This window comes from Beta vulgaris, chromosome 5 (genome assembly GCF_026745355.1).
Source record: "Beta vulgaris subsp. vulgaris cultivar EL10 chromosome 5, EL10.2, whole genome shotgun sequence".
Lineage (NCBI taxonomy): Eukaryota > Viridiplantae > Streptophyta > Magnoliopsida > Caryophyllales > Amaranthaceae > Beta > Beta vulgaris.
The window spans coordinates 31,812,323-31,917,322 of NC_079206.1; the positions used below are offsets into that span (position 1 = coordinate 31,812,323).

Genomic DNA, 105,000 nt, shown 5'->3' on the forward strand with positions numbered 1-105,000 from the left:
CCTATTTCGTACTATCATTTTACCAATTTTTGATTTTGAGAATTAGGTTCAATTTTGGTAAATTTGCATGATTATTGGTCGATTTTTCCTGAAAGAAATACTTGCTGCAATGGCTACACTGTATAAGAATGGCTGTAACAAATTGATGGTGGTACTTGGCTCTAGTTATCTAAATTTGGAGGCCTTGGGGTGAATCATGAATGTAGCATAAAGTGTGAATTTTTTTGCTCCATTAGCTGCACTTGTGACTTGATCCCCACTTATAGTTGAGGATTGTGTCTTTCCCTTGAAGCATGGACTTCTGTTTCCATCGCGGAATAGCGAAACACTGAAAAGCAGTATTTCGTGCAAGGTGCACGAAACGGATTAAATTATTTCATGCGGATTGCACGAAACGAAATCATCTGTTTCGTGTAGTCTACACGAAACAGAATCAATTGTTTCGTGTAGTCTACACGAAACAGAATCAATTGTTTCGTGTAGTCTACACGAAATAGACTAATCATGCATTACGGAAAAAAAAAATCACAACTTGAATCATAACTGCGCAAAAAAATTCACAACTTACATCAGATTGAAATTCGATTGGGTCAAAATTATGGTCCATTGAATATCAAATTAAAATTTGTAGATCTTCAATGAAGTTTTTTATATCTAACAGTTGGAGAGGAGGAGAGAATATTTTTAGAGAGAGAAAGGGTTTTTTAGAAAGAATATGATAATAAGGGTTTTTTGGGGTTTTTTAAAGGCTGCATTAGTAAAGTGAGGCTGCGTTTAGCAACCCCCCGACATTAACAACTCTTAGATTAACATATGCAAGTGCGGTCGCTCAACATAATCAAATCTACCTATTGTAACAAGCCTCTAATTAATACGATCATTCGATTCTAATTCTTATTAGCTAAACATAACTCATGATATTGCGCAATCACATGAATTAAACAAGTATAACTAATCAACAGGAATTATTCTAATTTAATCCAATTATTGAAGAACATCAAACCACAATAAAAAAGGTATAAACATGGCTTCCCTCTCTAAGCCCTAGAAATAGACTACTCACTCATGATAGTAATAAACTCAATAAACATAATCAAACTAAAGGAATTCATTATATTAAACTAAGTAGAGAAGAATACCGAATGATTGAAGAACAACGAAAACGAAATCAACGATCTTTATAATCTTCCAAATCAAAAGTTAACACAAGGTAGAGAGAGAAAAAGTAAGTATTTAACCCTAAAAACGTAGAAAATGAGATAGTCTAATCGAAAATACTAAAAACATATTTATACTTTTTACAAAACCGGCTAAAAAAACAAAAAAAACGCGTCTCGAGAAATCGCCCGGTCGACCGGGCGAAAACCGCCCTGTCGGGCGACGGTGATTAGGAAACTACGACAAATAAGCAATTCCGCCCGGTCAACCGGGCGAGCCCGCCCAGTCGGGCGCGTAAGCAGATTTCTTCGTTTGGTCCCACGATTGGCCGGGCGAAGTGGAGGGTGGAAAACTGAAGTTTCTTGGTTCGCCCGGCCAAGCACGTGAGCGTTCCTTCCATTGGTTTGTCCAGCAGCTAAGTGTGATGGTTCGCCCGGTCGGGCCACACCGCCCAGTCGACCGGGCGAACGTATTTCCTTGTCTTTTTCTTCGTGGAATCCAACCGAAACGTTCGTGCGGTTTTCCGGATACTCCTTGGACCTTGTGTGACTGCTAGACTTTCGTATCGCGACTTAGATAAAGGCAAAAAGCGCCTAATCTGCCTCAAAACCTGCAAAACACGACAAGAGCTCCAAGCGCATCAAATCCACAAGAAACGAGCTCAAAAGAGCCCAAATCGACTATCAAAACTAAGGAGATTGGAGTAAATAATCGATGAATAATGAACACATCAAAATCCCCCAAGCTAACCTTTTGCTTGTCCCTAAGCAAAATCATGACATGAACAAGAATATGATTGCCTCACCCCTTTATATATGAAAATTGAGATCAAAATCTTTTATAGGGCTCATAAATCATTCAAGCAGGCACAATTCAAGTTCAACTGTTCAGATTACTCTATTTACCCATTGCCCAAATAAGCAATCAAATGCAGCTGCCTTATATGACATACAAATATCGAAAAGGCTCACTAGGGTGTCACTCCTCTCGACATTTTTGTGGCAGGCAAAAGATGTGCCCGATCACTCACCATCCCAACCATAATAACCCTTCCCACTCACACTCTCATGTGTTTAGAAAGGTAAAAATGCCACTCAAACTAATCATGTCGACTCAAGTAGCGAACGTACTCTTTAACCTTGACAAACTGACTCCACATGAATCTAATAAACAATGTAAGTACAAGCTCAAGAGGACTTTTTTAGGGTTGTAATGGGGCTTAGGTGTGGGTATGGATTATGTATGGGAAATGTGGTGGAAAAGCAAGAATAGGGGAGCACAAGTCACTAGAAATATCAACCTGAATATAGCCAATAACAATGTCCCAATTCTATAAATCACAAAATTTTCAATAAACTCATCCTTGAAGCAGTGTGATGATTTTTTTTTCTTTGCAAGCACGTGTGAAAGAAAGAATTTTTAACTTTTTGTTCATTTTTTTTTTCAATCTTTCTTTTTCTTTCTCTTTGCATTTTTCAAATCCAATAATCACATGTATTTCACTTTGCTCATTCTATTCTTTTTCTCAACTTTTGTACATTAATACTATCATCTCCATGCAAAGTAACTCAAAAAAAACTATCTCAGATACTAACTCTGACATATGCTCCCCCAAGCTAGGCTTGGGATTAATATCAAAACAACGGCCATGGGCATGTAATGAGGTTTAGTAACATGAAAAAGTCATTAGGCTCAACGGGGCTAAGGAGGATAATAGTATATCACAAAAATCACTTTGAGACTCAATAATCAAACAAAAGAACGCCTCTATCACAGCAATTGCCACAAGTCATCAGATATCAATGAGTACGTTGTCAAAGTCAAGATCAGCCAGCTAATGAGGAACTAACACACAAGAAAACAGAATGGATATAGAAATGAGTCCATTGGCAAGAATGAATCCTCACAGTCTAACCAATTCAAGTATGCAACCAAGAAAAGTGCTTTATCATCAAAACTCATTGAGGGTCAAGGCATTTAGAGTTCACATTCCAGCATCACAATCTCAAGTCCCCAACTATCCAGATAAAGAGCCCAAATTCACTTTCAAAGAATATCATGGGGCACAGGGAAGCAATCACACCAATCCAGTCAAATCGTATTTTTGGTATTTTTTCAGCAATATATGATTTTTTTTTCTTTTTTTTTTTAGGAAAGCAATGAAACTAACTATGACAAACAGACTAACTAAACTGACTACACTAAAAAGCAATAAAGGGAGGGGGTGTACTTACAACAAATCTCCCCAAGCTGAACTCGGCAATGACCTCATTGCAGCAAGAAGGAAGAAGAGGACTCACGTCTCATCATCAGACATCTCCGCAGTAAAACCGCTAATTGAAGTACCTGCAGCACCAAAAACAGCATTGCCAAAAGTATCCTCCCCCACATGGTCAGTGGGGTCAGGTACGTGTGGCGTATACCAAGACGGATGGATGGCATCATGCGCAATAAGCCCCTGGTGATAGTAGTCATGGTAGATGGGGTAGAGTGCGTGGCACATGTCGGACTCCACGGTGGTCAATTGTCCAGGGTGGTCAGGTGGGTCTGAATGGTGGCCTGACCGAGCTCAAGACGACCCATCTATGAGGTAACAGACTGTTGTCCCTGCTCAATGCGGGTAAGGGCGGCCATCATAGGGTCTACAGGAGCGGAGGAAGAGGCTTCCCCAGCGGACTGTCTATGGTAGGTCCTCAAAGGTCGTCTGGCAATGGGCTCCTGAGCTCGTAAAGGAAGTAGGTATGAACCTACACCAGGCTCAAGGCGGGTCTGGGATCGGCCAGGAAGAAGGATGGACTCCTTCTTGGCAATGTACCACCTAAACTTATTGGCCGATTGGGCAGTTATCCACTTGGCATTGATCATATAATCGATGCCAATCTGTGCAGGGCCAGCTACTGCATTGTTGATGTCAGGCACATAACCAAAATGAACAGCTATAGCAGTAATAAGGCCACCTAAAATAATAGGTTGCCCCCTAACACTACCATCCTCAAATGTGGCAGGCAAACTAGTTGCAGTCCGTTTTAGCTGGGAGACAAACAAGTAAGGCATGCACAAAGCATAGTCGAATGCGGGAAACAAATAACTCCCCATCAGAAAAAATCTCCTGTTTTTGACAGGAGTGGGGCTCAGCACGCCCAAAAAGTGTGCATCCCAGAAATCGCTGCAGGTAGCGAAGACAGGGAAAGTGCAAATGGTCAGCAGACATGTGTTGGGTGTTCACTTCATCTTCACCAGTAAAGGCTGCCCACAATGTGTTGATGCGAAGGTCGGGAGGGTGGCGATGTTCCCCAGTGAGGGCTAAGCCAAAAAAATCAGCTAATTGGCCGAGTGTAAGTTCTCGATCCTCATTCATGAGGCGAAAACGAAGAACCTAATTTTTGTTCCCTACTTCTAGGGAACTCAGAATTTCGAGGGTGAGGTGCCTAAAGGTCCAAAAGAACATGCCAAACATAGTAGTTCCCAAACCTAGTTTCTCAAATAAAGTCTTAGTATCAGCAAATATACCCAAAGTATGCAGAGATTGTGAATCAACAAAGCGAGTGGGAATTATATTGCGGAATTTCAACTTTTGAAATTTTTCTTTTTGCTCTAAAGATTTGAAAATTACCTAAGGGAAGGTTGAATCCGGTGGAATTTGATTGCTTGATTTCCCTCGTGAGCTTTGCCTCTTTTTGCTTGGTCTTGACATGGTGAAATTTGGTGAGAAGGTGAATGGAAGTGAGTGGGAGAAAAGATGGAGATTTTCTGATTTTTTTTTGTGAGAAAGATGAAGAAAAACAAAAAGAGTGAAGAAATTTGGAAGGAGGAGATGAAATTAGGGAGTGAGTAAAGGTAGGAGAAGGAGTGGGTATGGAGGTAGTGAGGAGAGAGAAAACAAGGTTTTGGAGAGGATGAAGTATTGAGAGAAGATGAAAAGAAAGAATGAAAAGGAAATCGAAATCAAGGGCACAAAAGAAGCTGTCGGGGTATCCGCCTGGTCGGGCCGACCCGCCCGGTCGACCGGGCGAATTTTTATTTTCTCATTTCTTCGCAGCGCTGGCATTAGCAAGTATTCCGCCCGGTCGACCGGGAGAAATCCGCCCGGTCGGGCGATTTCCAGATTGTGCTCAGATATTTCGCCCGGTTATCTGGGCATTAAATTCTACAAAAACGCTTACGCGCCCGGTCGACCGGGCGAAAAATGCGTTACTTTTTGTCTCTCGATTTTTTCCATTCTGCTAGAAATGGTTGCGTGCCCGGTCGGGCGAGCTCACCCGGTTGACCGGGCGGTTTCGTTTTACGTTATATTTCGTTGAAAATTTTCCCATGCCATGAGATTTGCCTCCTGCACACACTAAATTCGTCCACATATTAGTACACTCTCCCTCACCACTCTAAAAAATAAAAAAATGAAAATAAAAAAGAAATAATCTAAACTAACAAAGAAAAAAAAGAAAAGACGGGTTGCCTCCCGCAAAGCGCTGGTTTAGATGGTCCCGCACGACTGTAGTACCTATTCTCAAAATCAGGGAGTGTCTAGGTACATAACCTCTACTTGGCCGATGAAGGCTCCCTCATGGTACAGTTTCAGTCGCTGCCCATTCACTTTAAACTTCGTCCCAGCTGCATTGGCCACTTCAATAGCTCCATGTGCTTTCACGTTAGTGACAACAAAAGGTCCAGACCATTTTGACTTAAGCTTTCCAGGAAAGAGCCGTAGTCTAGTGTTATATAATAGAACTTTGTCACCAACATGAAACTCCCACTTCACAATCATCTTGTCATGAAATCTCTTTGTTTGCTCCTTGTAATGTTTGTGGTTTTCATATGCTTCCAGTCGAAGTTCATCTAACTCATTTAGTTGAAGAAGTCTTGCCTCCCCTGCAGCCTCCAAATCCAGGTTAATTTCTGTAACTGTGCAAGCTGAGAGATACTCCATTCCAACAGTAAATGACAAGCTTTGCCATAGACTAATCGATATGGGGTGATTCCTAGAGGTGTCTTAAAAGCAGTTCGTAGAGCCCACATAGTGTCATCCAATTTTTGTGACCAATCCTTCCTTGACCTGTTGACTACCTTCTCCAAGATGCACTTGATCTGACGATTGGAGACTTCAACTTGACCACTAGTCTGGGGATGATAAGCTAAACCAACTTTATGAGTGACTCCATATCTCTTCAGTAAAGCTTTGAAGGTTCTCTGATGAAAGTGAGATCCCCCCATCACTGATCAAGACTCTCGGGACTCCAAATCGAGGGAAAATAACCTTCTTGAAGAGCTTCATGACTACCTTAGAATCATTGGTAATGGAAGCCACAACTTCAACCCACTTAGTCACATAATCCACAGCAACCAAGATATACCTGTTTCCACAAGAAGAAGGGAAAGGTCCCATGAAATCAATGCCCCATACATCAAATGGTTCAATCTCCAAAATTCCCATTTGTGGCATCTCCTGGCTCTTTGAAATATTACCCGTTCGTTGACATTCATTACAAGAAAGAGAAAAAACACGAGAATCTTTGAAAATGGTAGGCCAATAAAAGCCACTTGTGAGAACTCTATAAGCTAGCTGTAGCTTGTGAGCCAAGATGTCCACTACAAGGCATACTATGACAATGTTGGAGAATGACAACTATCTCCCAATCAGCTATACATCGGCGGAACAAGCCATCTGAGCACTTCTTGCATAAGAGTAGGTCGTCCCAAAAATAATGCTTGGCATCATGATAAAACTTTTTACGCTATTGGTAAGTCAAATCAGGAGGATGAGAACAACACAATAGTTAGCAAAGTCATCATACCATGGAGATTGAGTAGACACAGCAAAAAGATGGTCATCTGGAAAAGCATCATCAATGGGACCGTCAGCACTTGACTCAAACCTCAACCGGGAGAGATGATCTGCAACGACATTCTCAGCACCCTTCTTGTCACGGATCTCCAGATCAAACTCTTGTAGTAAGAGTATCCATCGTATAAGTCGTGGTTTGGCCTCTTTCTTGGCCAAGAGATACTTCAGCACAACATGGTCAGTATGGACAATCACTTTCGAACCTATGAGGTAGCTCCGAAACTTGTTAAGAGCATAAACAATGGCCAACAACTCTTTCTCTGTAGTAGCATAGTTGACCTGGGCTTCATCTAAGGTCTTACTGGCATAGTAGATGGCATGGAGGACTTTGTTTTTCCGTTGACCAAGCACAGCACCAACTGCATAATCACTAGCATCACACATGATCTCGAAAGGGAGACTCCAGTCTGGAGGTTGTATGATAGGGGCAGTGATCAATGCTTCCTTAATCCTGTCAAAAGGCTCCACACACGCATCAGTAAAATTAAAAGTGGCATCCTTGAGCAACAATTGAGTAAGGGATTTCGCAATTTTTGAAAAGTCTTTTATAAATCTGCGATAGAAACCCGCCTGACCCAGAAAACTCCTCACTGCCTTGACATTCACAGGAGGAGGAAGTTTCTCAATCACCTCAATTTTTGCTCTGTCCACCTGGATGCCACGCTCAGATATGAGGTGTCCAAGTACCACTCCGTCATTCACCATGAAGTGGCACTTTTCCCAATTAAGAACTAGATTAACCTCATAACAATGTTTCAGAACTTTAGAGAGATTATGCAAACATACATCAAAGTCAGAACCATAAACACTAAAATCATCCATAAATACCTCCATGATATTCTCGATGAAATCAGAAAAAAATAGCCATCATACATCTCTGAAATGTGGCAGGGGCGTTGCACAAACCAAATGGCATTCTGCGATATGCAAAAGTGCCATAGGGACAAGTGAACGTCGTCTTCTCCTGATCGGGTGGGTGAATAGGAATCTGAAACAAACCTGAATATCCATCCAAATAACAAAAATGTTATGTTTTGCTAATCTTTCTAACATCTGATCAATAAAAGGGAGAGGGAAATGATCTTTCAGCACTAGTAGAAAAAACCTCAAATGCTCCGGTTTTTTAGGCCACAAATGCTCCGTATTTGACGCGTAGCAAACGTCGCCCGAGCATTTGAGACTTTTACAAATGCTTTGGTTGCAACCGAAGCATTTGTAACACAAATGCTCCAGTTTTATCTTAAAAATCGGAGCATTTATGTTACAAATGCTCCAGTTTTTGAGATACAATCGGAGCATTTGAGCCCCTAAAAATTTAAAAAAATATATATTTTTTTTTTTGCTTTTTTTATCCTAAATTGATGGACAATCATTTACATGTAGATAAAAGTTTCATTTCTAATATTTTTGTTCATAAATACAGGATATAGTACAAATAAATAACAATTAACATTAAGGTAAACTAATATATCCATAAGAACATATTCCTTAAATGTTATAAGGACATCAAATTTCATGGAATCCCATGCACCAAACTAAAGATCTGGGTCATTAAAATACAACATCAAAGTGTTCATAGAAATATCAAAGTATGTAATTTTGCTAAACAAGGGCAAAAATGAACACCAAGGCTGAAGCTCAACGAAATAATGTTGACTTATTCGGCAAAGCTAATATAACAATATCAAAATGCAGTAAAGTGCATTAACATTAGAAAGCAACTCCAATAGCAAAGTGCATTAAGATTAGAATGCTCTTTGATCTCACATTACAATCATCTTACATTGTCAAGGCCAGATAAATTGGCTCTCTGATCTCAGAGTCGCTGAGGACCACAACCTATAAACTGCAAAAAAAAATTCAATAGGAGTAAAGTAAGGTGCATGTGATATGTTTAGGAGCACCTACTATAAACAAGTAGCTTAAACTGCAAAATGGAATTCAATAGGAAGGTGATACATTATGTTGTTCATCACAGAGTTCATGTAGCTCTCTAAAATAAGCTAGTCAAGCTGAGTTGTATAGCAGTTGACCTGCCATCCCAAACTTATAAGCCCTTTTTCACATTGCAAATTTACATGATTTTTGAGAAATAACTGGTCATCGTTATCAAACTTGACTGTTCAAAACTATTGAGACAATACTGATTTTGCCTAGGAGATGATAGCCAATTGTGCAGATCTGAATCTGATGAGAATTCACCATTGAACAACTAATGCATGATGATGTACAGGATCAACTCCAAAGACATGACACCTCTAATGAAACACTAGAACGGAGAACCTCCAACATCCATGCATGAGAAATGGCCAAAAGCCTAAAATTGATGTTAGAACATTAACTTTCTACATATATTAAGGTTCTGAAGATACTCATCTATACTTTTTAATCTAGAAAAGCAATAAACACAGGAACCAAAAGGCAGACATCTGTGGGTGAAAACACCAAAAAAGTAATCACCACATTGTAATTTAATCAGGATCAATTGTCTCTAACAAGAACATAACAAACTTTGCACATCAACCACCAGGGATAAATCAAATGTCTAATCCAGTGTGTGTAAATCAATGAGACCAAATGTCACACATCCAATATCATTATAAAGTAATAAGTACTAAAATATATATCCAGCAGACCAGCACCAGCCATGAAAATGTTCAAGTTTACTCTACTATGAACTAATAACTAGAAAATGGCAGTCCACCAGCCCAATGGAAAAAAAGATAGCGTCGACAACAAGGTCCAAACCGGATAAAACTTGGTTGACCTAGTGGGTAAATTACCCACTACTAATAGAATTTATTCGACCCTCCATGAAATGAGGGATTGCAACATTCTGTTTGGCATTCATTATAAGAGCTTTAGAGGATCTAGTATAATATTATACTTACTGGAATTTTATTGAAGATCAGTCTCTAGGAATATTCACATGGTAACAAGAATATCAGCATTACTACTATTTAAAAGTTTCACACTAGAGAAAGAAGAAAAAATAAAAGAATCATGCAACTATGTTCCATCCCACAATATACAATGTTCTTGAATGAAATAAAGATAACATGCAATTTCCATCCAAAGTATTTGCAATTTGACCCAAACAGAAACAGAAAAACAAAGTGATAAGCATTGACAGCAGTTTAATGTCTTATAGCTTGAACACCATTATAGACATCCATATCTAAGTGTACGTCATAAATTTTTAACAAGCTACCATGTAGCAGAAGAGTGTAGTAAACACATAAAGAGAGATAAAGCTTACACCTATGAGTTATGATGTGAAGATACCTGCCCTTGAGATGAAATATGGTGGAACTTCACCTAATGCAGTCCCAACACCCCATAGAACAGCTTCGAACTGGATTTGAGGCAAGATGCTGGTAAGAGGCACTCTTGAACCATGAACAGACTTAAATAATGGAGGTCCAAATTTAAAGCAGTCCTTATCAAGCCATAACGGACCTCGTTTCAATTGGATTGTATCATATGGAGCACTTTTCAAATCAACTCGGCCACATTGCATTGCTTTAATGGTAAAGAGGGCAATATGTGGCCCCAGATAAAGAACAAAAGTGTGCAGGCCAGATCCTGACTAATCCACAAGGAGCAAGGGATGCATGTCAGTAACTGGGCTGAAAATAATGTGCATCACTGAAAAATTCAAGTTCATTCAATTACTAAACAGATGCTCCTAGTTAAAGAAAAAGATGTTTCCAGCCATAATAACATTTACACTTTCTGTAACTAATCAATTATGCAGGAAATCATCAGCTAAAGACTTGGAATTCCAAAAAAACATAGAAGGAAGCATAATAAGTCGGCTTGATATATCACTCTCAGAGAATTCCACATTTAATTTCTTCATAGCTGCTAGTCTGCAACCATGTGATGCATACAACAAACTCAGCCAAAAATTATTCTCGTCAATGTATTCACATACCAAGGCCGATAGAAGATGCAACACCAAGGGCAGTCCACCATAAAACAAACTGAATGTACCGGAGAACCTCCTGGACATGCTGCAAGACAAAGAAACACCAGAATAACATACAAATATCACAAAACTCGAGATCTAAACCACGACAAAACCGTAGACTAACATGAAATCCAAAAAAATTAAAGAAAATTCAGATCAACATACAAAATCAAAAACAAAAACAGAAAGAAATTAGATAGAAGAAACTCATAAGAAAGGGGAAACCATGAATGAACCAAAAAATCCCGAAATATGCAGCGAAAAACATCAATTGAAAACCCTAAGAAGTTAAAACTGAATCTTCAACCAATTCAAAATCAAATCAAAGGAAACTTCACAAGTGTTGAACTTGAATACTTTAATGAAGCAGATCTTACATCAACACAACTAAATCCAGAAACTTCCAAATCCAAAAAAATAAGCAAAAGAGAAACAAAAAAAAACCCTAAAAGTCGACAAATAAGAAAAAAAAGAAAAGGGCGAGATAATACCCTCGATAGCAGACGGCGGGGCAGTAACTGGCGGAGAAATGTCTGTTCGTCTGCCTCGATTGGTGGTGAATGCTTTGGTTTCGTGGTTTGAAGTTTGGCAGGTTGATTGAAGAAACATCGATTAGAAATTGGTCGAACGGCTAATGCTTTGTGATGCAATCAATTGAACTGCGGCGAGGGGACTTGATAAGGAGGGATGACGGAGGGATGGTGGAGGTTTCAATTGAGGGAATCGAGGGACTTGGGAGGGAGAGAAAATAATAAAGAGAGGGAACGAGAATGACTGATGAGGAGAGACGAAAATCATTTTTAGTACGTACAGTGCGAGGGGTTTCATGAATTGAGAGAGGGTTTAAATGCTCGGGTTGACTAGTCAACCGAAGCATTTGACACCAAATGCTCCGCTTGACTAATCAACCCGAGCATTTGTGAACTTTTTTATTAAAAAAATTCACAAATGCTCGGGTAGATTAGTCAAGCGGAGCATTTGATAAGTAGCAAAAGCAATTTTTTCCACTAGTGCAGAGTGGCAGTGTTTAATCTGCGATAATCAATACACACCCGCCAACCTGTAACAGTACGAGTAGGAATTAGTTCATTCTTATCATTCTTAACAACAGTAGTCCCCCCCTTTTTAGGAACAACTTGAACCGGGCTCACCCACTTAGAATCTGAGATGGGGTAGATGATGCCCGCGTCAAGCAGTTTCATAATTTCCTTTTTCACCACCTCTTGCATATTAGGATTCAAACGTCTTTGAGGCTGTATGCAAGGGCGGTGGTTTTCTTCCAAGTGAATTCTATCCATGCAGAATTCAGTACTAATGCCCTTTAGATCATCAATACTATACCCAATAGCCTTCTTGTGCATGTAAAGCACTGTAAGAAGTTGTGAAAGCTGGCTATCTGTGATTTTAGTACTGACAATCACAAGAAATTCTTTAGCATCATCAAGAAATGCATATTTGAGGTGAGAAGGTAAAGTTTTAAGTTCTAACTTCTTTACCTGTGATTCGGAAGTAGAGAAAATAGTCTCCATTACCTTACAATCTGCTACCGTATCAATGTCAAGGTCATCATGCAGATCAAGATTTTTTTTCCAATAGTTCATCGGACAGAAATTGTGAAAAACTAACTCCGGATATCTCATCGAGTGTGTCAATCCTGCAACATGCGTGCTCAAGCATAGGAGACTCAATAGCATTGGTTAACTCAAAAGTAATAGTATGATCACCAACCACTTAAAGTCAGAGAACCAGATTTTACATCAATAACAGCATCAGCAGTACATAGAAAAGGTCGACCCAAAATAATGGGAATTTGACTATATTCTTCCATATCAAGTACTACAAAATCTACAGGAATATAGAATTTTCCAACTCTAACAGGGATATCCTCTAAAATACCCAAAGGATACTTCATAGATCGATCAGCCATCTGCAAAGTAATATGTGTGCACTTTAAAGCACCCAAGTTCAGTTTATTACAGATAGATAAAGGCATAACAGATACACTAGCACCTAGATCACATAAAGCCTTATCTATAAACAAAGCACCCACATGACAAGGGATGGAATAACTACCAGGATCTTTTAATTTGGGTGGAATTTTATTTTGCAGAACAACACTGCATTCTTCAGTTAAAGCAACCCTATCTATCCCACCAAAATCTTTCTTTTTAGTGATCATATCTTTCAGAAACTTGGCATACTGTTTATGCTAAAATTTGTCTCTTACGACAGGATTAAAGTTTGGGACGATTCAACCAGATTATGAATATGACAATGCAAGGAATGAATGCAATGGGGATTAAAGGGGATGAACACACAAAGATGGTGATGCGGAAAACCCCAATGAAGGTGGGTAAAAACCGCGGGTGAATATGGATCCACCAATCTACTAGTGTTGACTGTCGCTACAAGTTAGTGACAATCATTACAGCTTATGCTCTCTTTTGCTCTTAGTACAAAAAATGTCCAGTAATCTAGTCTAATGAGACTCTTTTCCTTTTGTATGTCCTTGGCCGTATTTTTCTCTTTTGGCTTTTTCCAATTGAATGCACTAATGAATTCCTAGTTTATTACAAAGATAATGGTCCCTTGATTATAGGAGATCTTCCGAATTACACTCCAACGTCGCAATCCCCTTTCCTCCTTTGTGCAATTTACTTTCATCAACGACTCTCATGGCTGATTTGATGCCTTATTGAACTCCTTTCTATTTCGAAAAATCCGTTACTATTTCTCAACTGGCTTTATCCTTGTGTCTCTCCGTCACGTCATAGTCGTCACGTCATCATGTCATCATGTCAATGTCACCCTGCAAAAACTCAGCCATAACAGTTTGCCCCCAATTGTCGAATTGGGGTAACACAAAAACCATGAGACAATTGTTAAAAAATCAAAAACCAAGCGAAATATCTTCAATACCCAATTGTCGAATCGGGGTAACACAAAACCCATGAGACAATTGTTAAAAAATCAATAAACCAAGCGAAATATCTTCAATATAATCAAGAAAAAATCTTATATGATAAATATAGAAAATTTCCTACGAAATTACTTAGCAAAAAAGAAAGAGGATCCATAAGGCAGCCCAAAGGTCTCAAATAGGTAGTTTTTTTGAAATAGCTGTTAATCTCTAACCGTTGGCTCGCGTGATGATTGCTTTTGGGGATATAAATACTGTGGGCGGTTGAAAACTTTAACCCACCAAATCTTTCTCTTTCTAAAGCAAGTTAGTTTCCATAACTTCCATAATTCTCTCCGCCGGAAAACTGATCTTTGACACCAGGTAATCTTTTACTTTTTGTTCATTAATCTCTTTAGTTCGCACTTTTCCTTTCCTCCTCAATTGCGTTCATGGCACCTAGTAGGCGTAGCATTAGGACGTTTGTAAAAAAAACCAGGAAAAATCGAGAGGTAAAGAGAAAGTCGTGGAACAAAGGAGTGAGAATGAGCACAAACTGTCAACCATGTCAGAGGATGACATGATGAGGTTTTTAGACTAAGGAAACCTGCCCGACAGCATGGTTATTAGAAACGCAGAGTCGGATGAACCACCGGAGACGTGCCCCACCACCTGGGTGGTGCTTTATGAATACCCTTTCAAAATAGGCTTGAGACTCCTTTTCACCCCCCCTAGCCAGAGACTTAATGCAGATCTACCAGATTAGCCCTGGGCAGATTATGCCCCAAGTCTGGGGAATTCTGAGTGTCATCGACAGAGTGACAGCGTCGTGGGAAGAAGCCTTCACTCTTCACGACCTACAGTTATACTATGAAATTAGGGTTAAAGCCAAAAATAGAATAGCCCTACATGCAAAAGCGAGGTTAGAACCTCTGGTTGGGGGAGTCCAATCAAACGACAAAGGTTGGAAGAACAGATATGTGTTTGTGAAAAAATCGTCGCTAGGGAAGCCGGAAAATTTTTGATTGGCAGCTAGAATATTGAAGGTTTGTTTAATCATATTTTCCTTTTGTGTCGTGTCGTTAACACTACTCTTACATAATTTCTTCTGCAGGTCTGAATCCAAAGTTATTGTCGCATCGCGACGAATCTCAGAATCTCTGCGACAAGTTTCTAAAAGTATCAGAAGAAGACAGACAATTCAGGAGAATTCTATTCGCTACCCAAGACAGTTGTTCATCTATGGCATCTGGTAAGTTTGCCTTTTACTTCTGCTTTAAGGTATAGTGATGTCAAAATTCTTAGTGACTCCAAGCGGTTATTGACAGGTTCATCGTAGTCTCGTCCTAGGGGAAGTATGGATAGTCAAGTACTGGCTGAAATGTTGCGTAAACGCAAGAGGGAATCTTCTGTTTACAATGTCTCTGCGTCGGCGACATCGACGTCGACGAAAAAGGACACTGATGTCGTCGTTCATCTGGACGACGAACAGGATATTGCGCCTAAAACGCGCAAGACTGAGTTCTTGGCCCCTCTTGACAAGGGTGGGCCATCATACACTGTGACCGTCTCCAACGACTTCATGTCGTTGGACAGGTCTATATGGCCAGAGGCTACATATTTCTTTTTCCTACTACTGCGAAAAGGATAAAAGAACACACTCTTCCTCGCATGATGTCAGATGGGGTAGAGTTTTATTCCATGTATAGTCGCTTAACTTTAGTTAAGGTCCCTACGATATTTTGACAATAACTTATAACTACCCACTGACATACTATCTCATTTCTACATACAGTCATTCCAACATTTCCTGATGGCAAAGAAGGAGATTTCAACACTGATGAAGGGTCTTCAGACCATGAGGCAGAGAGTCGAAAAGGCTGAAACGGACGTAAAGTCGAAAGAATCTGAGGTGGAATCCTACAAGTCAACTATAACAAAGATGGAGGAGACTCTGAAGAAAAACTGAGAAGAACTGGAGCAGATACGGGAGAAGGCGACTAAGTTGGAAGAGTCGTCGCGTCAAGAGATCCAAACCCTCTAGGCGACTGTTGATGGACAAAAGAACGAGCTGGACTTGCTCGAGGCTGAGGTGACTACCAGGGTCAGGGCCAAGCTTATGTATCAGTTCTTGATGAAGAATACGGCATCGTGGACGCCACAAAAAGATATAGACCTCTACCTCAAGTATATGGGGTCAATGAAGGACTTGATGGATGAGGATGACCTAGCCGCGACGGCAGATTCCGATGCATATGGATTAAGGCAATAAGAACATTCAAGATAAGAAAGAACAAAGATAGGAAGCATGTATCAAACCGGTTCGAATCGTTCGAACAACCACCAACTTTCCACCAACCAAAGTACCACTAATCAAGACCAAACTATAACAATGAACTTCTAGTTTGAGTCTGCTTTGTGATTCAATCACCAAATTAACGTTTAGATGATCAAATTAGCAAAGGTTTGATAAGAGGTCAAAACGGACCGGAAAAGATACTATGCACACAGCTTAGTATTCTTGGCATAAAAGTTTCAATTTCAAGTGTATTGATCTAATTCCAAAAGGAGTACAAATTTAACATATATGTTTACAACATGTCCAAAAAGCAGCTCATTTGGACGACTATTGCTATGCCAACTAGGACAAAAAACTAAGAGAAACAAAAAATTACAATTGTTACACACACCTCCTACAAAATAGCTAAGCTACCCTATTGGAAGTTGAGAATCAGAAAAACTACCAATGGGATATTAAAATACATTTCTTAAACTAAATATCCCAAAAGTTAAGCATTTCAGTAGAAGAAATGATTGCCCAAAAGCTTCAAAGAAGGCTGCTGGACGCAGGAGCTGGCAGTAGCTTTCCTTGCCATGAAGTCTTCTTCTCATTTGTATGGCTTCTTAGCCCATGTGAACTTCACATGCCTTCTACACTCCCTAAGATCTTCAATAAGCTGGAGGTGGCTTGAATTGCAGAAAAATACATCCCCTTAGCTTAACAAAATCGGATTACAAGGAGTTAAGCTAGATTAGCTCTAAACATGATTACTTAACTAATCACCTAATTAGCTAGTTAATACCTACTAAACTTGATTATCAATACTTAATGATGATTAAGGTATCATTAGTACTAATTAATCTTGCTTAAAAGGAGATTAACAAAGATATAACCTAATTAAGATGCTTAAGAAGAGTTTTAGGACAAACCGAGCTAGTTAAGCTTATGAATTGTACTTTCTTCACCATCTTCTCCTTGTGATCATGTTGAATAAGAAGACCTTGGTTTAAGCTAGATGCTCCTGCATCATTCTCCTCAGGTTCGAAAAGGTCTTCTTGTAACTCAGATCATCTGCAAATATGGAGCTAAATCACCAACATTGAATGTGCGAGATGTTTCCCATTTCATCTGGCAATTCTATCTTGTATGCATTGTTGTTGATCTTCTCTAGCACTTTGAAAGGTCCATCACTTCGTGGCATTAGCTTGTTCTTCCTCCTTGTAGGAAATCTTTCCTTCCTTAGATGTAACCACACTAGATCACCTGGCTTGTAAAGAACTTCTTCCTATGCTTGTTTGCTCGAACCTTGTATGCTTCATTCACCTTCTCTATTCTGGTTCGAATTTGCTGATGAAGTTGCTTCATTTCTTTTGCTTTCACTTCAGCTTCTTTGCTACTATGTACATCAATAGGAAATGGAAGTAAATCAATAGGACTTAAAGGATTAATCCCATAATTTACCTCAAATGGTGAGTGTTTAGTAGCATAAGTTGGTGATCTATTGTAAGCAAACTCAGCATGAGCTAGCTTTAGATCCCAATCCTTTTGAGACTTGTTCACAAGTGTCCTTAGCAGCATAGTTAAGTCCTGTTGGTCACCTCAGTCTGGCCATCAGTTTGAGGATGAGCAGTAGTACTAAACAGCAACTTAGTACCTAAAAGCTTCCACAAGTTCTTCCAGAAATAGCTAAGAAACTTTACATCTTTATCAGAAACAATAGACTTGGACTCCATGAAGTCTAATTATTTCTTTAAAGAACAAATCAGCAACATGAATAGCATCATCAGTTTTATTACAAGGAATGAAATGAGCCATTTTAGAGAATCTATCTACCACCACCATGATTGCATCTTTTTGCCTTTGAGTTCTAGGTAGAGCAACAATGAAATCCATGCTCACATCTTCCCATGGTTGAACTGGAACAGGAGGCGTGTAAAGTCCTTGATGAAAGGAACTTTTAGCCTTCTGACATATAGAACATCGAGCTAGAATGAAATGAACATCTCCTGCAAGTTTCGGCCAATAGAAGTGTTCCTGCAATACATCAACAGTTTTGTTAATGCCAAAGTGTCCTGCTAGTCCTCCTCCATGAACCTCCTTGATTAGCAAATCCCTTAATGAGCATTTAGGGATGCATAGCTTGTTGTTTCGAAAAAGAAAGCCATCTTGCAATGAATAAGCTCCATGAGATCCTTCTTTGCATGCTTCTAACAATAAAGAGAAATCTGGATCTCATAATACAAATCTTTAAGATGACTAAAGCCAAGTACACGAGCCTCCATAAGAGAAAGCATAGAATGCCTCCTTGATAAAGCATCTGCAACAATGTTAGAAACTCCAGTTTTATATTTTGAAACAAAATCAAAGGACTGAAGGAATTCCACCCATTTTGCATGTCTTGGACTGAGCTTATGTTGTCCATTTATGTACTTCAAGCTTGATGGTCTGAATGTAGCACAAATTGAGCTGGTCTGAGATAATGAGTCCAATGAGTCAAGGCACGAACAATAGCATAGAACTCCTTATCATAAGTGCTGTAGTTGAGTCTAGATTATTGAGCTTCTCACTGAAATAGGCTATGGGACGCCCTCCTTGTTGCAAAACAGCTCCAATGCCCACGCCACTTGCATCACACTCACTTCAAACACTTTCTTGAAATCAGGTAAGGCTAGAACAGGAGCCTTACTAAGCATATCTTCAATTGCTCAAATGCTTCTTGTGCTGCGGAGTCCAAATAAAGGACCCTTTCTTGATGCATTCAGTCAATGGCGCCAATATGGTGCTAAAGTTCTTGATAAATCTCCTGTAAAAAGAAGCTAAACCATGGAAACTTCGAACCTCAGTGATAGATTTAGGAACTGGCCATGACTTGATTGCTTCCACCTTAGATTCATCCATAGAAATGCCATTAGATGACACTATGAATCCAAGAAATGTCACCTTGAAGTAAAAACTCACACTTCTCCATCTTTGCATAAAGCTTCTTTTCCCTTAGTTTAAGGAAAACCTTCTTGAGATGCACTAGATGTTCCTGTTCACTTTGACTATACACAAGAATATCATCAAAATAAACAACAACAAAGATACCAATGAAGGGCCTGAGTACCTTGTGCATAAGTCTCATGAAAGTACTAGGAGCATTTGTAAACCAAATGGCATCACACGCCACTCATACAAACCACTCTTAGTTTTAAAAGCTGTTTTCCATTCATCACCCTCTTTGATTCTAATCTGATGATAACCACTTCTCAAATCAATCTTCGAAAATATAGTGGAACCATGTAACTCATCAAGCAAATCATCAAGTCTAGGTATTGGATACCTATACTTCACTGTTATGTTGTTAATAGCCGCAATCACACACATCCTCATAGAACCATCCTTCTTGGAACCAAAATGACAGGCACAGCACATGGACTAAGACTTTCTTGCACAAATCCTTTAGCTAACAATTCACTAACTTGTTTTTGCAACTCCTTAGCTTCTTCAGGATTACATCTATAAGCTGGTTTATTAGGTAAAGGGCCCAGGAATCAAGTCAATTTGGTGTTCAATTCCTCTACTAGGGGGTAAACACATAGGAAGATCAATTAGGAAAAACATCACCAAACTCCACCACTAAAGGCTTAACCATTTCGTGCACTTCTTAAGTTTTCATCATTTTCATCCAATAACAACAACAAATACATAACCTTCCCCTTTTCTACAGCTTTATCAAGTTGAGGTTTAGAAAGGATTAAGGTTTTTTTGTTTTGTGTTTTAGGTGGTGTTGTTTTTGGTTTAGAATGATTCGGCCATGGTACTAGGACTAAGCACAATTTTCTTCTTATTATGCATGAAAGTGTAAGTATTAGTCCTACCATTATGCAAGGTTTCTTTATCAGATTGCCAAGGTCTACCTAATAGTACATGACATGCATCCATAGGTAATACATCACATAAAACTTCATCCTTATAAGAATCACCAAAAGAAAAGCTAATTAAAGCTTGTTTTGTTACCTCCACACAATTGCCATCATTAAGCCAATGAAGCTTATAGGTTTTGGATGTGAGAAAGTAGCATGATTGAGCTTGTCCACCATAGAAGATGAGGCGACATTGGTGCAGCTCCCTCCATCAATGATCATCGAACATATCTTCCCTCCAATCAAGCATTTTGTTTGAAAGATTTGATCCCTTTGTGATGGAATCAATTCAGCTTCTTTAGCATGAAGAACTCTTCTTAAAACAAGGCTTAGATGTTCACCTTGAGTCACTTCTCCAACCTCTAACTCTTCTTCATTCTCGGCCTCCTCTTCGGTTTCACCTTCATTGTCTCCTTCGTGTTCAAGTGATTCTTCAATGTTTTTTATGTCAAGTAGAGTCATTACCCTTTTTTTTGGGCATTGAGCTTGATAACGACCATAACCATGACACTTAAAGCACTTCACATCAGATTTCTTTGAGGATTCTTCCACCACTTTCTTCCCTTTATCTAACACCTTCGATCCATCACCTTTAGGAGTGTAAGGAGATGTGTATGGTGTTTTAACATTCGAACATCCCTTAGAATAGGAAGTTCCTCTCACAAAAGATTTCTTCTTCTTCTCCTTTAAATGTTTCTCCACTTTTAAAGCAAATTTGAAGAGTTCATCTAAGGTAGAATAAGGTTGCAATTCCACCTTCCTCCTAATGTCTTTATCTAATCCTCCTAGAAAACGTGACATGGTTTGTTCCTCCCTCTCTTGAACATCAAGTTTCATCATCAATTTCTCAAATTCGTGAATGTAATGCTCCACTCCCTTATGATCTTGAGACAATCAGCTAATTGGTTATATAAATCAAGAGTATAAGTGGAAGGCAAAAACTTCTCTTTCATTTTCTTCTTAAGTTTTATCCAACTCTTGATTTTAGGCTTATGCTTTCTAGTTCTAGCTAGTACAACATTCTCCCACAAAAGGGATGCATACCCCTTTAGCTTAGCTACAGCAACTTTGAAAGCCTTAGCATCATCATACTCCTTAAGTTCAAAGATCCTATCACACCTTGAAACCCACTCCAAATAAACATCTGGATTAAGGTTTCCATCAAATTCAGGAACTTCTAACTTAATGTCTCTAAAGTCATCAACTTTTCGTGGCTTTCTCCTAGTTCTTGAAGACTCAGAGATAACCTCCTCACTACTATCATAAGCTACACCTTCATCCTCCATATTTTCTCTCCCCATTGATCCTCTAAACCCCTCTCTCATAACTGCCATCATATTAGCCATTTGCTCAGACAAAGTGGCTATTTGATTCTCTACTCCAACCAACCTTGCTTCATTCATGTTCATACCCCTTATAAACTGATTTTCTTCACCTCCACTCATGATTGATTCAACCTCAATGAAGTTAGGCTAGAAAGAAAGAAAAGAAGTGTGTTTGGTCTTAGAATAGGTTTTGGTTTTAGGGGGGGATTGTGTTTGGGTTTAAGGAGTGTTTTTAGTGTGTTTATGGGATGATTTGAATGCTCTTAAACAACCATTATCTCTGATACCAAATGATGCATATGGATTAAGGCAATAAGAACATTCAAGTTAAGAAAGAACAAAGATATGAAGCATGTATCAAACCGGTTCGAATTGTTCGAACAACCACCAACTTTCCACCAACCAAAGTACCACCAATCAAGAACAAACTATAACAATGAGCTTCTAGTTTGACTCTACTTTGTGATTCAATCACCAAATCAACGTTTAGATGATCAAATTAGCAAAGGTTTGATAAGAGGTCAAAACTGACCGGAAAAGATACTATGCACACAGCTTAGTATTCTTGGCATAAAAGTTTCACTTTCAAGTGTATTGATCAAATTCCAAAAGGAGTACAAAGTTAACATATATGTTTACAACATGTCCAAAAATCAGCTCATTTGGACGACTATTGCTATGCCAACTAGGACAATAAACTAAGAGAAACAAAAATTACAATTGTTACAGCACACCTCCTACAAAATAGCTAAGCTACCCTATTGGAAGTTGGAAATCAGAAAAACTACCAATGGGATATTAAAATACATTTCTTAAACTAAATATCCCCAAAAGCTTGAAGCATTTACAGTAGAAGAAATGATTGCCCAAAAGCTTGGAAAGGAAGGCTGATGGGACGCGGGAGCTGGGCAGAATAGCTTTCCTTGCCATGAAGTCTCTTCTTCTCATTTGCTATGGCTTCTTAGCCCATGTGAACTTCACATGGCCCTTCTACACTCCCCTAAGATCTTCAATAAGTTGGAGGTGGCTTGGAATTGCAGCAAAATACATCTCCCTTAGCTTAAACAAAATCAGATTACAAGGAGCTTAAGCTAGATTAGCTCTAAACATGATTAACTTAACTTAATCACCTAATTAGGCTAGTTAATCACCTACTAAACTTGATTATAAATACTTAATGATGATTAAGGTATCATTAGTACTAATTAATCTTGCTTAAAAGGGGATTAACAAAAGATTAACCTAATTAAGATGCTTAAGAAGAGTTTTAGGACAAACCGAGCTAGTTAAGCTTATGAATTGTACTTTCTTCACCATCTTCTCCTTGTGATCATGTTGAATAAGAAGACCTTGGTTTAAGCTAGATGCTCCTGCATCAGATTCTCCTCCAAAGGTGGATGAGAACGGTCCGTGCTGTGCTGGATTTATCGCGTCGGACGTGCCGCCCGACCTAGAGACTGAGAAGGAGGTCCCAACCATCGTTCCGCCAGCTGCTGCGTCGCCGGAGAAGGAAGCTACCAAGATCTCTGACGCTTAGCCTTTATCATTCTACTTTATGTTCTTTTTCTTTAAACTTTATCAAACTTTGCTTTAAGTCACTCAAGGGAGTGACTCTTTCTTTTGTACTTTTTGGGTCACCTATGGGGGTGACCATAACTTCTACTTGTTGCTTTTGGGTCGCCCATGGGGGTGGCCATAACTTTGACAATTATGCTTTTGTTCTTTAGCAAATTTAATCTTATGTTTTTACTTTGTGCAACATGCGTGTGTTTCAGTCGTTCCTAAGGCATAGTCGGGCGCTTAGTAAGCCTTCATTGGTCGTTTAGACGTAATGTTTGGACTCAGCAGCTTAAAACACACATAGGAAATACATAAATACTTACATGCGATTGCCAGAAAAATAAATGGGTCATCGAAAATAGGTGTGGCTTTGAATAGCAGTGCCCATGTCGTAACGTTTAGGTGGGGTAGGTAAAGATCGAAAGACTTTGAATAGTGATGACCATCACCTCTTGTTTTATTGTATAATAAGATGCAAGTTTACTCGTCACGTCGTAAATACCATCGTAACGTTATTGGAACAGATGGGAGTGATTTTCCTGAAAGTCAATAACACACAGTGAGAGAACACTAAGGTCGCTAACAGTTAGCGACGCAGACATGATAATAATATCATTTATTTCTTACATAATGATGGGAAAGCAAAGTAAATCACTTAGCTAGAAGAAGTATGTTGAGATGTGTAGCGTTCCACTCGTGGCAGGAGCTTCGTGCGTCGGACCAATTGGTAGGCTCCATTGCCTACTACCTTACTAATTTGTATGTATTCCATTTAGGCCTAGCTTACCACGTTAGTTCTTGTGTGTTTTGAAATACTTTTATTAGGACCCAATCACCTTCAACAAAGGATTTGGCTTGGACGTTTTTGTTGAAACTCCTTGCGACTACTTGCTGCTGAGCCGCCATGCGTACCAATGCTGCGTCGCGCAACTCTTTAATGGTGTCCAAGTCGTTTACGAGCTCATCACAGTTCTGCTGCTCCGTAGAGACACATCTGAGTCGGGACGTTCACTTCAGAAGGCAGGACACTTCACACCCATATACTAGTGAGAACGTGTTTGTCCTGCGCAGTGCGCGGTGTCGTGGATTAGCCCATAAGATGGAAGGAACGCCTCCGCCCATTTACCCTTCTTGGCTGTGAGTTGTTTCTTCAAAGTGTCAATGATCGTCTTATTACTAGACTCTGCATGTCCGTTAGCTTGGGGATATCTTGGCGTTAACGTTAACAATGTTATGTTCCATTCGTCACAGAAACGTCTTGTCTTGTTGCTAATAAACTGCGACCCATTGTCGCATATTATTTCGGATGGGACACCAAACCTGAAATAATGTTGTATATATAAAGAAATCACTTCCTTGTCACGTACCTGTTGAAAAGAACCTGCTTCTCACTTAGAAAAGTAATCAGTTAGTGCCAACATAAAGACCTTCTGGCCTGGGGCTGGAGGTAATTTGCCAACTATGTCCATGCCCCATTTCATGAAAGGCCAAGGTGTTAAAGTAGGGTGCAAAATCTCGCAAGGTTTATGCGTCATACCTGCGTGTCGTTAACAGCTATCGCACTTGGCAACGTACCTTATCGCGTCTTTCTTCATCGTGGGCCAATAGTATCCCATGCGTAACGCTCTATTGGACAAGCTACACCAACCTGCGTGATTTCCACATGTCCCTTCATGCATGTCTTCTAAGACTTGCTCCCACTGATTTTTTTTCCAAACAATGCAGATAGGGCCCTGCAGCAGATTTTTTGAACAGTACTCCTTGAATGAGCACGTACCGTGATGCTTTAAACCGAATTCTGCGCGCCTCTGCCTTGTCTGCTGGAAGCACATCGTTAGCAAGATAGTCATAAAACGGTTTTGTCCAACTGACACTTACCTCCTCAGTGTCAAGGCTGCTTGTAGCTACGATGTTGATGATGTTACCAACGACATCTCGGTCGTCTCGAAGTTATTCAGCCGCTGTCGCGATGATTTCGCCATCAGCTGTAGCGATTGCAGGGTCTGCTAGATGAACTATAGAGACGGAAGTGAATGAAACGTCCCTTAAGGAGGATCCAAGATTGGCCAACGCATCTGCCTGCGTGTTTTGGTCTCTTGGTGTCTGCAAAATGTCAAATGGATTAGATATTTTACTCTTAGGCTGAGATATCTCTAAGTACATAGCCATTTTGGAATCTTTTGCTGCGAATTCTCCTTTTGACTTGGCTAACAATCAACAATGAGTCGCTGAAGACTTTCAACGCCTTTGCTCTCATGTCTTCTGCTAACGTCATTCCTACGATAAGTGCTTCGTACTCGGATTCATTGTTCGTCGCTCTAAATTCTATGCCTCGTACTACCTTTCCCCCTGTGGCGACTTTAGCATGAGACTTAGACCTGCGCCACGAAAATTAGAAGATCCGTCAACAAATAACACCCATGGTTCGTGACCGATGTGATTAAATTTGGCGACTTCGTCGTTTGCGAGCTTTTCTAGCTCTGGCTAAAGTCTGCCACAAAATCTACTAATGCTTGTGACTTAGTTTTTCTGGGACGAAACTGAATGTCGTACCCACTGAGCGTTATTGCCCACTTACTCATGCGTCCTGTTAACTCAGGGCGTCGCAAGACGGACTTGACAGGATAGTTAGTCATAACAATAACAGTATGCGTCTCAAAATAGTGCCTAAGTTTTTTAACAGCAACAACTATGGCTAAAATGAGTTTCTCCAATGAGGAATACCTGGTCTCTGCGTCTAGGAGAGACAACTGACGTAATAGATTGGGATTTGTTGACTCTCTGCTTCTCACGTCAAGACAGCACTGACGGACACATTGCTCACAGCAAGATAAAGCTGCAGCGTCTCCCCGTCGCTCGCTGGGCTTGGACAACAATGGTGGTGACGCTAGGTATTTTTTAAGTTCTTGCAGCACGTCTTCATGTTGATGCGACCAGTCGAAGCCTTTATTCTTTCTCAAGACGTCATAGAATAGATGACATCTTTCGGACGACCTGGATATGAATCGATTTAACGCGGCTACGCGACCGGTCAATTTCTGCACTTCTTTGACGTTCCTTGGAGATTGGATGTTGACAAGGGCTTTTATTTGATCCGGGCTAGCTTCGGTCCCTCGTTGCGTAACGACATAACCTAGGAACTTTCCTGCAGACACTCCAAATGTACACTTAGTGGGATTTAATTTCATGTCATACCTTCGCAGGACGTCGAAAGCTTCCGACAAGTGTTGGACATGATCGCTTGCTTGTTTGGATTTGACGAGCATGTCATCAATATATACCTCCATGGTGTCGCCCAATTGGTCTTTGAACATTTGGTTGACCAATCGTTGATAAGTGGCACCTCATTTTTCAAACCAAAAGGCATAACCTTATAACAATATATACCTTTGTCAGTGACGAATGCGGTCTTTTCCTGATCGTCCGGATGCATCAGTATTTGATTGTATCCAGAATATGCGTCCATGAACGTCAGGAGATCGTGGCCTGCCATCGTGTCGACCATTGCGTCTATATGAGGAAAAGGGAACAGATCCTTGGGACATGCTTTGTTCATGTCTGTGAAGTCTAGACTCTTCACTTTCCGTTCTTCTTGCTCACGACCACGACATTGGCTAGCCAATCTGGGTAATTTACCTCGCGGATTTTTCCAGTGTAGATCAGCTTTTGAACTTTGTCATTGATGATTTGATTCCTTTCAGGCGCGAATTTGCGTCTTTTTTGCTTTACTGGCTTGTGCTCGGGATCCACGTTGAGTTTATGTGTTATGACATCGGGAATGATTCCTGTCATATCCTCATGGGACCAAGCAAAACAATCTTGATTAGCCTCTGAAAAATCGATTAACTGGCCTCGTATTTCTTGCGACAACGTCGCTCCGATTCGAACGACACGATCGGGGATGGATGGATCGAGCATCACTTCATCCACGTCCTGCTCACTGGGCGCGTCGGGCGCTGATCCATCCTTTAATTGCTAGATGGCTGCCTTTGGGGGCTTGAGCGACGAGTTGTAGCATTCTCTTGCGGATTTCTGCTCGCCCTTTATTTCTTGGACCCCCCATTTGGTTGGGAATTTCAGCGTCTGATGATAAGTTGATAGGACGGCCTTCATCTTGTGTATCCATGGGGTGCCGAGAATGATGTTATACGCAGACGGGAAATCCACAACGTTGAATTTGGTCGGCAGGTTGACACCTTTGGCTGACGTTGGCAACGTGACCTCTCCAATAGTGTGTTGGGCCTCTCCAATGAATCCAACTAAAACAGTAGATTTTTTAGTAATATCTTTATCACACAATCCCATACCTTCGAGGGCGCTTTTGAATATGATATTAGCTGAGCTGCCCCCATCGACCAACACTCGCTTCAACAAGCAATTACTGACAGTCAAAGATATGACTAGTCCATCATGGTGCTCTACGTCGCAGACGTCATCGTCATCAAAGGTAATTGCCATCGCTTCCAGCTTGCGTTCTTCTACCGACCTGCAAGATTTAAAAACGGCGGACGAGGGGGTGCCCTCTCTTGCTAGCCTTTTGGCTGCGGAGTACGTTAGTCCATATACATCAGATCCACCAGAAATAACATTAATTACCTTTATGTGCGTTGGTGACGCTGGCGGGACGGACTGCGCAGGATTCCTTTCGAAGGACGCTTTGCCTTTGTCGCTTAGTAGATCTGTGAGGTGCCCATTATTGAGCATAAACGCGACCTCGCGTCGCAACGCAATGCACTCCTCCGTCTTATGACCATGATCATGATAGAACTGACACCACTTTGTCTGATCTTTTTGCGCCTCCGGTCGGTCACTCTTCTTTGGCCAACGGACGGGTGCTCCGATTTTGGTCAAGGAATTTACGACGCCTCCGACGTCGACGGAGAATCCATAAGATTCAATATCTGGGAAGATTGGTGACTCCGTCCTTGCGTCGTTACCTGCACTATCGACAACGTCGGCAACATTGTTTACCTGATTTGAGCGACTGTAGGGGTGGTTTCGCCAATTATTCTTTTTGGGGACGAAAGCCTTCCGGTCGTTGGGATTTTCTGGTGCACGACACATCGATATAGTATTGAGGATGGCATCGTCTTCTTCCATCCTCATCTGCGCTATGCTCGTGATTTGACTTCCTCGAACGTTTGACATGGGTACTTCGTCATACGATTGTAGAGTTTTGACTGCAGAATTAGACCTTTCCTGAAACATTCAATAGCAGTCTTAGTATCAAGATCTTTAATGCAAATCATTTCTTTATTAAAGCGATTATAATAATCGCGAACAGATTCTTTAGGTCCTTGGACGACGCCATATAGGTCACTCGTCTGCTTTTCTAGGCTACGACTGCCTTGAAACTTTTCATAGAACTTGTTGACCAGAGTGGAAAAATTGTCAATGCTTCCTGGCTTGAGAGATCCGAGCCATTTGAGGGCAGGACCAGTGAGCGTGGCTCCAAAAGACTTGCACATACAAGCTTCTACCAGATGCCAAGGAATTGAAGCTTGCCACATCCGCTGCTTGTACTAGGCGACATGCTCGCCTGGATCAGTCGAACCGTCATAATTAGCAGCGAGGGTAGGCAGATTGAGCTTTTTCGGGAGCACGACCCTCGCGATTCTTTCCACGAACGGTGACTCTGCATAGCCATCAGGATGCTCCACAATGCTTGGCGTCGGAGCCCCGGGAGCTGGGACATGAGCTTCATTAAGCGCCTATTCTGCTTTTCAATCTAGATCATGCGCTTTGCCATAGGATTTGCTTCTCCTTCTCCCTGGTCATTCTCTTCATTATTCAAGGGCTCTTCGTCCTCACGCTCTTCGTCATTTTCAGGCTCGTCATCGTCTGACTCAGAGAGGTCCCTCATATAGGGGATGTCGTTCATGTTAGCGCGACGCCGGACCTTCGAAGCTTTGGACGACGCTAATTCTTCTTGCAATTTTTGAATCCTTTCTTGCGATGTCGTGAAGTCGGTAGCTAACCGCTCATTAGCTTGCTTCATTTCGAGCATCTCTGCTCTCATTTGATCATATTGCCTCTGCATTTCGTCGAGATGTGGTGTTTCTCCCATTTGATGGATCTTGAACAGTAGTTGGTCTGGTTATGCCCCCACGGTGGGCGCCAAATTATTTATGCTAAAATTTGTCTCTTACGACAGGATTAAAGTTTGGGACGATTCAACCAGATTATGAATATGATAATGCAAGGAATGAATGCAATGGGGATCGGGATGAACACACAAAGATGGTGACGCGGAATACCCCAATGAAGGTGGGTAAAAACCGCGGGGGATGAACTAGTGTGGATTGTCGCTACAAGTTAGTGACAATCATTACAGCTTATGCTCTCTTTTGCTCTTAGTATAAAAAATGTCTAGTAGTCTAGTCTAATGATACTCGTTTTCCGTTTGTATGTCCTTGGCCGTATTTTTCTCTTTTGGCTTTTTCCAATTGAATGCACTACTGAATTCCTAGTTTATTACAAAGATAGCGGTCCCTTGTTTATAGGAGATCTTCCTAATTACACTCCGTCGCAATCCCTTTTCCTCCTTTGTGCAATTTACTTTCATTAACGGCTCTCATGACTGATTTGATGCCTTATTGAACTCCTTCCTATTTCGAAAAATCCGTTACTATTTCTCAATTGGATTTATCCTCGTGTCTCTCCGTCACGTCATCATGTCATGATGTCAATGTCACCTTGCAAAAACTAACACACAGGTACTTGAGAAATTAAATCAGTGAAAGGAACTGTTACCTCAAGATTTTTGACCATAGACATAAATTTACCAAGTTGTTGATCGACCTTTGATTTTTTCATCCTATGGGGGAAAGGGAGTGGTGGAGTAGGAGAATCAGTAACCTTCTCCTTGCGGATCTCTGCGTCATCCACTTTCCCGCGCTCAACTTCAGTTCTGGAGCTATCCTCACCTTCATTGTCATCCACAACATCATTCTGAACTGGAGGTACTGAATCATCAGTAGGCATAGGTGGGGCATCATATTGTGTACCGCTTCGAAGAGTGACAGCATTAGCAGTTTCTTTAGGAATTGGTTGCCCCGGCAGATGACCTGGTTGCCTTTGTGCATTATTTCCTGCCACTTGAGGAAGTTGAGTCTCCAAATGCTTTGTGGTGTTCTTCAGCTCCTTGATGCTCTTCTCATGATTTTTCTGCATGGAAACCATCATTTTCATTAGATCAGACATAGTAGGCTCTTGAGAGCTGGTATTATGAGGAGCTTGCTGCTGATAGCCTTGGTGTGAAGGCCTTTTAAAACCAGGAGGGGAGTTCTGAGGAGCACCTTGATAGTATGGTTGTCTAGCAGCATGTTGTGGTGGGTTTTGATATGGTGGTTGGTAGGAAGATTGTGGTGGAGGTTGAGGATTCAGAACATTGTTGTTCTAATAGGAAAAATTGGGGTGATCTCTCCAACCTGGGTTGTAAGTGTTAGAGTACGGGTTGTGTGGTCTCTGCTGAAAAGCATTTGCATGCTCTATCTGATTCGGATCAGGTTGACTGTAGCAACAATCATGACCAAAGTGGCCTTGAACACCACACACTTCACAAAAGGAGGAAGTAATAGGAGCCATGGAAGACATCGCATTAATACTAATGGGAGGAGTACTAGACTGCGAAGATTTCAGTGAGTCCATCTTCATGCTCAACTGTGCGACTTGTGAGGACAACAAGGCATATGCATCAGCATCCAACTTTTTCTTTGTAATAGTTCTAGAGGAACTATGATCATTCGCTGCTAAGTTGGCCAGAAAATCGTATCCTTCATCTACCCCCTTATCTAGGAAGACACCCCCTGTAGATGAATCAATCGTGCTCTTGATATGAGGTTGTAGACCATTGTAGAATGCTTGGGTGATGAACCACTTATCCAGATTGTGGTGTGGGCATTCTCTCTGCAGATCCTTGAACCTATTCCATGCTTCCTTCAGTGTTTCATCGGGTTCTTATTGGAAGGTGGCAAGCTTATGTCTTATTTCTGCAGTCTTGGTGGGAGGGTAGTACTCTTTCAGGAATGCTTCAGATATAGCACTCCACTCAGTTTCATTGACATCGCTCAGCCACTTCTGTGCCTTGTCCTTTAATGAAAATTCGAAGACCATGACCTTCACTGATCAACCCCTTGATGCTTAACGGTACGACAGAGTTGTTGAAACCATTGTAAATGATTTGCAGGGTCTTCAGATGGATGCTCACCAAACTGATTCTGCTGGATCATATTAATGAGGGCAGGCTTGATTTCGAAGTTGACTGCTTGTATATCAAGCATAGTAGGGCCTGTGGGAATATTGCCAGGAGAAGGTACCCCATAAGACTTCAATGACTTATGAGGCATGATTGGTTCTGTTGGTTCTTCTGTGTGTTTTCCCTTATTAACAGATTGCTTTTTCTTCTTTTGTGTCTTCTTGAGCAGCCGGATGGTTTTCTCAAGATCAGGATCATTCGGAACTGGAGTACCTGTTCTTTTAGACCTGGGCATAAAAGAAACAAAGAAAAATGTGCAGTGAGATGGCCTCAATTGGAACTTGAACTTCCAATGAGACAACAGAAATAGTCAAATAATTAATCAGAAAACTATAGAAACTAGTCGTCTCCCCGACAACGGCGCCAAAAACTTGATGTGTTTTAAAATATACCGCAAGTGCACGGTGTTTCTTTAGCATAAACTGGCAGATACGGGTCGATCCACAGGGAGAGGAGCTCTACAGATTTATGCTCAATTATCTAACTACTTCAAGAGAGGAAAATAATTGAGGAATTAATAACTAAGCTAGAATAAACTAGAACGCAGAAAAATGGAAATTTATCAAATAATTAAAAGCCTAGGGCAATCGATCGGTCCACCATGCTTATACCAGTTTAATCAATATAATATAGTTCAACAACACTTGGATTGAGGTTTGAATAAATAAAGTATTTCGTTATTCCTTGGTCAGGCATTAACAACTCTTAGATTAACATATGCCAGTACGGTCGCTCAACATAATCAAATCTACCTAGTGTAACAAGCCTCTAATGAATACGATATTTCGATTCTAATTCTTATTAGCTAAACATAACTCATGATATTGCGCAATTACATGAATTAAACAAGTATAACAAATCAACAGGGATTATTCTAATTCAATCCAATTATTGAAGAACATTAAACCACAATCAAAAAGGTATAAACATGGCTTCCCTCTCTAAGCCCTAGAAATAGACTACTCACTCATGATAGTAATAAAATCAATAAACATAATCAAACTAAAGGAATTCATTAAATTAAACTAAGTAGAGAAGAATACCGAATGATTGAAGAACAACGAAAACGAAACCAACGATCTTTATAATCTTCCAAATCAAAAGTTAACACAAGGTAGAGAGAGAAAAAGTAAGTATTTAGCCCTAAAAACGTAGAAAATGAGATAGTCTAATCGAAAATACTAAAAACCTAATTACACTTTTTACAAAACCGACTAAAAAAACCGAAAAAACGCGTCCCGAGAAACCGCCCGGTCGACAGGGCGAAAACCGCTCGGTCGGGCGATGGTGATTAGGAAACTACGACGAATAAGCAATTCCCCCAGTCAACCGGGTGAGCCCGCCCAGTCGGGCGCATAAGCAGATTTCTTCGTTTGGTCGCCCGGTTGGCCGGGCGAAGTGGAGGGTGGAAAACTAAAGTTTCTTGGTTCGCTCGGTCGACCGGGCGAGTCTGCCCGGTCGAGAGCGTGAACATTCCTTCCATTGGTTTGTGCAACAGCTAAGTGTGATGGTTCGCCCGGTCGGGCCACACTACCCGGGGGACCGGGCTAACGTATTTCCTTGTCTTTTTCTTCGTGGAATCCAACCGAAACGCTCGTGCGATCTTCCGGATTCTCCTTGGACCTTGTGTGACTGCTAGACTTTCGTATCGCGACTTAGATAAAGGCGAAAAGTGCCTAATCTGCCTCAAAACCTGTAAAACACGACAAGAGCTCCAAACACATCAAATCCACAAGAAACAAGCTCAAAAGTGGCAAAATCGACTATCAAAACTAAGGGGATTGGAGTAAATAATCGATGAATAGTGAACACATCAAGAGAATGTTAGTTAGCTCCTGTGCGCGAATGTGAAGTCATGATCAATGTGTTTAGTCCGCTGCTATCAGATAATCTATTTTATATAATGTTTCTTGGCAAGTTAAACATGTATTTTCGATTTGTAATCTAAGTACTCAAAACATATTATAAATACTAACTAGTTGTAATCTATTTTTACAATAAGCTTGGATACTATGAGATTTCCTTATTTTCCTCAGCAGGATAGGTGCAGGAATCCTCCCTAACAGACTATTTGATTAGCAACTTAACATTGTAATTATCAGTATTGGGTCTGAATTAAGCTGCTATTTGGAGCGGGTTTTTACAACTGCCTAATTGCTCAAGAAGTTCTAAACAGGGTTAAGAGAAGTAAAAAAGAGAACCTCTATGCTGGTATCATGAAAGTGCACCTAAGTAAAATCTATGATGGGATTAGATTGGACATTGTAGAAGTTGTCCTAAGGAAAACGAGATTCCCTGATAAGCGGATCGTTCAATACATCTCTAGTGTCTCCTACCTAGTCCTAGTCAATGATGAACCCACCAAATTCTTCAATCCCTCAGCAGGGTTCAGGCAAGGTGGCCCCCTTTCTTCTTTTATCTTCTACATGGAAGTCCTTTCCTAAAATCTTATTTGGCCTCAATCAGAGAAAACCATTCATGGTATCAAAATAGCAAGATTTACCCCTTTTTTGTCTCACTTATTTTTTGCAGATGGTGAGCTCATCAATTTTGACAAGTCTTTGGTTACGTTTAGTCCTAACACTCCAAGGAGATTTTGCTCTATCATGACAAAACCCTTAGGTAAGAAAAGTTCTCCTCTTTTGGAACTTACCTAGGATGCCCAATGGATGTGGATGCTTGGAAAACTACTATTTTCAATTCAATATCTACAAAAATAAAAAATAAAATTCTTTCATGGAAATTCATTCACCTTTCTCCCACCGCCAAACTGATCCTTATCAATGTTATCCTCAGCTCTATGGATTCCCTTATACTTTTAATGTTCATACTTCAAAAGAAGACCTTAAAAGCTATAAATCAACTCTTCTCAAATTCTGGTGGAGCTCTTCATTATATTCAAAACCAATTCATTGGAGAAAAAGAATGTTATTTGAACATCACAAGGAACAAGGATGATTGGGATTTAAGAATCTGGAGTTCAGTGATAAAGCACTTCTTATCCAGCAAGTAGTGGAGAATTTACAATGTTAAGTCCTCTTTGATCAACGAAATTTATTTGGCAAAGTACAAGCTAGACCCTCTTACAACCGGGCTTTAAAGGTTCATACCCTTCCAATTCTTGATACGCTTACAGAAGCATGTGTAGAGCTACTTTTGAAATCAACTCATTTTTTAAGAAAAGGATAGAAATGGGAAAAACACTTCTACTAATCCTAATTGGTGAGTTGGAAGCAGGAAGCTCAACATCTCCAACAATGCGGCTAACAAGACTCCAAAATTTCTGACCTCATCACTAATAGCCAATGGAATGCTTTAATTATATGGAGAAACTTCAAAGAAGACGCGAGAAATATCCTAACAACACATCTCTCCTACCATAATACAAAAGATTCTTTTGAATGGAGTCTTAGACAAAAAAGGTTGTTATTCTACAGAGTCAGGTTACTTAGCTTTCCAATAGCTGAATGATAATCTGCACTTGACAAAAGATGAAATCTGAAAAACCTTTTGGAAGCTCAACATTTTCCCAAAATGGAAGCTCTTCATTTGGAAAATCATCAATAATGCCATCTTAGTGGCATGCAACCCAAGAAAAAGAAATATCCAGGTTGACATCAAGTGTAAATGTGCAACTCTGCTACTAAAACCTTGGAGCATCTCTTCAGAGATCATAATCTCTTCATCAAGATTTGGTTAACTACCCTGGGTATCCAACCAATCATAGGAAACATTATACCAATTGGGATTCAATAAAAAACTTTCTTAATCTTTCATGCAGAAGGAAGAAAAGCTCAGACAATCAATCTTCTCTCAATGATGAAGACCCCTTCATTAGCACACTTCTGGTTACATAGAATTGAAATAGTGTTTGTCGCTACCAATACCATGAGAGTCATGAATATATTTGAAGAGATGAATGTCACATTGATAGAGTTTAGAAAGAGGAATGACAAGATCTCCCAATTCCGAAACTCCAAAATCAATCTTGTACTTGGAGTAAAGGTACTATTACAACAAACATGATCACTTGTGTGCAAGTAGATGGCTGCAATAACATGCGTGGAATAAGGGAATAACAACAAAGAAGCAATTAAAGTATTTGCTCAAACCCCCATTCAAACTGAAGCTCTCGCAATTCATCACTGCAAAAAATGTTGGGCTCCAAAAATAAGAATGATAGCCACCAAAACGAATTGTAAGGAGGTGATCATCGTGCTAAAAGACAGAAGGAAAGCAGTAAAAGAAATAATGCTATGTTTTGGAATGAGTATTTCATTTCTAAATGTGAATTGGGCCAAATGACATGTTTGAGAAATCCAGGAATTTAGAATTGAAATTGGCCCAATTCCAACCAAATTCCAACCTTTATAATAATAGCCCAATTTTAAGAATTCTGAAATTCTATGTGCAAAGGTGTATTTGCAAATTCTAAACCCTAACTATTTTCTACTCTCCTCTTCAAATGTTAAACAGATTCCTAACTTCCTCTCTCCTCAATTATAAACCCTAGTTTTCTCTCCTCCATTAACTAATCTCTTAGCTTTCTTTTCCTAAATTTGAAATTCTTAAGTTTACCATACAATGAATTTGATTTTAGATTCCATGATTTGAGAATACAAATTTCAAATGAATCATTTTAAATAAAATGCTCATTTCCAAACACTAACATGTGCTAGGAGAGAGAAAGACATAATATATTGCCAAAAAAGAATATTGTTCAAGTAGTATCAATTTCCCTAAATGGGAAATGGTGAAAGTAAAAAAAAACGGTGGAAGTAATAAACAAGATACAAGCGAAGCACAGGACAGGACAGGAGCATATCCAAGACGATGATAAGATCCAAATCACCACCACACAAAACGGAACCATCATGGTAATAACTAAGTATGGAGATAATTTTAAAGGCTCGAGGCGCAAGGCGTAAGCAAGGCGCACCATCATGCAATGAAGAACTTTAGGTAGTAGCTTTACAGGTAGTACTTAGTGGCTTTGAGGATAAGTTAGCTAGTTAGTTAGGTTAGAAACTGCATAAATAGAGAAAATTAGGGAAGGGAAAGTATGAATATACTGTTAAGAGTTTTTACTTGGTTTCTTGGTGGAGTTACAAGCCTCTTGAATGCTTGAAGATTATCTTAGTTTATGTAATTTTTCCATCTAATCGAAGTTGATTTATCAGTCCTTAATCGTCAATGGATACTCTTCCTAAAACTGCAAGGTCTCATCTACGAAAAGCCCAAAAAATACCCCCTCATGCAAACCTCAAAAAGTTTGAGGCCCTGACACCTACTAATTATATATTAAAAAAGATAAAATTCAGTACACAAACTACCAAATATCAACAAAATAAGACCACGTATAACACTGCATCAATTAAAAGGGACAGAGGAAGAGAAAATTAGAATCCATTCCAAATATAATTTTTTCAGAAAAAGCATTAGATAAAATAACAAAAGGGGTAGGAAAACATAAATATACATAATACACTAGTGATAGCCTAGGGAAGTTAGTACCTTAATTTCTCCTAGTACCTTAATTTCCAATATGGGAAAGACTACTTTGTTATAATCCTTTTTAACCAATATGTAATCATATTTGGTTCAAAATTAAACCTTTTCTTTCTTGTGGAGCCAATCTTTCAAAATTATTATATTTTTGCGAAAAATGATTATCATGTATCATCTTCAAAATGGATTATATTTTCACTAAAATGCATTTTTCATTTCATTGTTATCCTATAAGTGTTCTCATCTGAACTTCATTTTATGTATATATATATATATATATACATATACATATAGGGGTAGGATCCGCTGAAAACAGCTCTTAATCTGAAAACTGAAAACAAGGTAACTTTTAAGCCCTTTGGGGTAACTTTTAACACTTTTAGGATAACTTTTATCAGTTTTAGGGTAACTTTATTATATTTGTAGTTCTATATATTTTAAGGGTAACTTTATTTATTATAAGAGTAACTATTACCACTTTTAGGGTAACTTTTACCATTTTTAGGACAACTTTTTAGATTTTAAGGGTAACTTATTTTAACTTTGATTATAGTTAAACCTATGAAGGATTCGAACCTACATCGTTGTGTCTTACACAATGTTTTGCCAATTGAGCTAATAGGTTGTATGAATTTCGCCAAATATGTTAGTGAGAGGGGGTAACAAAGAGCTTTAATACAGCAACTAATAACTATTTTTGGAAACTAATAAAAACAGAGTATGCTACACCATAATGAACAAGATAAAAATAACAGAGAGAACACCAAAAGTAAAAAGTAGACAATACCACATGAAACGAAAGATTAGGAAAATTAAAATTATCAGTTTTACATCAGAGAAAGCAACAACATCCAAGTAATGTAACCATAAGATTTCATAAACACGCAATATAAAGTTACCCTAAAAGTGCATAAAGTTACCCTTGAAATATATATGAAATTACCCTAAAATTGCTAAAGTTAGCCTAAAAACGGTAAAAATTATCCTAAAAGTGGTAATATTTAGTCTTATAATAAATAAAGTTATCCTTCAAATATATATAACTACCCTTAATATAATAAAGTTACCCCAAAACTGGCAAAAGTTATCCTAAAAGTGTTAAAAGTTACCCTAAAGGGGTTAAAAGTTACCCTTGTTTTCAGTTTTCAGCCTAAAGATAGTTTTCACGAGATCTCATTCCTATACATATATATATATATACATATACATATATATATATACATATACATATATATATATACATATACATATATATATATACATATATATATATATATACATATGTATATATATATATGACTTTAAAACATACCAATACACAAATTTAACTATAGTTTTATTTAATTACTCCATCTGTCCTAGATTGATCAATACACTTTGAACGGCAGAAAGTTTTAGACGTTTAATTGACTTCTTATTCTAGTGTTGATCATGAGTAGTTGGATATTTATTTATTATAGCTAGTGGATTATAGGCCTCGGGTTTTTGAAGGTTGAGTTTACCAAGATGTTTGTCTACTATTTTAGGAAGTGTATCAATAATTGTTTGACGAATAATATAAAATGGGAAGTGTATCATTAATATGGGACCAGTGGAGTATCTATTGGCAAAAATTATAAAAAGTTGATATTTTACAAAAATATATGTTGAGTCATATCCAAATCCAACATCATCTTATATACTAAGTTACTAGCATTAAAATTTATATATTAGTAAAAAGTAATGGCCAAAGTGACTTTCAAATACCTCACCTCGAAAAGGAGAATATCAAAGAGGACGAAAGAAGAATGATATAGATGACATAAAGAGAAAAGAGAGATGGAGATCCGAAAACTCTTCACCAGCAAGGCAGCAACAACACTCAGACGCTCGCTGGTAATCTCTGCTAGATAGTAAGCCCACAGCTATCAAATATAATGAACGAACTACAACCTTAATTTGTGAATTAGGGTCTTTTCCATATTGGAGATTTGATTTGTGGATGAAACGGAAGATACTTCATGCAACTAAGAGCCTTTTTGCTCAAAATGTATACATTACGGCTTAGGTAATACTTCCTTTGTTTCTCTTTTAAGTGTCTAACTTCCGTTATTTGGAAATGTCACAATAAGTGACTGATTTCCTAAATGCAGTTCCAAGTTCCATTATTTAAATGTTTCACCTACTTATTTCATTCAATACTCAAATTTGATTGGTTAAACAAGTAGTCCCAACTTTCTCTCTCTACCCTCCTTAGCTTTCCCCCCACTTTGTCCCTCAGTCACTTAAAAAAGTCATTTAAAAAGAAACGGGTGAAATTTGGTCATCTTTGAATTCAAATCAAATAACCTCTGACATGCATCTCTACAATAGAACAATAAGGCATTGCTCCTTGCCCCTCTCCGCATGAGACCGGAGACGCTCTTACCGTGTCTCGTGCTGTAGGTTGGTGTGTTTGTCCTTGATGTATTTTCCTCGGTGCTTGAATTCGTTCTTCGCTTAGGTGTGGTGTTCATTGCATGGAGAAATTTGCAACTAAATGAGGTAATCTCACACACCTAAAGGAGAAAGGAGAATAGTTTGGTGATGTATGCCCGAAAGGAAGCGCGAGTGTTGCCTGATATTCCTATTGTGCCTCTCCTATTAGGAGGGTTTGTATCATATATCAAACCATATAAGAGAGTATAAAGACCACAATGCAGCCTCTTAAAACATCAACCTTTAGTTCACAACTCAGCCTAATTCAAGGTGGAAGGTCTGAAAACACCATACCTATGATATTTGGACTTGTGTATTAGTATCAGACCATGTAGAGGTTCAAGTATCACAGTACAGTTATGAGTTACTTTTGGTAAATTGAAGAGTCTACCCTAGAGAAGTGGAAAAAGGAGCAAGAAAATGTGATGTCTGGGATCAATTATGAGGAAAAGGACTTGGGAAAGGATTCCCCCCATACACTAGCATTTCTTCCTCTGCCATTTTACTACCAAAAGTAAAAGGTAAGGAGATAAAACATTCTCATTATGAACACACCAACATATAGGAGAGTATGGAGACTATCATTTCTCCTCAAGTAGATTTTTCAAAAACAAACTACTGATTACAAGCATAAAGAATCTTCTTTCAGAATAAATAGTAAGGGAGGAGATATCTTACTGCAACTGAGAGCTTGGAGCCTGTACTGTCATGTATGAAATCCCACCTGCTGAAACCAATAAATCAGATTCCGTTGATTTTAATACGCCATACATCAAGTGGTGGAAACAAGACAAAGAGTTACCTGGAGAAGCCACAGAATTTCCTGGAAACCATGGCTCGTTTATGCTACTCATATACGAGGGTGGTAGCGACTTATTGGGAAGTGCAGCTTGAAGAGTACTCATGTCCAAAAACTACAATTATAACACAGACAAAACCAACTTAACCGCATAATCAAGTAAGACCACCTAGCTTTTTTGAACACCTAACTGATGGCAATGACACCTAACCAATGACAAAGACAGCCTCATCAGCTGCGAAGTGTGAATAGATAATTAAGAAAAACTCTGTAATCTCTTAAGCATCTGAGGGAAAGGGCATATCTAAGGTCCTACTTCCGCTAGGACGGAGAGCTAGATAGCATTTTGCCCTACCAATTCAGGAGTAAGATCCTAATTATGTAATCACCCTTCTCAAAACAGTCTTCCCATTGTGTTAAACAGTTTAAAGAGGCTGATGTCTTATGTCTTAATTGGCTGGTTATTATTTTTTTTATCTAATTCATCTACTTTTATTATGCATTTTTTTTTTCAGTTCCTCTTCTTCCCTGATTTCCCTCCCTCGCTGAATCTGTTCACCATAGCCACCACCACATCTCCTCGCAGCCCACCACCGTTCAAAACTCTCATTAAATACCATATCAAAACCAATCCATTACACCATAAATACTCATCATCTTCCTCCTCTTCGTTTTTCCCTCTCCCCTCTTCGTTGTCTCTCCTCCACCACCCATCACAGTAATATTATCACTCTTCCTCAACCCCACTTCCCAGTAGCTCTAATGCGAGCTCACAGACGTGGACATCTTTCTACTAATTGGCAAGGTGGGAATGGCAATGTGGTGGGTGATTTATGTTGCTAGAGAGGGTGGAATTGGTGGCCTCACTTTCTCTCTCTATGCCTCGCTCTCTCTCCTTGCTGCGCTGCCACCGGGAACCACCAACATCCACCACCATTAGCAGCCGACTGCAGCCCTCTCAGACTGCCGCTGCGCACCGACGCCTCAGGCAAACTCTCTCTTCTCCCTCTCTGCCTCCCTTTCATCCTTCCTCCTTTCCCTCCCTCCTTGTGCAAGTGGTGCAATAGGGCTGATTTTGTTCAGGTGGCTTGTTCGGGTCAGGTAGGGTGAGATGGTGGCGGTGGTCTAGCTGTGCGGTGGGCTTGCGGGGATGGTGCGGCGGATGGGGGTTCAAGTGGAGTGGAGGGAGGGAAGAAAGAGAGAGGGGTGGGAAAGGATTAACAAACTAGAAACTGGTTCCACAGGTCACTGGTCATCTTGATGTTTTGAAAAGGATACCTATAAAGTAGGGATTATTCTATAATAAACAATAATTTGGATTAGAATGAGAAGGCCCCATAATTGGGATTATTCTTGTTGTTTTTCCCAACAAAAACTTACTTATCTGCTTTTCACACCAACTATATATTTTACCAAATTAGATTTCTTTTTATATACTTCCTCTGTATTTTTTTTTTTATTGCAACTCATAGCTACTCGTAATAGGTAACCAAATCAATAACATGCAACTCAAATTCAAAATTCTTCAAAGACATGTGTACCTACCGAATTGTGTGCTTCCAATTCAGAATCAAATGGCACATCAAACGGATTAACAGAATTCTGCCGAGCACTTGCTTCATCACTCTGCCAAAACAAAACTCATAAACTTAGAGGAAAGTGCAAGGGATTTCTGTCTAAAATTTGGGAGAAAAAAGGACACAAAACCAACCATGAAAGGATGCATTGGTTCAACGAATGATGGTAATATTGGAAATGAGAATCCTTCAGTAGGTGCAATTTGCTGAAGCCCATCTATACTAGAATCCTGCAAATAAAATTCCAGACATGCTTTCAAGAGAAGAAATAATAGTCTATCCGCACCTTTTCTCTCAAACTTCATAATATATATATATATATATATATATATATATTATATATATATATATACTTCCTCCGTTTTTTTAGATGTTACACTTTCCTAAAATTGCATGGTTTTAAATAGATGTTACACTTTTTAAAATTTCCTTATTTAGTAACTTTTGCCTTGTGAAATGTCCATATTACCCTTACTAACTACCCATTTAAAAATTAAAACACTCTTAATCTACCCTATTAAATCCCTACCTAATCTAATCAGATTTTAACCATTCCCACCAAAATTAAAACCCCCAACTACCTTTTCATCTTCCCCATGATAATTTAATAGATTCAACCCCCCCCCCCCACTGATTCATCCCCCCCATTAAAGTTCTTCCCCAACCACTCCAATTCCCTAACCCTAAAATACGAACTTCATCTTCTCTCTCTCCACTTTCATTTCTCCTCTTCTGATCTTCTCTTCCTCTCTCTACTGTACTTCATTTTCTCTCTCTAGATTTCTTCACTTCCTCTTCAAATCTCCCCTTAAAACTTTCGATTTCTCCATTCTTCTCTTGAAACTTTCGATTTCTCTTCAAATCTCCCCTCAAAAGTTCTTGAAAAAAACCCTAGAAAAATGCCGAAGAATTTTGTGCCTGACCTCCAACCCCTTGTTGACGCCTTGTTCGAAACTGACAATGCTGATGAGTCTGACTCTATTCGCGAGTTGATGCTTGCATTGCAGACTGGGTCTCCTTGGCCAAGGAGGCTCTATGACAGTGGAGATGCAAAGCACTTGCTTCGCCCTTATGCCTTCAAGGCTTTGGGTGTGGTGGTTGATGAGTTTTATCAGGTTACGGGGTTACCAAGGGAATTCCGTCCCTCTTCTTCTTCCAACCCTAAAAAAATGAGTCCCCAAGTTAAGACGATCTTTGACCCCAGACCTATTTCACAGAGGTTGAGGCCTAGATCTAGGGTTGAGGAAGAAGGGGATGGGGGAAAAGGTAAGGAAATTCTCCGTTCTACCCATGAGATTGTTTGTGCTTTAAAGGCTCCGTGTTTTTACACTGTTGGGAAAAATGGTAAAGTTCAAGAGGTGAAGGAGAATGAGAAGGATAAGGGGAAGGAGAAGGAGAAGGAAATTGTGGGGTGTAAGAGGAAGGACAGATGTCAGTGTTTGGGTTGTGCTTCTAAGTCCTTCAACGTCTACGACGATGAAGGCACTGTTTATGCTATGTATGTTGAGTCTGATGGGGGTTTTAAGGTGTTCGATGTGGTTGAAGAACTGCTGGATGAGGAGGAGGCTGAGGATGGTGGGGGTGAGCTTGAAATTCCAATGAGTCCCTGCACTTCATCAGAACTTGATCCTGATACTCATTGCTTCCTTATCAGGAGAAAGGAGAGTACTTTGACTCCCTGAGGTTCTATCATCCTAACTCTTTTAATTGCCTTCTGTTTTTCGTTGCCTTTTAATTAATTTGAGTCCCTGAAATTCCTATTGGTTTGCTGTTGCCTATTATTGGTTGCCTATGAAATTATTTTGGATGGATTGTGTTTTTGGATGCCTATAAATATGTTGCTTGGGGTCTGATTTGGGGTTGCCTATAAATCTGTTGGTTGGGTTATGTTTTTGGTTGGCTTATGTTTTTGGTTGGATTGTGTATTTGGTTGGGTATGAATATTTTTTGGTTGGATTGTGTATTTGGTTGCCTATGAATATTTTGGTTGGCTGTTTTTGGTTGCCTATGAAACTGTTGGTTGGGTTCTGATTTTAGTAGGCTTCTGTTTTTGGTTGGATTGTGTATTTTGGTTGCCTTATGTTTTTGGTTGCCTTGTGTATTTGGTTGGGTATGAATATTTTTTGGTTGGATTGTGTATTTGGTTGCCTATGAATATTTTGGTTGGCTGTTTTTGGTTGCCTATGAAACTGTTGGTTGAGTTCTGATTTTGGTAGGCTTCTGTTTTTGGTTGGATTGTGTATTTTGGTTGCCTTATGTTTTTGGTTGCCTTGTGTATTTGGTTGGGTATGAATATTTTTTGGTTGGATTGTGTATTTGGTTGCCTATGAATATTTTGGTTCGCTGTTTTTGGTTGCCTATGAAACTGTTGGTTGGGTTCTGATTTTGGTAGGCTTCTGTTTTTGGTTGGATTGTGTATTTTGGTTGGCTGTTTTTGGTTGGATTGTGTATTTTGGTTGGTTGTTTTTGGTTGCCTTGTGTATGTGGTTGGCATGTATTTTTGGGAAGCCTATGGGTGTTGGTTTGGATAGGAGGTTTGAGGATGAACAAATGGCTAATGATGTACTTCTGTTTTTGGTTGCCTTGTGTTTTTTGGTTGCCTTCTGTTTTTGGGTGCTGAGTTAAGTTAAGTCCCCCACTGTTTACACAATGAGTCCCTCTTGCTTCCCCCCTTGATTCCCAAATGTATTTTAAAAAGTAAAATCCAAATGATGAAGGGACTCATACATTGGGCTTGAAGAGCAATAGATGATTTGCTCCTTATTGGTGTTAAGCCAATAAGTTGAGGTTTTAAATCATCCATTGCTTCCTCAATGAGCCATTGAATTAACCCTGATGGATTTTAAAAACACACACCTTACTTTAAACTTGTTGACATGCAAAAGAATAAAAACAACCATAATTGCTTGACTTCATTAAATGCTTGCATCACTGCTTATACAAACCAGTCCTTCAACATGTACAAAATAGTCTAATAACTAAACAAGAACCCCCAAAAAACTTTCTGGTTTGCTTAGAAGTGTTGCTTCATGTTGTCTATAATCTTTAACAAAAAGTAGATCCTGTGTATTTGTGCAAGTAGATCCTTCATCTTCTTCTATACTAGATATATACCAAAAAGTTGCTCCCCATTCTTTTCATTCATACACAGTGTAGTTATGTTCAAAAAAAACTTGCCACATCTTCTGCCCATTCTACTCTTGATGTGCATCTAAGTAGTCAAATGCTTCTCCTACATTCACAAACCTCTCATTCAAGTATGTAACTGCCTCATCTATCACAGCTTGGTCCACTGTTACATTTTCTGGAAGTAATCCCAATCTCTCTAACTTTCTCTTTGCATGGTGTGGATTCTTGAAATTGTTCCCCCCTTTGCACTTTAATATTTCTACCATAACATATTGTAATTGCAACCAAGTGTACTTCAAAACTTCTGGGTCAAAGAAATCATAACAGTCCTGCACTCTTAAAATCAGTTCATCTAGGTTCTTAGGAAATGATTGATATTGTAGTGCCTGAATTGCTCTAAAACACCCCAAGTCTAGCACATTTAAGTCAGGGGACTGAGCTGGCTGATTGATGAGTTGGATATTGAATCCATTCTGAGTTGCTGCTGCAATAAATTGTGGGTCTGATGCATGAATGTGAGGTCTAGCATTGTCTTGTTGTATGTAGATTTCTTTGGACACACCTTCTGGCCAATTCCTCATTATGGCAGGTATGATAGTGTTAACTATCATATCCCTCATAACTGGTAGTGTAACACTTTCAATTGCCTTTGTCAACATAGTACCTGCCCTTCTGTTTTTTGTTGAATATTTAGCTCTTGCATACTCAACAAAAGGGTAGATACCAAATTTCCCATCATGTATCATCCTTCCCTCACTGTCCTTAATAGGTCTAGATGTGGCACACATGAACATGGCTTTTATCTTAAACCTCTTGGACTGACAGCAACTATAAGGGTCATCTTCAGCAGGAAGCAAATAAAACCTTCTCATATCTGGACTTAAATAAAACCACTTCTCATCTATGTGAACAACATTTTGCATGTCAACAAATTTAGGTGGTTGTGTCCTTGTTGCTGGTAATATGTGTTGTAACACCCACTTCATTCTTTGAATCTTATGATCTTCAGTCAGTTTTGGGTGGGTACTGCTAGTGTGACTTCTCAGCTTGCCCCGTTTCAGTAGACTGTAAACAGTGGAGGGGGGATTTTAAGATATCCAGCAAATGCCCTTATACTTGTCCTCAGATTAAGTGGGACTGACTGAAGCCATTTGTCATCATATACTTTAAGCTTCCTACCACATTGTAATCCCCCACATTTTTAAAGGATTTTTCATAAATATATTAAGTTATTTATGTAATTATATTAAATCCAAAGGAGTTTGGAAAATGATTTGACTTTTAAAAAGGGTTGACTATTTTAAAAGTCAACTAAAATATTTTTCTAAGCTTAATAAAGTTTGTAAAATTTTAATTAAGCGGTTTTAAATAAGAGTTTAATTATTAAAAGTATATTCGAAAAGAAACTTAATGGAATCAAAAGCCCAAAAGAAATAAAAAGGGAAAGGAATTTGATGACTAAAGTCCTAACAAGCCCATCTTGTTAGTCATCAAAGTTTAATTATTGAATCCTTTTCCTAAGCCCAATAGGATTAGCCTATTGTTTTAATTATTGAATTCTTTCCTTTTCCTAAGCCCAATAGGATTAGCCTATTTAAATATCCTAAAACCCGAATTTTTGCCCTACACTTATTTTCTCTCTCCTCACTTGCACGTGAGTTTCGAAATCTCTCTCTCTCACTCGACATTTTCTCTCTCCTCTTCCTCTTGTGCGTGATTCATCTTTTCTCTCAAAAATCGTTTCTTCTTCGCTAAGTAACGTTTCTTGTTGAACAAGAAACGTCACAAACATTTTTTGAAGCCGAAAAAGCTGCTGCCGCCGTCCTTGCTGCTGTTTCAGTCCGGCGCCCCTTCTTCCTCCTCTTATTTTGGTTGTTTTCTTTACTTCTCCTTTAAGATTCCATTAAAGTTCCAATTTTTATTATTATTTTATTATTATTTGCATGATTTCGATTTGAGTTATTATTTTTATTATGAAATATGTATTTTTCGGATCATATGTATAAAAGAAAATTTCAGATTTATTATTTTTATTTTAATCATGAAAGATGTGATTTTTAGGGTTTTAAATCACTAGAAATCGCATATTTAGAGTATGAATATGATTTTTGATTGGAATAGATTTTTATATCATTTAAAATATTTTCAGAAGGTTTAGAAAATTTTATAGTTGCTGGAAATTCAGAAAGTTAATATTTTAAGGTTTTTAATTGTTTTTAATCACTAGAATAGTTTATCTATACTAGGGATTAAAAATAATGAGAGTTTAAATTATAAAAGCGATTTTTAAAGAAGTTTAAAAGGGTTTGGGAAATTTTAAAGTTGCTGTATTTTTTTAGTACAAGTATTTATTCGATTTCTTGGTTGTTTTAGGCGGAGAATTCACTGTAGGGGACTTTTAGTGCTTAAAATGGCCTACCGTTACGTTTATACGAGGTACGTACATAGTCTACGTGCTAAATGGTTAGAAACATGCTCTAGGGATGTTTTTAATTTGTAGTATCATGTATAGGACCTTGTAGTTCATATATATGATTTACTGAGATGGCTTTACATGTTATTTGCTTGATGCTACATGTAAACTAAGAATATGTTTAAGTATGACTTGTTTGTATGGAAGTTTGATGCAAGCAATAAGTTTGTTTGGTATTAATTCGTGAGTGAATTAATGTAAGTAAATTGGAATCATGGATTCTTTGAGTTTATAATTTATCTTATAAGAACCGAGGATCTTATTTGGTAAGTTTGGTTATACCTATGTAAAGGTACGGATTTCTGTTGGCTGGTTCAACAAAGGATAAAAAGAATAAAAGGAGTCTTGATTGATAAGTTGTGAACACTTGTTAATCTAAAGATAAAAAGGAATTTTGTTGTGATTATGTGATTATGAATTGTGTATTATTTGGTTGTTGTGGTGTCACACAAGTATTAAAAGAATGCAACGTAAAGTGAAACGAGAATAAGTTATAGACTTTAGACTAGTGCACGTCTAGAGTTGGACATAAGGGTTGGGGTTATGGTGAGCGTGCATAGCTTTTCTAGGATGGGTTGATCACCATCCCTTTTATTCAAAGGTTCCTCGATATCGCAGGTCACTCTGAAATGTGGAGTCGCGCCCCATTTCATTTTTATTGCAGCAACTCGTCTAATAACTATTCCATTAAAGTGATAAAAAGTAATTTAAGTTAGTTCAGTAAAGTCGTCTGCAGAGTATTACTTATTTATGTTTTATTTATCCTGCAATTATGTGTAGTATCATGTTTAGGATTATTTTGTCTGATATGTAGTACTCAGCTTTGCTGATTACGTGCTTGTTGTGTTGTGATCATGGCTTTGCCTATTGATCCTGTGGTGATCCTTCGGGGAGCAGAGTCAAAAAGCATTGACATTACAGGTTCGAAGATGCATACATTGGGGAATCTGGAATGGAGAGGCTTTGTGATAGTAGTATTTAAGTTGTTTCTAGGAGTTTATATTTTCAGACTTTAGCTTTGAGTTGGTGTGTTTCAGTTCAAACATTGTTTGACTCTTATTTCATAAGTTTAATAAAGTTGGTTTTGTTTTAGTAAGTTTTCCGCTGCAAAATTCTGAGTAAGCCGAAACGTTTCACACGGGCGATAATGCCTGGGTAATTCTCTAAGTTTTATATTATAAAGTATTTTCTAGAAAGAGAGAATTATCGGGGTGTTACAAAGTGGTATCGGAGCTTTAGGTTAGTTTAAGACTTATAGGCGCCTAACTAACTAGCTTATTAAGTGACTTTAGCTTCTTAAGTTACCTAGCTTATTGATTATTTGAAGGAAACCTTAGTATTCTCCTACGTTTCATTTCGAAAGATGAACACAAATATTTTGAGGATCAAAATTTTTTTTTAGAACCGAATTTTTTATTCGGAAATTAGTTCGGAAATTTCGTTTTCCGAAAGTCGAGGAGTTCGAAATTTTTGTCGTTTCGTTTTCGGAAATTTTTTTTGGAGCCGAATAAAAAAAAAAAAAAAAAAAAATTTGTGTCGAGTAAAATTTTTTTTCGAATGTTTGAGTTCGAAATTTTTTTTTAGAAAATTTATTTAGGCACAAAAGTAATGTTATTATAAAAAGTGCCTGCATTATTTTCATACCTTTAAGGGTTTACAACATGACATTGTGAGAATGGGTAGTATAGGAAGGGCATATAGGATAAAAATATTATATGCTTGCATTGAAAATTTAGTTCAGCATCATTATAAATTTTCTTCCCTGCAAATAAGTGCATTATTATTTTTCTTCCCTACTAACGATGCATGAATGTTTTCTTTCCTGCTAATTGTTATATCCTTTTTGCCTATTAAAGTGTTATATTGTACATGCTCTTTGTTTTCTTATTCTTTGATTCTTGGTGGGAATACGTTAAGGAAGAGTGCTAAACCTTTTGGGTTATTGTGATGTAGCTCTACTATTATGGCTGCAAATTAGGAAACTACTTTAACCCTATCGTCCTGACTGACGATGAAGACGACGACCATCATCCACCCATTGACCATAGAGAATATGAAGAACTGCATTGGATAATGCGTCGCATCTTGAGGAGACACTATGCTAGGGATGATGAAGTCATCATAGAAATGGATCATGCTAGAGGAACTACCAAGAAGACATATATGATGCATGTATGAGGGTGGAATCTGAACCTGAGGAAGATTGGACACCATACCTACTAGGCAGTCTAAGATCAAGAGGAAATTCGTTGACTACTATGAGACTGACGAAGAGGACGAAGTTAGTGATGAAGACTTTGTACCTCAACAATATAAGGAAGATAAGGACAAGGATGGCAGTGTAGTGCCATAGGTTATAAACTTATAGATATTTTTTTTTTATATATATATATATAGAGGTACATAAGGTTTTAGTTAAAAGAATAAGGTTGGGTATATGCCAACAGACAAAGGTGTTTTATAGGATTAGCATTTTAGGAAATATATATATATACTAGTGTGTTATTTTATTTCACATTTTTCTTTTCCCTTCTATGGAAGAATAAATTTTAGTTTGTTTAGTTCAAGGAGTAAAAATTTATTTTGGACACGTAATGGGGAATATTTTTTTTTATTTATTATTTCATCATGTGATTACAATTTTCTTGCCTAAATTCATGTGACTATGAATTTACTTGTGAACAACTGTATGAATATTAGTGAACATTCCATGTTGAAACTTAGTGAAATTGTATGTGATGCGATCCTTAGTGATCAAATCAAGTATTGTCTTGCTTAGATGCTATACTAGTTTTCTGGAGCCTGAGTAGAGTTATATTACTTTCAGGTCCCGAAGTAGAATGGCTAACAACACTGAACTAGCTGACGCTATTCGCCTCTTGGCGGAGAAACTGAACCAGGACAAGGTTGAACGTCCAGAGACTGCTGGAGAAATGTTTGAAAGACTGTCCAAAGTGAAACCACCTTACTTTAAGGGACAAGCTGACCCTACTTTCCTAGAAAACTGGATTAGGGAATTTGAAAAGTTGTTTGAGGTAGTGAATTGCCCTGCTGACATGAGAGTAGGACAAGCTGTTTTATACCTAAAGATGAGGCTGACTTGTGGTGGAGAGAAAAGGGGCTAGATTGAGTGCTGCTGAGGGATTCAATTGGGAAGCCTTTGTGATTGTGCTGAGAGGAAAGTTTTACCCTGCCTTCATGAGGAAGCAGAAAGCCCAAGAGTTCATCAACCTTAGAATGGGTAGTATGACCATTTCTGAATACTATAGTAAGTTCATAGCCTTGTCTAGGTTTGCACCTGAGGTTGTAGCTACTGAGGACTTAAGGCTCAGAGGTTCGAACAGGGTTGACTGATGAGATCCAGTTGGGTTAGGGGGTGAACCTTTACATCTTAGATGTGTGTATGGGAGAGCTTCTCATATTTATGGGTTGCAATCGAGAAGGATAAGAAGGCTGGAATAGTTGGTGAAAGAGAAAGGAGGTAGTACTGGGGAAACCAAAACAATTTAAGAAAAACCGGAATGGGAATGGGAATTTCAAGGAAGAACAACCAGGATAACGTAGTCAGGGTAGACCTGAAAGGGTTACCATTGTAAGAAGTGCAACAAAAACCATCCTGGGGGACTGTAAGGGAGACTGTGACTTGTCATTACTGCCAGAAGAAGGGTCAAGAGAGTTTGAGTGCTACGCAAGCATGGAAAGGATCTGAGAATCAGGGAAGGTAATCAGGCTAGCCAGGGTCTAATCAAATAGGGAACCAGGGTCCTAAGCCTGGAGGTCAGAATAACCAAGGAAACCATAGTAGGCCTACTAGCAATGATAATCTACCCAGAACAAACCTGCAGGAAAAGTGTTCGTGATGAGTCATAACGAGGCAGAGAGATCTGCGGATGTGGTAACTGGTAATTTCTCTATCAACTCAGTTTTCGTTAAAACGTTATTCGATTCGGGGGCTACTTATTCTTTTATTTCGCCTTCTGTTTTAAAGAGTCTGGGATTGGTGGAGTATGAGTCAATTGATTGTCTGTTAGTATTCCTACTGGGGAAGTCGTTAAGTGTACTAAGTTGTTTAAGAACTTACCTTTGAAGATAGGAGGGAGTGTCTTTCCTCCGATTTATCGAGTTTAACTTAGGAGATTTAGATGTGATTCTTGGGATGAACTGGTTGAGTCATTACAAGGCCAGGATCGATTGTGAAGTCCAGAAAGTAGTGTTGAGAAACCCTTCGGGAAAATTTACCTCATATAGACGATTTGGGAAACCTAAAAACTTTGGGTGATCTCTGCTCTACAAGTGCAGAAGTTGATGAGAAAGGGGTGTGAGCTGTTTTTCTGTAGTGTGCAAGATGTGAGTAAAGAAGCTGAGTTAAAACTTGAGGATGTTCCAATAGTGAATGAGTTTATGGACGTATTTCCGAGTGAAATTTCAGGTATGCCGCCTGCAAGAGCTGTCGAGTTTACCATAGACTTAGTTCCTGGAACTGCACCTATATCTAAGGCACCTTATAGAATGGCACCTCCTGAGATGAGTGAGTTAAAGACGCAATTGCAAGAACTTTTGGATAAGGGTTATATCAGACCTAGTGCATCGCCTTGGGGAGCTCCTGTTTTGTTCGTGAAGAAAAAGGATGGGAGTATGAGATTATGTATGACTATAGGGAGTTGAATAATGTTACCATCAAGAACAAGTACCCTTTGCCTAGAATAGATGACCTATTCGATCAATTGAACGGAGCTAGTGTGTTCTCGAAGATTGACTTACGTTCAGGATATCACCAGTTGAGGGTAGCTGATAAGGATGTACCTAAGACTGCTTTAGAACGCGTTATGGTCACTACGAGTTCACTGTAATGCCATTTGGGTTAACAATGCTCCTGCTATATTTATGGATTTGATGAATAGAATCTTTCAGATTTTTAGATAAGTTCGTAGTGGTTTTCATCGATGACATTTTGATTTATTCGAGGAATGAAACCGAACACGATGAACATTTGAGGATTATCTTGAAACCTTGAGGAAGAACCAATATATGCCAAGTTCTCTAAGTGTGGATTTCGTTTGGAGAAAGTAGCATTCTTGGGTCATTTTGTGTCTAAGGAAGGAGTTCTGTAGATCCTGCTAAGATTCAAGCTGTGAGTGAGTGGCCAACTCCAAAGAGTGTGACTGACATTAGAAGTTTCTTGGGTTTAGCTGGCTATTATAGGAGATTTGTGAGGATTTCTCGAAGATAGCAGACCTATGACGAATTTAATGAAAAAGGAGACCAAGTTTGAGTGGAATGAGAAGTGTGAGGAAGCCTTCCAGATCTTGAAAGATCGTCTAACCACTGCACCTGTCTTAACCCTACCTGATGGGAATGAGGGATTTGAGGTCTATAGTGATGCTTCGAAGAATGGTTTGGGTTGTGTATTGCAACAGAATGGGAAGGTAATAGCTTATGCATCGCGTCAACTGAAACCCTATGAGGCTAATTACCCTACCCATGATCTAGAGTTAGCTGCCATTGTATTTGCATTGAAGATTTGGAGACATTATCTTTATGGGGCAACCTGCAAGATATTCACAGACCATAAGAGCTTGAAATACATATTTACCCAAAAAGACTTGAATATGAGACAAAGGAGATGGCTAGAGTTGATTAAGGATTACGATCTAGACATCCAGTATCATGAGGGAAAGCCAATGTGGTTGCTGACGCCTTGAGTAGGAAATCGAGTCATAGCTTAGTACTTTGATAGTTCCTGAGGAGTTGTGTAGAGATATGCAAAGGTTGAACCTAGAAATTTTAAATCCTGGGGAAAGTGAGGCAGACTCAGTAATCTTTCTTTGGGAGTGTCAATTTTCGATGAGATCATTGAGGGTCAAGTTGGGGATGAGCATCTAGATAAGATAAAAGAGAAAATGAAGCAAGGTAAGGAGTAGACTTCAAGATTCATGAGGATGGGAGTCTAAGGTTTAAGGGACGGTGGTGTGTACCACAGAAGTGTAACGATCTAAAGAGACGTCTTATGGATGAGGGCATATACTCCGTATTCTGTGCACCCTGGGGGTGACAAGTGTATAAGGATCTTAAGGTGATATATTGGTGGCCGAACATGAAACGAGAGGTAGCCGAGTATGTGTCTAAGTGTCTAACCTGTCAGAAAGTGAAGATAGACCATAAGAGGCCCATGGGGACAGTCCAACCACTAGAGGTTCCTGGATGGAAGTGGGATTCGATTTCTATGGACTTTGTGACTGCCTTACCCAAGTCGAGGAGTGGAAATGATACCATTTGGGTTATAGTGGATAGACTGACCAAGTCCGCTATTTTCATACCTATTAAGGAGACATGGAAGAAGAAGCAACTCGCTACAACCTATATCAAGCATGTAGTGAGATTGCACGGAGTCCCAAAGGACATTATTTCAGACCGTGACTCTAGATTTCTATCTAAGTTTTGGAAGAAGGTACAAGCAAACCTTGGGACAACATTAAAGATGAGTACCGCCTTTCACCCTGCGACCGATGGTCAGACTGAGCGGACTAACCAAACTATGGAAGACATGTTGCGAGCTTGTGCTATAGATTTTCAAGGAAGTTGGGAGGACCAATTAGATTTGATTGAGTTCTCTTACAATAATAGTTACCATGCGAGTATCAAGATGGCACCTTTTGAGGCGTTATATGGTCGGAAGTGTAGAAGTCCCATTTGCTGGAACGACTATAGTGAGAATGTAGTTTTGGGGACAGAATTCATTGAGGAGACCGTCAAAACGTTAGATTGATTCAGGCTAGAATTCAAGCTGCGCAAGATAGGCAGAAGAGTTACGCAGACTTAAAGCGGCGCGAAGATGAGTTCGCTGTAGGTGATAAAGTATTCCTGAAAGTATCACCCACCAAAGGCGTTATGCGATTTGGGAAAAAGGGCAAGCTGAGTGCTAAATATGTAGGCCCATATGAAATTTTGGAGCGCATTGGGAAAGTAGCTTATAGATTGGCATTGCCAATGGAGTTTGAAAAGATGCACGATGTGTTTCACATATCCCAATTGAAGCGCTATATCCCTGATGAGCGCCATGTGTTAGAGCCTGAACGAGTGCAGATAGATAGTAGCCTCACTTATGAGGAAAGACCTGTCAAGATTCTCGACAGGAAAGTGCGTAGTACGCGTAACAAGGATGTGCATATTGTCAAAGTTCTTTGGTCTAACCACGAGTCAGAAGAGGCAACGTGGGAAGCCGAAGAGGATATGAAGAAAAAGTATCCAGACCTATTCCTTGAGGTGAGTTACGAGGGCGTAACTCGTTTTCTTTAAGGGGGGTAGAATGCGATAAATTTCGCGCTTTTTGTCTATTTTTATGACATTTTCATGTATATGTATGCCTATGTTGGGCAATTTGCACATGTTAGTGCAAAAGAAGTAGAGTCTCCGCATAAGAAAAGTGTTCGTAAGTAACAAGTGTTTAAAAATGGGAAAGTGCACAGAGGCACTATCTTTTCTTCAAAGATTTTCGAAATGATGAGTTCAGACTTTCGAAAACAAGAGGGTTTTGTGTTAAGTTTCGGGACGAAACTTCTTTTAAGGGGGGTAGACTGTAATCCCCCACATTTTTAAAGGATTTTCATAAATATATTAAGTTATTTATGTAATTATATTAAATCCAAATAGTTTGGAAAATGATTTGACTTTTAAAAAGGGTTGACTATTTTAAAAGTCAACTAAAAATATTTTTCTAAGCTTAATAAAGTTTGTAAATTTTAATTAAGCGGTTTTAAATAAGAGTTTAATTATTAAAAGTATATTTGAAAAGAAACTTAATGGAATCAAAAGCCCAAAAGAAATAAAAAGGGAAAGGAATTTGATGACTAAAGTCCTAACAAGCCCATCTTGTTAGTCATCAAAGTTTAATTATTGAAATCCTTTTCCTAAGCCCAATAGGATTAGCCTATTGTTTTAATTATTGAATTCTTTCCTTTTCCTAAGCCCAATAGGATTAGCCTATTTAAATATCCTAAAACCCGAATTTTTGCCCTACACTTATTTTCTCTCTCCTCACTTGCACGTGATTTCGAATTCTCTCTCCCTCACTCGACATTTTCTCTCTCCTCTTCCTCTTGTGCGTGATTCCATCTTTTCTCTCAAAAATCGTTTCTTCTTCGCTAAGTAACGTTTCTTGTTGAACAAGAAACGTCACAAACATATTTTTTGAAGCCGAAAAAGCTGCTGCCGCCGTGCTCTTGCTGCTTTTCAGTCCGGCGCCCTTCTTCCTCCTCTTATTTTGGTTGTTTTCTTTACTTCTCCTTTAAGATTCCATTAAAGTTCAATTTTTATTTTATTTTATTATATATTGCATGATTTCGATTTGAGTTATTATTTTATTATGAAATATGTATTTTTCGGATCATATGTATAAAAGAAAATTTCAGATTTATTATTTTTAGTTTTAATCATGAAAGATGTGATTTTTAGGGTTTTAAATCACTAGAAATCGCATATTTAGAGTATGAATATGATTTTGATTGGAATACGATTTTTATATTCATTTAAAATATTTTCAGAAGGTTTAGAAAATTTTATAGTTGCTGGAAATTCAGAAAGTTAATATTTTAAGGTTTTTAATCACTAGAATAGTTTATCTATACTAGGGATTAAAAATAATGAGAGTTTAAATTATAAAAGCGATTTTTAAAGAAGTTTAAAAGGGTTTGGGAAATTTTAAAGTTGCTGTATTTTTTTAGTACAAGTATTTATTCGATTTCTTGGTTGTTTTAGGCGGAGAATTCACTGTAGGGGACTTTTAGTGCTTAAAAGTGGCCTACCGTAACGTTTATACGAGGTACGTACATAGTCTACGTGCTAAATGGTTAGAAACCATGCTCTAGGGATGTTTTTTAATGTAGTATCATGTATAGGACCTTGTAGTTCATATATATGATTTACTGAGATGGCTTTACATGTTATTTGCTTGAATGCTACATGTAAACTAAGAATATGTTTAAGTATGACTTGTTTGTATGGAAGTTTGATGCAAGCAATTAAGTTTGGTTTGGTATTAATTCGTGAGTGAATTAATGTAAGTAAATTGGAATCATGGATTCTTTGATTTATTAATTTATCTTATAAGAACCGAGGATCTTATTTGGTAATTTGGTTTATACCTATGTAAAGGTACGGATTTCTGTTGGCTGGGTTCAACAAAGGATAAAAAGAAATAAAAGGGAGTCTTGATTGATAAGTTGTGAACACTTGTTAATCTAAAGATAAAAGGAATTTTGTTGTGATTATGTGATTATGAATTGTGTATTATTTGGTTGTTGTGGTGTCATCACAAGTATTAAAAGGAATGCAACGTAAAGTGAAACGAGAATAAGTTATAGACTTTAGACTAGTGCACGTCTAGAGTTGGACATAAGGGTGGGTTATGGTGAGCGTGCCATAGCTTTTCTAGGATGGGTTGATCACCATCCCTTTTTATTCAAAGGTTCCTCGATATCGCAGGTCACTCTGAAATGTGGAGTCGCGCCCCCATTTCATTTTTATTGGCAGGACAACTCGTCTAATAACTATTCCATTAAAGTGATAAAAAGTTAATTTAAGTTTAGTTCAGTAAAAGTCGTCTGCAGAGTATTACTTATTTATGTTGTTATTTATCCCTGCAAATTCATGTGTAGTATCATGTTTAGGATTGTTTTTGTCTGATATGTAGTACTCAGCTTTGCTGATTACGTGCGTGTTTGTGTGTGTGATCATGGCTTTGCCTATTGATCCTGTGGTGATCCTTCGGGGGAGCAGAGTCAATAAAGCATTGACATTACAGGTTCGAAGATGCATACATTGGGGAATCTGGAATGGAGAGCTTTTATGATAGTAGTATTTAAGTTGTTTCTAGGAGTTTATATTTTCAGACTTTAGCTTTGATTGGTGTGTTTCAGTTCAAACATTGTTTGACTCTTATTTCATAAGTTCAATAAAGTTGGTTTTGTTTTAGTAAGTTTTCCGCTGCAAAATTCTGAGTAAGCCGAAACGTTTTCACACGGGCGATAATGCCTGGGTAATTCTCTAAGTTTTATATTATAAAGTATTTTCTAGAAAAAGAGAATTATCGGGGTGTTACACACATCTTCCTGCTTTTTTGTTTCTCACATCTATGGCATGCCCAGCTTCTCTCTGTTTTTTTGCATCTTTACATATCCTATCTAATGTCATCCTACTTATGCCATGCTTTTTTGCTATTGCTGTTTTTAAACCCCATGCAAATTTACCATTTACTTCAGAGGTAAGTAGGTCATCAACCAACATTCTTCTTTTTGTTAAAGTTAAGTGTGGTTTTTGGGTTGTTGAACTTACATTGTGTTCTATTTCTGTGTTTTGTTGTTATGGGTTACCCTGGTGATTTGGTTGCTCTGATTGACTGCCATCTGCTGCTGCTGTACCTCCATCATCATCATCCTCTGTGTCATCATCACTGTTGTAATGTGTCCACATCTCATGCATCAGCAACTCATCCTCCATGCCTTCTATTTCCAGCAGCTCTTGAAGGCAAAACTCCCCTGCTCCTCCATCATCTGCTGACCCCATCTGTTTATAAGCTGGACCAGATTTTTTGAAGACTGAAGTGTGAAGTTTTTTGTGGAAACTTCAGTTCTTAATTAAGTAGGAATTTTTTGTAATTGTTCCTGTGCAATGTGTGTGCAGTGATTTGTGGGAACAATCTGATTTTTGTAAAGAAACTAAACCATGGTGCTAAACAATATTTTCTCTCTCCTCATTTTGGGAAATAAGCCCTCATTTAATTTTTGGGGGTTTAGAGGATAGAGTTTGGAAAATGTAGCCTTAAACAATGTTTGAAATGCTGAATTTCAATTTTTTGCAAATTTTCAACTTTATGAAAATTTTGGAGGGAATTGGTTTTGCTGCAAAAATTTTGGCTCCCCTTCCCCTCTCTCATCAGCGTGTAGGTAATAGAGAATTGGAAGAACCAACTAGTGGTCCCTCTTTTCTCTCTCCTCCTTTCCCTTAAACCCCCATGTGCAATGGTCCCCACCCCTTTAATCCCTATACTTATTCTCTCCTAATCACTCCTCCAATTTTTGCCTAGAAAACCACAATTTTTGAAAGTGTAACATCTAAAAAAAACGGAGGAAGTATATATATATATATATATATTATATATATAGAGGTAGGATCCATTGAAAATTAACTTTAAGCTAAAAACTGAAAACCGATCTTTTTGCTCATTTTGTGTTTTTGCTCATTTTATGTTTTTGCTCATTTTAAGAAACTTCTACTCATTTTAGTAAATTTTTGCTCATTTTACGAAGTTTTTGCTCATTTTACAAACTTTTGTTCATTTTACAAACTTTTGTTCATTTTATGTTTTTTGCTCATTTTATCGTTTTGCTCATTTTCAGAGAATTTTTGCTCATTTTATGTTCAATTTTCAACACAAGGAGTAGTTTTCACGTGATCCTATTCCTATATATATATATATATATATATATATATATATATATATATATATATATATATATATATATATATATATATATATATATATATATATATATATATAAGGGAGTTCATATGAGAATGTATACTTACATGAGAAATGAGAATGAATTTTACACACTATAACTCTTATGAATAAGTGATGAAAGTCTAATGAAAAAGTGATGTAACTCCAAAAAATAATAATAGAAAAAAAATTCAAAAATAACTTTTTTTATTTTGGCTCAAAATGTTTTAGGGGTATAACTCTAATGAACAAGTGTTGCAACTCTAATTCAATTGTGCGATTGAGTTTCTTTTTCATTTCTCATGTAAGGAGCATTCTCATGCGATCTTGCCTATATATATATATAAGTGAGTTCTTATGAGAATGCATACTTATATGAGAAATGAGAATGAAATTTACACGCTATAACTCTTATGAATAAGTGATGTAACTCTAATGAAAAAAATGACTTAACTCCAAAAACAAAATATTTGAAAAAAAAATTCAAAAAAAAAACAATTTTTTTTTTGAATTCAAATTTTCTTAGAGGGATATAATTCTAATGAATAAGTATTGTAACTCTAATCCAATCGTGTGGTTGAGATTCATTCTCATTTCTCATGTAAGGAACTTTCTCATGTGATCTTGCCTATATATATATTATATATATATATATATATATATATATATATATATATATATATATATATATATATACTACGTAATCAAATTCAGAAGGTTTCTAATTAGATTTCTAATCACAGTATTTCATTTAAGTATCGTGTGTAATATTCTTCCTTGTACACGCATTTTTTTTTCATTTCCATTCGAGCCTGAACCTAAGTTTTGATGAGGTTGAATCCACTTTTCTTCTTGACTAACCCCTCCCTTCTATTTTTTTGAGCATTGGATTTTTTTTTCACAACAAAAAAGAGATACAAAATGCTAAAAACTGGAATGAAAAGCGTCCATAGTCTAATGGATAGGACGTAGATCTTCTAAATCTTTGGTACAGGTTTAAATCCTATTGGACGCAATTTATTAACATATTTTTTTTTAGATATCAATATAAAAAGTGTTTTTTTTAATACTAAAAAAAATTTAAAAGGATCCATTTCTTTATCCTTGTGAAAGGATAAAATATATATTGATTCATATTTGCAAAGATAATGTTCCTATCCCTTAATTTGATATTTCGATAAATGATTATTCGATTCTTTTTCCCTTTTCTTTTTAGATCAAAATTCCTTGATTCTTAGGCTTCGATGAAATCGGAATAACTCCTATACTACTACATTTCATTTGTATGAATTCGAATGGGATTCCACTATTTCTTATTGATTCTTAAAAGGTGGCAATTTGTTTGGGTATTATATGGACCTCTAAGCTAACCATAAAGTGAAAAGGATGAAAACCCAGCATTAAAATATAAAATCACCTGTGAAGTTTTCAAGCCAAAAAATAGATCAGTACTAGAGGACGTATTGTCGAAAGAAACTTGTGAATTCAAGCCTTGCATGTCTATACTGTGGGGCTGTTGTACATTGCCTTCATCAAAGGCTTTCCACACCTGCCAAGCAGAGTATCAGATAAACATAATCAATTAAAAATTTCCTCTCTTTCGAACAGATAGAAAGTGGATCTATTGATAGATAGCGGCAGAACAGATTTACATCAGTTAGGAGGATGACGGATAAAAGGAAGTGGGAGAAGGTTTCGTAGCATATCCAAGTAACTAAATCAAGCACATCAAGTCTCATCAACCAAAGAATCATATATACATGTAACATACTCAGGAAATAACCTGACTACTTGGCATGTTGGCAGGTTCATGAACAGTCTGCAGGCCCTTCAATGGATTAGACACCAAAAACGGAGGCGACTGAGTGGAGGAACTCTGGAATTCCGGCCACTGCAACCCGGCATTTGAGGATGGAACATAATTTAAATTTGATAAAGTAATTCCACCTTCTGATCCAGCTTCAGAGCCAACAGTATCTACGGTATTAGTACCAGGGATATCACCATGCTGAGGCGCATCAAATGTGGCCCACCCCTCATTACTTGGTTCTGATGACTCGGGTAGCTTTTGGTGTAAATTAGGAACAGTAGGATTCTGAGATGTCTGAGGAAGGAAACTTGAAGATGAGGAGCAGGATGTTTGGGGAAATTTTTTAGACAAAGCTGAAGAATCTGCAGGAAATTGAAACAAATCCACTGATGCAACAGATTCAACTCTTGATGCTTGAAACAGATCAAAACTCAGAGCTGAATTCGGTGCCGGCATTCCTGATGCATCCTCAAAGAAATTCAATCCACCAACACTTTCAACAGGCAATTGTGAGGGAGATAGAATGGTAGAGACTTTATTTTGAGTGGTGGCATTTGAATGATTGGGCTCCGGAAAAGCATCAAACGAACTACCAGAATCAATTGATGGAAGAGACGCAGAATTCTTCTCAAATGATCCAACACTCACTGAAGACATAGTTCTCTGCAGGAAAACATTACTGTGGATTATAAACATAAAACCAGTACAGCTGCATCCAAAATTCTATATACAAGGCCTCAGCATACAAATAAACATAGCAAAGATATAATGAAACTTACTACACTGAATTTATATACTCCCTCGGTTTTTATTAGTTTACCCGCTTGTTTGGGCATAGAATGAGTCATAGAAGGAAAGAGAAAGTGCAAATTTATTGCCATATTGTATTGGAATAATGTTGTGGGCTAAGAAAAGTAGAGTGATAAGGTAAAGATAATAACAATTTGTGAAAACATTCCGAAAACAAATTAAAAAGAAGTGGGTAAACTAATCTGGGAAAATCCAAAAAGGAAAGTGGGTAAACAAATAAGGGAAAATCCAAAAAGGAAAGTGGGTAAACAAACAAGGGAAAATCCAAAAAGGAAAGTGGGTAACCGATAAACTAATAAAAATCAGAGGGAGTATCACATTTTGCATAATTCAGTATTCAAGCATGCCACCCTGGAGCATATCGTTACAAATTAAGCACTATATAACTTAAACTGAGTCAGATATCCCGTCCAATCCCCTCCGCAACAATAAGATTATGTTTCCAAGGCATTTCTATTGTTCTTCACAATAGGGAGATATTGTACCTTATTTTCTGCTATTAATGCGCACAAGATCACAATTGAGTGATTCAATGGGGCTGATTTCATACAAATCTTGAGGCCAATGGCCTCTGCTCTTGTTTCTGAACGTGGGTTTGTTTTTTATATCAGGCATCTCAATAGTGATACATAACATCATTGTAACTTAGTTGTCAGCAGTTTCTACATCTGAAACTCTCGAGAAGAATTTGCCGGAGGAAACTACAGCATCTAAATGCAATAATTTCATAAGAATCCATCTGGTTTTATTTCGTATTTTACACTCCTGTCCTGACTCACCAAACTGCACACACAGACTAAACCCTTCTAGAAACAAAAATGTGTACTGTGAAAGAATGGAGCAGTTAGCTGATTAGCTCTACCTAGGACATCTTTGCAATTCACTGTAGTTACAATTTAATCTTGACTTCTGAGTCGACTGTTTACACTCCCCTGAACAGCTTTAGAAATGGTCGACAAATCAATAAGTTCAGTAATCAGTCACCTTGATCACCTGAGATTGCCTCCAACATTTCCATTTGCCTCCTTCACCTCCTTGTAATCACTTATATTGCAACAGTGATGACCTTTCCCACCAACTACCCCACTCTCCCATTCTGATAACTGATGAACACATAAGTTTCTGAAATACAACTATTGCTCCCAGGTCACAATCATATTTCCTTATTTCACAGACCAGAAAGAGAAATCAAGGAAAAGTAGTAGAGGATGGATTTGCAAGCTGATAATGTAGTGTGGGCCGTGGGTATTAACCTATGAAGGTTATGCCAACAAACATTTTCGGAGGAATGTCAGACCACAAGCATACCATACCAATACCATAAATGATAATCCCCAATCCTATATATATATATACAAATAGGAATAGGATCACGTGAAAACCACTTCTTATGCTGAAAACTGCAACATAAAATCAGCAGAGTTTCTTAAAATGAGCAAAAAAGATAAAATGAACAAAAAGTGCTTAAAATGAGCAAGAGCAAAAATTTGTCAAATGAGCGAAAACATAAAATAAGCAAAAAAACATAAAATGGAAAGAAGATTGTAAAATGAGCAAAAATTTCGTAAAATGAGCAAAACTTTCTTAAAATGAGCAAAAAGACCGATTTTCAGTTCAAGGTTAGTTTTCAGTAGAGCCTTCCCCTATATATATATATAGAAGGCTCTTGTGAGAACACCTCCTTTATGTGAGAACACTAACTTATGCGGGAACACATCCTATGTTCTATAAATTAAGTGATATATTCTGAATTATGTCTTCTTCTCAAAGACTCCATTATAGTTTCAAACTCAAATTCAACCTAGTTCTTCACAAATATTACTAAATTCTTTATTAAATTTTCTGAAATTCAATCTTTTTACCTCGCATTCATTAACTACGAATTTATTTCATCTCTCTCCCCTAAAAGGCTAATTCTCTCTCCTCAAGAATACCCATTTTTTTCCTCAAGTAGACTTAATTGAAACTCCAAGTTCAACTTCAATCAAATTTTTCACAAGTGCAACGAAAATGATATGAGATAGGATGTATATATGTTCTACAAAATGGTGTACATGTTCTAAAATTTTATTGGAATTAATTTAGGATGGACTTGTAATCATGTATAACATAATTGAAATCATTTATAGCATGTTAAAAACAATTTAGAACATACTTGAAAAAACTTAGAACACACTTAAAATAATTTTAGAACATACTTGAAATAATTTAGGACATAAGCTTGAAAATTTAAAAACATGTATATATCAATATGTGTATATGTGTTGATTAGGTTCTTACATAAAAAGACGTGTTCATTCTAAAAATCATAGCATATGTTCAATAACTTATTGTTATAAAAAAATGTTGCATATGTTCTAAGAAGTGTTTTTTTTTTAATCCATATGAGCCACGAAGGAGTACAAACAAGGGGAGGGGGGATTCAAACCCGTGACCTATCAGCACCTCAATCTTAACCACTAGGCCAAGACATCCTTGGTTCTAAGAAGTGTTGAATATATTCTAAAAACAAAAAATTAAGTATGTTCTAAAAAGTATTGCATATGTTCTAAAAAGTGTTGTGTATGTTCTAAACATAAATTTGTTCTCACATAAAATATATGTTCTCACATAAGCACTCATTCTCACTGCATCCCGTAACAAAATAGATGTTACACTTTGACTTTTACGTTTGTCGATACAGTACTTTGACCATTGATAACATTAACTGTGTATAAGTAAAAATTATAAGAAGTTAATATCATGAATGTATAAATTGAAAGAATCCAACAATATATCATATAGTAATGGTTGATTTTATCTAAACTAAGAAATGCATGGTCAAATATAATAGGAGAATAGTGCAATTTTCAAATTGTAACATCTATTTTGTTACGGAGGAAGTACATAAGTACCTATAATGATGAACAAGAAAAAAAAGATACAAATTCACAAAATCACATCCCTTTGCCAAACATAAGTACCTATAAGTACCTAATACCTAATATGAAATTCCAGCAGAGAGCCTAGGCTAATACTCCCATCTTCAAATATCTCCTTCATGTCCTTCGCCAAACACATAGCCGCCGCCCTCCTCAATTATGTCATACTAGCTCCCATGGAACCTCTAGCTGTCTTCAGTATACAAGTGCAAAACCTACTCGATTTGCTGTTCCAGATTTATGATGCGCTCAGTGGCCGAGCTAGAAATTTTATTATTCCAGGGAGGGGAGCAAACGAAAGTTAACAAGATGTTAACATAAGAGACATATATACTTTATGAGTCCTACACTATCTCTAAAGTTTGACATATATGCCAAACTTGACCACTAATTTTCCCCATCAATCAGAGCAATTTCAAGCAATAAATTATCTCATTGTGTTCTTTACCAAACACAAGTGTTTCTACACTGAGAAAGCCATATTTTCATACAAAAATAGGTTAAAAGCACTAATTCAAAACCATGTCAAATAGACAAAAAATGTTGCGCTTCATTTAGCTTTAGTAGGTTTAGGTCAAATATTGAATTTCTATTATTTTACAAAAAAAGATAGGAAAAATGATCCGAGTCCATTATTCAAGTACTAGAAAGATCCAACGGCAAAGCTCCAACTTTGCTCAAGAGCTTGCAAGGCCTAAGAGTACAGCCTCTGCATGCACAAATCTAACATTGATCATTAAGTAGCCCAGCATATTAGCCCCTCATCAACCCTCAAAAAGGGAATAATGTCCCTCCCATTCCATGTTTTGGCAACCACCATCAAATTACGAAAGCATGACAAGCAAAGGTTACCAAAATCCCAGTCCTTTGACTTGCCTTATGGACATCACATCCCACGAAGGGAGTGTCAAAGACTTGACGCTTCCCTTCTGGCATGCATATGCTCAGCGTTACCTGGTTTGCAGGTCGGACCCACAAACTACTAAAGGTGTTGGACGTGACAACTCCCAAATTGCAGGGGAAAGTGTGACTAGTTTGCTCACGGAAGGAAACCTGTTGGGGTTTAGCTTTTCCAAGGAGTGAAGAAGGAGAAGGAAAAAAAAGCATAATTATTTTTCCATCTCAAAAATTGGTCCTTGCGCTTCCTCTCTTTCTTGCTGAGACACTCCACTAGTCTACTATAAATTATTTTGTTTTCTTTTGTCTGTAACTCAACAGATCTACCCACTTTTGTTAGGGAATTCGTGCCCCTTTTATCAGTATTGGCAGGAGTATCTAACTATCATAGACAAATGACGAATATTACAGGCTACAACCCAACCTTGGCACTCTGTTCTTTATCTTTTTTGATGTATTCTAGATTTGTAAAATTCCTACTAATTTCCGAAAGTAACCGATAAGTAATTTACAACTTTACGCTTTCCCAGTTCCCTATACCGAGTACTAAACAGTTTCAAAAATTACAAAACCTTGTTACATCCCTGCTCCCATTTTTTAAGACGTGATTTGAGCTCTCTCGCACCTATCATACCCAAATTCCACTAACAGTAGCATTCTGCATATCAGTTCCCAACCCCAAATGGAATCAAATACATTCGTCATTTTGACGTAACATTCATATGCCCTCTCTACTACAAACACCTTGCTTGCCTGCATGTATGCCCTTAAGGATGAGGAGACCTTCTAAGAAGTCAACTTGGGCCGTCGATGAGTGTTGTGACACAACTTGTGACGTCATCAAGGAGAAACTAGCTTAAGCGCAAACAAGCCACAAAGTGAAACATCCTTGCAACAAATGCTTGCCAATGAATAAGTGATGGTCTAACTAACACTTGTCTTCTTGTTCCTATTGCTATCTAGCTTCTTAACTAGTCATGCTTAAGCGTGAGACTAACAAGATTGAACAGAATATTCCACAAACATGTATTACAATCCCTCCAATCAAGCAGAGATTCAATGACATATAATCGCATAACTGTTGGAAGTTTCAACCAGTTGAGTTGAAAGATAACCTGTGGTCGTGGTAAAGGAATGTCTCTCTTTGCAAATGTTTCCGAATACGTGCGATTGAGGCCATCAACAATTTCCCTAGAGGAATCAGAGGTAGGACTTGAAAACCCATCATCGGTCTGAAGATTTGGTGACTGTGGTGCAGACTTGAATGGATCACCACCGCTTGACAAGGAGTAGTCTGAAACCCGTGAGCTCGATCCTTCATTTGCAAATCTGTCCTCATACAGATGCTCACTTAGACGACCAGGACTATACAAGAAGCTTGCAGCCTTCCTCTCAAATAGATTGTGATCTGAGCCAGGCTTTCTAGTAAGAGAACCCACTTGCTTTCTGTTTAATCGGTCTTCAGTACTAGCCTTCTTTGCACGCGATGCGTGCGTGAATTATTTTGGCGATTATTAGTAAATTTCATCTACATATAATTTTGAGGGATGTAATTTACAATCATCATTAGTTCTAATTAAATTCATGTGTTGTAAATACAAAATATAAAAATTACTCGATGAAGAAGTTGTTTCTTGGTATTTTTTATTACTTGTTAATGGATGTTGGTATTATTATTGCATTTTAAAGTTTAGGTAAAATTAAAAATTTATGTACTTGGTTTTGTAATTGATTTGAGAACTGCTTTAGTTATGTTAATTTGTTCTTCGATCATAAACTTTTTCTTCCATTACATATATTTTTATGAAAGTTTATTTTAGCTATTTTGAACTTTATCTGATATATATATTTTAAATCAGAAAGGGCTATGATTGAGGAAAATCTCCAAATCTTAATAGCTAATATTTTTTTTACTGAATAACGGGTTAAAAAGACTTTTTAAAAGGGGACACTATAGGTTTATATATATATATATATATATATATATATATATATATATACGCTTCAAACGCCCCATGTACATACCAATCTCCCTAGATTTTGTAATATCTCCCTACAATCACATGGAGTGTAATTGCTAACTTTCATCCATGATTAGAGGATTTTAAGGAAACAAATCACAATTATATGATTCGAATTTTACTAAATTTCGATAAGTTTCTCACATTTTTCCATATTTTGATTTTTTGTTTTAGATTCACTTTTTGTACCTGTCAATATTATTTCAGTATGGAAGGAAATATCAATAATTACTAATTAATTGTATGTAATCCATACAAATATATTAGATAAGTTTCTCTCATTTTTCCATATTTTGATTTTTTGTTTTAAATTATTAAAGGGTATTTTAGTCACTTCAAAAGAGGACACCACACCTCCTCCCTTGGCTTATATAATAGATATAGTTGTACACTTATTCTTATAATTACATTTACAGCAATTTTTTAACCCAAAATAATGAATGAAGAGTAAATTGAAAATTTCCACAAAATCACAAACACGCAATGTCACGCACGCATCGCGTGCAAAAACTACTAGTAGTTATTAATGTAATGAGACCTCTTTTTTCTATAAAGACAACCATATGCTGGAAAAACATCTTGGTATTAGTGTCACCTCCTGTCACACATTTCACTTTGCTTTTCGTATCCTCCACCTATTTCACCCACGTTGGTTCTGCATCTACCATCCCAACCAAACACTCCAAGCCATTTCTCCTTGAGCTCACTCTTTTCCAAAAAGAGTTGTTAAGACTCCCTAATTGCTATAGTGATCATACCATTCCAAACATCATTTCCACATTTCGAACTTTCATTTCACATGTTTCCATCCTTATTCCTAATATAGAAACACCCTAAACCACATATTCATGCCAAAATTCTTTGATTCTAGTACTATAATGATTCTTCCATAATTTCTTGATGTGAAATGAAAAGAATCCCCAGGAGTAAGACTAGATTCAAGTGACACTAAAATGATCAGATACAAGTCATACAACTAAACAAGTGCTAATAAAGACTAGGTTGTTTTCCTTTATGCTGAATACTACAATGACACGACCCTGACTACTTGATATCTAGCATAGGAACATTAAGTTGGCCATCCGAACACAAGTCCTTATGCTTAATTAAAGAACAACACTACAGTTAATGAGTTAAACTTCAACCATCCACGAAGATAGCACAACGCTTAAACAGTCAGTAATCTTGTCATAGAAAGATTGGTGGCTACAAGGATGGTATAGAGCAAAATTAGCCACTACTAGAAAATCTCAAAGAACCAGAGACATCATATACGCCCTCCGTTGCACAAAAATTTACTCACTTTCCTCTTTGGTATGTTTCACAAAAATGTACACCTTTTTTTCTATTGTGGGACATGAGGCCCACCAGAACTTTTCACTTTATTACTCACATCCTCTTACTTTATAATTGTTTCTCTCTCCTTAACCCCACCTTTTCTATTTCTCCCACCAACCTTTTCCATATTTTCTTGGTTCATCTGAAAAGAGAAGTGATACTATTTTCAGAAACAAAGGGAGTATTTTTTGTTTATTGTCTACTGACAAGTACAGATGCGTTTTGAATCAAGGACTCAGGGAGCATATGAAGATACATGCTCTATAGTTTGATTACTTGGTTTTAAACAATTCATGTTGAGGAATTTGAGCTTATGATTACATCAAAGTCTTCATGAGGCAATGTAATTAACCTTGAACATGTCAGATTCTAGTTGTTTCCATCGGATGACTATATTTTTCTGACAGAAATCAAAACATGACTTTAATATCAGAATACCTGACACCAGCATCCAGCATTTCCTCAAAAACTGCTAGTGCTTCCTCCTCGCGTCTGGCTTTCCCGTAAGCATGGATGAGTAAAGCATAGCTTACAACATCTGGTCTGAGACCTGCTCTTTGCATCTGATGATCACAAAAGATATTAGAAGCCAAAAGAACATTAGTCCAAGGTAGATAGGAAAACCTTAATAAAACAACATGAGCAAAATTCTGTCGAAAAACTTCTGAGCAACATAACAGGTAAACTTGTTCTCATTTTAATCAAGCACGTCTTGACTTTCAATTCTATCTAGGCCAAACAAGTAAATGAGCAAATCCCCGTTTTCCTCAGATGTGTATTTTGAAATTCCACAATGATTGGGTATATCAAAGTGCTCCAGAGTGTATTCAAGTCCATATTTTGCTTCAAATTTCGGTTAGTGGGTGTGAATCATATATCTAGTTGATTTGTGTTTTAGCTACTTCTTTCAGTTTCCTTGTATCTTTTTTGGGCATTGTACTTTTTCGATATCCATTTCATCTCTCTCATTTCTCCTCAAAGAGACCATTGCTTTTCTCCTTACAAATAATTTTGCTTCACTTTTAAGGGAATCTCTCATCGAGAAATTCAATCAAGAGACTTGATAATGCACGTCCCCCACTATATCTCTCTCTCGATCACAGCCTCTCTTTATATTCAATGTAATGCTGCAGGGGCCCCACTAACGGTCGATCTCTCACAATCAATATTGTCTAGAAAAAATTGATGGGAATAATCCATCTTTGAGCGGTCTTCTCAAAACGGTCCACCTTTTGATTAACTCAATATAATCCGATATTTGAGCTTCTTCTTGAAATGGTCCAGACTTTTAGGGATGTTCACAAATCCAATCCGGTAAAACGGGTATTCGATCCCTTTTTTGGAGTTTGGATATTTGTAATAAGACGTATGGGGTTTTACCTACAATATAGGGTAATAGACATATTTTAGTGGATAAGGCTCAAAGATGGGATTATTGTGCTAATATAAAGGTGGGACTGTTTTAAGAAGAACGCCCAAAGAGAGGATTATTTTCATCAATATTTCCTTTTTTTCTAGCCGTACATTTAAATTATCTAGCATAAAACCTACACTCCCCTACTAAAAACATTATAATGCATGAGCAAGCCTACAGGAAGTTTACTTCAAGATGAAGAGAGTACCAACTTACAAAAATAAGCTTGAATACTATAAAATGTTATAGAAGTTAAGATGAAAATAGGAAGATGAACCTACTAAGATTTTTAAGAGAAATACATACTCCCCCTGTTCCTTATTGATGTTCCTACTTGGAATCTTAGCACAATTTAGAACTACATAAAATCTTCTAAAATTTTCCCAATACATAAGAAAAAACATAGTCAGTTTCATGTGGGGTTTTATTTGATTCGTCTTAATGAGTACTTCAATAATATCAAAATTTTATAATCTATTACTAATAAGTAATTACATATAGTCATATATTAATAGTCAAAGATGTACATTGGCAAATGTGCAAGTCAAACTAGGAACTTCAATAAGAAATGGAGGGAGTATCAAAATACTGAAGTAAATAACTTAGCAATATTGAACTACAAGAATATGAAAGTACATGAATGAATGTAACAAACGCCTAACAAAATTTGCAATTACTGTCATAACTCTTAATAGTATAGGCCCATCATACGACGGAGAATACATCTATTCAAAGATATGTTTCTACAATACACTATCCAGATGAAACAGCATGGATAATAAATGAAGAAGAACAAAATGTCGTGCACTGTCCTTTAGTTTTTCTGATGACAAAAAACTCTGGAACTTTCTTTTTCCAGATTATTATTAAGAAGTAATTTCTTGATCCTGTATGTGATATCTATTTCATTCAATCCTCTTCCTGTTCTGTTATATCACATACATAGAAATTCAGAATCACAATAAGGAACAGACAATTTAAAATCCTAAATTTTTTGGTGAACAGCATGATGACTAATTCTTCAACCTTACCTGATCGTAAATACGTGAAACATCCTTATAGTTGGTTTCAAATGACATTAGACTATTGAAAGTAACTGTGGATCGGTGAATTCCCCGTTCAGCCATTAGAGAGAAGAGTTTGTAAGCTTTCTCATAGCTTCCAGCCTTCCTATGCATGTAAATCATCATATGGAACATCTTCTGATCTGGCTTCAAAGGCGATTTCTCATCCTTGGTCAAATTCTCAAATATTTGTTCAGCTTCTGTAAACTTGTTTCCCTGCACAAGATGCACTGATGAGATTTCATAATACAAACAGGTCCAGGGCATTACATGACCCTAACCATCTAACATGCGGTTTTTGTAAAACAAAAGAAATAAAGAAAAAGATAATCCACAATCTCTTCAGATCTAAAAGAGAGGTTAATAATATCTATCTCCAAAGAAAAAAAAAAGGTGAAAATTATCTATCAATTACCAGATACATAACAAAGGAAAGATAGAACACCAAGCAGAATGCAGACAATATCCCAAATATTAGGCAATGAGATTCAAGTGCTTCAATAGACAGGATTCGTTCACCTCTTACTTGAAAGGATCTTACAAATTACGTGACTTTATTTGCTAAATTAATTGGAAATGATAACTAGATATAAAACTTCAAAGCCTGGTTTTACAAAATAGAATTTGAAGCTTTACAGATTGCTCTTAATGCAGAATTAAATCAGATATAGTGTGAAAAAGGCCACAAGCCTATCGCAGCCACTGTGAAAAAAATCATCTCAAAAAGCAATCTCACATTCCTCCATGACTAGATAAACATATGGTTTATATCAGTTCATTTGGTAATTAGACACCATAGACCCTGATCTCCGACAGTAAAGACAGAAATTCAGTGTAGGTGTGCTTCAAAAAAATCCACTTTATGACTCTTCTACTCATGTAAGTATACAATAGTAAAGGAAAGGGGTTTTTCTCGATGTTCACTTGAAACATTGGCAAAAGCATTCGTTTTTTATCGCAACGAGAGAGTGCAGGTGTCAATACTAAAACTGCCAATCATATAGCTAGCTTCACTAAGCTATAAGAAAATAGTTGCTCGAAGTATAATCTACATACAAAAAAATGCAATGAATCCTTTACTATGAAATATATGTGGGTTGTTAGATACTTAAAAAGGTGAAGAAATATTTTTTGGAAAATCTAGAACTTCACAAAGCAACAAAAGAGGAAGTAGAGCCATTGTCCATACTGCAACCCCATGCTGTTTCCTTTCCTATTTAGTCGACAATTGGCATGTTCATTTCTTAAATTTATGTACAGGAGGGAAACAAATATAAGTAGATAAATAAACTAGACCACCGTAATAATGTGCGAGCACAAGCTGCATGGCACCCAAATATCATCTTCATGGCACATTGGCACTGCATGAGGATTATCATTGATGTGCCTTATGGTGCCTGAGGTGCAAGATGCTCATGTTTCTAGTACAATTATCTTTTCTTTTAAAATGAAGTGATAATACTCTTGTTCTTTGATTACATGATAGCAGAATGATTATGCATTTCATTAGAAAACATCAGCTATCTTATAGATCAGCTTTCCTTTCTACCATCTACAGACTACAATTGTATTAAGACTAGTTACACGGTAGTTGAGCCTTTAATAATCGAAATGCACATGTTAGAATTAAGGTTGTGTAAATGATAATAGTTACATATGTTATTCCTCTACAAATCATGGATTTGCCCATTTCTTTGAATTAAAGTTATTTAAGCATCCAATAGATTGCACGAGTGTTCTAATCCATTGCAAAAGGCAATCATTTGCATCTTCAGCACAATGATAACAGATAACCTAACATGTGAGCAGCCACCCATACTGCAGAATAGTGACGGTTAAGATGCCGGCAAGCTACTCCTTGCAGTTGCAAAGAACCAGTATTCATTAGGCCATTGCACCTTAACCAGACATTCTATTCTGAGCAATGAAGTCTATGACTATGCATTCTTATGCGTAACTTTATATGACATAGATACCAAACCTCTTAATGTATGAAGAAGAGATTGCAAGTAAGATTAAAGTACAAAAGCCTCCATAAATACAATCATGTGGTTCTCAAAGAGATTCACAAATGCTTCTATACAACAAACTTTTTTGAATTTTAGAAAACAACATTTACACATAATATTATGGTTTTTACCCACCCGCCCCAAAAAAAAATATAAAGTTTCACTTCCAACTACGTAAAAAAACAAATGCAATGCAGCAATGATATTTAGATCCCAATTCCTGATATATTATGCCCCATAGAAACTGCCTATCTGAGACTGTCTCTTGGCCCAAAGGTCCTGACACAAGGTTAGAATTCTAGCTCTTTCAGAGTGGTATCTCACTGATGGCTCGGGAACCCCCAGAAGGGGACCTTCTTTGCCTTCCACTTAAGCTGCGCCTTATGCTCAAAGGAAGAGAACCTTCACTATCTTTAACATAAACTCTTATAGAAGCTATTAGTACTATAATCATGACGAACATAAAGAGTAGAGTCTACCCAACTTCTTTGGATGGCATCAAATAGGTCATGTTCAATCTAAGACTAAATTTGATTAGATAGAAGAACTAATGTTGAACAACAAAGAAGCCAATAGTGGTAGTAGCAAGTTGAAGATTTATGACAGAGAAAGCGCAGCAAAAAGCTATGCTTCAGAAATATCAGAAGCCTAAATGACTACTGAGTGGATCGCAATGAAAGAAAGAATTATGGCTGTCGCGTGAACATTCTTTCAATTTGAGAACCACTTGGCATAATTGTTTATGCTGGTACATTAATCAATAAGCTTATCTCGCAACTATATATTTCTCAGTTTATTTGTGACAAGAACACTTTACAGGTAGTCAATAATAGGCATTAGGCAAGGATATATATTAGAAATATGCATTACCTCAACAAATATCTTAAGAATTATTTGATATGTCAAAGCAGAGGGTTCAGGACCTGAAGTCTGCATTCTACGAAATACAGACTCAGCTTTATTGTATTAGCCTCCTCTCCCATATGCCTCCATAAGAGCAGTATAGGACACTACATTTGGAGCGAATCCCTTCTTGTTCATGTAGCTGAATATGTTCTCAGCTTTTACGAAGTCCCCTTGCTTCCCGTAAGCTGTGATAAGCATCACAAAATCCATTTCATTGAAGTCGCACCACTCCTGAGTCCTTAGCCATTCAAGAATCTTGAAGACAAAATGGATGCTACATGTAAGAAAGAAATTCAAGCACATTCACTTTTAAAGAATGTAGAGAACGTAACAAACAAAGAGCTTATGGTCCCCACTTTAAAACAGGGCTCAAGATTAAATTTTTGGCACCCCTCGACCCCCAAACAAGCAGCTATTGTATCAAGCTCCTTAATCTACCTTAAAAAAGAAAACAGAAAGAAAAAGCAACCTTAAACAATACACATAAAGAAGTCTCACCTATAGTATCTTTTAAAAGTAAATTAGCACTCAAGTAAGCAAATCTTTATTAAGATCAGGCTTGAAAACAAGTGTCAAGTGCCAAAACCCTGTAAGTAACCATAGTCCCATAAAAGATAGAGTAAGTTGATCAAGTCTTACACAAAAACGAACACCGTACATCCCATCAACTATTTATCAAGAGAGAAGTCTGGAAATGTAGAATGTTTAACACCTTGTTTGTCAAATTACTCCAAAGCAAACATTATTATCTCTCTTCGCAAAGATTGGATTATTGAAATCATTTTTGAGTTTCTAGCAGCATTTCAGCACCCTACCACCAATTCAGTGTCCTATCTCTTGGATCATGATTTAATTCGTAATTACATAGCTTATCAGCTTCCATGACCAGATAGATTCACCAACCAGAATACAGTCATCCAAAAGCACTAACTGCCGTGATGATGCAATAAAATTAATGTATAGAAGAAGTCCAGATACATGTGAGAATTTAGTATATTCAACTGAACTTTTAGCCAAAAACTGAATGAAGAAAAGCAGGGTTCAGTACAAGAGGATAAAGTACCTCGCTAACAAGATTCCATTTCTTCAATTGCTTCAATCTAACCAACGTCCCTAATACAAGTTCTTTAGGAAGAGATACATTGGACGCCTTTCGACTTATCAAAACAGGAACTGCAGAACCAGTCTCCTCAATTTCCTGCATAAGTTTCCACCAGCTTTTTTGATCTGCTTCATGGGCTCCATCTTTGAAAAGTTCTATTTTCTTCCTCTTTTGCATAAACTTTCTTGGTGCCAACATACCAAGACAAACAACCTCCAGTCTTCTGTGGTTTTTAAAGTTGATGTAACACATGTTTGCAAGTGCCATCTGTTTTCTGAAGCAGAAAATTCAGAAGCATAAGGATGTCATGCATTACAAAGCCCCCATGGACCCCAACGCATAGACACAAAAAATAAGTAGCAGCTATTTGCTAAGCCAATTGTCCCAATTCACAATTCTTTTCTTCTTTTATTCACAGGGTAAATAAAAGTTATTACATAATTTTCTTTGTGGATTAGGAAATCACAAAAAATGACCATCATAGCCCAAACAACATCAAAGGAAAAGCCTCAAAAGAAAAAGAGCACCATAGCATACTGCAAATTATGGCAATAAATGCCCAATAACCAAGGGTAAGCTAATGCAAAGATAATCCTCCACCAAATTTTTTCTGAACAAAGTTAATTTTTCCATACTTATCAAATTATTACCCACGAAAGTTATATACTTCATACGAAATTGACCCCTATCTAAACATAAAATTTACCATATTTTTGAGTATGAAATATATAAAAAGAAGGAAAACTCCATATAAAATGATTCTTATCTATAAACAAATGTTGAGCAAAAACACTGAAAAATCTAGAAAATAAACTCACTGAGAGATGGCGGTCGCCGGGAAAGCTTGAAAGGAGGTAACATCAGAAAGAGAAGGAGGGCACGCATGAGAAACAAAATATGGTGCGTGAGTTTGGACTAGGTGGCGTGTGGATAACCCTGTCAATGTCATGTATGATGTAGCTTATTAAACCAAATTAAAAGTGTTAAATTATAAGAGGTAACGCTCGGAATTAAGCAAGCTGAAGACTAGAAGAAAAAACAAACAGGCTTTGTATCAAGTACTGTTCTAGGAAGAACAAAGCATTTCACTCGAGTTTTTGTCAGAAGAGGGACTGAGGGAGGGAGGAGTTTTGAGCTGGAGAAGTCGTCAGACTTAGAGATATCTTTTATTTTTCTTGCTTTGGTTTTTGTTGGGCACTTGGTTTTTTTTTATAAAAAAAAAAAAAAAAAATACCTTTATTTTACAAGTTATAGAAATTACTACCTGTATTAATATATTTTTTTTTCAATTTAAGTACATTTATTATTTTCAAATTCAGATTATTGCTACCTTTTAACGAAATACGTTAAGTTTTTCATTCAATTGGGACCACTTTATGTCCCCCCTAGAGGTGGGCATGGGCCGGACCGGCACGATTTGGGCCCGGCCCGGCACGAGCCTGCTCGAGGCCCGGACCGTTGTCCTCTACGTGGGCCGCGGGCTTGTCACGGTCAAGAAATTTTATTTCTGGCCCGCAAGCCAAACCCTTTCCTTTGTTTTTTTACCCTAAAACTGTCAAAAATACAACATAAAACATGGGCCGGCCCGCGGGAAGCACGAGCCCGGCCCGCGGGCCCATAGGCCTGGGCCGGCCGTGGACAAATTTTCAAAATTTCAAACCCGACTCGGCCCGCCACTCATGGGCCCGGGCCCGCCATTTACTCAAGTCCGTGAACAGGCCCGGGCCGGCCCATGCCCACCTCTACCCCCCCCACACACAATTTTTCATCATTGTGCACATTTTTTTTGGCTTTTTATAACCTGCATAGCAACCACATTGTCTACCAAGGATGTCTTGGCCTAGTGGTTAAGATTGAGGTGCTGTGAGCGAAGGTCACATGTTCAAATCCCCCCTCCCCTTCTTTGTACTTTGTACCATTTCTCATAATTGCCTTAGGGATTATCAATTAAAGTTGTGTGCTGCAGTTGCAATCAATTGATTAGGGGATTTTGCTTGCTTCATCAATACTATTGGCACAAAGTGAAGGCAAGTTCTCTAATCACGCAAATTAGGATTTGTAATTTGGATAATTGGAATTTTTTGGATAAATTAGGGTTCACTAATAAAGTATTTTGCAATTATAATGTGTAGGTTGAAATGTCTTGCTCCTCTCACTCTATTGATGAAAAGCCAAAGGCAAAATGTAATTGTGTGGCGCTCCAACAGCCATTAAGAAAGCTTGGACCACTGATAATCCTGGTAGTAGATTCCTTACATGTAATTTTTATGAGCCTGAAACTCAATGCGTGGGTGCGAGTATTTTGACTGGTATGATAAGGACAAACTACAATGACAAAAGGAGGTGATAAACTAACTTGTCTTGGACAAAAAGTTACTCACCCTTTGTAATACTAATAAAGCGCAAAGCTAATGTTTCGTTAATATTAAACATCTAACTTTAAAGTTCGAGGACGAACTTTGTTTTTAAGGAGGAGTAGATGTAATACCCCGAATTTTCAGAAGTTATTTTACTATTTATTAATATTATTTCCACTCAAAATTTATTTTATGATAATGCGATTTTATTTGATAACTATGTTTATTAAAATAATGGTTTCATTTAGTTTTGATTTATTTAACAAAGTTTAAAATAAATCATTTACTTGTTTTATTATTCAATTTACTATTTCTAAATTAATTAAACTTTTTACATTTGTTATGAGTATCTTTATACTAATTGTCCATTCATGATGTCCATCCATTTTAGCAATTCAAAGCCCAAATACCAAGACCAAACCCATATGTCTTTTAGCCAAAAAAAAAAAAAAAAGGAAAATGAAAACAAAACAAAACAAAACAAAAATACAAAGATGAAAACTTAGCTTCATCTCCCTCCTTCTCCTTCGTCTAGTTCACAGCTCAAGGACCAAGAAAAATGCAACACCTTCCTCCTCCTCCCTTCTTCTTCGTCTAATTCACTCACGCAAACCAAGAATTTCACACAGAAATCTCACCTTTGTCTGCAATAATTGAATTGGGGGCAAAAAAACATTTCAAAAGCTAAACTCACACGTCCACCATTATTTTCTGACCAAATCTTCCCTATAAATATTGAACTCTCTCACCCAAATGACTCAAGCAAACAATTCAAAAAGGTTTACTTCAATCCTTTATCTTCTTCCTAAATTTTTGATTTTTTTTTTTATTTTGAAAATAAAAAAATGAAATTTGTTAAGTTTAGGTTAATTTCTCGTCAGTCTTTTCATTCATCTCATCAATGTATATATATACAACCTCAGTCTAGAGATATTAGGAATAACAACCTATTCCTAATATCTTATCTTTTACAACGTTATCTTTTATAATCCTAACACCCTCCCTCAAGTTGGAGCGTGCAAATCTCGAACGCCCAACTTGGACAACAGAAATTCAAACTGAGCCCTACCAAGCGCTTTTGTAAAAATGTCGGCCAACTGAAACTTGGTAGGAATATAGGACGGACTCACAAGACCGTCAGTCACCGCATCACGAACAAGATGACAATCTGCCTCGATGTGTTTAGTACGTTCGTGGAACACCGGATTCTTGGCAATATATAAGGCAGATTGGCTATCACAATATAATCGCATCCCTGTAGGATGTTGAACTCCAAGATCACCTAATAACTGTTTCAACCACTTTAATTCACACACAATAGCAGCCATCGAACGATATTCAGCCTCTGCAGACGACCTAGAAACTGTAGGCTGCTTCTTAGTCTTCTAGGAAATTGGGGAATATCCTAACAATACAAACCACCCACTCAGGGATCGCCTAGTAAGAGGGCAACTAGCCCAATCCGAATCGCACCACCCTTCAAGACGGAGATCACTATCAGAACGAAATAAAATGCCCTGTCCTGGATTCTTCTTCAAATAGCGAACCACTCTTAACGCCGCCTCCCAATGAGTCACTTTAGGTACCTGCATAAACTGTGACAAAATGTGTACAGAATATGCCAGGTCAGGTCTGGTAACAGCAAGGTAAATCAATCTGTCCATCAATCTGCGATACTTCTCTGGATCCTCAAACACAGGACCATCCGCCACAGCCAGCTGGTGGTGCTGTTCCATAGGAAACTCTGCAGGTTTAGCCCCAAGTAATCCAGCCTCTGCAATTATATCCAATGCATACTTCCTTTGACTCATAAAAATGCCCTGAGGCCCCCTTGCAATCTCAAGGCCAAGGAAATATTTCAACGCACACAAATCCTTCATTTTGAAACATTTCCCAAGATAAGCTTTGAAGTTCAGTAAAGCTTTCTGATCATTTCCTGCAATAATCATGTCATCCACATAGATGAGAACATCCAGCTGAACAGTATCCCTGGAGAACGTAAACAAGGAATAGTCAGAATAAGACTGCGTAAACCCATAGGCTTTCAACGCAGTAGCCAATTTTGCAAACCAACATCTAGGTGCCTGCTTCAGGCCATACAATGATTTTTTCATCCTGCACACGAGATTAGTATCAGTTTTCTAAAATCCAGGAGGAATCTTCATATACACTTCCTCCTCCAAATCACCATGTAGGAAGGCATTGTGGACATCCATCTGATGAATTTCCCATTTCTTGACTGCTGCTACTGCCAGGAAAGTGCGCACTGTCGTCATTTTTGCTACTGGGGCAAACGTTTCGTTATAATCAATCCCTTCCACCTGATGATGGCCAAATATAACCAATCGTGCCTTTAATCTCTGAAGGTTTCCTTTCTCATCGTATTTTTCTGTATACACCCACTTACTCCCCAAGGCCTTCTTGCCAGGAGGAAGTGGCTGCAATTCCCATGTTCCCTGATTTTCTAGAGCTTTTATCTCCGCTCCCATGGCATCACGCCATCCTTCATTTTCATGGCCTCCTTAAATGATTTAGGAGGACACCCTGTGGTTATCGCAGCCAGGAACCTGCGATGGTTAGCAGAAAACTTTTCACAGCAAACATAATGTGTAATAGGATAAGGAGTACCTGAGGACGTTGTCGCAGCGGGTGCCTGAGTTGATGAACTTTTCTTTTTCACTACAGTATGAGTAACAAAATCCTGCAACTTTTTACTAGGGACTTTGGTTCGTTTTCCTCTACCCAACTCCTCAATCGCCTCACTACACGCTCCCTGCACGGGAGAGTGCGTGCCAGTCCCCACGTGAGGGGCCCCGCCGGCACCCCACCATCCGTCCCATTAGGCGCGTCGGCCTCCCCCACCGTGTCTCCATTATTGCCAACCCCCGGCACTGGTGTGGGTACCAGGGGTGGCGGCATTTCCTCCTCAAAAACAACCTCATCAGTAACAACAACAGGTGACACAGGCACAGGCTCACTAAAGGGGAACTTATGTTCAATGAATTTCACATCACGGGAAACAAAATACTTCTGGGTCTCTAAATCATATAATTTCCATCCCTTCTGAGTATACGAGTAACCAATAAAAACACACCGTCGGCTCCTACTAGCAAATTTATCCCCCCCATGAGAAATATTATATGCATAGCACAAACACCCAAAGATCTTGATATCTGTCATCGAAGGAGGCTTACCAAACAAACACTCATAAGGGGTCTTATAATCCAGAACAACAGAAGGGGTTCGATTGATCAAATGACAAGCTGCCTGCACACAATCCCCCCAAAATTTCAAAGGAAGATTAGCCTGGAACCGCAATGCCCGGGCAACATTCAAAATATGACCATGTTTTCTCTCCACTCTACCATTTTGTTGTGGGGTTTTGACACAAGAAGTTTCAAAAATAATGCCTTGTTGCAGAAAGTAAGGTTTGAGACAATTAAATTCAGTGCCATTATCACTGCGCACATATTTTATTTTCTGGTCAAATTGCCGGTCAATCAAAGCCACAAAATGCAAAAACATAGTTCAACCTCCAATTTATTATATAATAAATATGTCCACACAGACCGGGAAAAATCATCAACAAGTGTCAAAAAATATGAAGCACCACATGTAGACTTAGTACGATAGGGTCCCCACAAATCACAATGAATTAGTTCAAACATCCTACTAGCCCTACTAGTACTCCTAGGAAAACAAGTTCTAGGTTGATGAGCACGAAAACACACATCGCACCCATCTTTATTGCAATACTACTACTAAGGACTCACACAGGGTAGATGCCTCAAAACTTTCTCTGAAGGATGACCCAATCGCTTATGCCAGATATCAATCGATGCCAGCCCATCTACAGCATTTATCTTCACAGTAGGAACACCCCGGAAAAAGAAAAGTCCATCTTCCCGCTCACCTGCTCCAATCAGCGTCCTCGTCCTGCGGTCCTGTAAAACACATAATGATTTAGTGAACTGAACAATGCAGTTGTCAGATTCAACTAACTGTGGAATGGAAATCAAATTACAATCAAGATTAGGAACAAATAAAACATTATGAAGTTTAAGATTTCCCGGTAACACCACTTCTCCTTCATGAGTAGCCTGTGCAGAACTACCATCTGGCAACCCTACTGGACATCCCGTAATTTTTCTGGACGTACACAACTGCGAAAATTGCCCTGTTACATGATGTGTAGCACCCGTATCAATAATCCATAAACACTCACCCGTCAGACGATCCTTCGGTTTAGGTAAGTTCAGTAAATCAAGTAAATTCTGCCATTGATCTGAGGAAATCCCTGCAAGGCCGGCACCTGCAGGATCGCGGGGCATAGAAGCTCCGCCACTGGGTTTGTCGGTGGCGCCACCTCCGGCAGCCACGGTTTTGTTGGCGCGTGCTGGTGGCGCGCCTCGGCCTCCACGACCGCGACCAGCCCGGCCGCCTCTGTTCACCACCCCGCCACGCCTGCCACGAGGACGGTCCCCCACCACTCGGGATAACCTATTAACTCAAAACAACCCGCTAGATCATGTCCCTCCAGATGACAATTCGAACACGTAACAGAATCACTGGGAGTCCGGGATTTCGACCGGCTATCTACCTTGAAAGCCAGGGCATCACTCGGCGAGGGTTGGGAGGAAGACTGAGTGCCCCGCAAACGCTCGAGCCACGATCTGATACGCGCGAGCCACAGTGGGAAGGGGGGCTTGCGCTAGAAGATTCGAACGCAAGGGGCCATAACAATCATCAAGCCCTATCAGAAAACGATGCAGACGATCATCGGAACGCTGCTGCTCAATAAATCTCACAACTTCACATTGGGCGCCACCCCGAGAACAAGTAGGCGCCACCTCCTGGGAAGATAATTCGTCCCACAGACGAGTTAAACGTCCAAAATAATCCGCCAAAGACTCCATCGATTGCTGCTTACAATCACTAATCTGAGATTTTAATTGACAGATTCGGGTGCCATTAGAAACACAGTAACGTTCTTTCAGATGAGCCCATAATTCATGAGCCGTTTCATAAAACGAAACACTATTTCGAATATTCGGAGAAATAGTGTTTAATAACCACGATACAAGCATAGAGTGTACTGTGCTCCAGTCAGCCAATTTTTCCGGTGTGGTAGGTTTGGCAATCGTGCCTTCGAGAAAACCCAGTTTGCGTTTCGCATTCAAAGACATGCGTATCGCGCGTGCCCATTCATCAAAGTTATCATCTTTCAATTGTATAGGGGTAATTGAAGTGCCAGGATTATCATTAGAGCCTAAAAAATAGGCAGGATCAGGTTTAGGGATAGAGGGTTCGGTGTTTTCCGTCATGATAACTCGTCGAACACCACGTGAGTAGGTGCGTAAAGGGGAATCAATGGTGAAGGCTGGATGTCGAGGGTTCTGGAAAAAAAAATCCGGTGGAATTCAAGGATGAAAGCTTCGGTTTTTCAGATTTTGAGGTGCGAAATTTTTTTTTTTTTTCTTTTTTTTTTCCGTTCGTTCGGTTTGTCAGGTTTAGGGATGAGAGATTTTTCAAACTCTGGCTCTTGATACCATGTTAAGTTTAGGTTAATTTCTCGTCAGTCTTTTCATTCATCTCATCAATGTATATATATACAACCTCAGTCTAGAGATATTAGGAATAACAACCTATTCCTAATATCTTATCTTTTACAACGTTATCTTTTATAATCCTCTAACAAAATTCAACCCCATAAACAAACCTCCTCTATTTCTATTTCACGCCGGAAACCACCTTCGACCACCTAAATTTCGTCGCCTGACCGCCACCTTGCTTCGCCCAAAACCGCCGACCACCGCCAACCTTTCCTTCCCTTCGCACCTTTGCTCTCGCGCCCAGTCACCACACACAACAACAACCTCCCTCACTTGCACCACTGTCGGACCACCTAAATCCCGACCTTGACTAATTCTCGCCTGAGCTTTGCCGTGCGTCGGCCAAAACCGAAATACCAGCACCTTTCCTCCTTCGCCGGATCGCCTCTCCTGTTTCGTTCCCCTGCAGTTCCTCCCTCCTCGTTTGTTTTTTTTAAGCCAGAGGAACTGATTCTTTGAATCAGTAAAGGAAACCCCTCCTTCCCTTTTTAATTGATTTTACTTAAGTTTTATTATTTTACTTTTATTTTTAAAACTAAAACCCATAAATTTCCTAAACTAGCTTACATTAATTAAGTTAGTATGTTTTAGTTTCACTTAATCCTTTATATGTTAAAAGGGATGGGAATACTGTTGCCCATAACCTTGCTAGAGTAGTGCCTTTTGGTGTTGAGCAATGCTGGGAGCGTCATTGTCCTAGTATTGTTACACCTTATGTACTTATGGACACTTTGTCCCTTTGATTAATGCACTTCTCTTTCCCCTCAAAAAAAAAAAAAAAAATCCTTTATAACTTGGAAATGTTTATTGACCTTCTAAAATAAAACAAGGCGTATAATAAAGTTAGTTTTTAATGTTTAAAATAGTTGTTAAAGATAATGAAAGTTAAGTTGAAATAATTTTGTGAGTACTTAAAATGATTTCATAAATGATTTACTTTGATTTATAACTCTCCTAAAATCATTAAGAATCTCTTTATGCTATGTTTGGATAGCAAGATTTCATTTCAAATCCTGGATTTGGATGAAATCTATTGTTTGGATGGTATGGAATTTGAAATTATGGAATTTGTCCAAATTCTTATCAAAAGTCTATATTAGTAGAATTTCAAATTCAAGCTATTACCTTGTCATTTGAAATTCTCTCCTCATACATATACCAACTCCATGAGTAAACCCACACTTTCTAATATTTATTTCTCTCTCCTTTAGTAAACCCACACTTTTCCTCCCTCCTCCATTAAACCTCTATTTCTCTCTCCTCTATCAAACCCCCTTTACAAAACAGTGATTAGGAATTGAAATACAAACTTTAAATTCCAAATTTCAATTCCATTATTTGAAATGAAATACAAGTTTCCAAACACTACCTTAAGTTATTTGAATTATTTCGTATATTATATATACGTATATAAAAAGGGGTTATTTAGGTAACTAACTTAGATCTCGTTAACATCTATTGTAGACTCCGATTTCGTAGATGAGGAATACTAGGAGTGCTAATACGTTCGTGAACTTAACTTTGGGCACACGTCACGAGGTAATCTCCGATGTCCATCTAAACATAGATTCCGTTAGTATAAAACGAATTGATTACGTGATTATGTGCTTGTAAAAATTTATAAGTATGGACTCTGATTATGGAGTATCGACTTAATGCAGATTATGAATACGAATGACAAAATGGATAACGACTATGGATTTTGATTATGGATCATGACCTTAGACGATGTACGATATGACAAAGATGTTTATTATAACATTATTAAAATCAATTAATATTATTTAATAATGTTATTATTATTAGTATATTATTATGATTATTATTATTATTATTATTATTATTATGAATATTATTGTTATTATTATTACTTTATATCATTATGATTATCATGAATATTATTATTGTTATTAATATCGAGACTTTATGAAAGTTGGAATTGGTAAGAACTTGTGAGAAAGAAATGATTATGAATCTGAAGTGATAAATGAATTTGAAGTGATGGTTGTGTTTACGAAATGAATTATTGAAACCGCTATGAATGCATTGAGGTTATGATGGATTGAATATGTTCACACTGGATTGAACAAGATGACGTAGATATGTACGTGATTTATGTGATGACGTGAATTAAAAGATGTTAATCACGTAAAGTGAAATGTCGGAGGGAAATGATGAACAGGTTGCCCTGTATGAGTGGTTCAGCGGCCCCCTACAGGTTCTCTTGGTTACTATGTTGATTATTCTGTTATAGCTGTCTTCCTTCTATCTTGTTGTGATCCAAGTAGAAGGAATGTGCACACTAGGGACTCTGTTATTATGGCCATTATGATATCCGTAGGTGGTTACAGGGGTTTGCCCCGGCTTCTTGGCATTCTCTTTCCCCTCCTTGAATAACTGGATTAATTGAATTAATGATATGATTATTCAGTATATATATGTGGATATGTGCTATGACTTCCAAAACTATTAACTTACTACTTTACAAAGTATTTTTCAACTTAAGTATTTTACGGGATGGAGTTGGAATTACTCAGTTTTTCTGATTTTTGGGAGCTTGTCTCTCTTGTCTCTTTTCAATGTATTTGTGCAGGTGGGTGATTGATCGGGGGAACAAAAGGAGATCATTTAGAGTTGTCATCCACTTAGCATATGATTAGCTTCCGCTGGAACTCTGAAACACTTAATTAATTAGTAATGTTTAATGAATGATTCACTTGGTTGTAAGGATTAATGAATTCGAGTTTACTTTGTTTTTAACTTAGCCTGGCATTTATTTCCAAGGAGATAAGTGCGACGGTAGCACCACCCGTCGGATCGAACCCTCGTGGATTTTATTTCCCCCCCCCCCCAATCCCGAGTTTTACTAAATGAAGAAGGGTTCGGGTCGACGGGGGTGTTACAAAATGGTATCAATGCGGAGTTTTGACTAAATAGGGAAAGGTTAAAATTGTGAAAATATAGAAATTAAGGTTAATGAATCAAATAGGGTTAAATTTAAAATTTGTTTAGGAAGTCAAGTTAATAAAATATTTAGGAGAAATAAAATTAGGATTAAAATATGATTTAAGGATCTAGTATGGGTACGAATGGGTTATGTGTGCATGTGTGAAAGTACTCGTTAAAGGTACTTATTAATTATTTATATTTTATTAGATGGTCAGGACATGTATGACCGCCAGGTAATGCACCAGAACCCCACGTCAAGGACCTTACCTTCTAAGGATGAGGGTAAGAGAGTCGATTTCGGCTTACATTTATAGGTTACGATTAACCATGAAGTGTTATCACCTCAATGAAGGTCACGGGTATTCAGCTTACCTCACGCCACCCAAAAAGGCCGATGTTTTAATTCACACTTTTCCCAACGATGGCCCTTATGTCGGACTCAAGAATGAATACTCGGATATTCTGAAAAATGCAAGGCCAAACTATGAGCGATACACATGGAAAGGGAAGTGGTATCTCACGTTGAGTTACCTGGAGAAAAGAATGCTCGATGCCAGAGCCAAGTGGCTTAATGACTACGCAACCTTCAATGACGATGAACCCGACTACAGTGACAATAAAGAAATAGAAAGAAGTCTTGCCCTACCCGTTGAAAACCCTGGTGAAAATGAAAACGAAGATGAGGAAGAAGACCTGTCCGAGGATGAAGAGTAAAACCTTCAATTCTAGCTAGCCTTAACCACTCGGAATCTAAACTCGTAGTAGATTAATTAACGTTAGTGTTAGCTTATTTGCTTTGTGATGCTAGTATTTCTTAGTTCTGGAAACTAAGACAACTCTTATGTGATGAATGTAATGTGCATGGTACTCTTTGAGTAATGAAATAATGAACTTTTGGTATATGACCTGAATATGCTGTGTGGAAAAGTGAATGAATCGAATGAGCTTTGATTATGCATTTATGTGAATTACCCCTTATTTAAGGATCAATGTGAACGGTGGGAACACCAATGTGAATAATGTAGGTAGCTTATGCAATACATTTATACACGATCTAGAGTAAGGCGACGAGAAAACCAAATGGCCGAAACTCCTGAACAAGTTGCCGCACGACTTAGGACTCTCGAGCAACTAGCTCAAAGCTTTAGCTTATTTCTTCAAAACCAGCTCAACAACAACCACCATGGAGATGATCCGCAAGCTGCAATGGCGAAAAATATTTATGCCTTGAAACCACCGACCTTTGTTGGTAGAGAAGACCAATCACTTCTCAAAAATTGGATAAGAGACTTCGAAAAGATTTTCACAGCCACGGGTACGCCTGAGGCCCAGAAAGTAGACCAAGCGACCTTTTACTTGCACGAGGACGCTGATACTTGGTAGGAAAGTGTAGGACCAATTGTTAAAGCTCAAGAGAACTTTAAGTGGGAAGCGTTTAAGGTCGCGATTAAGGCTCGATTCTTCCCCGAGCACATTCGTAGGCAGAAATACAATGAGTTTAGTAGGTTCAACCATAATTATAGCATGAGTATGCAACAGTACACTCAGAAATTTGATGAGTATGCCCGCTTTTGCCCAACTGTAGTTCCAGATGAGGGAACTAAAGCTCAGAAGTTTGAAGACGGACTTAAGTTTGATCTTCAGACTCGAATGGGAGGTAGTACCTCAACTACTTTCGTAGAGGCGTATGCTAAGGCCTCGAACTTAGAGAGAATTCTGCAGCGTGAGAAAGAAATGCTAAGTAGACATAAACGAAAGGAACCTGCCAGCAACAGCAACATCCAGGGGTACGACAAAAGGCCCAACAACAACAATGGTGGACTGTACAACAACCGCAACAATCAAAATTCTGGACAACAAGCCCTATAAGGAAATAGGATCCAAAGGAACTTCGTTTGCAAGAAGTGTACCAAGAGCCATCCATGATTCACTTGTCATGGTGAAAGAATCAAATACTTCGCGTGTGGAGAAGTAGGTCACAATTCGTTCAACTGTCCCAAGAAGTAAGCTCGAAATGGACTAAATACGAATAATGGTAATAATGGAGGTGGAAATAGAGTTCAAAACTTCAATAACAACCGTTCCAGTGGAGGAAATGCTGCACGGAACGGAAACCATAACAACGGCTCTTTTGGAAGTGGAAATGGAAACTATGGAAAGAATGGTAATGAGGCTACACCAATGGAAGAATCAATTTCATGAGCCAAACTGAAGGTGACACCAATGCTAACGTTGTGACTGGTACTTTTCTCGTTAACTCAAATCCTGCTATGTACTCTTTGATTCAGGAGCGTCTCATTCTTTTATTTCTAGCACTTTTGTTAATAAGTATCCCCTCAAGTCTACCCAGTCTTGTCGAGCCAATATAGCCATGCCCACAGGTGAAACTGTTTCTTTTAAGTCTCTTTTCCAAAGTATCCCTGTAGTCATATATAGCTGGTATGGAATTACCAACGATCTTATCCTTTTTGACCTAATAGACTTTGACGTTATCTTGGGAATGGATTGGTTAGCTGAATGTAAGGCCAAAATCGAGTGTCATAACCAGAAAATATCTCTTAGAGGACCAAAGGGAAATAGGATATCTTATAAAGGCATAATCTTCCAGCCTGACGTCAAAATAATCTCTGCCCTGAACCTTCAAACCTATCTTAGAAAAGGCTACCCAGTCTACCTATGCCAAGTAAGGGATGTAAGTGTGGAAAACGAGGAGTTGACTCAAATTCCGGTAGTAAAGGAATTTCCGGATGTATTTCCCGAAGAGTTACCTGGAATGCCACTAGTCAGAGAAGTGAACTTAAAAATCGACTTAAGTCCGGGAACAGGACCTATCTTTAAGGATCCGTATCGAATGATACCTGCAGAAATGCAAGAATTGAAGGTGCAGTTGGAGGAATTATTGGAAAAAGGGTACATTCGACCTAGTGTTTTGCCTTAGGGAGCCCCAATATTGTTTGTCCGGAAGAAAGACGGATCTTTGAGATTGTGCATCGATTATAGGGAGTTGAATGATGCCACAATGAAGAATAAATACCCGCTTCCGAGAATCGAGGATTTGTTCGATCAACTTCAAGGTGCAATAGTGTTTTCAAGGATCGATTTGAGATCGGGTTATCACCCATTACGAATTGCTGAAAGAGGACATTCCGAAAACAACATTTCGTACGAGATATGACCATTATGAGTTCACATTTATGCCTTTTGGACTCGCTAATGCGCCAACAGCTTTCATGGATCTCATGAACAGACTTTTCCAGCCATACTTGGATAAGTTTGTGATAGTATTCATCGATGATATATTGGTGTACTCAAAGGATAAAGAGGATCACGAGGACCAGTTGAGGAAAGTATTGGAGATTCTTCGAGAAAAGCAATTGTATGCCAAGTTCTCAAAGTGTGAATTTTGGTTGGAAAAAGTATCATTTTTGGGTCATGCGATATCAAAAAAAGGTCTTTCCGTAGATCCATCGAAGATTCAAGCAGTGACCGATTGGCCTCAACCTAAGAACGTCACCGACGTAAGGAGTTTCTTGGGTTTAGCTGGATATTACCGAAGATTCGTGAAAGATTTTTCGAGAACGGCCCAACCTCTCACTAACCTGATGAAGAAAACAACAAATTTTCATTGGGATGATAAGTGTGAGGAAGCCTTTCAAGAGTTAAAGAATAGACTTACAACAGCCCCGGTATTGACATTACCCTCTCGAGTAGGATTTGAAGTTTATAGTGATGCCTCGAAGAAAGGTTTTGGGTATGTTTTGATGCAACATGGCAAAGTAGTGGCATATGTGTCGAGACAGCTTAAACCGCATGAGCAAAATCACCCTACTCATGACTTGGAGTTAGGAGCAATCGTGTTTGCGCTGAAAATATGGAGACATTACTTGTATGGAGTGTAGTGTAAAGTCTATACAGATCACAAGAGTTTGAAGTATCTGTATATGCAATAGGAGTTGAATATGAGACAAAGACGTTGGCTAGAGCTTATACACGATTATTGATAAGTGCGTTTCAAACGTACTTTATGGACTTCTTTTAACTCATTTTGATCCTCTTTCTCCCCTTTCTCCCCTCTTTCTTCTCCCATTCCCCTTCTATTTCATTCACTCGATCATACTTGATCATAGTGACATTTTGCTAGATTTTTAGTCATTTTTGACCGAATTTCTAGTACATTTGTTTTCACCTTGTTTTTCCATGTTCTTGATATATGTGAAACTACTAATATGACTGCGATTTGTAGAGTTGGAAAAGGTACCAATGAAAACAAAGCACACATTGAGAAATGGTGCGCTTGCACCATTCCCCATGTCCGCTCGCACAGAGGAGCACATTACACAATAGAATCTTGAACAGAGAACTTCAAATGGACATAACTTTCTAACCAAAAATCGGATGAAGGTAAATCTAGTTGGAGGTGAAATCTCGTTTCGATATCTTTCCAACGACTAGTCATAAGCTTGATCTGGATATAAATCGAAGAAGTTATGCTTGTTTTAAGTTGAACTGTCCAAGTTTGAGGCAGATGAGTTAGGTGCGCCCGCACCCGTCGTTTCCGAAAAATGAAGCTCGTGGCTTCATTTAAACAACGACCTTGGTTTTAGAAAAAAGGACTTACGTTTTATTCTAGTTTTTAGAGAGTATTTTAGGGTTTTACACTAGAGAGAAAACACTTGAGTTTTGATTGAGAATTGAGATTAGTAATCATAGTTTGTGATTCCATTAACATCAACGTACTTTTATTCAATTTAATTTAAGAGTTTCAGTTTTTATTTCATTCTTTTCGTGTTTGTTCTTGCTTTTAATTATTCTTAGATCTTCATTCTCTTAGTTTCATAATTGTGATTTCCATTAGTTTAATCATTTCTTAATCATGTTTAGCCTTAGATTAGTCATAGATTTTATGTTTAATTGCTTAGAATCCATGATTAGTGAGTAGTTTCATATCTAGGGTTAGGGTGAAAGTATGAATTAGGATTTTAAATGCTTTGTTGATGAGATTGTGACGTTCTAAAGAAAGTTATGCATTGATCTTGGTGTTTTGAGACCTTAGGATAGATATTGATCACATTTATACTTTGGTATTTTGAACTCAAATATTCTTAAATCGAATTTGGAACTCTTTTATCATTCCCAAGAATCAACTTAATTTCTAGGCCAAGATATTGGGTAGAAGTTAAGGGGATCCTTCATTAGGGGTTTTTCGAACTTATTGAATCTCTTAATCAATTAACTAAAGACCATTCGAGAGAGGATTCAGTTGATTAATTAAGTGATTACTCTTGAGGACCATTCGAGAGAGGACTCGAGTACTTTAGAGGAAAACTAAACCTTGCATAATCGTCTTCGTTGCTTCACAATCGCATTAAAAATCATTATCCGATCTTATTCATACTAGTAACCTTAACTCTAGTGTCTTTATATTTGATATTTTAACTCGTGATATTTGCTTGTTCTTGTTATTAGTTAGTCTTAATTGTTACCAAACCTTTTTCAAACCCCCAAATACCATTCAATTAGGTAGTCTGGACTTGATAGACTTTAATTGATCCCAATTTTCCCGTGGATCGACCATCGACTTGCCCTTACTATTTTCTTAGTAATTGCTCGTTAGGTTTTATAAATATTGTTTGAAAAGCGATTTTTGGTGCCTTAACGATACACTAAAAACCCCTTATCAATTATGATTTGAAAATAGTGTATCAAGAAGGAAAATCGAACAAAGTAGCTGACGTGTTGAGTAGAAAGAGTGCTCATTCGCTAAACGTTTTGATTTTGACAAATGATCTGTGTGAGGAGATCAAAAGATTGAATTTGGAAATAGTAGAACCCGGTTATGTGAAAGCTCAATTGAATGCTCTTACTGTTGGACCGGATATATTTGAGGAGATTCAGGAGAAACAAGCTGCAGATAAGTGGTTGAGTAAGTTAAGAGAGATGAAAGAAAGCGGTCAAGCACCAGAGTTCGAGATCAATGACAATGGCGTTGCAAAGTATAAACGAAGATTGTGTGTACCGCAAGACGAGGAGCTCAAGACGAGAATCCTAAGGGAATCCCATAGTTCGTCGTATTCCATATATCCAGGAGGAGATAAGCCTTATAAGGATTTGAAGAAGCATTTTTGGTGGCCTAGAATGAAGCAAGAAGTAGTCGACTTCGTGGCAAAATGTTTAACCTGCCATGTAACACCCCGATAATTCTCTCTTTCTAGAAAATACTTTTATAATAAACCTTAGAGAATTACCCAGGCATTATCGCCCGTGTGATAACGTTTCAGCTTACTCAGAATTTTGCAGCGGAAAACAACTTACTAAAAATCAACTTTAATAAAACTTATGAAATCAATAACAATATCTGAAACTAAAACACACCAACTTAAAACTAATGTCTGAAAACACAAGTTCCTACGAAAGCAACTTAAATAATACTAGTAATACAATGAGTCTCTCCATTCCAGATTCCCAATGAGATGCATCTTCGAACCTGTAATGTCAATGCTTTCTCGACTCTGCTCCCCGAAGGATCACCACAGGATCAATAGGCAAAGCCATGATCACACCACAACAAGCACGTAATCAGCAAAGCTGAGTACTACATATCAGGCATAAATAATCCTACACATGATACTACAAAATAACTTGCAGGGATAAAATAATATAAACATATAATAATCTGCAGACAACTATTACTGAACTAGACTCTAAACTTTATTTCTTTCTTTAAATGGAATAGTTATTGGACGAGTTGACTTATCTAAAATAGGAAATATGGGAGCTACCACATATTCCAAAAACACCTGCGATATCGAGGAACCTTTGAACTGAAAGAGGGATGGTGATCAATCCATTCCTAGAAGAACCCATGGCACGCTCACCATGCATTCCAACCCTTAGTGTCCAACTCTAGACGTGCACAAGTCTAAAGTCTATAACTTATTCTCGTTGCACTTTACATAATTATATTTTATTACTTGTGTTGACACAAACAAACAAGTAACACATAATTAATACTCAACAATCATAACATAATCTCTTTTTATCTTTGGATTAACAAGTGATCACAACCCATCAATCAAGACTCTTTAACTCCTTTTTATACTTTACTAACTTGCTTGTTGAACCTAGCCAACAATAAACTTTACCTTTATATAGGTAGAACTTGTAACTTACCAAATAAGGTCCACGGTCCTTATAAGATAATAAATACTCAAAGAATACATGTAAGACATGATTCACTCTAACTTATATTAATTCACTCACGAATTAATAAATAAACTTGACTTATCCTGCTTGCATCAATCTTCCATACAAACATTTATAATCATAAACACTTCTAGTTCACATGTAGCACACAGCATATAACATGTAAAAATAATTCCAGTAATCATATATATGAACAAATAGAGTCCTATACATGATACTAATAAATAAAATACTCTTAAAGCATGCTTCTAAATCACATAGCACGTAGACGATGTACGTACCTTGTATAAACCAATCGGTAGGCCACTTTTACTCGCTAAAAGTCTCCTACGACGAAATCTCCGCCTAGAAAATCAAATAATGAAATAAATATCTCGAACTAAAAATTTACAGCAACTTTAAAACGATCAAAACCCCCTTAAACGTGTTTTAAAATCGTTTTTACGTACCAAACTTTCGTTATTTTTAATCCCTAGTATAGTACAACTATTCTAGTGATTAAAAATTATTTAAAACTCTTAAAATACTTATTTTCTGAAATTACAGCACTTATAATATTTAATAAATCTTCTGAAAATATATTCAATATATATATAATTATGTACTAACCAAATCTCATGATTTATACTTTATATATATAGTTTCTAGTAATTAAAAACCCTAAAAACTATAGATTTCATGATAAAACTAAAATAAACTTAAATATAAATCTGAAATTTATATAATAATATATCATAATACACGAAATTATTTATATAAATAAACAGTATTTAATTCATAAACATGATAAATATAATATAAATAACATAAAAACTAGTATTCTTAATGGAATCTTAGAGAGGAAGAAAGAAAAACAACCACAAAATGGAGGAAAGAAGGCGCGGCAGACAGCACGACAGGGACCGGCGCAGCAGTTTCGGCTCTTGAAAAGTATTTGTGACGTTTCTTGTTGAACAAGAAACGTTACTTGAAGGAAGAAACAACTTTTGAGGAGAAAATGAAGAACACGCAACGAAAAGAGGAGAGAGAAAGTGCCGAGTGAGAAGAGAAGGAATACGTGAGAAGAGGGAAAATAAAGTGTAGGGTAAAATATTTGGGTTTTTAGGATATTTATATAAAGGCTTTTTTGTGGGCTTAGGAAAAAGATTTTAATTAATGAAACTTGATGACTAAAAGATGGGCTATTAAGACTTTAGTCATCAAATGACTCTTTCCCTTTTTATCACTTTTTGGGCTTTCGATTCCATTAAACTTCCTTTTCAGTATAATTTTAATATTTAAAACTCTTATTAAAACATGCTTAATTAAAACATTTCAAACTTTATTAAGCTATGAAAAATAATTTCAGTTGACTTTTAAAATAGTCAACCCTTTTTAAAAGTCAAATCATTTTCCAAACTCATTTGGATTTAAATATAACTACATAAATACTTTAATATATTTATGAAAATTCTTTAAAATTGTGGGGGATTACAGTCTACCCCCCTTAAAAGAAGTTTCGTCCCGAAACTTAACACAAAATCCTCGTACTTTCAAAAGTTTGAACTCAACATTTCGAAAACTTTTGAAGAAAGATAGTGCCTCTTGTGCACCTTCCCATTTTTAAAACACTTGTGTTACTTTTTTTTTTTTTTTTTTTGAAAGGAAACACTTGTGTTACTTATGAACACTTTTATTATGCGGAGACTCTACTTCTTTTGCACTAACATGTGCAAATTGCCCGACATAGGCACACATATGCATGAAAAATGTCATAAAAATAGACAAAAGCGCGAAATTTATCGCATTCTACCCCCCTTAAAGAAAACGAGTTACGCCCTCGTAACTCACCTCAAGGAATAGGTCTGGATACTTTTTCTTCATATCCTCTTCGGCTTCCCACGTTGCCTCTTCTGACTCGTGGTTAGACCAAAGAACTTTGACAATATGAACATCCTTGTTGCGCGTACTACGCACTTTCCTGTCGAGAATCTTGACAGGTCTTTCCTCATAGTGAGGCTACTATCTATCTGCACTCTTTCAGGCTCTAACACATGACGCTCATCAGGGATATAGCGCTTAAGTTGGGAATTGAATACATCATGCATCTTTTCAAACTCCATTGGCAATGCCAATCTATAAGCTACTTTCCCAATGCGCTCCAAAATCTCATATGGGCCTACATATTTAGCACTTAGCTTGCCCTTTTTCCCAAATCTCATAACGCCTTTAGTGGGTGATACTTTCAAGAATACTTTATCACCTACAGCAAACTCATCTTCGCGACGTTTTAAATCTGCATAACTTTCTGCCTATCTTGCGCAGCTTGAATTCGAGCCTGAATCAATTGACATTCTTGACGGTCTCCTCAATAAATTCAGTCCCCAAACTATATTTTCCTAAAGTCATTCCAGCAAATGGGACTTCTACACTTCCGTCCATATAATGCCTAAAGGTGCCATCTTTATACTCGCATGGTAACTATTGTTTGAAGAACTCAATCAAATCTAATTGGTCCTCCCAACTTCCTTGAAAATCATGCACAAGCTCTCAACATTCCTCCATAGTCTGATTAGTCCTCTCAGTCTGACCATCGGTCGCAGGGTGAAAGGCGGTACTCATTTTCAATGTTGTCCCAAGGTTTAATTGGACCTTTTTCCAGAAACTTAGATAGAAATCTAGAGTCACGATCCGAGATAATGTCCTTTGGAACTCCATGCAATCTCACTACATGCTTGATATAGGTTTAGCGAGTTGCTTCTTTTTCCATGTCTCCTTAATAGGTATGAACACGCGGACTTGGTCAGTCTATCCACAATAACCCAAATGGTATCATTTCCACTCCTCGTCTTGGGTAAGGCAGTCACAAAGTCCATAGAATAGAATCCCACTTCCATCCAGGAGACCTCTAACGATTGAACTTTCCCCATGGGTCTCTTATGGTCTATCTTCACTTTCTGACAGGTTAGACACTTAGACACATATCAGCTACTCTCGCTTCATGTTTGGCCACCAATAGATCACCTTAAGGTCTTTATACAACTTGTCACCCCCAGGGTGCACAACGAGTATTATGCCCCTCGTCCATAAGACGTCTCTTAAGGTCATTGCACTTCTGTGGTACACACCACCTCCCTTTAAACCTTAGACTCCCATCATCATGAATCTTGAAGTCTACTTCCTTTCCTTGCTTCATTTTCTCCTTATCTTGTCTAGTGCTCATCCCCGACTTGACCCTCAATAATCTCGTCGAAAATTGACACTCCCAAAGAAAGATTACTAAGTCTAGCCTCACTTTCCCCAGGATTTAAAATTTCTAGGTCAACCTTTGCATATCCTACACAACTCCTCAGGGACTATCAAAGACTCAAGCTATGACTCGATTTCTACTCAAGGCGTCAGCCACCACATTTGCTTTCCCCTCATGATACTGGATGTCTAGATCTAATCCTTAATCAACTCTAGCCATCTTCTTGCCTCATATTCAAGTCTTTTTGGGTAAATATGTACTTCAAACTCTTATGGTCTGTAAATATCTTGCAAGTTGCTCCATAAAGATAATGTCTCCAAATTTCAATGCAAACACTATGGCAGCTAACTCTAGATCATGGGTAGGGTAATTAGCCTCATAAGGTTTCAATTGACGCGAGCATAAGCTATTACCTTACCATTCTGTTGCAACACACAACCCAAACCATTTTTCGAAGCATCACTATAGACCTCAAATCCCTCATTCCCATCAGGTAGGGTTAAAACAGGTGCAGTGGTTAAACGATCCTTCAAGATCTGAAAAGCTTCCTCACACTTCTCATTCCACTCAAACTTGGACTCCTTTTTCATAAATTAGTCTAGGTCTTGCTATCTTCAGAAATCTCCACAAACTCCTATAATAGCCAGCTAAACCCAAGAAACTCCTAATGTCTGACACACTCTTTGGAGTTGGCCACTCACTCACAGCTTGAATCTTAGCAGGATCTACTGAGACTCCTTCCTTAGACACAAAATGACCCAAAAATGCTACTTTCTCCAAACGAAACTCACACTTAGAGAATTGGCATATAGTGGTTCTTTCTCAAAGTCTCCAAAATAATCCTAAATGTTCATCATGCTCGGTTTCATTCCTCGAATATATCAAAATGTCATCAATGAAAACCACTACGAACTTATCCAAAAACTCATGAAAGATCTATTCATCAAGTCCATAAATATAGCAGGAGCATTGGTTAACCCAAATGGCATTACAGTGAACTCGTAGTGACCATAACGCGTTCTAAAGGCAGTCTTAGGTACATCCTTATCGCTACCCTCAATTGATGATATCCTGAACGTAAGTCAATCTTCGAGAACACACTCGCTCCATTCAGTTGATCGAATAGGTCATCTATTCTAGGCAAAGGGTACTTGTTTTGATGGTAACATTGTTCAACTCCCTATAGTCGATACATAACCTCATACTCCCATCCTTTTTCTTTACGAACAAAACAGGAGCTCCCCAAGGCGATGCACTAGTCCTGATATAACCTTTATCTAAAAGTTCTTGCGTCTTTAACTCACTCATCTCAGGAGGTGCCATTCTATAAGGTGCCTTAGATATAGGTGCAGTTCCAGGAACTAAGTCTATGGTAAACTCAACAGCTCTTGCAGGCGGCATACCTGAAATCTCACTCGGAAATACATCCATAAACTCGTTCACTATTGGAACATCCTCAAGTTTTAGTTCAGCTTCCTTACTACATCTTGCACGCTACAGAAAATAGCTCACACCCCTTTCTCATCAACTTCTGCACTTGCATAGCAGAGATCATCCAAACTTCTTGGGTTTCCCAAATCGTCTATATGAGGTCAATTTTCCCGAAGGGTTTCTCAACACTACTTTTGAACTTCACAATCAATCCTGGCCTTGTAAGACTCAACCAGTTCATCCCAAGAATCACATCTAAGTCTCCTAAGTTAAACTCGATTAAATCGGATGGAAAGACACTCCCTCCTATCTTCAAAGGCAGGTTCTTGAACAACTTAGTACACTTTACGACTTCCCAGTAGGAATACTGATAGACAAGTCAATTGATTCATATTCTACTAACCCAGACTCTTTAGAAGAAGACGAAATAAAAGAATAGTCGCCCCCGAATCAAATAACGTTTTAACGAAAACTGAATTAATAGAGAAATTACCAGTGACCACATCAGCGGACCTCTCGCTTACTAGACTCATCACGAACATTTTCCGCAGGCTTTTTCTGGGTAGGATTTTCATTAGCAGGCCTACTATAGTTTCCTTGGTTATTCTGACCTCCAGGCTTAGGACCCTGGTTCCCTGACTGATTGGACCCTGATCTAGCCTGTTACCATTCCCTGAGTCTTCAGACTTTCCCGTGCTTGGAGAAGCACTCATCTCCTATGACCCTTCTTCTGGCAATAGTTACAGGTTAAATCTCCCTTGCAGTCCTCCCAGGATGGTTTTTGTCACAAACTTGCAATGATGCACTCTCAGGTTCCCTGCGACTATCCTGGTTTTCTCCTTGGAAATTCCCATTTCCATTCCGGTTTTTCTTAAATTACCTTGGTTTCCCCAGTACTAACCTCTTTTCTCTTTTCCAACTATTCCCATTCCTTATCCTCCTTGATTGCAACCCATAAATATGTGAAGCTCTCCCATACACCACATCTAAAGATGTAAAGGTTTCACCCCCTAATCCCGCTGGATTTCATCAGTCAACCCTTGTTCGAACCTCTGAGCCTTAAGCTCCTCAGTAGCTACCACCTCAGGTGCAAACCTAGACAGGGTTATGAATTTACTATAATATTCAGAAATAGTCATACTACCCATTCTAAGGTTGATGAACTCTTGAGCTTTCTGTTTTCTCATGAAGGCACGGTAAAACTTTCCCTCACACAACCACAAAGGCTTCCCAATTGAATCCCTCAGCAGCACTCAATCTAGCCCCGTTTTCTCTCCACCACAAATCGCCTCATCCTTTAGATATAAACAGCCTGGCCTACTCTAATTAGCAGGGCAATTACTACTTCAAATAATTTCTCAAATTCCCTAATCCAGTTCTCTAGGAAGGTAGGGTCATATTGTCCCTTAAAGTAAGGTGGTTTCACTTTGGCCAGTCTTTCGAACATCTCTCCAGCAGTCTCTGGACGTTCGACCTTGTCCTGATTCAGTTTCTCCGCCAAGAGGCGAATAGCATCAGCTAGTTCAGTGTTGTTAGCCATTCTACTTCGGGACCTGAAAGTAATATAACTCTACTCAGGTTCCAGAAAACTTAATAGTCATCTAAGCAAGGTAACACTTGATTTGATCATTAAAGATCGCATCAACATATAATTCCTTCTAAGTTTCAACAAGAAGTGTTCTCTAATATTCATATAATTGTTCACGTAAATAAATTCATATCAACATGAAATGGAATTGAGCAAGAAAATTAATCACATAATGAAAATCAAATAAATAAAAATATTTCCCATCACGTGCCCAAAATAAATTCTTACTCCCTCCAATAAAATAAACAATATCTTTATTCTTCCATAGAAGGGAAAAAATGTGAAATAAAATAACAACTAGTATCTATTTTTTCCTAAAATGATAACTCTATAAAACACCTTTGTCTTGTTGGCACACATCCAACATTATTCTTATAACTAAATCTTATGTATATCTATATATATAAAAAAAAGTATATAAGTATTATATAACCTATGGCACTACATTGCCATTTTATCCTTATCTTCCTTATAGCTCAGGTATGAAGGTTTCATCACTAGCTTCATCCTCTTCTTCGTCCTCATATAATCGATGAACTTTCTCTGATCTTAGATCTTCTAAATAGGTTGGTGTCTTCGTCCTCTTCAGGTTCAGACGCATACCTGAAACATGCATCGTAGATATCCTCCCTAGTGGTACCCCTAGCACGGTCCATTTCTATGATGACTTCATCATCCCTAGCAAATTCCTTCCTCAAAATACAACGCATCGTCCAATGCAGGTCTTCATACTCTCTATGGTCAATGGGTGCATGAAAGTCGTCGGCTTCATCGTCAGTCAGAACGATGGGGTTAAAATAATTTCCTAGATTAGCAGCCATATTCGTAGAGCTACAACACAATAAACCGGAAGGTTTAACACTCTCTCTAATGTGTTCCCACAAATATCAAGGGGTAAACAAAAACAAAGGCATGTAAATATACACTTTGCAGGCAAGAATTATAAACAGTTAGCAGGAAAAAAATATTCAGTATCAATAGCAGGGAAGTATAATAATAATGCATCATTACAGAAAGAAATGATAATATGCATATGCAGGGAAGAAAAATAATAAGATATGCTGAACTAACTTTTAATGCAGGCATATAATATTTCTATCCTATATGCCCTTCTTATACTACCCATTCTCACAATGCAATACTATAAACCTTAAAGGCATGAAAATAATGCAGACACTTTTTATAAATAACATTACTTAAGTGTCTAAAAAAAATTTCGAATAATAATAAAAAAAAATTCGAACCTATGGATTTCCGAAAAAAAATTCGACTCGACAAATAATAAAAATTTTCGGACTTAATATTTATTCGAAGAAAAAAAAAATCGAAGCTTGTATTTTCCGAAAAAAAATTTCGAACCCTCAAATTTCTGAATTTTTTTTTTCGGTATATAATAAAAATTTCTGGTTAAAAAAAAATATATTCTATGTTCAACTTTTCGAAATAAAAACGTAGGAGCAATACTAAGGTTTCCTTCAAATAACTAATAAGCTAGTTAGTTAGGCGCCTATAAGTCTTAAACTAACCTAAAGCTCCCAGATACCACTTTGTAACACCCCGATAATTCTCTCTTTCTCAAAAATACTTTTATAATAAACCTTAGAGAATTACCCAGGCATTATCGCCTGTGTGATAACGTTTCGGCTTACTCAGAAATTTTGCAGCGGAAAACAACTTACTAAAAATCAACTTTAATAAAACTTATGAAATCAATAACAATATCTGAAACTAATAAAACACACCAACTTAAAACTAATGTCTGAAAACACAAGTTCCTACGAAAGCAACTTAAATAATACTAGTAATACAATGAGTCTCTCCATTCCAGATTCCCAATGAGATGCATCTGCGAACCTGTAATGTCAATGCTTTCGCGACTCTGCTCCCCCGAAGGTTCACCACAGGATCAATAGGCAAAGCCATGATCACACACACAGCAAGCACGTAATCAGCAAAGCTGAGTACTACATATCAGGCATAAATAATCCTACACATGATGCTACAAAAATAACTTGCAGGGATAAATAATAATTTAAACATATAATAATCTGCATACAACTATTACTGAACTAGACTCTAAACTTTATTTCTTTCTTTAAATGGAATAGTTATTGGACGAGTTGACTTATCTAAAAATAGGAAATATGGGAGCTACCACATATTCCAAAAATGACCTGCGATATCGAGGAACCTTTGAACTGAAAAGGATGGTGATCAATCCATTCCTAGAAGAAACCCATGGCACGCTCACCATGCATTTCCAACCCTTAGTGTCCAACTCTAGACGTGCACAGTCTAAAGTCTATAACTTATTCTCGTTGCACTTTACATTAATTATATTTTATTACTTGTGTTGACACAAACAAACAAGTAACACATAATTAATACTCAACAATCATAACAAAATCTCTTTTTATCTTTGGATTAACAAGTGATCACAACCCATCAATCAAGACTCTTTAACTCCTTTTTATACTTTACTAACTTGCTTGTTGAACCTAGCCAACAATAAACTTTACCTTTATATAGTAGTAGAACTTGAACTTACCAAATAAGGTCACGGTCCTTATAAGATAATAAATACTCAAAGAATACATGTAAGACATGATTCACTCTAACTTATATTAATTCACTCACGAATTAATAAATAAACTTGACTTATCCTGCTTGCATCAATCTTCCATACAAACATTTATAACATAAACACTTCTAGTTACATGTAGCACACAGCAGCAATAACATGTAAAAATATTCCAGTAATCATATATATGAACAAATAGAGTCCTATACATGATACTAATAAATAAAATACTCTTAAGCATGCTTCTAAATCACATAGCACGTAGACGATGTACGTACCTTGTATAAACCAATCGGTAGGCCACTTTTACTCGCTAAAAGTCTCCTACAACGAAATCTCCGCCTAGAAAATAAAGTAATGAAATAAATATCTCGAACTAAAAATTTACAGCAACTTTAAAACGATCAAAACCCCCTTAAACGTGTTTTTAAAATACCAAACTTTCGTTATTTTTAATCCCTAGTATAGTACAACTATTCTAGTGATTAAAAATCATTTAAAACTCTTAAAATACTTATTTTCTGAAATTACAGCACTTATAATATTTAATAAATTTCTGAAAATATTTCAATACATATAAAATTATGTACTAACCAAATCTCATGATTTATACTTTATATATATAGTTTCTAGTAATTAAAAACCCTAAAAACTATAAATTTCATGATAAAAACTATAAAAAAACTTAACATATTAAATCTGAAATTTATATAATAATAATCATAATAACCGAAAATATATTTATATAAATAAAACAGTACTTTAATTCATAAACATGATAAATATCAATATAATAACATAAAAACTAGTATTTTAATGGAATCTTAGAGAGGAAGAAAGAAAAACAACCAACAATAATGAGGAAAAGAGGCGCCGGACAGCAGCAGCCACGACAGGGAAACCGGCAGCAGCGGGTTCGGCTCTTGAGAAGTATTCTGACGTTTCTTGTTGAACAAGAAACTTACTTGAAGAAGAAGAAACAAACTTTTGGGAGAAAATGAAAAACGACGCACGAACCAAGAGGAGAGAGAAAGTGCCGAGTGAAAAGAGAGGAATTACGTGAGAAGAGGAGAAAATAAAGTGTAGGGTGAAAATATTTTGGGTTTTTAGGATATTTATATAAAGGCTTTTACTTGTGGGCTTAGGAAAAGAGATTTTAATTAATGAAACTTGATGACTAACAAGATGGGCTATTAAGACTTTAGTCATCAAATGACTCTTTCCCTTTTTATCACTTTTTGGGCTTTCGATTCCATTAACTTCCTTTTCAATATACTTTTAATATTTAAAACTCTTATTAAAACATGCTTAATTAAAACATTTCAAATTTTATTAAGCTATGAAAAATAATTTCAGTTGACTTTTAAAATAGTCAACCCTTTTTAAAAGTCAAATCATTTTCCAAACTCATTTGGATTTAAATATAACTACATAAATACTTTAATATATTTATGAAAATTCTTTAAAATTGTGGGGGATTACATGCCAGAAGGTGAAAATGCAACATATGAATCCTGGAGGAAAATTGCAACCGTTGGAAGTGCCAGGATGAAAATGGGAATCTATCTCTATGGATTTCATCATGGGATTAACGAATACGAGGTCAGGAAAGACTGTAATATGGGTAATAGTGGATCGTTTGACCAAGACGATAAGATTCGTGGCAATGAATGATACTTGGTCGTTGAAACAATTGGCTGATGCTTACTTTAATGAGGTAGTTAGGCTACATGGTGTTCCGAAGGACATCGTTTCGGATAGGGACTCGAGATTCTTGACTAAGTTCTGGAAACAGCTCCAGACAGCCGTGGGTACACTATTGAAATTCATCACAACTTTTCACCTAGCAATAGATGGTCAAACAGAAAGAACCATTCAGACCTTGGAGGATATGTTGAGAGCATGCGTAATGGATTTCGGAGGATATTGGGATGATCATTTAATGTACATTGAGTTTTCGTACAGCAACAGTTATCACCCAAGCATAGGAATGGCACCTTATGAGGCATTGTATGGACGGAAATGTATGAGTCCTATATGTTGGAATGATGTGAAGGAATCGTTGAATTTAGGACCAGAAATGATAGAAGAGACTACCAACAAGGTGAAGTTGATTCAAGAGCGTATGAAAGCAGCTCAAGATCGACAAAAATCGTATGCCGATCAAAGGAGACGAGATTTGGGATTTGTAGATGGAGAGAAAGTGTTGCTGAAAGTTTCACCAACCAAGGGAGTAATGAGATTCGGTAGGAAAGGAAAGCTAAGTCCTCGTTATATTGGAACCTATGAGGTATTGGAAAGAATTGGACAACACTAGGGGAAAAAAAAGGAAGGAGGGCTGCGCTTTTTCTATAAGCGCATCCCTACTAGTGAAGGGCAGCGCTTTTCTTCAAAAGCGCAGCCCTACATAACAGAAGGGCTGCGCTTTTTCTAAAAGCGCAGCCCTTCACTTAGTAGGGCTGCGCTTTTAAAAAAAGCGCAGCCCTTCTCACAGTATGAAGGGTTGCGCTTGTCTAAAAAACGCAGCCCTTCTAAAGAAGGGCTGCGTTTTTTAGACAAGCGCAACCCTTTATGGGTTTTTTTTTATTATTTGAAAAGAAGTGGCATTGGGCTTGTAAAATAATAAGCGGGCTACTAGAGTTTTCATTCTCACGCCCTCATTCTCATTTTTCACGCCCTCTTCCTTCACTCATTTTCTCTCTCTCACAAATGCTGCAGTTTCATTCTCTCTCTCATTCCCAGTTTCATTCTCTCACAAACGATTTCACTCATTTTGATTCTCTTTCTCACAAACGATTTCACTAATTTTCTCTCTCTCGAACTTCGTCTTTGAGTCATCCTCATCACAAACGATCTTTCGTTCGAAAAAGAAGGTGAAGCAACTAAGGCGATTTTGGGGGACTGTGCTCCACCCCGGTGAACTCATGCGGTTCCGACATGCCCAGAGGCCAGAGGCGAAACGGTCCGGACTATGAATATGAAGAGACGAAGAAGGTGAAGCAACGAAGATGAAGATACGAAGAAGGAAACTATGATAATTCAAGATCTCGATTTAATTGAGTTTTTTTTTTCTTACTACTTACCGATTTTTTTTTCTTGATTTTTCGTTCAATTTTAATTT

The 105,000-nt window shown here is 37.8% G+C and overlaps 4 protein-coding genes, 1 non-coding gene and 1 pseudogene across 8 annotated transcripts; 2 read left to right on the forward strand and 4 right to left on the reverse strand.

The window, feature by feature from the left end:
• Nucleotides 1-3,741: 3,741 nt before the first annotated feature.
• On the reverse strand, nt 3,742-7,819 carry LOC104893780 (uncharacterized). Its single transcript, XM_010679919.2, has 5 exons — nt 6,948-7,819; nt 6,434-6,506; nt 6,108-6,342; nt 5,693-6,066; nt 3,742-4,188 (listed from the first exon to the last, which is right to left on the reverse strand). The coding sequence occupies exons 1-5, from the start codon at nt 7,817-7,819 to the stop codon at nt 3,742-3,744; spliced, it is 2,001 nt and encodes a 666-aa protein (XP_010678221.2).
• Nucleotides 7,820-8,749: 930 nt separating this feature from the next.
• Nucleotides 8,750-11,787, reverse strand: LOC125497305 (vacuole membrane protein KMS1-like). Of its 4 annotated transcripts, none has more exons than XR_008969250.1 (4): nt 11,462-11,787; nt 10,935-11,013; nt 10,283-10,582; nt 8,750-8,843 (listed from the first exon to the last, which is right to left on the reverse strand). XR_008969250.1 is itself a non-coding variant. In XM_048643891.2 (4 exons), the coding sequence occupies exons 2-4, from the start codon at nt 11,010-11,012 to the stop codon at nt 8,785-8,787; spliced, it is 441 nt and encodes a 146-aa protein (XP_048499848.1). In that variant the 5' UTR covers nt 11,013; nt 11,462-11,787; the 3' UTR covers nt 8,750-8,784. The 4 variants fall into 4 exon arrangements, 2 of the variants coding, with proteins under 2 accessions (XP_048499848.1, XP_057250813.1); XM_048643891.2 differs by having other exon boundaries at nt 10,283-10,586; XR_008969249.1 differs by lacking the exon at nt 11,462-11,787 and having other exon boundaries at nt 10,283-10,645; nt 10,935-11,455.
• A 17,900-nt stretch (nt 11,788-29,687) lies between these two features.
• LOC104893747 (probable ADP-ribosylation factor GTPase-activating protein AGD14) lies at nt 29,688-66,574 on the reverse strand (the record flags this gene model as incomplete). The annotated part of the gene is made up of 8 exons (XM_057395098.1): nt 29,688-31,424; nt 39,841-39,886; nt 39,965-40,076; nt 41,507-41,587; nt 41,673-41,768; nt 60,055-60,186; nt 60,421-61,110; nt 66,191-66,574. Coding segments are annotated over 8 exons (1,905 nt in total), but the record flags the coding sequence as incomplete, so codon positions are not given.
• LOC125498060 (small nucleolar RNA R71) lies at nt 30,826-30,932 on the forward strand. The gene has a single exon (XR_007274826.1). It is a non-coding gene; the product is annotated as a small nucleolar RNA R71 (small nucleolar RNA).
• On the forward strand, nt 54,029-56,960 carry LOC130591602 (uncharacterized). The gene is made up of 3 exons (XM_057395099.1): nt 54,029-54,403; nt 55,895-55,958; nt 56,915-56,960. Exons 1-2 carry the CDS (start codon nt 54,029-54,031, stop codon nt 55,910-55,912), a joined length of 393 nt encoding a protein of 130 aa, XP_057251082.1. The 3' UTR covers nt 55,913-55,958; nt 56,915-56,960.
• LOC130591601 (pentatricopeptide repeat-containing protein At3g59040-like) lies at nt 66,574-76,114 on the reverse strand (annotated as a pseudogene).
• Between the last annotated feature and the right edge of the window lie 28,886 nt (nt 76,115-105,000).

What these genes read in the sequence shown, in the direction of transcription:
- LOC104893780 (XM_010679919.2), bottom strand. Translation starts at nt 7,819, where the DNA reads ATGGATGATTTTAGTGTTTATGGTTCTGACTTTGATGTATGTTTGCAT. An exon ending in GTGTCTACTCAATCTCCATG is followed by an intron (nt 6,507 to 6,947) that starts GTATGATGACTT and finishes TTGTGGAAACAG; the next exon opens with GTATATCTTGGTTGCTGTGG. An exon ending in CCATTACCAATGATTCTAAG is followed by an intron (nt 6,343 to 6,433) that starts GTAGTCATGAAG and finishes CACTTTCATCAG; the next exon opens with AGAACCTTCAAAGCTTTACT.
- LOC125497305 (XM_057394830.1), bottom strand. Translation starts at nt 11,043, where the DNA reads ATGTTATTCTGGTGTTTCTTTGTCTTGCAGCATGTCCAGGAGGTTCTC. An exon ending in TGCATCTTCTATCGGCCTTG is followed by an intron (nt 10,583 to 10,934) that starts GTATGTGAATAC and finishes TGGATTAGTCAG; the next exon opens with GATCTGGCCTGCACACTTTT. An exon ending in ATATTTCATCTCAAGGGCAG is followed by an intron (nt 8,844 to 10,282) that starts GTATCTTCACAT and finishes TTTTTTTTGCAG; the next exon opens with TTTATAGGTTGTGGTCCTCA.
- LOC130591602 (XM_057395099.1), top strand. Translation starts at nt 54,029, where the DNA reads ATGCGATTTGGGAAAAAGGGCAAGCTGAGTGCTAAATATGTAGGCCCA.